General features: G+C 41.9%; 3 protein-coding genes, 28 non-coding genes and 2 pseudogenes across 32 annotated transcripts; 31 read left to right on the top strand and 2 right to left on the bottom strand.

Annotated features, from left to right (window-relative positions):
• The first annotated feature begins 44,071 nt into the window (after nt 1-44,071).
• Nucleotides 44,072-44,287, top strand: LOC122768877. Its single transcript, XR_006360375.1, has one exon. It is a non-coding gene; the product is annotated as a small nucleolar RNA U3 (small nucleolar RNA).
• Nucleotides 44,288-45,882: 1,595 nt separating this feature from the next.
• On the top strand, nt 45,883-46,098 carry LOC122768883. The gene has a single exon (XR_006360381.1). It is a non-coding gene; the product is annotated as a small nucleolar RNA U3 (small nucleolar RNA).
• Nucleotides 46,099-48,021: 1,923 nt separating this feature from the next.
• Nucleotides 48,022-48,237, top strand: LOC122768900. Its single transcript, XR_006360395.1, has one exon. It is a non-coding gene; the product is annotated as a small nucleolar RNA U3 (small nucleolar RNA).
• A 1,436-nt stretch (nt 48,238-49,673) lies between these two features.
• LOC122768861 lies at nt 49,674-49,889 on the top strand. Its single transcript, XR_006360360.1, has one exon. It is a non-coding gene; the product is annotated as a small nucleolar RNA U3 (small nucleolar RNA).
• A 627-nt stretch (nt 49,890-50,516) lies between these two features.
• LOC122768880 lies at nt 50,517-50,732 on the top strand. Its single transcript, XR_006360378.1, has one exon. It is a non-coding gene; the product is annotated as a small nucleolar RNA U3 (small nucleolar RNA).
• Nucleotides 50,733-51,948: 1,216 nt separating this feature from the next.
• LOC122768889 lies at nt 51,949-52,138 on the top strand (annotated as a pseudogene).
• Nucleotides 52,139-52,560: 422 nt separating this feature from the next.
• On the top strand, nt 52,561-52,776 carry LOC122768871. Its single transcript, XR_006360369.1, has one exon. It is a non-coding gene; the product is annotated as a small nucleolar RNA U3 (small nucleolar RNA).
• A 3,582-nt stretch (nt 52,777-56,358) lies between these two features.
• Nucleotides 56,359-56,574, top strand: LOC122768884. Its single transcript, XR_006360382.1, has one exon. It is a non-coding gene; the product is annotated as a small nucleolar RNA U3 (small nucleolar RNA).
• A 1,494-nt stretch (nt 56,575-58,068) lies between these two features.
• LOC122767928 (basic salivary proline-rich protein 2-like) lies at nt 58,069-62,087 on the bottom strand. Its single transcript, XM_044023501.1, has 3 exons — nt 61,794-62,087; nt 60,802-61,000; nt 58,069-58,964 (listed from the first exon to the last, which is right to left on the bottom strand). The coding sequence occupies exons 1-3, from the start codon at nt 62,085-62,087 to the stop codon at nt 58,069-58,071; spliced, it is 1,389 nt and encodes a 462-aa protein (XP_043879436.1).
• Nucleotides 59,941-60,156, top strand: LOC122768868. Its single transcript, XR_006360367.1, has one exon. It is a non-coding gene; the product is annotated as a small nucleolar RNA U3 (small nucleolar RNA).
• A 54-nt stretch (nt 62,088-62,141) lies between the features above and the next one.
• On the top strand, nt 62,142-62,357 carry LOC122768876. Its single transcript, XR_006360374.1, has one exon. It is a non-coding gene; the product is annotated as a small nucleolar RNA U3 (small nucleolar RNA).
• Nucleotides 62,358-62,875: 518 nt separating this feature from the next.
• LOC122768864 lies at nt 62,876-63,091 on the top strand. Its single transcript, XR_006360363.1, has one exon. It is a non-coding gene; the product is annotated as a small nucleolar RNA U3 (small nucleolar RNA).
• A 1,246-nt stretch (nt 63,092-64,337) lies between these two features.
• Nucleotides 64,338-64,553, top strand: LOC122768863. The gene has a single exon (XR_006360362.1). It is a non-coding gene; the product is annotated as a small nucleolar RNA U3 (small nucleolar RNA).
• A 557-nt stretch (nt 64,554-65,110) lies between these two features.
• Nucleotides 65,111-65,326, top strand: LOC122768882. Its single transcript, XR_006360380.1, has one exon. It is a non-coding gene; the product is annotated as a small nucleolar RNA U3 (small nucleolar RNA).
• A 551-nt stretch (nt 65,327-65,877) lies between these two features.
• LOC122767927 lies at nt 65,878-71,236 on the top strand (annotated as a pseudogene).
• Nucleotides 71,237-71,271: 35 nt separating this feature from the next.
• Nucleotides 71,272-71,486, top strand: LOC122768881. Its single transcript, XR_006360379.1, has one exon. It is a non-coding gene; the product is annotated as a small nucleolar RNA U3 (small nucleolar RNA).
• A 518-nt stretch (nt 71,487-72,004) lies between these two features.
• LOC122768873 lies at nt 72,005-72,220 on the top strand. The gene has a single exon (XR_006360371.1). It is a non-coding gene; the product is annotated as a small nucleolar RNA U3 (small nucleolar RNA).
• A 1,609-nt stretch (nt 72,221-73,829) lies between these two features.
• Nucleotides 73,830-74,037, top strand: LOC122768887. Its single transcript, XR_006360383.1, has one exon. It is a non-coding gene; the product is annotated as a small nucleolar RNA U3 (small nucleolar RNA).
• A 1,483-nt stretch (nt 74,038-75,520) lies between these two features.
• On the bottom strand, nt 75,521-79,543 carry LOC122767926 (basic salivary proline-rich protein 2-like). The gene is made up of 3 exons (XM_044023499.1): nt 79,250-79,543; nt 78,257-78,455; nt 75,521-76,416 (listed from the first exon to the last, which is right to left on the bottom strand). Exons 1-3 carry the CDS (start codon nt 79,541-79,543, stop codon nt 75,521-75,523), a joined length of 1,389 nt encoding a protein of 462 aa, XP_043879434.1.
• LOC122768895 lies at nt 77,392-77,607 on the top strand. The gene has a single exon (XR_006360390.1). It is a non-coding gene; the product is annotated as a small nucleolar RNA U3 (small nucleolar RNA).
• A 54-nt stretch (nt 79,544-79,597) lies between the features above and the next one.
• On the top strand, nt 79,598-79,813 carry LOC122768872. The gene has a single exon (XR_006360370.1). It is a non-coding gene; the product is annotated as a small nucleolar RNA U3 (small nucleolar RNA).
• A 516-nt stretch (nt 79,814-80,329) lies between these two features.
• On the top strand, nt 80,330-80,545 carry LOC122768862. Its single transcript, XR_006360361.1, has one exon. It is a non-coding gene; the product is annotated as a small nucleolar RNA U3 (small nucleolar RNA).
• Nucleotides 80,546-81,791: 1,246 nt separating this feature from the next.
• LOC122768860 lies at nt 81,792-82,007 on the top strand. Its single transcript, XR_006360359.1, has one exon. It is a non-coding gene; the product is annotated as a small nucleolar RNA U3 (small nucleolar RNA).
• Nucleotides 82,008-82,525: 518 nt separating this feature from the next.
• LOC122768870 lies at nt 82,526-82,741 on the top strand. Its single transcript, XR_006360368.1, has one exon. It is a non-coding gene; the product is annotated as a small nucleolar RNA U3 (small nucleolar RNA).
• A 1,609-nt stretch (nt 82,742-84,350) lies between these two features.
• On the top strand, nt 84,351-84,558 carry LOC122768888. The gene has a single exon (XR_006360384.1). It is a non-coding gene; the product is annotated as a small nucleolar RNA U3 (small nucleolar RNA).
• Nucleotides 84,559-85,823: 1,265 nt separating this feature from the next.
• LOC122768874 lies at nt 85,824-86,039 on the top strand. The gene has a single exon (XR_006360372.1). It is a non-coding gene; the product is annotated as a small nucleolar RNA U3 (small nucleolar RNA).
• Nucleotides 86,040-86,555: 516 nt separating this feature from the next.
• Nucleotides 86,556-86,771, top strand: LOC122768865. The gene has a single exon (XR_006360364.1). It is a non-coding gene; the product is annotated as a small nucleolar RNA U3 (small nucleolar RNA).
• A 1,257-nt stretch (nt 86,772-88,028) lies between these two features.
• Nucleotides 88,029-88,244, top strand: LOC122768879. Its single transcript, XR_006360377.1, has one exon. It is a non-coding gene; the product is annotated as a small nucleolar RNA U3 (small nucleolar RNA).
• A 4,531-nt stretch (nt 88,245-92,775) lies between these two features.
• On the top strand, nt 92,776-92,991 carry LOC122768866. The gene has a single exon (XR_006360365.1). It is a non-coding gene; the product is annotated as a small nucleolar RNA U3 (small nucleolar RNA).
• A 4,332-nt stretch (nt 92,992-97,323) lies between these two features.
• Nucleotides 97,324-97,539, top strand: LOC122768875. Its single transcript, XR_006360373.1, has one exon. It is a non-coding gene; the product is annotated as a small nucleolar RNA U3 (small nucleolar RNA).
• A 583-nt stretch (nt 97,540-98,122) lies between these two features.
• On the top strand, nt 98,123-98,338 carry LOC122768867. The gene has a single exon (XR_006360366.1). It is a non-coding gene; the product is annotated as a small nucleolar RNA U3 (small nucleolar RNA).
• Nucleotides 98,339-100,529: 2,191 nt separating this feature from the next.
• On the top strand, nt 100,530-100,745 carry LOC122768878. The gene has a single exon (XR_006360376.1). It is a non-coding gene; the product is annotated as a small nucleolar RNA U3 (small nucleolar RNA).
• Nucleotides 100,746-101,721: 976 nt separating this feature from the next.
• Nucleotides 101,722-122,095, top strand: klhdc8a (kelch domain containing 8A). Of its 2 annotated transcripts, none has more exons than XM_044024994.1 (7): nt 101,722-101,934; nt 104,647-104,811; nt 104,903-105,121; nt 114,303-114,404; nt 115,073-115,221; nt 119,122-119,292; nt 121,244-122,095. In XM_044024994.1, exons 1-6 carry the CDS (start codon nt 101,751-101,753, stop codon nt 119,173-119,175), a joined length of 873 nt encoding a protein of 290 aa, XP_043880929.1. In that variant the 5' UTR covers nt 101,722-101,750; the 3' UTR covers nt 119,176-119,292; nt 121,244-122,095. The 2 variants fall into 2 exon arrangements, with proteins under 2 accessions (XP_043880929.1, XP_043880930.1); XM_044024995.1 differs by having other exon boundaries at nt 101,877-101,934; nt 104,133-104,811.
• Nucleotides 122,096-128,884: the final 6,789 nt, after the last annotated feature.

Here is a 128,884-nt window from a genome sequence, read left to right as displayed (position 1 = left end):
AAAGATAAAGAGATCCTGATGCAAGAGAGAACACTCAAAGATAAAGAGATCCTGATAAAAGAGAACATGACTTTGACTGAAGAAAAAGAGTCATTCACTAAAGATAAAGGGATTCTGATGCAAGAGAACACGTCTTTGACCAAAGAAAAAGAGTCACTCACTAAAGATAAAGAGATGCTGATGCAAGAGAACACGTCTTTGACCAAAGAAAAAGAGTCACTCACTAAAGATAAAGAGATCCTGATGAAAGAGAACACGTCTTTGACCAAAGAAAAAGTCACTCCAAAGATAAAAGAGATCCTGATCACTTAAAAGACTAAAGATAAAGAGATGTTGATGCAAGAGAACCGTCTTTGACCAAAGAAAAGTCACTCACTAAAGATAAAGAGATGCTGATGCAAGAGAACACGTCTTTAAAGAAAAGAGTCATTCACTAAAGATAAAGAGATCCTGATGAAAAGAACACAACTTTGAAAAAGTCATTCACTAAAGATAAAGAGATCCTGGTGAAAGAGAACACGACTTTGACCAAAGAAAAGAGTCATTCACTAAAAGATAAAGAGATGCTGATGCAAGAGAACACGGCTTTGACCAAAGAAAAAGAGTCATTCACTAAAGATAAAGAGATCCTGATGAAAGAGAACACGACTTTGACCAAAGAAAAAGAGTCACTCACTAAAGATAAAGAGATCCTGGTGAAAGAGAACACGACTTTGACCAAAGAAAAAGAGTCATTCACTAAAGATAAAGAGATTCTAATGAAAGAGAACACGACTTTGACCAAAGAAAAAGAGTCACTCACTAAAGATAAAGAGATCCTGATGAAAGAGACCACATTTTTGACTAAAGAAAAAGAGTCACTGACCAAGGTTAGAGAGTCAGTGAGCAAGGAGAACAAGGATCTTACAAAAGAGAAAGAATCACTTACTAAAGAAAAAGAGTTCCTGATCAAGAAAAGTGAGTCTCTGACCAAAGAAAAAGAATCTCTTTCAAAAGAGAACAAGTCACTGATTAAAGTGAAAGTGTTCCTGATAAAAAAGAATGAGTCTCTGACTAAAGAAAATGAGTCTCTGACCATAGAAAAAGAGTCAGTGACCAAAGAAAAAGAGTCAGTGACCAAAGAAAAAATGTCTTTGACCAAAGAAAAAGAGTCACTGATAAGAGAGAACGAGTCACTGACTAAAGAAAATGAGTCTCTGACCATAGAAAAAGAGTCAGTGACCAGAGAAAAAATATCTTTGGCTAAAGAAAAAGAGTCAGTGACCAAAGAGAAAATATCTTTGACCAAAGAAAAAGAGTCACTGATAAGAGAGAACGAGTCTCTGACTAAAGAGAAAGAGTGTCTGACAAAAAGGAACAAGTCTTTAGCTGCCACGCTGGAGGAAGGGCAGACCTCGAGACTGGAGCTCAGTCAGACATTGGAGAGAATCAAAAAGGAGAATTTGAAGCTCCAAGCTCAGAACTATGTCTATCTACAATTCCTGGGCAAAAAAAAGTGGTCGTTCTGGAGAAAAGTGCAGCACTTCTTCCGTTTGTGTAAAAAGTGAGACTCTGCTGTGTCACTTGCACACCTTACAAGCAAATAAAAAACAAGAATGAGTCTCCATTTTCTAGCACAGTGTCCTGAGAAATTTGCCTTTGGGTGTGTCAAGTGTTTATCATTAATAAAACCATTTGAGACTGTCATGGTCTGCCACAGCATGTGGAGTCCCTCCTTCTCTGTTCTCCGGAGTGTGTCTTTATCTGTGTGAGTCTGTTGTCATGTTTCCAACTGCCCAGTTTCCTTTGCTGACTGGCTAGCTGCTGCCCACCTGTGTTAAGCCCTGGATTTTCTTCTACTAATCATCCAATCTTTAGTCAGTGTTGTGTCCCCATAAAGTCCACTTCATCCAGACAGAGTCTCTCCAGCGAGTCCTAGGTCTTCCCCGGGGCCTCCTTCCAGTGGGACATGACCAGAATTCCTCACCAGGGAGGCGTCCAGGAGGTATCCTAACTCTCGATGCGGAAGAGTAGCGGCTCTACTCTGAGCTGCTCACCCGATCTCTAAGAGAGAGCCCCGACTTACTGCCGGCAATGCGGACCAAGCTCAGACACCGGTCATACAGGGACCGAATGGCCCTTATCAAGGGTTCCGGTACCCCATACTCCCGGAGCATATGAAATATTCCCGCCACTGTATACAGTGTTGATGGTGTTGATGCACTGATTACCCCTCCTGAGTGACCAGATTGTCGACTAGAACCTTCTCAAAGCCATCCGGAAATCGCTTACCATGGTCTCACCAAACTCTTCCCACATCCGAGTTTTTGCCTGTGACATTCCACTTGGCCTGCTTGTACCCATCACCATAAAAAGGCCCGATAGGACTCCTTCAACTTGACGGTATCCCTTACAGTGGAGTCCACCAACGGGTTCGGGGTTACCGCCACGACAGGCACCAACCAGTCTTACGGCCACAGCTCCGGTAGGCCGTCTCAACAATGGAGGCGCAAAACACGGCCCAATCAGGCTCAATTTCTCCTTCCTCCTTCAGGACGTGGTCAAAGTTTTGCCAGAGGTCGATGTTCTGACAAGAGACTCCACCAGACGTTCCCAACAGACCCTCACAATACGTTTAGGTCTGCCAGGCCTGACCGGCATCCTCCCCTGCCATCGAAGCTCTGCCCCTCTCTTCACCCGAGTGACATAGACAATCCGTGATTGAATCCGGCATTTCTCCCAATCCCACCCCTACAGGTCTCACTGTCATTGACCACATGAGCATTGAAATCTCCCATTAGAATGAGGGAATCCCCAGCAAAAGCACCTTCTAGCATCCCCTCCGGGGAATCCAAAAAGGGAACCCCAATGTGCAGGCCCCGAGCCATGGGGCAATGAGTATGCCCACACCCACAAGGAGACTGGTTCCAGAGCCCAAGCTGTGTGTCAAGGCGAGCCCAACTATATCTAGTCGGAACCTCTCAACCTCATGCACCAGCTCAGGCTATTTACCCACCAGAGAGGTGACGTTCCACATCCCTAGAGCCAGCTTCTGCAGCCGAGGGTCAGACCTCCATGGTCCTCGCCTTCGACTACCACCCAATTCACACTGCACCCAACCTCCATGGCCCCTCCCACAGGTGGTGAGCCCATGGGAAGGGGTTCCACATTGCCTCCTCAGGCTGTGCCTCTATGTTTCTCTCAAACAAATTACATACAAATTACTAATGCAGCAGATGTGTGGGAAACTACATCTGCGGATTCATTCATTCATTGTCTAGCGCTTTATCCTTATAGAGCAGTGTGGTCAATTCCAGCTGACACAGGGTGAAAGGTGGGATACAACCTGGACAGGTCGCCAGTCAATCACATGGCAAACAAACAGAGACAAACAACCATTTACCAGAGAATGCGAAGAAAACCAATATACACACAAGGAGAACATGCAAACTCTATACAGAAACGCCTTCAGTCGAAGCTGCCAACTTTTTGCTGGGTTTTGTTGTAAGGCAACAGTGATAGCCTCTCCTCTACAGTGTGGCCTTACTATATGTGACCAGCCACGAGAAAACCAGCAACAAGTCGAGTAAACAAAGAAAAATGTATTGTTTTTTTACAGAATATGCAAGTTGAAATTTCGAAGAAGCCACTGCATGCATCAAATCACAGTATTGGGAGTCTTAAAACCATAAATGTGCATAACCTCCTCCTATTGTCCTTCTAACAGTGGTAATCAATATTCATCAAGATTAAATCAGAAGTATGCAACTAAACAAGTAAAAAAAAAGGAACTGTGTCAGCATTTAGATAAAAACTATGCCACTGGGGCACCCATAGAGACTGTAAACAAACACAACAATGAAGCGTGCCGCGATGTCGGGAGTGCGATAAATAACCACACTGGAGCAAAAACTTAGCGAGAGCTCGTCTGGTTGATAGAGGCAGTCATGGAGGAGGATTTGGAAAAGTTCCTGTGGTCCCTCAAGCGGACATCATGCGCATGAAAAGAGATAAGGTGGGCATAGAATTCATTCAATAACACGGAGCTTGTGATAACTCGAAACTAACTTGGGGAAAGGTGGAGATAGCATTAATAGTACGCTAGCTGTAAGGTTAGTGCTCTAATGTGAAGTTATGCCAGTCCAACAATATGCCGTTAGGGTTACATATGTAACTGTAACTATGGACACCATGGCAAGAAACACATACTGTAGAGGCTGGTCTAGTTGAATACTTCTACCACAAAAACTGTGCCTTTGAAAGTTTCATTTATAAGTATTTCAAGTATGGTTTTTGTTTGCAGGTTGACAAGGCAGTCATCTCCGTTATGACTGATGAGCAAATGGCCAAATATATCACTTCATATGGTGAGTAGCAGCCCTTTCCATCTTCTCTCTTGTTTTTCACTCATAGACAGCGTTATGGTTTTCATGTTGGTTCCGCTTCTAAATGCAGTTTAGTTGCATCTTTTGATGTCAAACCCAAATGTTTTCAGTCTATGGCAAAAAATAAAGGAATTGGCCTCACTGTTCCTATACTTTTACAGATAAACCACATTATTAAATTCTAAATGAATCCTTTCTTGCCTCAAATTATCTTACAACTGCGTTCCATGACACAAAAACGTTTATTTCGAGTTTGTTGTGTATGTGGGTTTTCTTGGGGTTCTCTGGTTTCCTCCCACAGTCCAAAAACATGCAGAGGTTAATTGGACAATTTAAAATTGACTGAAACTGACTGACTGACTGGCTGATTATTGTCTCTGTTAAATGTCCCTGTGATGGACTGGTGACCTGTCCATGGAGTACCCCATCTTTCACCCTATGTTAGCTGGGTTCTGGCCCCAGCAGCCCCTGCTTCCCTCATGTGGAGGATAAAGTGATAAATAAATTTTCTTTTTTTCGGCAGATGGAACAGTATCAATCTCTTGGCACCGAGGTTTTTGAAATGAATTTGGTGGATCCTGCACAGATGGATAGTTTCACTCCACCTGTCACTGTCTCTCTCTCTCACACACACACACACACAGCAGTGGAGGTGGTATACTGCTGTAATTAACTAGAATTGATCATATGCAAAGCTGTTTTTACAGTACCTGAGTTTGTATGCGTGGTGTCTAACTCGTCACAACTGTTTGTGTCTGTGAAACAAAGGCGATATGCACATGAGCGTCTAAAAATAGATCCATTAAAGTGCTTTAACTACATCTCAGGGTCAGCAAAGGGGCAGTGATGGAGGGAGGTGGACAAACAGAGAGGGTCTGTTCGTTCTTTGTGCTTGTGATAGTGAAAAGTAGAGCCACTCAGGTGTTAGGGTGGTGCTGTGGAGATGTAGTATAGCAGCCGATTTTTCAGAGCAGCTCTTTGTGTAAATCCTTGTGCAGGCCTCCGGAAAGACACAACTTCTTAATGAGCATATCGATCAGTGTTTCTCACACATTTCCCCTCCATAGGGGGAGCAGGCGGGAGGGAAAGGACGGGAAGGGAGGAGAAAGAAAAGATTGGGTGAAAAAAAACAAAAACCCGCTGACGAGACAAAAGCTTTAGACTCGCAAAGTGGGGCTTTTTTGTGGAGACTGTAGGGGAGTCGGCTTTGTGCCTGTAAAATTCAATTTACCTTTTCACAGATGGGCTATACTGTGGCACACAACACACAAGCCACTCTGAATATGTGTGTGTGTGTGCGCAGTGTAAAGCAGCAGTGTAAGCCACCCTGGTGTGAACCACAGCTTTCTCTCAGAGCTCCGTCTCGCTCCAGTTGTCCCTCCGCATCACATTACTTCTCCACCTCCACCCACCCAGCAACCTGACACAGAAAGTGGAAAAAACATCCAAGATAACCATTGGGTGGTGAGTTGCAGCAACTTCAGTTTTTATGAGGTTCGCGAGGTAAATGTATTTATATAGCACTGTCCTCGTCTCGATGACCACTCAAAGCTGCTTTACACTAAAGTTTTTCCATTCACCCTCATTCATTCACACTTTCATAGTGGCTAACAGAGGGTCATTGGTTTGAATTCTGGATTGCTGACTAATAGGGGCAACTAACGCTTTTTAAGCTGCTTGACACTCACTCCACATTCATGCAGCAATGTTGGGTTAAATGTCTTGCCTAAGGACACATCGGCATGTAGACTAGTGGAGCCGGGAATCTAACCCAAAACCTTTAAGTTGAAAGACAACTCGCTCTACCACTCCGTTTCATAGCAGTAATTCATCTCCACTGTCTCCCTGGATCTGTAGGGATCTGGTCAAATGTGTTCCTGTTAGCCTGTTAGCCTGTTAGCATGTCTCTGACCGTTTTGAACTATCCTAAACTATCCACCATCTTCACTTTTATCATGAAAATAGCCAGTGACGAGACGAGTTGTCTGACATTGATGAACATATGTGTTATGTATGGAAGCCCATTTCTGCCACTTGATGAAAAGTCGAAATTATGATATAAAAAGTCATAATTATGAGATAAAAAGTTATAATTGTGAGATAAAAGTCAAAATTATGAAATAAAAAGTCACAATTATGAGATAAGTCAAAATGATGAGATACTAGGTCAAAATTATGATATAAAAAGTCATAATTATGAGATAAAAAGTCAAAATGATGAGATAAAAAGTCAAAATTATGAGATAAAAAGTTGAAATTATAAGGCTAGCTTCGTTAACATTTTCGCCACTAGATGGTATCCCTGAAGGGTTTATCCCCCCCACGTTTGAAGTAGTCCTCAATATACTTGCTATCTTATAATTATGACTTTTTAATCTCATAATTTTGACTTTTTTAATCTCATAATTATGACTTTTTATCTCATCATTTCAATTTACTTCAATCAAGAGGATATTTTTATTATCAAGGCTAAGTTTTATCTCTCTAAATGGGCTTCCATAGTTATGTCTATAGACGTGAACAGTGTCATGTCCTTCCAGAGGGGGTGTTACCTTGATTGTGTGATGTCAGTGACTGGAGCGCTAGAGAAATAAGGTCGACTTTTAGACTGGATTTTGAGTGGAAGAAAACCACATTTGGATCCAACCAATATGCAATAAAAACCTTCCAAATTAAAAATGCTCTGTAAATCTGCTTCATGACGTCTATGTTTGCATGGCATTGCATTTTCAGCACACACGGGGGTCTGACTGGTGAGCACTCCTGCACTGAAGTCAATTAGAACAAGATAGCAGATGCTCGGATACATCAGACATGCAAATTCAGTTGATGTTGGGGAAAAACAAACAGCTGAAAGCCTTTTTATTTAAAGACAAACACTTGGGTGAAACAGGGATGTTGCCTCTCTTGTTCTGCTTTTTTGATCAGATGTTTAAAAAACAAAACAAACAAATGACTCTGCTAAAATTGGACGAACCACCTGGTTCACATGGGATTGATGCATCTCGCTTCTTAGTCGCACGTGACCAAAATACTTACAAATAATTAGAACTGCAATTATAAGTATGTAAGTATTACTAATTAGTACTGTAAGTATTACTAATGTTGTTGGGACCTAAACCTGTGCCACACAGTGACATTATGGGGACTTGTCTTCCTTGTGGGGACAAAAAGCTCTGTGTCTCTTAGATGGAAAATAAGTACATGTTTTAAAGTTTTGCTCTGCTTTGAGAGATTTTTTAGGTTTTTTTTGTGCCTTTAACAGTGAAGCGAGTGTTGCCCTGTGAAGCTTGCTTTACTCACGCTGTGTGCTTCTTCCACCTCACTTTTATGATGAAAATGAAAATGCACCACAGACAACATGGAAACAGAAACACAGAGAGTCATAATAATAATAATAACAACAATACATTTTATTTTCAAGCGTTTTTCTATATACTCAAAGTCGCGGATCTGTTTGGGGAGTGAGTTCCAGAGGGAAGGCTCTGTCGCCCCAGGTTCGGTGCTTGGTCCTGGGAGGTGGAGTCAGGAGGTTAGCATCGGATGAGCGGAGGCTATGGGATGGGTTGTGACGGTGGAGCAGGTCAGCGAGATAGGAAGGGGCCTGGTTATGGAGCGCTTTGTGAGTGATGAGGAGGTGCGGGTGAGCAGAGTTCTGGATGTACTGGAGTTTATTTAAGGTTTTGGATGGTAAGCCATACAGGATGCTGTTTTGGAGGTGATGAAGGCGTGGCTGAGGGTTTCTGCAGCGGAGAAAGAGAGTGATGGGCGGAGTCGGGCGATGTTTTTGAGGTGAAAAAAGGCAGTTTTGGTGATTTGTTTTATGTGGTGTTCAAAGGAGAGGTTAGATGACTAAATGTCATGTGGAGCTGACAGGCTTAATCACCATTGTAGGAAAGTCTAGATTTGCTTTTTCTTAATTTCACCATTAGAAAGTTTTAGATTTATAACGGAAACGGATGTTTGTAAACTGCTAACCGTTCTGAACCGTAGTCTGTAACAGAAATAAGTAATTTTAGGTCATGGGGACACTTGAGCTGCTGGTCTACTGCTGCTCCATTTGGTAGGTTTGTGTCTCGAGGGCAAATCTGAACAAAGTATTCCAAACTCCAAAGTCAAACAATGACACGTTAGAACTTACTGATTGAAGCAGCATTGGATCAAACTCTCCTGTGTGTTGCGATGTAAAATCGTTGAGTTTTTCTACAGACTTTGGTGTGGGGAGTCCCTCTCACATTAATATTAGTTAGTAACAGTAACAAGAAGATGAAAATGATCATTTTAACAAGGTCTCTACAGTTATTCTTCTCCATGCAGTTCATTCTGTGAAGATATTTCTGAGTGATAACATCAGTGGCTGTATTAATAGCTTATAAATTGGGATGCTGGAACATACTAGGGGCACATTATAGCAGCAGGAGTGTGAGTAAATCACTCTGTGGTTTGTAACTGAGGAGCACATAGAGGATAATGAAGTCAATATTGAACTTATGGACCCACAGTGCAATCGTTCTGACACGCTCCAAGGTGTTTACGCAAATTGTATTTTTATTACACGATCTAATAGTACTCAAACAATGGATTTGTTTTATAAAAATCTAAAAATATTGAAACTTTTACTGTATTGGATTTGTGTTTCTTTTATTGAACGTGTATGCTGATGATCTCGTCTGTCTGTTCCCACTGACTTGCCATCATGTGATATTTCCATTTCTCTTGTGTTTCATTGCTTTAAATACAATGAATTATTTCATTATAATGTTGTGGCTTTTGTCTTTGTGTCTCTTCTGTCCGATCCGTCGGTTTTTAAACCTCGTCATTTTGTTGTACAATGACAATAAAGATCCTTTCCTCATCTTTTTAAAGGTGATACTTCTTATTATAAAATACAGCATGAGCAACGACTGTCCTCTTCCGTCAGGACCAGTGGACACAATCATTTCTAAGCACATAAAACTTGAAATATCGCGTAAAAGCTTATACGCAAACAAGTAAATGTAAATAAGTACTAGTGGAAACACGTTTCCGAAATCACATGACTGAAGTGAGCAAAACGGCAAAAGTTAAAAACATTTCTCCACTGAGAAGCAAATGTTACTCCAATAATAGATGCAGGCAGCAATAAAATATAATGTTCCTTCATGGAATGGTTGATATTACTGTTGTATTAGTCAGCGATTCATGATGTCGACATCCAGCTGACGGGGCATTTCAGAGAACCTTTGAGGGTTGCAGGTAAAAGAGAGTCGCACAAAGTATAATTAAGCCTCTCATTAACTTGCAATTGATAATTATAAATAAATAAATATATCCATAATTAAAATAATTCATCAAACAACACAAAACTTGGTAAGCACATGGTTTTTAAAAATATACAAATGACTTCATAAATGAACCTGAACCTGAAGAAAAACATGCAAACTCCATGCAGAAAGTCCCTTGTTCCAACCGGGGCTCAAACCTAGGTCTTCTTATAAAACATACTACTTAAACCTAGACTATGTTAAGAACACACCATGCTTTACCTCATGAGTTTGCAGGAAACTGAAGATTGTGTCACGTTGAAAAGCACTCACTCTCCCACACCAAACTCCATAGAGAACATCACTGATTTTACATGACAGCACATACAGTAGGAGTAGATACAGAAAGTTCATGTGTGTTATTTTGTGACATTCCTTCATTTGAAATCAACATAGTCGCTTACCTGCAGCGGTGTTATCGGTGAAGCTGGTTCTCACCACCTCAGAAAAAGAAAAATCAATTTACCGCTATCACATCTTGCCCTAACCGGTGATCTGAAGTGCAAACACACATGATACAAACAATATTAGGTCCAATGGGAGCAGGGTGGAGGAAACCTCAACACAACACACAGACATTCTCCTGATGTTACTGGTGGAGCAGGGACACCTAATGTCAGGTAGCAGTACTGCAACTGTCCCTCACATATAATCAGGTTTATTTCAATGTGTCATCGCCTCAGGTTGAGTTAGTAAATACAACTGCTTCTATCAAAGTTCTGCTTGTGTGTGTGTGTGTGTGTGTGAGTCCCTCTGACTGTTATCAGAAGTGTGATTGACTGCCTCGGTTCTTCTGCTCTGCTGTCAGTCCCTCGGGATGTTAGACGCAGACAGACAGCGGCGCTGTAGATGTCCAGACATCAGGGCTGAGGGTGTTTCCCGTGGGAGACGCGAGAGCTTGATGGGTGACTGCAGTTTGTTTCTCACCTGTTTGGTTGAAGGTCAAATACAAAAGTTGTACAAAAGTGGAACAATATGGAAGAAATGTACCATATTATATGAAGTCTTTGTATTTGAATTAGGGCTGTTTGATCGCTGTGAATCGATTCCTAGTTAGGGTGTGGTGGAGGAAACACTATTTTGACAATTTGGGGGCTGGGCATCCAATAGAAATGAAATAAAATGTACATTTTTTTTTAATGAGAAGTCTGTTGGTTTGAAGCTTGCTTTTGAGATTTTGAAATAAAAACAAAAGTTATGCAAGGACTTGCTAAAATAAGAACAGCATGTTCATCTATAAATATTAAATGAGAGAGGCTGCTTTTGTCCTCACTTTTGAATATAAACAAAGTAAAATCAACCGTGTTCCTTGCTGCGTATATTACACTATACACTATTCAGTGGCAGTATTCACAATGTTAACATCGTTCATCAACATCAAGTCATCCTGGCTGTTATTAGAGAGAGAGAACATAATCAACAGGGCTCCAATCTAATTCAGACTTACTACATGATTGTGGGTTGATGGGCTGAGACCAGATTATTGTGGGTGAGACAATGGATGCAACAATGCACACTTTGAGAGCATGCTCCAATGCCAGGTAATGAACATTGCAGTCCCCCCCCCTCTCTCTCTCCCTCCCAATAAAAACAGGGCAGACTAAAACTAAGTCAGAGCCGTGGCTGAATGAATGAATGACATGGCTGTCAGACGCCAGTGCTGTAGAGCTGAAGGCAGGTGTTGAAATGTTAAAAGACTGCTGTGAAAGATATTTCTCAGATAACTGTTAGGATCTGTTAAGAAACCTTGTCTGTCCACTCTTGTTCTATGGCTTTCTGTCTTGCTGGGTGGAAAGTTTGCTTTGTTCTGTTTCCCGCCATTTTTGCCCCTTGTGTTTTTCCCAGGATCACCAGCCCTCCTCGCCCCTTCTTCTCCGTTCAGCCTGCTTCCCTGTCGCTTTTAGTTGAACCCTTTTTGTGGCCTGTTCTCCCTGAATTTTGATTTTCAAAACAACCTTCGGTTCTGAACTTCGACAGTGTCTGTTTGCCTGCAATGTGGGGTACTACCAATCCTGCCTGGCGATAGCAAAACACAAACCTTGCATCTCATTTAAGACAATTGCCGTGGTTCTTAATGCCCCGCAGACAGTCTGTATCGAACACTCCCCTGCTGTTTGTGAACACCACTCCACTTTTTTTAATTGATAAGGTCACTTCCATTAGGTAAATTGGTCACTGTTCAGGGTGTGACAGCCTATCGCCCAGTGTCAGCTGAGATTGGCGCAGCACCCCCTGACCCTCCAGTGGAGGATAAAGAGGTAGATGATGGATGGATGGAAATGAAGGATCTCAAATGAAGCTGTCCCTCCTCGCTTGTTTAAGGAAGTTTCCCCTCTGTAGACCCATCTGTACTGGCCATTATTATTAGCAGACTGTGCTCAGGTGTGGTCCCTGAAAATTTTAAACATGCAGTGGTGCAACCTCTCATTAAGAAAACAGCTCCATATCCCACAGTTCTTGCTAATGAAAGGCCTAATTATCTCCAGACTTCCTTTAATTTGTAAAATCCTTGAGAAGATAGTAGAATTATTAGCCTGAAGTATTAAAACTGAACACCACAGAAATAGTACAATATCTTTTTAGCTTCTGACTCAGGTGACTCTGTATTTTTTGTGCTTTTAGTTGTAACTACAGCATTTGACACAGTGGACCATGACATTTTGATTTCTAGTCTAGAGCAGTGGGTGGGCATTAGGGATACTTGAGAGATTGTACCCTCTGTGTCAGCCTTGGTGACTCCGTATCCACCTCCGCTCCTCTCTCGTGTGGGGTTCCTCAGGGCTCAGTTTTGGGCCCTGTTTCATTCCACTGTTATGCAGATGACTGATGGCATAAAGGCCTAGATGGTTTTTGATCACAGTCAGATCAACTGTGTCATTAAGTCAAGCTTATTTCAGTTGAGGTCTGGATCGACTGGATTACTGTAATGCAATGGGTCAGTGGGTCATCTCTCGTCGTTTGCTGAAAAAGTGGAATGATCTGACTTTGACAGGCCTTTTCCCTGTCCAATGTGCTCTCCAATGGGCGTTGACACTGTTTAAGTTGTTGATGTTATTTGTATTTCATTCTATTTTTGTTTTATTTATTTCATCAGATCTGTTTTTATTGTGGTTTATTGTTCAGCGGTTACTTTTATCCAGGTTTTTACATCTTTTATTTGAGTTGTTTTAGGCTGTTTATTACATTACATTACATTACATGTCATTTAGCAGACGCTTTTATCCAAAGCGACTTACAATGGAATCAAGTAATAGCCAGGGGTGGAATCGAACTTGCGACCATGATGTCTTTGGTACACAAGGTAGGGTCTTAACCACTGAGCCACTCCACCACTTATCTTATCGCCTCACGAGAGCTTATATGCCTTTTATATATTGTGTGTTGTAAATTCCCTATTATTGCTGTGTTTTCTGCAAGAACTGTTCAGTGCTGAATGTAGTGTTTTTACATCAGGCACCTCATTGGGCATCTTCGGTCTTCTGGTTCCATTCTGAAAGCAGACAAGACCTCATTATAGAAATACAACAAACATTATACAGAATTCAGATAATGGGACTCACAGTAATATGTTTATGGCTAACAGCACACATTGGGATTAAAGGGAACAAAATAGCAGACAACCATAGCCATAATAATATAGATTTAGCAATAAAATTAAGCAAAACAGAAATAAACAGCATCATTCAACAAAAACTAAAGGAGAGATGGCAAAAACAATGGGAGGAGGAGAGGAGAGGAAAATGGTTTTACAGTATCCAAAGAAAAGTGGGAGCGGCTAGGCGCACAGAAAGAAGCAGTAAAGAGGAAAATATAATATCGAGGATCAGATTTGGATTGAACAACACATTATTTCTCATCAATAAACACAATACAGACAGATGTGATCACTGTGGGCACGAGGAATCCATTCATCATGTTATTACACAATGTCAGGAATACCAAAGGGAGAAAGAAGTAATGATTAGAAAGCTGAGAGACATTGATGAGGAATTGGAATTAGTAGAAATATTGGTGAATATTACTGCAGTTTCTTAAAACCACAAGGTTGACAGGGAGGATACAGGATGTGTGAGTGTGTATGAATAGGTGTATGTATATAGGTTGTTGTTTTTGTGTGTTTTGTAGTATGTATATCTGTATATATAGATATAGATAAAATTATTATTTATTATTTATTTATTATTTTCACTTTTAAGTACTAGTTCAGTTGGATTAACACTCCATACCAGAGGGTGGCGGTAATGCACCAAAACGTTGTTTGCCAACCGCCATAAAGCCTCAGAAAAGAAGAAGAAGAAGTCTTCTGGTTCTGGTTTGACCCATTCTAACCACTAAAGGCCATCTGTTGTGGAAATAGATTTACTCCTAATTAGGTAATCATAACTGGAAAACATTGCTCTTTATTATTGCCATGAACGTCATTATCATACAGTTCCCTTGAATATGGCAATATCATTTTAATATAGCGTAACCATCTCTAACACAATTTCCTGCGGACAAAAACTGCAATGAACACAGATGCTCTTTAAGGAACATCCGTCCATCCATTTTTGTTATCGCTTCATCCTCCGCATGAGGGTCACGGCGGGAGCTGGAGCCAATCCTCGCTGATACAGAGCAATCTTTGAGGAACACGTGTTGGAATATTTCATAGGAACATCATTCTCTTCATCCCTGGCCTCAGGACCGTCAGATGGTTCATCGCTGTTGATTCTGTCTGAAATGCCTCTGCAGCTATAACGGATGAATCCCTGTGAAATGGAGCTGCAGATGTTTGTAGTCTCCAGAGAAAGAATTCCATTTACTCTGCTAATCCCCTAATGTTTTATGTTGCCTTTCTGTGATGTTTAAACATCTTAAACCTTTAACATCTAAGCTTCAAGATGACTTTTCTTTTTCATTTATTTTAACCATAAAAAGGGCCTAAAAATGTCCTGTCAGCAAGTGCTTTTCCCCATTTTTTCCAGAATAACTTTCACTATTTGAGTTATTTACAATTTTGTTAAAATAGTGTACTAACGATTTAAAATGATGAAAAACAAAAGGTTTTATTTATAAAAAACATTGTAGTTGTACACAAGCACCAGAGTTTGTGTGTTAAGTTTGAAATCTGAACAGTCCAACTGTTGTTTCAAAGTCCAAAAACAGGCCAAAAAATGTATTTATATTATATAATCTACAGAACAACATAATTCAAAGGTTCACTTACAGTTAGCGTCTTTAACATAGCAATTTACAGCTCTGAAGGACAACTTTAAGAATGGTAACACTGTTACAAAACTGAATTTGTTTAAGTTGAAGTTCATTGAGGAAGATGATACTCTGTTGCGTGGTTTGAAAATAAAGTGCATGTATGCAAAGTCTTACTGTATTTTAGGACACACTGACATTGATAAAACATTTATTCAATGTGATAAATGTAGGTGCACGATCGCTGTAAGTTAAATTTCCCATCAACGTCGGCGTTGTTACAGACTCCAACGCTAATTAACATCTTGTTTATCTTACATGCTTTTATTGTGAAGGGTAACTCTTCTCTAGAGTAGAATGAGAGAATGTTTATCAGAAATGCAATGTTGCAGGTCTGGAATAATGTCCAACTGGGGTAGTATTTTAAATATATATTACATTTTTTAAATGTGTTTGTACCATAGTCATGTGCACCCTCAATGTTTTCAGTATTCTTCTCCACCACCAACACTGCGTGACCCTTTTTAGTATTTCCAAGTTTTGGCTCAGAGGTTTTTCCCAGTTGTGTCCAAGTGCCTTCAGTACCTCACTTGCTTACAATAGATTAGAAACATCCAACAACATTGTTTTTGCCAACAATGTCCCTCTGAAACTGTGTTTTATTGAATTGCTGTGAGTTATAAATTCACCACTCGATAATGTGACCGTGCAGCTGCCTCAGTGTCACTCACACTCACGCTGGGTCCTGTATCTGCTGCAGACGTGTGCTCCAAGCTCACACGATGACTTCAGAGAACCATCTTTTCATCAGAATTCCCTAAACAGTAAAGTGAAGGAGGAGCGCTAACTTACTTTACCATTAACTGCACCAGTAGTGGAGGCACTACTGTCTTTGGTTTGCAAGCTATCTGAGATGTCTTTGTCCTGAAAATGTGTTTTTAACACTTAACTTAACTTAATTTAACTTAACTAAATTAAGTAAAGAAGAAGAGCAGACTGCTGTGGGGCTGCAGTACCTCTGATAGAGAAAGAGGGAGACAGAGAGCAGGATTGAAGCTCTGTGTTTGTGTTCACGGTGTTCATTAATATGTAATAAAAATGATCAAAATGTTGCCCTACACACATAATGTTTATATTCTCTACGAACACTGAAGAACACTGGTGTTCACCTGCTTTGGTCCACACTAAAGCGTGTGTGTGTGTTTTGCACATTTATTATATAAGTATTTATGTTAATATTCTGTCTAAACACTGACACAATGCTACATTCAGCTGCAGCATGTGTGAGAGAGCTGAGAATTTTACATGATCTTTGAACCGATTTTTGTTAAACTTATTTATTTATTTATTCACTTTTTCATCACAAATGTCATCACTATTTTTTGGCCCTTAAGGGACAAGTTGATACAGATTTCTTTACTGTAGCTCTCGTCGCTGTGTATGCTGTGGTGCGGCACGCCTTTATTGTCTTAAAATGGCAAAGCTCCTTATGGAAATACAGTATCGTGTTGATAGACACAAATCCCCCGTGTTTCCCTCATGCCCACTGTTTGATATTCTGTCTTTTTTTAACTCTTTCATCCTCCCTTCTCTCATGCGTGCACGCCCATTCTTCCACTCATCTCTGTTTGTTCTGATAACGAGCACAGAGGCACACACTGGTGCCCACAGAGAGAGAGAGATAACGCGCGGTTTTCATAGGAGACTCCTTGTGTTTCACTTTTGCTATAATGGGCTATTTGTGTACGACAATCTCACTCCAACACCTCGCCTCTCATGCCTGGTTTATTTAAAACAATGCAGCGTGTACTTTCCCAGACGTAATTATGCGTATGTGTGTGTGAGTGCTTTTGTTTTAAAGAGTGTTGAAATGCCAGTTTGTGTGAATGTGTGTGTTTTTCCAAATATGTGGGAGGCCATCTCCCGTGCCTCTCATCTGTCAGCTCAGCAGGGTTGCCATGGGAACGACAGAGGGCCCACAGAAGTAATGAAGATGCTCTGAATTGTAGCAGGATGACCTTGGAAAAAAAAAGAACACACACACACACACAGCAGCGAGCTGACGGCAAGAAAAGTGAACAAGATGTTACGTTGTTGCTTACGAGTTTACACACTTGCAGCGCTCTTAAATCGCCCGGCAACAACATGAGCTGTTCAGTCAACACCAGCAGGTGCGTTGTGCTCATGTTCACAATCCAACCATGAGCTGAGGCCGTGTTTCGGAGTGTGAGTATTAACACACGGCTTTTCATCAGCTGGAGCTGATGGAGCGGCATGGAGGCCAGGTGGAGGCTCTTTCAGGGAAATTAGTGCCATTAACTGAGCAAGTGAAGTAGGTGAGATGCACGACAGCAGCAGCAGCTGTACTCCTAATAATGCCGTGTGTGTGCTGTCAGAGGAAAAGAGGTCAGAGGAAGATCCGTGTTCGATTGTTAATGTTCAGTAACAACCACTTAACGCTAACACCAGTCCCCCCTCCTTGACACTGTGTGTGTGTGTGTGTGTGTGTGTGCACGTACAGTATTTGCTTGTTTTACATCAACAGCAAACGAGAGTTGTTGATCCACTGCTGCCTCCATCACTGAGTTCAAATGTGTTATTTTGTGACTTGTGTGTTTTGGAATCCTTCACCTCAGGCCTGGTTTGCACGCGGTGTGTGGCGCGTGCTTTCATTTCATCACCCACGTTAACAAATAAGAGTGTTCGCGCTGCACCCGTGAGACACGCATCTATTTTTGGGTCTCGTCGTCTTGAATACTTTTCCTGTGTGACGTGCTCGGTACCCAGCAAAAATAGGTCGCGGGTAAATCTGTTGAGAGCGATGATGTTGATGTTGTACCAGTTGTAACTGACATAAAAGAAACCGAATCTGAATACAAGAAAAACAGGAATATTATATTTAGGAACACAGCATGGCAGTGGGTAAGGCTGAGTTTTAAATGTCATCATAAATTAAGTAATAATTATGTGTTTTTAACCAAAGTATTTGTTTTTAATAATCACTGAAAATCAACAGGGAAGAGCTGAGGGCTCTCTCTCTCTCTCTCACACACACACACACACACACAGCAGAGAAACAGTGAGTGTGAACCAGGCCTCAGTGACACAAACTTTCCTCACTAGCAGCTTAAAATGCAAATGTTGGTCTATGGACTCTAAGCAGAGTCAGTTTGCCTGTTGGGCTGTCAGTTTGCCTCTCTCTGTTTTTGAAAGAAGGTGATGAGGAAATGAGGAGGTGAGGGAAGGAAGTGTGAAATCCCATAATGTTTTTTGCTCAGCATCATGAGCAACAACAACAACAACAACAACAATCCCATCCACTGGTGCAGAGAGGAGAGGAGTATCCCTGATGTTCACACCTAATGCTTTTTAAAATAAAATCTCCAGCACTGGTGAGTAAACAGATGCTTATGTTAATGAGATAATTCCATGTAAACCACTGTTACATGTGGTTGGTTTTAAAGGGCAGAACATGGGGTGTGTGGGGGGTAGAGGGTAATTATAAGGTAAATGTTGAAAGAGTCAGACACAGACTGAAGAGAGAACATTTTACTGGAGGTTGATCACTGAAACACATTCAAAGTGAGTGTAGAGGACAACTCTCTCTCTCTCTCTCTTTCTCTCTCACACACACACAACTTATTTCAACTGTTCTACCTTGTTGTGATTTTTGGCCGCTCTAACACTCCCCATTTGGGATGAATAAAGGATTATTTTATCTAACTATGGCATCATCTGCAGGTGTGGCATGGGACGCGTTTATTCGAGGTCATGTCTCCTTCAAGAAGAAATCTAACATAACTAAACAACTTGTTTGGAGAAGAGGATTTCTTAAATAAAATATGAAGCCCTCAAATCGGACTAATCTGACCAGAATAAAATACAAACTTAATTCCATTCTGACTCAAAAGGCTGAGTTTTCCCTCTTCAGAGCCAGGCAGAAAGACTGTGAAGAAGGCGATAAAGCAGAACGATTGCTGGAACCACAGAATGTGGTGCTCACATGATCACACAGAGATAAATAAGACATTTAGAAACACAAGCTGACCATCTCTGACCTCCCTTACTCTTCCAACTTTGTCAGGGGACCAGGTAGATTTGTTGGACGCACCGATCCCCAGGGAGGAGACTGTGGATGTTATTAGAGGCCTTCTGTCTGGCAAGGACCCAGGGCCAGACGGCTGTATAGTGAACTCTGGATAAGGCCAGCCTGCCCCCGCACACTGTACGAGGCACTCATTTCTCTTGTTTCAAAGAAGGATATGGATTTGTTCGACTGCAGACGCTATATGCCAATTAGATCAGCTGTGACAGTAAAATTCTAGATGTAAGGTTGGATAACATGATAACCAGCCTGATTCATGAGGTTGGCTTTATTCACACTCAAAATGAAGCTTCCCCTGCTGCAGCCCTCTTTTTGGATGCTGGAAAGGCATTTGACAGCGTGGAGTGGCATTACTTGTTTTCCACCCTCGAGGCTTTTGGTTTTGGCAAGATATTTGCTGGGTCAAACACTAATACACCAATGCTAGAGCTTTAGTGGCTAGAGGCTCTGACCTGGACCCTCTACCCTGACTTTCCAGGTATCCAATGGTAGGCAGTAGGAAACTGATGTTTTATGCAGATGACGCTTTGGTTCCTGATCACTCTCAGAACACTCTCTCCCTGCCCTGTTTGAAACCATTACATTGTTTTCCAAAGTATCTGGATACAAAGTAAACTGGGCCAAGCCAGAGGCACTTCCTCTGACACCCTACTGTCCTAAGACCTGATTCTAACCTGCTGTCTTCACTTGGATATTGAGACATCCTGTTTTTCCCATCATGAAATGATTTGGTCCTGGTTCATTTTGAGCCTAAATAAATTTAAAGCTTGACATAGAATGGTGGTCTCTGCTAAGACCACTTTAATAAAAATGGATTGCCCCCCCAAATTGAATTAGCTGTTACAGACACTGCCAATGAAGATCCCCTCAAAATATTTAAGCAGTTTAATAGGCTACAAAATTCAAGCAATAAGCACCATGGCCAAGTGGAAAGGGAACTTGGCCACCAGGTCAAAAGGGCTGGGGTACCCCTGAGCAAGGTACCCAACCCCCATTGCTCCCTGTGCGCTACTCAGTGTGGCAGCCCACTGCTCATAATTCTAGGATGGGTCAAATGCAGAGAAATAATTTCCCTAAGGGGATTAATAAAGTATATATAAAAAAAACCAGATTAAACTTGAAGAAATTGCAGAGACCAGTAGATCAAGGTGGACTGGGGGTCCAAGTCAGATTGTGTTTGACTCAGACTTGAAGGTCATAACAACAGTTTATTCTTTGTTTCATCTCTGCCAAGGACAAAACTTGCACTCATTCTCATCTAGCTTTGCTTCTGTGGGCAAACTTCAAAGGGTTCCTTTGGAAAACGACTCTCGTCATCCCCCAACCACCGTAACAAATTACATACAAAAGTCTCTCAGCACACAGCGCTGTACGCTACACTGAGTCTGTTCAAAGGCAGAAGAGACCCACTGGGTGATTGAAGTCAAGCTCTCCTGAATTTCCTCAGCTTGGCTGCATGATCAAAGTGGATGAATGTAGCTGGTTAGCAAGAAAAGCCCAGAAGTGGTTCTATGGGCCCACTGTTCACTGTGCATGAAGGGGAGGGACTGCTCTGCCTCGTTAGCCTTCAGGTTCACACCTTGATTGCCAAGCCTCTCTCCATCTTACTTAATGTGTTTGCTTTTATTATTCAGTACATTTTCATGCACAGTTAAGTCGAGCTGTGGTTGTCCTTTGATTGGACTACTGTCCTTGTCCCACTATACAACTAAACGCCTAAACCACATTTTTTCAGGTGTAAACCAGTATATATGTCTATCTTGTCAAGTTATTTTGCTGATCCAAGTGTAAATCTTCACAGTTTCACAGAAATTATACATGTATTGATAAAAATCTCTGGTCAAACACCAGCTACTGCATTCAAATTGTACCACTGGGTTTCCAAGTTCACTCATTCATCTTCTCTTATCTAATCAGCATGGGTCTCATTGTCCCAGACTCCTCCCCCTTTTATAAACACAGGAGGTGACGCCTCATTGTATTTCTCTCTCCACCATTTCAAACACTGTGAATGATTGAGGGCCCGTCCACACTGACACGGGTTTGGGTGAATACTAGGGATGTCTAATAATATCGGCCTGATATTCGCCTAATAATGCAATGTTCGTATCGGTATGAGGTTTTTTGCAGATAAAGAAAACCTGATAAAGAAACGCTTGGATTTTTTTTGAAGACGTTTACACGAGTAAATGCTTGATATATATTGTGGCAAGCATAAATAGCACTAGTGGATAGAGGTAATTCAATAGAACAGGAAGTCCTTTTTATTTTGACACTCACAGCTACACATCTAGTGATTAACTGCATGAACACTAATCTAGTTAAACGTGTATGAAAACGGTACAACAATGATTACTGCACAAACATTTAGTTAACATAGAACACATTTATGCTTAAATAACATTGCACTTTAATCAATAAAGTGTGTGTGTAAAATTGTAAATGTACATGTTGTAACAGTATGACATGTTCAGGAAATACAACATAATGTGAGATATTATAGTGCTGAATACAAATATCATATATAGAGTCCTATGGTAAAGCAGAGTGCAAGTATATCTTTGCTTTGCAGAAAGATAAGGCGACACATGATGCTGGTGAATGGGAATGGGTTGTAGTATTTGCTCTAAAAGTCAGATATACACTATATATTCCGGCCCCAATTATTGCTCCAGTTGACCTGGTGTGAAATAAATCTTGCAGCAACAATTCCTGGCAAACCTCGTACCCGTGCCCAGTAATATAAGCTGTGAGTGCGGCCGAGTCAAATGTGCTGGCAGTCGACAGTTTGAGTCTCAGCTGAATTATTGATGTTGCAGAGAATTCCTTTTCCCCCGGACCAATGTTCTGCTCCACTGCAAACATCAGTGGTAAAGTGTGACATGCCAGACGAGCCAATTATGGCTGACCAGCTGACATCATCAACAACAACAACATCGCCACACTCATCACTGTCTCAGACACTTCACAGAGCCTGAAAACACAGTGACAGGAGGAAAAAAAAACTCGAGGCACTTAGAGAATAATAATAATGCTGTTGAAATGGCATATTCAATGGGCTGCAAAGTTGTTCAGCGTTCATTGAGTCTTTTTCTTGTGTGTGACCACAGCTATAAAGCAAGAGAGAGAGAGTGTGATGGTGCTGTAATCAGGCTAGGTCTCCAGAGGGCAGAAAGCAGTGCTGACAGCAGGTGGTATGTATCTTCAGAGCTGGATTTCTGGGCCGCATTCCCTCATTCTGGTTTTAAAAAAAACTAGCAAGGGGGTTAGGGAGTGGGCAGAGGATGTGGAAGCCAAGACACGAGGCAAAACAGAAAAAGACCCAGGCAGAGAAAATAAGAGGAGCTTGATTTCCTCGAGGCACTGACAGGAACACAAAAGCTGGACTTGTCCGCCTCACCATCAGCACACAGCTTCATTGACACGGTGCAGATTCTGGGCTTGGAATACTACACTGTACACTGAGAGAGATTAAAGATCAGAAAGGGACTAATTGGCGCTTTTCCACAAGCTTGCTATGGTTTTCCGTTACTACAGCACCTCTTCAAAGTGGGCGGAGTCATCATTGCACGGCTGCATGAAACTGACATGACTTGGTTTTATATGCAACATACATACATAACAAGCTGGTGACTGGTAGTTGTTTTCGGTGTACTCAATCATTAGAATCAGTTATTTGTTCAGTACTTCCTGCATGACTGTCGCTAAATGTACCAGACTCCTCTGTTTTAGTTAATGTTGTTGATTTGCTCTTCAGGGCCATTTCTGTAACATTAATATTACTTTGAAGTTAAAGCAGCCATTTCTAATATGTTTGATAAATAAGTCAACTTCATTAACATATTAATACACGTTAAGTACTTAAAACCAAATACGTGCTCTCAGGTGGTGTTGACAGGACTGTGTGATTGTTTATTATGATAGGTGTGTCCGCTTGCTTTAAGTATTGCATCCCAGGCTTTTGTGTTACATCAGAAATTACAATTATATTTAGGAAACTGTCTGAAAAAGAGAACATATCCAGAGAGCAGAAGTTCCCTGGACTAAAATGGCCAGTTGATACAGAGGTCAGAGGTGAATCATGAGCAGACTGGTTTATTCCCTGAACCCCCGATGGACACGATTCAAGCTTCTGGGTTCACAATGTGATGTTCTTTAAATTAAAAATTAAAGTGAAGACAAATAATTATGACTGAATGTTTTTCCTTGTATTATTTAGAAGGCTTGTGCAGACGTTTTGCTCATCTTTTAGGGATAAAATTAAACAATCACTGTCTCTAACAGATGCTTTTTCCTCAGGGAAAATTAAAAACATGTCACACGTGTGATAGAGGACTAATGCAACATCAGGTCAGCACCTAAAGTTTGTTTAACTGTGTTCTGTTTGTGTGGTATTGCTATTAACCATATTTGTTATGTTGTTAAGTGTTCTGTTGATGTTTGTAAAGCTATGGAACATTTCAAGAGAAGATGTGAAGTTTGTGATGGAGGGACATTGGGGCCCTCTTTTGCCTAGGGCCGCCCCTGCAGGGATAGCGTGGCGGCCAGTGCAGCCACACGGCGTGATAGACACGATCAGCGCCGTGCAACAATCACACCATCGCTCAAGTTGAAATCTTTCTATTGTGTAAAAGTCTGCAGAGAAGAAATTGCCGTCATGTGTGTGGTTTCACAACCTTTTTCACCGTTTACCTCGGGAGCTCCGTATGAATGAGAACCACTTCCAGTGATACTTTAGCATGGCGAGCAGCAATTTGATTACTTGCCAGCTTGTTTCGCGGCCAGGCCAGGATTTCCAAAAGTAACACCAACTACAGGCATTTGGTAAAAGTATCAACTTTGATGGGTTTTGCACTATTTGTCACTGTGGTAATACATTAGCTGCTAAACTTAACATTAGCTGCTAAAATTTAGCAGGTGACATTAGCTGCTAAACTTTAGCAGGTAGCATTAGCTGCTAAACTTAAACAGGTAATACATTAGCTGTTAAACTTAACATTAGCTGCTAAAATCTAGCTGTTAAAATTTACTAGGTGACATTAGCTGCTAAACTTTAGCAGGTGACATTAGCTGCTAAACTTTAGCAGGTGACATTAGCTGCAAAACTTTGGCAGGTAACACATTAGCTACTAAACTTAAACAGGTAATACATTAGCTGTTAAACTTAACATTAGCTGCTAAAATCTAGCTGCTAAAATTTAGTAGGTGACATTAGCTGCTAAACTTTAGCAGGTGACATTAGCTGCTAAAATTTAGCAGGTGACATTAGCTGCTAAACTTTGGCAGGTAACACATTAGCTACTAAACTTAAACAGGTAATACATTAGCTGTTAAACTTAACATTAGCTGCTAAAATCCAGCTGCTAATATTTAGTAGGTGACATTAGCTGCTAAACTTTAGCAGGTGATATTAGCTGCTAAAATTTAGCAGGTGACATTAGCTGCTAAACTTTGGCAGGTAACACATTAGCTACTAAACTTAGACAGGTAATACATTAGCTGCCAAACTCCTCCCTCATTTGCAGTGGCGATTTTGGTCTAGAAATTCTGGTGGGGCTATGCAGGAAAATCTTATAATGCAATCCAGAAATAAATGAAAAATGAAAGTGAATTGTTGCCTTTGTGTTTCTTAATGTGTTTCCACACTTACAGAGATGAGTGTTTAAAGTTCATCAGAGAGGCATTAGAGTAGGGGAGGGGAATGTCCGGCTTCTGGGCCATATACGGCCCGCGAGACCATTTCAAATGGCCCGCAATGCAATACAATCTTTATATTTTATATCTTCATTTATGCATATATGAATAAATAAAAAATCAGGGGGAAAATTGCCAGCCATTAGTTTTCTGAGAAAAAACACATGACAAGTGATGCATCATGGCGACTGTCAAGAAAAGGGAAGTGGATGCAGAATGCCGCGTATTCCAGGAAAACTGGACAAATGACTTTTTCTTTGTTGAAGTGAAAGTCAAGCCAGTGTGCCTCGGTTGTGGCGGTGATGAAAAAGGCAAACGTCGAGCTATTATGTGTTCATAATAGTACGGCCCTCGGAGGAATTTATAAAAACTGAAATGGCCCTTGCATGTGTGAGGGTTGAACAAAGGTAACAGATAAACTGTAATTACTGTATTTGCACTTTGTGTACTTTAGTTTTGATATGTTTTTTGCAGATGATACAGTATGAACACTGTAAAGCTGTACATGGAGGGAAATATGTTCACCGACCTGGTGAACAATGTGTAAGTTGAACTTTTCAAGTGCTACAGTTCTCTGAAGACTGTGTGTCCTTTTGTTTTATGTCCTGTTTACAGATGAAGGTTTCCCTCACTTTCAAACCCAGACTGCACTCGACGACAATGTCCACAGGAACAGACCAATGCTGAAAACCAAAGAAGGTAAAAAATGTGTGTGTGTGTGTGTGTTTACATTTGAAATATTTCCCTTCACTTCGATAGACACGTCCATTATATGACTGTTCTGTTGTTGACATGTTCACTCAGTGTTGTATGTCATGACGGGTAACAGATATTGAATGTTTGTAATTACAGTTTCAGAATGCTGTAGAAGAAAAAACAGCAGCAGCAACCAATCATGTGACTTTCAGACATGTTTTTCTGGTACTGTATATAATACTGTATTTATGTGATAGTATTGAAATGAATACAGCACATATACCTGTTGATCTTTTATTATTTATTTCCTCTTCGGTTTGAACCAAAATAAGTAAATTAGTGTAAAATTATATTCCAATGCAGAAGAAAATTGAACATAAAACTACAGTAATTGTGATGTTTGAATAAATGTCAGAGACTTGGAAACGCAGTATGATACCAGTGTGAAAACAAGTGTACTGTCAGGAAACTTCTCCCTGATGTTCTAAACACAACAGCTGTCAGTTTGTCAATTGTCTTGATAATGTATGTTATGAATTGGTTCTTTATAAATTGAATTGAAATGAACATATGAAATATCTACAGGCAGGATAAGGTAAGATCCTCCAAAATAAAGTTACCGACTAATTTGTTGTAAGAACATGGGACCTGAACGTTGAGTAGAACATTTCCATATCCCATTTTAATGTTGATTGTCATCGTTGTCAAAATGAATGCTGAATAAAAAGTACAGGTAAAAGTAGAAATGGACACTTCTTATGACGCCACTGCAGCAATGGCGGCTTGTTTACTTCCAGTACATCACCGTATTTGTGGGTGGAACAGGGGGCGGGGTGTATAACTCATTCACCTCCGCTCAGTTTTTATGTTTGATGGGACGTATAAAGAGAAGGTGCACAGGACTCGGTGTACGCACAGTTTTATAAAACTGAGAATTTCTTTGCATACGTAAATTACCGTAAATTCCGGACTATAAGCATGACTTTGTGTCAGCAGCTCCCTCCCGACTACGAGGAGAAACTTGCTAACTTCCACACATTCACTCAAACAAAGATAGCGGAGAAACGTTTGACCTGCCTCTCACTCGGACTGTAAATAAAAAAAGGTGACTCGTCCATCACACTGAAAACAAGCGACCATGAGAGAACGCATTTTACCTGTGTTCTGAGCTGCACAGCATCTGGACTAAAGCTTCCACCGTGATTTTTTAGCGGCTGACAATGCCGAAGTTAAAATTCCCAAAAGAAATCGTGGTGAAAGTCAATAAGAAAGGTTGGATGATGGAGAGCCTAGCGAAGGATTGGCTCAGAGAGTGCTACTCAAAGCGACCAGGGGGCTTTTTTCGCAGAAATAAAGCATTGCTCGTTATGGACCGCGTGAGGGCCCATATAACAGATTCAGTGAAAGCTGCCATCAAGAGCACAAACTCAATTCCAGCTGTGATTCCTGGGGGGCACCACTAAGTATCTGCAGCCACTGGACATCAGCGTGAACCGGGCATTTAAAGTGGCACTGCGCGGCGAAGAGTGGGAGCCTTGGATGACGAGCGGCGAGAAATCCTTTACCAAAACAGGCCGCATGGGAAGAGCATCTTTAACTCAAGTCTGCCAGTGGATCCGTGTCAAAACATCAACCGTCACCAACGGGTTGCGAAAGGCTGGACTGCTGCGTGATGAAGGCGTGCGCTCAAGTGACAGCGAAAACAAGGAGGCTGAGTGACGAGATCCTGAGGCTGTTTAATTCGGACACTGAATTCAAGGACTTTGATGGTTTTAGTGCGCAGGAGGAAGACGAAGAAGGCGATCGGTGACTTTTTGTGGTAGGATGCAGCGTATGGTATATGTTTTTACCAGTTATTAGGAGATACTGGAATGCTGTTGTAATTCGTGTGTTACCGATACAAACGTATATTTCAAGGTAGCCGCGTTACAGGCGCCGTTAGAAAAAAAGCGTTTGCAATATGTATTTGTTTGTTACCAAGCGGATTAAATAAAAAAGTTCAAAAATCCTCACGTGTAATATCTTACTGTGTAAATATCTCACATAATGAATTGGTTTTTGGTTCTCTGTATAGACGTACAAGTGAAAAGAGTAAATGTTGCTTGCCCGCTGTCAGTACAAGTACAAAATGGATTTTCTTTCTAAAATTAGAGCATGCGGCTTTTAATCAGGTGCGCTCTGTAGTCCGGAATTTACGCTACACAGTCTTTCAGTATGAAAGCTGTGCACTCTTTTATACATGAGGCCCCTGGTCCGTAGTCATGTCCCGCACTGATCAAAAACTAGACCTGGTTTCTAGTCTCCAGAAGTCTATGAACATAAAACACAGAAGAGAGAACAATAAAGTGTTTGTTTGATAGATAAAATGACAATGGGCGGCATGTTATGGTTACTAGGTTATTCAATAACAAAATAGCATAAATACTAGTCAGAATTATCCCTCCTGGTTTTCATATAATCAGTCAACTGTTGTAATGAAATAACACATCAAAGTGATGTTGTAGATTACACTGTTATTTACAGTACGATGTGATAGAGACGCTAACGTTATAGAAATAGAAACAGATGCTAACAGGATAGGAAAAAAATGTATCTATACAATAACAATATACTATAAGTAAAACGTATAAGCGTGTCTTCATATGGGAACCTCGTCTGTTGATGCGCTCGCAGAGGACGAGGACCGCGTTTGATCAGTGGAGGCCACCGTACCGCGAAGGGAGTATTTGTTGTGAATTTCAGTCTCTCCTCTAGATGTCACTAGAAACTACAAACTAACCATTTCAAGTCCAGTTTAAACTGCTTTCTGAGTGCAGCGAGTTAAGACTGAGGGCCTTTGCCAGGTGTTGTCCTCAGACCTCAGTCTTTGTGAATAAACACAAATACTGTTTTCATGATATAATCATACATGAAATAGTCTAGTGTGTAACCACCAGAATCCCTGTCGTCATATTCCATTGTTGTCTTGTAGTGCAGTCGGATGTTTGTTTTGTGACTTCATAACAAACGGACAGCCCAACATTGTTCCTCCTCAAGTGATAAGTGTCTCTTTGAAACCACAGCACAGAGTCAGTGTGAGCTTGACTTCATCAAATGTAGGTTATCGGCACAGCGCAGTGTCTGCGCTCGCAGCTCTCCGTGGATCGTACATCACACACACATCAAGACAAGATAAATACTTCATCTGTGACCCACATCATGGCGATATATGAGGCTCAGTGAGCGGAGCTCCGCAGTGTTTGCACCTCCGCTCCTCCGCTGTGTTCTCTCCCTCCGCGGCGGCAGCGGCAGCGGCAGCAGCGCGTCCTCCTCCTCCTCCGCCTGGATTCGAGTCACCTCCGCTCTCCATCTTCCAGAGAAAAGAGGAAGGAGGAGAAACGACAGACACAGTGAGAGGGTGCGACAGGCGCGGGAAAGTAAGTGTGAATGAGTGAATGAGTGTGCGGCTCTTTTATATTCACGACTCCGTGACTCAGGCGGGAAAGTAACGCGTCAATCTCGCAGTATTTCGTTACTCGTTACATTAGACCGTATATACTTTAGAAAAGTACGCGTGTGCTGCTCTCGCGACAGCAGGTTCATGAGACGACAGCGCACAGTTAAGGTTACATAACCGAAGAATGCATTTTAGATGAGGGGAAGACAGAGATGAGCAGTGCGGATATTATATTGAAGATAATAATAATAATAATAACAAAGTGATGACTTTTCCTGTTTTTAAAAGCATTAATAATCATCATCTTTATTACATTGAATACATTTGTGAAGTATGATATGAAGTATCTATTTATATTGGTTGATAAATACCTGGAATAGAAAACATTATATTTTAAGACTATTACTTAATGACAACCTAATTGTTAGTGTCGAAAGAACACTTAATTCCAAGGCCACAGAGTAGTGGTTAGCTGTTTGCTTGACTAGTAGGTTCTGTTTTAATTCATCAATCACGAAGGCGAGGGAAAGTTGTGTGAAGGGTTTGCACATTTATTTCCAATTGCCGTGCATCTACGTAACATCACATAGACATATTCCCTTGATGTTCCAGGTTGTGATGACGATCTATAGATTCCAACAATAAGACAACGCAACCTAGAAAGAAACCCATGAGGTTGGTGTCTTCTTCAGGCACCCTGACCTGATAGTGCATGACCTCCATATCTGCCATCATAGCAACTTCCTTGGATTTGTTTGAATCCATGCATCAGTAAACAGTGTGTGTCTGTACTGCTGCTGTTTGAATCCTCATTACTAAACAACAGCCATAGCATCTATGAGCTCACCTCTAAACCTCTGGTGAAATGACATGTTTTTAGTGATTCCACGACAGTGGCCGACACAGGCACATGCACTGCAGCGACCCTAAACACAAGCTGCATATTCACAAACGCTGCAGATTCAAAAACACAAACGGAAACAAAAACAAATGCAAACTGAGTAATGCACTGCAAAAGGAAAATGATCCTCAGAAAGAAACAAAACACATGCAGCGACAGAAACACGCTGCAAAAACAAAACACACACAGGACAGAAAACACACACACAAACCCCAAAACACACACGCAGGAGGAGAAATGAGCTGCATATTCACAAACCTGCGTGTGTTTTGGGGTTTGTGTGTGTTTTTGCAGCGTGTTTCTGTTGATGCATGTGTTTTGTTTCTTTCTGAGGATCATTTTCCTCTTGTTTTGAATCTGCAGCGTTTGTGACTCTGCAGCTTGTTTCCCCTCCTGCATTTGTTTTGGGTTGTTGCAGTGACCCTGTCAGTTTGGCCCTGTCGGCCACCGTAATTATCTGAAATAAAAGGGCTTAGTGTATTTTAAGATCATAAACAGTAGAGTGTATTTACAGTGTGTTGTCACTCTTCTTTGAGAAGCACAAACATTTCAGAGAAACAGATATCCACAGATGTCTATTATATCAGGATATAGACTCAAAATATCCAGATATCACCCAGCCTTACAGAAATATTCATTTGATTTATATTGTGACATATATATATGGATACTGACTGATATTAAAACGTATATCGGGATAATATCATAATATTATACTATCACATTATAGCCCTATAGGTGAAGCTGATGCTCATTAAAGTATAATAATACAAACCCTCTTGCTGCTATAAACTGAGCCCATGAACCAGCCACTATACAGAAGAGGTTATTATATATTTAAATGTTTAATTATTGAACGGCCATAGCACATAACGAGACAGGCAGGAGAAGCACAGGGGGAAATAATTAAATGAATAATGGCTGATATTAATATTAATACCAGTTGGTGTTATTGTAACAATCTGCCTCACTTCTATGAGCTTCTATAGTCCAGTCTTTGTGAATGGGATGTTTTCACCATTCAGGTGCACTGGGCTCATCCAGAAACACATCCCCACAGCTTTCAGACTAAAAGACCTTTGTTTTTCCTCACCAGTCTGAATCCTGGTTCAACTGAGGGTCTTCCTGTGTGGAGTTTGCATGTTCTTCTGTGTGTGTGTGTGTGTGTGTGTGTGTGAGTGAATACCTGTGTGACCCCCACCTTTTGCCCTGTGTCAGCCGTGATTAGCTCCACCACCCCCACAAACCCTCATGTGGAGGTTAAGTGCTAGTTCAGAGAGTAAGGTCATCTTTGTGGGTGATTTGATCTCCAGCACTGGAGACTGAACTCCAACATAAACCCCTGCCTTCATGCAAGTTGTAATAAGTAGTTTTCAGCTGAAGGTTGTGATTTATTGAGATGTGTTATCATTATTTAGTGTATCCCCCTAAAAACCAACCTCCTTGTACCTTCCTTGTCCCTGTTTGAATATTATTGGATGGTCTCTACCATTTGTCATCGCTGAATAGGTATTTAAAGTCCTTCCCCAGCACATGGCATGGTGATTGATGATGATGGATCTATTGTTACAGTGGTCGTGACAACGATGACAGAGAGTATAGAGACCATCGGGCCTTTTCTGAAAGGTCACTCGCTTTGTATTCAACACACTTGAGAGCACATGAAGGAAGACTGACATTTCTTTCTCTTCCCTTTTCCCCAGAGGGAGACTGTCGCTTCCGTCTTCATTCACACTTTTACAAAACTTTGAAAACTTTGGCCTCAACTTACAAGTTCTGCAGTGATCTCAGGCAAGAAGCAGTGACAGAAACATGGACCATGACCTTTAACTCAATAAAGTGTCAGTGGTGTTTGGGAAAGTCAGGAACAAAAAGATTGTTGAGTTTCATCCATAGTTTTGGGATCGCAGCTCATTGTATTATCTGCAGATGAGATGATTATCTGAGGGGCTCTCTCTATCCCATAATCTATCTCTTTATTTGCATTGTTGGAAGTTGTTGTCCATGCTGAAGTAATTATGAGGGACATTCTTAATCCACACTCAGTCTTTTGTATTATTAAATATTATAGATTATGAACAAAGAGCTGTCACTTGTTGAAAGTCCAGTTTTGAGGAGAATACTGAGCTATAGTTTCAGGATTGGCTCCAAGAGATAGTTAGTGTGGTCATTCCATAGTACGGTGGAGCAGATTATTCCAGAGAGTGTTCATGTCTTCCTGGTTGTAATGAAATTATATTAAAGGGCATGCGACAGATGGTTCTATGTTATCTTCAGAATCGGTGGTAGCGTCAGAACGTTTACATGCCATGCCTCGATGCTGTTTCTGTTCTCCTCGTGATGAAACTCTCTCTGAGCTGCTCTGTGATTGGTCAAAACCTCCCGTGATGCTACAGATTGTGTTGTGAGGTCGAGACCAGAGGACACTCGTAGAATATGATTTTCTTTTTTTTTCTTTTTTTTTGCACATACACCAACCGGTGATAGTGGGCACCAATGGAGGATTGGGTCCCTTGCTCGGGGGCACCCCAGCACTTGGCCTGTCCCAGAATTGAACCAATGATCTTAAAGTGGCAACGTTGTTATTCAAATAAATACCAATAAATAATGAGGTTGCATTTGATGGCAGTATTACCTCACATGTCATGATACTCGGTGTTTAACCCTTCGCACACAGAGCATTTACATACTCGGTGTGCTTTTACATAGTGTACTATGTTAGTACAGTATGTACAGAGGCTATGAGGATGTGTAATATAGTGTCTTCACTCGGCTCATTTTTATTAACAAAAAGAAAAGAAAAACGGTCTATTTTGTGACTTCTAAGGGTTGAGACACGTCTTGTACTGTAAAATAAGACGTGTACTCAGTCTTAAGACCAGTTCAAACAGGACGCCAAGTGTCTATCCCGTGCTGCATCTAATGCACAATGCGGTTCATTTAGTCGGTTTTTGTGCACCGTGTCACCAATGATGCCAATTCCACAAGTCGGCATATTTTGGCCTATAGACTGGAGTAATGGGCACAATTCTTGTTTGACAAACTTGACAACCTGGCTGACTTGGAAATCGCATTCAGTCGTGTCTGTGCATTGACACTGTAAACTCATCGGGGAACAAATTAGCATCGCAGCATAAGTTGAGAGAAGTAAGAGAAAATTGACAATACAATCCAATAATATCCATAGTAACAGCATTTTAGCCGAGTCTTCTTTATGGTAGAAGAATATTTGTCACACAGTCTAACTAAAAGAAAAGAAAATGTCAAGTTTAGCTAAGTCTTCTAATGTGGTTTTATGTCGATTCCCTGTATTTTTAAATTCATATTCAAAGTCAATATTGGACATATCATAATATTTGATTATATGCTTTAATATTAGCACTGCAACAACCTTTAAAACCAGGAGAAGACAGGTTCACAGATGTCTGAGACAATATCTTGTTACGATATTAATGCACAAAAAAGAACTGTAATACAGCCACGGAGTTTGTTGATAATGCTTTCTGTTTGACTTCCCAGGTAACTCTCACAGCACGGATGAACAACGCGGCGTTTCCGGCATATTAAAGGTACAGTGGTGTCATTTTCTTCCAGATTCTCCGCACTTTTTCTCCCACACACAAGCTTTTCTACTCGCCCTTTCTCATCTTTACTTCCTGCTTGTTTCAGCAAAGCATTGATTATTTCCTTCCACTTGTAGATACCGTTCAAGTCAAAGGCTAATCATGGTGGTGCAGTGGTTTAGTTAAATCGAGCATGAGCGTAAAAATCCTCCCTCTCGTTTGCACGAAACACGAGCAGAGGACGGATCTCCTTCCTGTCAAAGTGAGGGGAGGGGGTTTGAAAGTGACGGAGCGTGTGTCTGTCTGTCTGTCAGTCTGTCTGTGCTGCTGTGGTGATGGCCTGTCTCTCTCTCTCTGACAAGGTGAGTGACATGTGAAGGTTTCAAAATGACAGCAGCTCTCCAAAGTAAAACTTGCATTAATGACCGGTGGCAGAAGCTTTCGTCTGTGAAACAGTGGCTCAGTATTTGATTTTAGGAAAATGACGTCTTGCGGCTCTGCATTGCTGCATTGCATCTGCAATATACCAGAGAGGAAGTGAAATCGGAGCACATTTTCATCTCCATTGCCTCGGCCTGATTCCCCCATAATCATGGCGTGTCTTACAAAACACAAACAACAGAAATTGTCTGCAACGAAAACAACGCTAGTGCTTTCGGATGTTAATCTAACGAGGTTATTGTTATTGTTCATTATTAAATCATGTTTATACAACACAAATGATACAGGATATTACTTTACTTTCATTTCGTTCTCGAGTGAACATAGAATGAAAAGAAAAACAAACTGTTTCATTGCAACCAGCTCCTGACGTCTGCTTCATAATGTGATAGGTGATTGTACGTGGTTTTCAACTCTAAATTCTTTAACCCATTATGTATATATATATATATATATATATATATATATATATATATATATAGTAATGCGACAAGTGATGGTAGAGTACAGACAGAAGGCTCCATCCATTTCCATTTTTTCATCTAAAAGCTTCATTTTAGTTATTTATTTTACAGCAAGTGCAATGATGACGTTTCCCATGTTTACACTGATGCATCCTCCTGACGTTAAACTCACCTACAGACACACAGCGCCGGCGGAAAATGGCCTCGCGGTGCAGAGACGCTCTTACTCTGAAAGTCAGCCACTCAAATGTTAAAAGGTTCGGAGATCAGGCAGCGCATGGACGGACACACACACACACACACACACACACACAAGCAGGTGCAGCAAGCGAAACCGTTAGGGAGTCAATTCCAATTGTGCTGACAGTAGATAGGTCTAACCATTCTCTCTCTCTATCACATAGTAATTACTTATAAGGCCACAGGGATTATGATGTCCCCAACTCCCCTCTGTCATAGAGCCTGTGCTCCATATAACCCTTTAGCTTTGCGACATAGTCTCTATCCCCCCATTACGCTGTCCCCCCTCTCATTATCCCCTCCATGTAATATCCTCCATCCATTAACTTTAGCCCACTTCTCCCACTCCTCACACACCCCTCCCTGTCCTCCATCTTCCTTTACTTCCTCTCCTCCTCTGCTCTATTCTCCACTCAAGCTCTCACAGCACTGCTACACTGGATCAGCTCACTCTGATTTGACTCTTTCACAGCAGGCAGTGAAAGGAAGCAGAACCACGGTGCTGTGTATATAAGAGTGTTTGAGCAGGGGGTTGGTGGTGGAGGCGTGTGTGTGTGTGTGTGTGTGTGCGTGCGCTTCAGGGGCACACTACTGGGAATTGAATATACATTGTTCTCATATGCAAGCAGGCATGTTCCACGGTGCAGGCACGTCATGTCTGCGCTTGGTTTTCTCAGCTCTGTTAATGTTTGCATTTTCCCGCCCGTGTGCCAGGATCTATTTCCGTCTCATCTCCATGGCTCCTGGCGTAGCAACATGCAAAATGTAACCACAGAGTCTGATGAGCTCTTCTGTCTTCAGCTGCTGCTTCTGCTGCTTCAGCTGTCACCGGGCTCCTGTGCAGAGAAGATGGTGGCTTGTGTGTTAGTATAAATATGTGTGTGTACATTAACTCAAATGACCTCTCGTCTGGTCAGTCGTGGGCCAGTCAAGTAAAAAAAAAAAGCACAACTTTTTTGGGAAAAGCAACAGATGCGGTGGACGTTATGAGCTCAAAATGACATATGCCGTATTAATTCCTTTTTTTAATATGTACTCTATTGCCTCGTGTGAGCTTTTCCGTCTTTTACTACTTTTGTTTTTTATCCATTATTCTGTACAGCACTTTGGTCCACTGTGTTTGTTTTAAAGTGCTTTACAAATAAAGTTGGATTGGATTGGATCATTTCAAAATATAAGTGCTTGTTTTAATATGGAACAATCAAAAAAAACATATTTATGATGCAAAAATAGTCTATTCATTTAATAATAAAGAACTTTGGGACCACTGCCTTACAGGGATTGTTTGGGTTTTCCAAAATGTGGTTACAAATACTGTGTTTCCATCACAGCTGGGAACAGTGCAGCCCTGGGTCAGGCTTGTGTTTTGAGTGAACAGTGCCTTTACGTGGTAGCCGGGGTGTTTTTTCTGCATAGTTTCTGTCAAAGTTTGTCTTTTTATGAGGAAGTGATATTTTTCACCCTATCAGCTTGAGTTGTGACGAACGAACCAAATCTAATGAACGGCTCTTTACCATGAGACGTTCTTTTTTTCTTTTACTTACTACCTCATATATATGTATATACTGTATATATGTATATATATATATATATATATATGTATATATATATATACATATATATATATATATACATGATAGAATATTTGATAGAATATATATATTCTATCAAAGCCATGAAATCGAGAACATCTCAAAATGAATATCATGGCAGTTTCACATTTACCTCAGTGACAGGTAATCTCAGAGTGTTCTGTAACATTCTGTAAAGAAAACAAAGGGTTTGTTACATTTCTCCTTGTTGACATAATGGCACATTTGAGTTGCTACGGTGACAGTGTCCTCATTTTTACAGCACACACGTGTCAAATAATAGACACACAAGGACAGTTATGTCAAGAAGCCAAAGAGGAGGGAAAACAGAACGAGCGGTTTGCCTTTTTTAAAGGTAGACGAGACAAAAGCGCCAACTGCTCGACAAGAGCCAACAATCAGCCGCGACTGATTCAGTCTCAGCTCAGTCATTACAGGACCTGGACCCTGTGCTGCCAGATTTAGCCTCATAATTTACCCCATCAGTATCAACACAGGCACACCAACAGCTGGGCTGCAGCACTTTGCCATTTCCATCTTGTGGAAAATATGTAAATGACAACATTCACAGTGAGGTGAGCAGCAGTGACATCATCAGCAGCAGTTACAGCAACAGTAACAGCAGCAGCAGTAATAGCAGCAACAGTTACATCAGCAGTTAAAGCAGCAGCAGCAGTTACAGCACAGCAGCGCAGCAGTGACAGCAACAGCAGCAGCAGCAGCGGCGGTGCTGGTGCCGGTTAAGCAGCAGTGATTGCGCAACAACAGCCGCTGGCAGCAGCAGCAAAGCAGCAGCAGCAGTTACAGCAGCAGCAGCAACAGCAGTGACATCAGCAGCAGTTTCAGCGGCGTTAAAGCAGCAGCAGTTACAGCAGCAGTTAAAGCAGCAGCAGCAGTTACAGCAGCAGTGACAGCAGCAGTACAGCAGCAGTGACAGCAGCAGCAGTAGTTACAGCAGCAGCCAGCAGCAGTAACAGCAGCAGCAGCAGCAGCACAGCAGCAGCAGCAGTACAGCAGCAGCACAGCAGCAGTTAGCAGCAGCAGCAGCAGCACAGCAGCAGCAGCAGCAGCAGCAGCAGCAGTGGCAGCAGCAGCAGCAGCAGCAGCAGTTACAGCAGTAAACAGTAACAACAGCAGTTACAGCAGTTAAAGCAGCATAGCAGCAGCAGTAACAGCAGTTACAGCGGCAGCAGCAGTAATAGCAGCAGCAGTTGCAGCAGCAGTTAAAGCAGCAGCAGCAGTTACAGCAGCAGTGACAGCAGCAGCAGTTACAGCAGCAGTGACAGCAGCAGCAGTAGTTACAGCAGCAGCAGTTCACGGCAGCAACAGTAACAGCAGCAGTAACAGCAGCAGCAGCAGCAGCAGCAGTTACAGCAGCAGCAGCAGTAGCACAGCAGCAGCACGCAGCAGCAGTAACAGCAGCAGCAGCAGTAGCAGTTACAGCAGCAGCAGCAGCAGCAGTACAGGCAGCAGCAGTACGGCAGCAGCAGTGACAGCAGCAGCAGGTTACAGCAGCAGCAGTGACAGCAACAGTAACCGCAGCAGCAGTTACAGCAGCAGCAGCAGTTGCGGCAGCAGCAGTTACAGCAGCAGCAGCAGCCACGGCAGCAGCAGTTACAGCAGCAGTAGGTTACAGCGCAGCAGCAGTTGCACGGCAGCAACAGTAACAGCAGCAGCAGTAGCAGCAGCAGTTATGTCAGCAGCAGTTCACGGCAGCAGCAGCAGCAGTAACAGCAGCAGCAGCAGTGACATCAGCAGCAGCAGTTACGGCAGCAGCAGTTATGTCAGCAGCAGCCAGCAGCAGCAGCAGTTACGTCAGCAGCAGTTACATACGGCAGCGCAGCAGCAGCAGTTACGCAGCAGCAGCAGCAGCAGCAGCAGTTATGTCAGCAGCAGTTACGGCAGAAGCAGTAACAGCAGCAGCATTTACACTGGACGCATACGTTGAGCACCTGTTCTTTCAAAATTCAGCTGATCATTTGTTTGTTAATGTGTTGCTTTAATTTTCTGATTATGGCCGTTTTTCATCATCACCTCCCAGAAGGTCACAGGCTTGACCTTAAATTGCCGTGTTAATAATGGATGGCACATTAACACACAAAAGGCAGTGATGTGTTAAGGCTGTGAGATTTGTGACATGGTAAATTGTCCAGCAGGCGTAAACATTGGGATGATTCATGTTCATGTTTTGTAACATCACCATCATCTGGCACAAATATGAAAGCTTCCCCGACCTTTTGTCAAAGACGAGACAGGACTGAAATCTCTTTAGTGAATTATTTATAAAACATTAGCGCCTCCTACTTCCATGATGGGCAATGACGTCATTTTAAACAACTTCTTCTTCTTCTTAATACATTTTAACACAGCTGTCCCATAACGTATTACTTTACATCATTAACTTATGATAAGTCAACACTAACAATGTCGGCATCAGTTTTTTCACTGAATCAAGTATAATTTTATTATTATAATAATAATAATAATAATAAAAGGTACAGTTTCAAACTGGAGATGGTGATAGGTTGAAGATCATTGACTCTTGAGTTTAGTTTTGTCAGTTTTTGGGGGGAACTGGACGCAGAGAAGACACTTAAAGCTTCTCTTTACACATTTACACCACCTATTAGCCACGTTAGCTCATGAAGAGTCGGATGAGGTTTGTTGCTCTGGTTGAACATGCTCTCAGTTTGTGTTTCACCATTTCACAAAGTGACTCAGTGCCTGCTCCTGTCTGCTCACAGTGACAGCAGGCGACAGCTCTTCTGCACGGCCACATTTGAATAAGCACAGTGTAATATCATTTTAGCTGACGACAGGTGAACAATGTCGTCAGTTTTATTTTACTGTGCAGAAGAGTAATGAGTATGTGAATGGGCCATATTCTTCATTGATGAGCCTGCAGAATCTGTATCAATAGCTGGTGCTGCCATGACAAAGCTGCTCCACGTTGAACTTGTGCAGATAAAGGATTGTTTGAGCCCAAAACAGCAGTGATTGTATCTCAGACTCAGGGAGGTGGAACTGCTGTAGAAGCTCAGGGGGGATGCATTCAGCATTGTTAAAACCAGGTAGTGTGAAACACTGTTAATATGAAACAGCTCAGGCTTGTTCTTCTGCGTTTTTATACACACACACACACACACTCACAGACGTCAGCTACAGACTGCGGCACAGATGCACCATTTGAAAACTGCAGAGGGATTAAATACAAGTCAGTAAATGATGCCGCGGTGAACGTCCTGCACCCGCGGAGCAGAGAGGACGAGTGCGGCCTCATGCCTCATTTCGGCACACAAGGACGTGCACGCCATTTACTTACTCTCAAAATGCGTGCACGCAAAAAACCACACGGGATTGGGGAGATGACTGAAGTTGCTTCAGTGCTGCAACTTCAGTGTTGGCTCACTTTCACATGAGCATGTCTGTGGTTCTGTTACCAACGACCTCCCTACATCCTCCTGACTGCTCCACAGGCAAATACAAGTTTGAGACTTTTGGAACATTACATAATATTTCCCACTCCATAGACAAAACTTAGGACCACTGTATTTTTTTTGGTTGCTGGAATCAAAGAATGCAAAAGACAAATGGGTCATTTAGCGACAGTAAGTTACAAACCAAACACATTTTGGGATTGTTAACCCCAAACAATCCCGTTATTCCCAAACACTCTGACATTGTAACGTATTATCCAACAGTATTATATTTTATCTTTATTTCTGTATATTTATATTGCTTTAATCATTAAGTTCTTGGTGGTTCATTAAAAATGTGGGTTGTTTTGAAGTGTGCACATTTTGAGACTAAAGTAATTCCAAAGAGGTATATATGTATATGTATATATATATATATATATATATGTATATATATACACACATATATATATATATATATATATATATATATATATATATATATATATATATATATATATATATATATATACATATATATATGATGGACAAAACACTTCTCTGCAGAGGATACTGTTTCCCTTCACACACAAGCAGAACATAATGTGTAAATTGTGTGTATTACTATCTTGATAATGCAACTATACATTAAGAGTGACATATTTCAGCACAGGTTTGGTTAAAAACATTTTCCACTGCTTCAAAATAACACTACTCCTGTCCACACCTCATTTTCAGACTATTTCCTGTTAAAATCCAGTGGGCACTAGACTGAAAAGACCATGTTTGTCAGAAAATAGCAGAGCCACTTTGTGCCTGGTGTAAAATATGGACCCAGGATGTCCCTAAATGCTGTTACTGGCTATGTTGTGTATTTCCCAATGTTCTCTTGCAGATAATCCTGCAGCAGCTCAGCAGTGCTGCAGTTTTGCCACTGGTGTCCACCTCATTGTAAACAAATGTGCCAACGGCTGTGCTGTGACAGACGTTGATTATGCAAAAAGTCCACTTTTTTTTACAAGATTTGTGGAAGTGAAGTTGACAGCAGAGCCTCCATCTGTGATCAGCCACAGTTATGGAGTGTGAAGGAGCTTTGTGTTTGTTCAGACCGAGCACTCGGGTTGTGTTTGCATTGCTCCCTCATCAGACTGTCACCTGACGTAGTAACACACGATCATATTTACACAGGTGGACTGTGCTGCCATTAAAGTGCAGCCCTTCTGCTGATAAAGCTACGCAATCATGACTATGACATGAATACATTCTTAAAGGGATACTTCAGGTTATTTATAGGTGTGGTTGTATTAGGTTCTGATATTAATTCAGTTTCAGATTAGTCATCTCAAACTTCAGGTTAGCTTTTGAAAATCTGCACATACATTCAATTCGAATCAATTCAATTCTAGTCAATTCTAGACTATTCTTATTGGCAGAGAAAACGGATCAGTTATTATCTGACATCCCTCGTTGTCAGGATCAGGTTTTCTTAGTAAAGTTTGGACTTTCTTGTTTTTGCCAATGAAGGACTTCCAAACAAACTTTATTTGAAATTTGTTGTTTCAGGTTTACATGGAATTCTTTATTCTGCTAGCAAAGACATCAAGTGCTTTCTACAATGACTACTCTTATTACATCTACACAATTATCCTCGGCAAAAAGTTGCCTTTATTTTTTTTACTAAAGAGGGTTCAGTATTTTTATCAGTGTGAGCGGAAGACGCTGTTGCTCCTCTTCCACAATCTGTTCATCGTAAGTCACAGATTTGGATGGAAGGTTGAGAACACTGATCAGTTATATAACATGACATGATATTAGCATGTATTTCATTATGCTTCACTTAATGAATGAAGCTCTCTGTGGCTGTACATCTAAAAAAAAAAGGACCCAGTGTGGAGTAACTATGCAACCTAATTAAAAGTTTCAGGTTGGAGGCATGCTGATTGTAAATGACTTGCTAGTGGGCTGTGTGTTGATCTCAAGCTGTTCATGCAGTTAATTAAAAAAAACAAAACAATGTGGTGAACCAAATCGGTTACAGATTGCAATTAATGCCACATGTGAGTCAAGCGGGGAGAGAACTATCCCACCTTGTTAGCAACTGCATGCCCGCCAGGGTCAGCCGAGCAGCAAGCTACCACTTGTGTTTGTTTTTCGTCCTTTATCATAAACCGTTATCAACAGCAAACCAAGCAATGTGCAATTGTGCAAAAGAGATTAGAAAAACCAAAAGCTTGGGCTCATGGGAGAAGCTTAACTGTTGCTTGGCAACGCGCATGAAAATGAGGTGAGGTCTGATTTTTTGAAGGACACTCTACTGATGATCTTCACCCTCCTCCATCTGTGAATTGGTAGGTAGATAAAGCGGGGAGAGGGCGGGGGCTTGTTAAAAAGAGAAACTGCAGAGAGGAATCACAGCTGGGTCATTTCACAACAGTCGCGCTCTCACTTAAATCGACACAGTGAGCGTTGTTCGTCCCTGTGTGACACTGAAGGATGATGTAGGCAGGAGAAGTGGGTTACGAGAACCAGGGAGAAACCAATCCAAACAAACAGCAGCAGCACCTCACGTCACAACAGCTACGATAGGAAACATTAGCATGAGATGCTGCTTTAGTTTAGTTCAACTAGACTATGTTCACAATAATAGTCCATTTGTTGGTCCTGATGTAAAGTTCTTGGTCCCAGGCTGTATGAGAGAGACAGAAAGTGAACTTTGTGCTGATCCAAACACTCACCTACAGATATTACAAAGTTACCCCCATAAAGTTGCTTTCATGGCAAGAGGCAGGCTCAGCAGTGTTCAGGTTATTGTTTTTCTGTGCTACTACAAATGTCCACTCTTGTGCCTCTGGAGAAAATGTACACACAGCTCTTGACTGAAACTCTGCAAAATTAACTTTGACCCTCTGTCTTCTCCAGGACTCAGCTTGAGGCAGTGAACAATCCCCAGGGAAGGAAAGTTCAGCTTGGTCTTTAACTGATTTGGATCCTGACTGCTCATCATGCTCCTCCTGGGGTCCTGACTCCACAGTCTTCCAGATTCCCTGATCAGTCCCCTTCCAAAACATCCTCTGGTCCCTCCACTCTCCTGCGAGTCTCTCTCGAGGTGCTGAGGTGATGGCAGTGCCCTCAGCCCATGAGTTTTACTGGCAGAATCTGGCACGACTGCCCAGCGGCCGCGTCTACCACACTCTGGTGGAGGTGGGGGGGCAGATGTACATGCTAGGAGGCTGCGACGCTGCGGGAAGGCCTTGCCCTGGCCTGGAGCTCTATTCTCCTGAGGTACCAAGTAAATCCATTTGACTTTTTTTCATTTTTTTTCACAAGTGCTAAAATAAGTGAGCAATATCAAACACGACAGTGAAATCAGAGCAGAACATTGTTTATTAGAGGCTTAAATATGTTAACTTTGTAAAACAATGTGGACAGCAGTCCCAATGGAAAAAATTGCAAGGGCATCTAAATCTAGAAAAGGAAATTATTATTTCTCTGCATTTAACCCATCCTAGAATTAGGAGCCGTGGGCAGCCACACTGAGTTGTGCCCGGGGAGCAATGGGGGTTGGGTACCTTGCTCAGGGGTACCCCAGCCCTTTTGACCTGGTGGGGACTTGAACCGGCAACCCTCTGGTTACAAGCCCAGTTCCCTTTCCACTTGGTCACCTAAACACTTGGCCATGGTTGCCAGATTTACCAAAAATATTGAAATAGAACACTCCACATATACCCAGTGTACACCTACTGTACATAACTGTCTCACTGAATTTGTACTCTTTGATTATTTTTAGGCATGTCAGCAACAGGCAACAATTGAAAGTTAACATGTGTCTGATTGAGGATGATGATTTAATTCTCCACTTGATCCTGATCAATAGAGGTCTCTAATGGCGCATTTTCACCGGCTCTACTCGCCTCGCCTCACAACGCCACGGCGCGGTTTAAGTAGCGTTTCCACTATCATAGTCCCTGGTACCAGGTACTGTCTTTAGTATCTGCTCCGGTGAGGTTCCAAAAACGTGCTGAGTAGGTAACTATGCAGCTAATGATTGGTCAGCCTTTTTCTGACCAATCATCGGCCTTTAGGCTTTACCTTTGACCCCTGTAAAGAAACATGTAACAGTTCATGTCTTGTTGAAAATGCGCCAGAATTAACGTTTCTTTTTTTAACGTGAGCTGACATTTTTAGGGGACCAGGGGTAACTGGCTTGCATCACCTGTCGCTGTGCAGGGTTTGGTGTATTTAGCGACAGCACTGACGAGAACCAGAAGCACTGAACTGAATCACAACAAGCAGTTCAGTGACTGAGTCAGACGGAGTCTGCGCTCTGCTCATGTGGAAAAGAACTAAACGATAGCTGTGACATTTACAAACGAGTCAGATCATTTGAACGGCTCTTTTAAATGAACAATGAGAACCGAGTCGCAGTTGCGAACCGTTAGTTTGCAAGGCGTTCCTTTTATATGCAAATTGTCCGTGATATTGGTGAGATTGTTTTTTTTCTGTATTCCTGTATTTTTATCTTAAACTGGTTTGTGCGGCTCTGTCGAGATGGTGCTTTATTTTCACATGGTGTGTGTCGTGACGTTTATGTGAGACAGTTGGAGAAAACCATGAGTGACCAGGATAGTTAGAAGAATTGGATCCTGTCTTCACCTTCTCCTGAACTAAGACTATTCTTTCAGGGATCATTTCTATAGTTTCTGTCTTGAGAAATGTGTTTCTAAAGTGTTTAGTCTCGCTTACCACGATGATGAGTTGTGATGTTCTCTTCTGAGCATGAAGTTGGCATTGATTAATGATTTACTTCATATGCTCACTGTCATTGATGACTGTTCTTTGCTTCTTCATGAAGCTTAGAGGAAGAGAATATGATCAGAGTGGTTGTTCTTCAGTGTGAATATAAAGTATCCTATGGTAAACTGTGTTATTACTAGTGTCAATAGCTACAAAGTCTTAGTTCTGTTTTGGACTTTTTGCAGGAGAAAATGTTTGGTTGATATTATCCATGTTTAGTGTTGGCATTTTCACATTAAGTGCATGATTTGTGTATCCAATGTATGAACTTTATTTATGATATGCATATTTATATGTTGTGCTTTGCTGTGTTGAGTCACAAACTCGCAGCGGTGGACTAAGGTCATTTTCACACCTAAATGTAGTTGAGATTGTAGAAATAATTGTTTTATTGAAGTCTTAGGCTACGTTTACATGATGGCGGTCTGAACAGAAGACGCAAAAGTGGCGTCACGTCTTCACGTTTTGTTCCACTTTTAGACAAGCGTTTTTGGGAGGAAATCTGCGTGCATATGGTGATGCAAAAGTGTGTGGAATTCAATTGGGTATGCATGCCAGGCGGCTAGGTGGCGCTGTGATACACTATCACACAACACCGCCATGTATGAGCGCATGCGCAGAATCTTCCTTCCTCCTTCTCTGTTCAGAAATATTATCTGTATATATCCTGTACATTTCGTGGAAAGACTCCTGTACATTTATTAGAGCTGTCAGAGCAGCTTGAAGGTCTGTCACATGGAAATAATCTGACTTTTTTGTTTATTTCCCTGTACTGGCGCATGTAAACGCGTACGCAACGTGAGCAGATCTGAGCAGAGCCCCAAAAACGCCGCCACTGTCCAAACGAAAGGCACTTCCGATAAAATATTTTGTCGTTTTCACCCGCAAGCGTCCTCTTGTGAACAGGGCCTTAACTTGTGAGTTGTATTTCTCCAGATAGTTCAGAAAGTCTGCAGCATCGTTGAACTAGACTAGTGCGACAGGACTAAAAATGGATGATGAAAACCCAGTTACCAGTGATGAGAATCAACCAACCACGTCTCAAACCGATCTCGTTCCGAAAAAAGGCTCGCATTCGGTGGTGTGGAAGTATTTCCGGTTCAAGCAAGACGACGAGGGTCAGTCTAATGTGATTTGCAAGGCATGCTTTGCCGTCGTTGCAGCACCGCAAGGTAATACCACAAATCTTTACCAGCACCTCAAACGTCACCACAAAATGCAATATGATGAAGCCGTACAAGGCAAGAGATCCGAAAGTGGTACTGTCAATTTGTTTTGTGTTGTCATGGTTCATGTGTGCAATAAACTTTACACTTCGTGAGGGAAAAAAAATCATGCCAGAGAATCCTCAGATCAATTCTAAGCTAAAAAATCGTGATTCATATGTTTCCCCGAATCGTGCAAGCCTAATGGTGTGATTAAAATGTTTGATTTCTTGGTTTTAAAGGTTATGATGTCAGATTTTTAGTATTTGTGACATATGTGCCAACGGCTTCAGGGGGATTTACTGCAGGTGAGGCAGTGGGGAAAAAACAGTGTTGCAGTTGTAGCCATTATAGCAAGACAACACATGCTGTATTTACTTGATGTGTGTTGTGACGTTTATGTGAGACAGTTGGAGAAAACCATGAGTGACCAGGATAGTTAGAAGAATTGGTTCCTGTCTTCATCTTCTCCTAAGCTAAGACTATACTTTCAGGGATCATTTCTATAGGTTCTTACTTGAGGAATGTGTTTCTAAAGAGTTTGGTCTCGCTTACCACGATGATGAGTTGTGATGTTCTCTTCTGAGCATGAAGTTGGCATTGAGTAATGATTTACTTCATATGCTCATTGTCATTGATGACTTTTCTTTGCTTCTTCATGAAGCTCAGAGGAAGAGAATATGATCAGAGTGGTTGTTCTTTAATGTAAAAACAGTTGTACATTAAGTAATAAACTATACCATGGAGTTCTTCCCTATGCCTTCCTGCATAAAGAACATGATGGCATCCTATTTCAACGACCTGCATATGTGCTTTGCCCTCCAAGATTTCACCACTGGGTGGCAACAGTTTGAAATAGGAATTGCCATGAGTTGTTGCATCTCTCCCTTCCTGTTTGTGGCAGCCTTTTGAGGTAATCCTCGTTGGAGCAAGACAGATGGTTGGAGGGACCAAGCTACCATAAGGGCAGAGACTACCCCCACTGAGGACGCACATGGATGATGTCACCAGCCTCCTTCAGACAGCAGCATGCACATCAAGACTGCTGAATAGGATGGACGAGTTGATGTCGTGGGCACAAATGAAAATGAAACCAGTTGAGAGAGTCCGCTGACCAGGCTGTAAGGAATGCAAACCCCAAGGTTCGGACAGGCTGGAAGTGGAACGCCCAAACTGAGGTCGACCAAGCCATCAGTCGTCTGCAACACTAAGAGATTGTCGGTAGAGTCCAGGCAGGAAGAGCAGGACTAGGATGGGGAGAAGCGCCACAGTTCTGGTCCAAGGCTAACCGCAAAGAGAGGAAGGAGATGATGATGGCGGAAGTGACAGGAATAGAGGAAGAGTGTTACAAGATCGAGGACGTGTCGCAGGGCCGACAGGGAAGCTGGACAACCTGTGAGGGAGTTGTCAACCGAAACATCACCTGGTCAGACCTGTGGAAGATTCCACAGGCAAGGCTCAGCTTCCTCATCCACTCAACCTACGACACACTTCCCTGCCCTCGGAACCTTCACCAGTGGTTTGGGAGTGAGGAGTGCTGCACTCTCTGCAATACCCCTAGTGCAAGCCTCCAGCACATCTTAAGCTGTAAGATCGCGCTGTCCCAGAGACGCTACAGATGGCGGCACGACCAAGTCCTGAGAAAACTGGCCGAGGTGCAAGAGGAACCACGACAGAGCATTAAAAGGGCACCATCAGCAGAGAACCACAACCACACCAGCTTCGTCACAGAAGGTGGGGGAAGGAGAATCAGGCCAAGAGAAACACCTAGGCCATTTTCCCCTTACCAGGAGTGGAACATGAGAGTCGGCCTTGACAGGCAGCTCCTGTTCCCGCTGGAGATCGCTGCATCATCTCTCCGCCCCGACATAGTGGTGTGGTCCACCAAGGCAAAATCTATGTTCCTCATTAAGCTCACAATACCAGCTGAGGGGGGGATGGAAGCTGCCTATGAACGCAAGAAGGCGACATACTCAGAGCTGGCTGATGAGTGTCAGGAGGCTGGCTGGAGGACCACCATCTACCCAGTGGAGGTCGGATGCCAAGGCTACATGGGGCTGTCAACCATACACCTTCTGAGGGACACAGGAGTGACCGGAGGGAACCTGAAGAAGGCCACAAAAGAGCTACCGGAGGAGACCAAGAAGGAGAGCTTTTAGCTCTGGCTGAGGAGGAAAGACAAGAGCTGGGGAAAAAACTGCTCTACTACTCTGCCACCAGTAGACGTTCCAGGATTAAAGGAGCGAAATGTTGGTGTTGTAAATGTAGGAATGACAGGGATCCTACTTATTCTCACTTACCTTAAATTATTCGTTCACTTCTAGAGCTGGTATCATGGGTCTTTGAAGGAAACCCTAACGTGAGGAGCTGTTTATCCTTATATTTGATTATTCTTTTAGACGCTAGACAGGGTTAACTGATTTTTATCAAGAAAATAATCACAATCACATTCAAACTTACCATTCCACCAACATATACTTTATTGGTGGAAGTTTTTAAAAGTAAGCATGCTACAATTAACTTTAATGGTTCACAAACTGTGTGAGACGGTAGGATAAAACCATGAGTGCCCAGGGTAGTTAGAAGAATTGGATCCTGTCTTCACCTTCTCCTAGTTAAGACTATACTTTCAGGGATCATTTCTATAGTTTTTAACTTGAGAAATGTGTTTCTAAAGAGTTTGGTCTCGCTTACCACGATGATGAGTTGTGATGTTCTCTTCTGAGCATGAAGTTGGCATTGAGTAATGATTTGCTTCATATGCTCACTGTCATTGATGACTGTTCTTTGCTTCTTCATGAAGCTCAGAGGAAGAGAATATGATCAGAGTGGTTGTTTTTCAGTGTGAATATAAAGTATCTTATCGTAAACTGTGTTTTTACTTGTGTGAATAGCTAAATAGTCTTAGTTCTGTTTTGGACATTTTGCAGAAAAAAATGATTTGGTTGATATTATCCATGTTTAGTGTTGGCATTATCACAGTAAGTGCATGGTTTGTGTATCCAATGTATGAACTTTATTTATGATATGCATATTTATAGGTTGTGCTTTGCTGTGTTGAGTCACAAACTCGCAGCGGTGGACTAATGTCATTTTCACACCTAAATATAGTTGAGATTGTAGAAATAATTGTTTTATTGAAGTCTTAGGCTACGTTTACATGATGGCGGTCTGAACAGAAGACGCAAAAGTGGCGTTGCGCCTTCACTTTTTGTTCCGTGTTTAGACAAATGTTTTTGGGAGGAAATCTGCGTGCATATGGTGATGCAAAAGTGTGCTGAATTCCATCGGGTATGCATGCCAGGCGGCTAGGTGGCACTGTGATACACTATCACACAACACCGCCATGTATGAGCGCATGCGCAGAATCTTCCTTCCACCTTCTCTGTTCAGTAATATTATCTGTACATATCCTGGAAAAACTTCTGTACGTTTATTAGAGCTGCCAGAGCAGCTTGAAGGTCTGTCACATGGAAATAATCTGACTTTTTGTTTATTTCCCTGTACTGGCGCATGTAAAAGCGTATGCGACGTGAGCAGATCTGAACGGAGCCCCAAAAACGCTGCCACCGTCCAAACGAAAGGCACTTCCGATAAAATATTTTGTCGTTTTTACCCGCAAGCGTCCTCTTGTGAACGGGGCCTTTACTTGTGAGGTGTATTTCTCCAGATAGTTCAGAAAGTCTGCAGCATCGTTGAGCTAGACTAGTGCGACAGGACTAAAAATGGATGATGAAAACCCAGTTACCAGTGATGAGAATCAGCCAACCATGTCTCAAACTGAACTCTTCCCGAAAAAAGGCTCGCATTCGGGGTGTGGAAGTATTTCCTGTTCAAGCAAATTGGTAATGTCAATTTGTTTTGTGTTTTCATGGTTCATATGTGCAATAAACTTTACACTTCGTGAGGGGAAAAAAATCATGCCAGAGAATCCTGAGATCAATTCTAAGCTAAAAAATCGTGATTCATATTTTTCCCCGAATCGTGCAGGCCTAATGGTGTGATTAAAATGTTTGATTTCTTGGTTTTAAAGGTTATGTTGTCACATTTTTAGTATTTGTGACATATGTGCCAACGGCTTCAGTGGGATTTCCTGCAGGTGAGGTAGTGGGGAAAAAACAGTGTTGAAGCTGTAGCCATTATAGCAAGACAACACATGCTTTATTTACTTAATGTGTGTTGTGACGTTTATGTGAGACAGTTGGAGAAAACCATGAGTGACCAGGGTAGTTAGAAGAATTGGATCCTGTTTTCACCTTTACCTAAATTAAGACTATACTTTCAGGGATCATTTCTATAGTTTCTGACTTGAGAAATGTGTTTCTAAAGAGTTTTGTCTCGCTTACCACGATGATGAGTTGTGATGTTCTCTTCTGAGCAGGAAGTTGGCATTGAGTAATGATTTACTTCATATGCTCATTGTCATTGATGACTGTTCTTTGCTTCATCATGAAGCTCAGAGGAAGAGAGTATGATCAGAGTGGTTGATCTTTAGTGTGAGTATAAATTATATCATGTTAAATCTTATTGTTTCTTGTATTAATAGCTACCAATTGTTAGTTATTTATTGGACTTAATGTTACTTTTAAGTGGGAGATCTAATTGTGATTGCAGGAAAAAATTATTTGGTTGAGAATAACCATGTGTGATTTCGGCATTTTCACTTTTAGTGCATGATTTGTGGATACAATTTATCATTTGGATATTTATAAGTTGTGCTTTTCAGTGTTGGGTCACAAACTCGCAGCAGTGGACTAAGGTCATTTTCACACCGAAATGTAGTTGAGATTGTTTCATTGAAGTCTTAACTTGTGAGGTGGATTTCTCCAGATAAAGTGTGTGGTGTGATTAAATTGTTTGATTTCTTGGTTTTAGGCATTATGATGTCAGATTTTTAGTATTTGTGACATATGTGCCAACGGCTTCAGTGGGATTTCCTGCAGGTGAGGCAGTGGGGAAATAACAGTGTTGCGGTTGTAGCCATTATAGCAAGACAACACATGCTTTATTTTCTTGATGTACATTGTGTCTTTATGTGAGACAGTTGGAGACAACCATGAGTGACCAGGGTAGTTCGAAGAATTGGATCCTGTCTTCACCTTCTCCTAAAGTAAGACTATACTTTCAGGGATCATTTCTATAGGTTCTGACTTGAGAAATGTGTTTCTAAAGAGTTTGGTCTCGCTTACCACGATGATGAGTTATGATGTTCTCTTCTGAGTAAGAAGTTGGCGTTGAGTAATGATTTACTTCATATGCTCACTGTCATTGATGACTGTTCTTTGCTTCTTCATGAAGCTTAGAGGAAGAGAATATGATCAGAGTGGTTATCTGTTATTGTTAAAGGAGATTATGTGTTATGTTGGTGGCAGACTATAGTTCATTAATTTCAGTCTAAAAAAACACTTTTCTAAAACATTTTCTGTGAAAGAAAACAAAAAAGGCAAAAATATATAATGTGATGACCCTGATTGGGCGGGGTTGTGTAGGTTTGCCTCTCTCTGTTTTACACAGGCATGCAATCAAGCCTATGCATTGCAGGTGTGTGCAGTTTCCAAGGAGGTGGGGCTGTGCCTTTAAAGCCCAGCAGTCCAGCTGTGCTCTCGCTCTCTCGCACCATTTCCGGCCTGGCATCCTGCACCTCACATTGTTTGTTCTTAGTATCACATCCAATACTCACACACATCCATGCACCTGCATTTACAACTGATTCACCTGTTTACTGATGTAGGTATATTTGGTTTAGATTATTATTTTGATTATAAATAAATCTTAAATTGACGGCATCTCTCTTGTACCTCGTTGTTTTTGTCAAGTCATTTGAGCCAGTCTTGACAAACGGTATAAGAATAATTAATAATAAAAAAAAACTACAATATTGCACAAATCAGTCACTCACGCACTCAGTCAGTGAAGGAATTTCCATGGGTCCACCGTGTTAACATGCTAACAGCTTATGTGGTCGGTGCAAGATGTTTACCTTTCACAAAAGAAAACATAAAAACACACAACACTTCACCGTTGTTTGAACCAATTTTCCCAGTAAGCAAAAACTTAAACGTTAGCCTGGCCCATGATGAGAGGACAGTGTAGAGACTCTATTTTAATAGAGAAGGGTTTGGTGTATTTAGCATATTTAGCGACAGCACTGACGAGACCAAGAAGCACTGAACTGAATCACAACCAGTTCAGTGACTGAGTCAGACGGAGTCTGTGCTCTGCTCATGTGTAAACAACTAAACTAGAGCTGTGACATTCACAAACGAGTCAGATCTTTTGAACGGCTCTTTTGAATGAACGACGAGAACCGAGTCGCAGTTGCGAACCGTGAGTTTGCGAGTCGTTCCTTTTATATGCAAATTGTCAAATTGTTGTCAAGTTGGCAAATTGTTTTTATCTTTAACTGGTTTGTGCGGCTCTGTCAAGATGGTGCTTTATTTTCACCTGGTGTGTGTCGTGTCGTTTATGTGAGACAGTAGGAGAAAACCATGAGTGACCAGGATAGTTAGAAGAATTGGATCCTGTCTTCACCTACTTCTAAACTAAGACTATACTTTCAGGGATCGTTTCTATAGATTTTGACTTGCTAAATGTGTTTCTAAAAAGTTTGGTCTTGTTCACCATGATGATGATGATGAATCATGATGTTCATTTCTGATCATGAGGAATGATTTACTTCACTCAGTGTCGTTGATGACTGTTCTTTGCTTCTTCATGAAGCAGTAACTCATGGTAATGTCAATTTGTTTTGTGTTTTCATGGTTCATATGTGCAATAAACTTTACGCTTCGTGAGGGGAAAAAAATCATGCCAGAGAATCCTGATATCAATTCTAAGCTATAAAATCGTGATTCATATTTTTCCCCGAATCGTGCAGGCCTAATGGTGTGATTAAAATGTTTGATTTCTTGGTTTTAAAGGTTATGATGTCAGATTTTTTGTATTTGTGACATATGTGCCAACGGCTTCAGTGGGATTTCCTGCAGGTGAGGCAGTGGGGAAAAAACAGTGTTGCGGTTGTAGCCATTATAGCAAGACAACACATGCTTTATTTACTTAATGTACATTGTGTCGTTTATGTGAGACAGTTGGAGAAAACCATGAGTGACCAGGGTAGTTAGAAGAATTGGATCCTGTCTTCACCTTCTTCTAAATTAAGACTATACTTTCAGGGATCATTTCTATAGTTTCTGACTTGAGAAATGTGTTTCAAAAGAGTTTGGTCTCGCTTACCACGATGATGAGTTGTGATGTTCTCTTCTGAGCATGAAGTTGGCATTGAGTAATGATTTACTTCATATGCTCACTGTCATTGATGACTGTTCTTTGCTTCTTCATGAAGCTCAGAGGAAGAGAATATGATCAGAGTGGTTGTTTTACAGTGTGAATATAAAGTATCTTATGGTAAACTGTGTTTTTACTTGTGTGAATAGCTAAAAAGTCTTACTTCTGTTTTGGACTTTTTGCAGAAAAAAATGATTTGGTTGATATTATCCATGTTTAGTGTTGGCATTTTCACATTAAGTCTATGGTTTGTGTATCCAATGTATGAACTTTATTTATGATATGCATATTTATAGGTTGTGCTTTGCTGTGTTGAGTCACAAACTCGCAGCGGTGGACTAAGGTCATTTTCACACCTAAATGTAGTTGAGATTGTAGAAATAATTGTTTTATTGAAGTCTTAGGCTACGTTTACATGATGGCGGTCTGAACAGAAGACGCAAAAGTGGCGTTGCGCCTTCACTTTTTGTTCCGTGTTTAGACAAACGTTTTTGGGAGGAAATCTGCGTGCATATGGTGATGCAAAAGTGTGCTGAATTCCATCGGGTATGCATGCCAGGCGGCTAGGTGGCGCTGTGATACACTATCACACAACACCGCCATGTATGAGCGCATGCGCAGAATCTTCCTTCCACCTTCTCTGTTCAGTAATATTATCTGTACATATCCTGGAAAAACTTCTGTACGTTTATTAGAGCTGCCAGAGCAGCTTGAAGGTCTGTCACATGGAAATAATCTGACTTTTTGTTTATTTCCCTGTACTGGCGCATGTAAAAGCGTATGCGACGTAAGCAGATCTGAACGGAGCCCCAAAAACGCTGCCACCGTCCAAACGAAAGGCACTTCCGATAAAATATTTTGTCGTTTTTACCCGCAAGCGTCCTCTTGTGAACGGGGCCTTTACTTGTGAGGTGTATTTCTCCAGATAGTTCAGAAAGTCTGCAGCATCGTTGAGCTAGACTAGTGCGACAGGACTAAAAATGGATGATGAAAACCCAGTTACCAGTGATGAGAATCAGCCAACCACGTCTCAAACTGAACTCTTCCCGAAAAAAGGCTCGCATTCGGGGGTGTGGAAGTATTTCCTGTTAGTATTTCAGGAAATATTTCCCTCCACGGTGGCATCTGCAGTGACATTTGGAGACCTCCTTGCCTCCATGACGCTGGTGTCCAAACGACGCCACAGTTTGCTACCTAAGAGGAAACCACAGATCATGTTAGTAAGTGTTTTCATAGGAATAACTGATGTCAAAATGTAAAATAATAGATTACCTCCAGTGACGTCATGAGAGGTCGAAGCCTGGGGGGTTTCCTCTCTGCTTTGTTGTGCCTCTATAATGGTAGCACACTCTGAGGTCAGTCGCTGTATAGCTTCGGTAGCTTTTGTTTGACTGAAAAATCCAATAACTTTTAAATCTGGGGTCCAGGAGTGTAGCAAGGGACATGATGCTCATCCACTGCAAAATATAAAGCTTCTCCCGTAGTTGCCTGATGACCTGGTCCCCCATTTCCAAAGCTACTGCAGGTGCCGGCTTTGCTATTTCCTCCTGAAGCTTTTGCTCCAGCATTTTCATTAGGGGGACAACTTTGGAGGCAGACACATTTTCCTCGGCCGACAGCTCTACAGTGGCATCATAAAAGGGAGAAAGCAAAGAAAGGCACCCTCCAATAGTGTTGAACTGATCTGAAGTGATCATGGCCATGTCATGTTGTAGCTCAGCTAACGCTGCTCCGACTGGCTCCCTTAGCTCCACCAAACGTTGCAGCATCAAATATGTGCTGTTCCATCTGGTCTCCACTTCTTGCATGAGCTTCATTTTTGCCATCCCCAGATGAAGCTGCACTTATGTAAGCTTCTCCTATAAAAACACAAATGAGTATGCCATTAAATCTCTGACAATTATTAGTGTTATTATAAATTGGAATAAAGGGAATGGACATAACTTAGTACATCAGTGACTATACATGTCACCTTATTAGTGACTCCCCATTCCTGCATCAGGGAGGCTTTCACATTGTGTGATTGGGGGAATGCCTGTACTCCCAACAGCGCTGATTCTGTTTTTCTCACCCACAAAATGGCATGTTACAGCCAGGTAGGCATCCATGTTGATCAATATCCACATGTCAGTAGTAAGGCTAGTAGCAACCATCTTTTCAACTTTAGCCTTCTCCTTTGCTGACTCATACTTGGCCTCCACCATGACCTTCAGAGCCTATAGAAAAAAATATATAATGCTGAATTTGTTAGAATTGTGAGACATACAACTGTACTCATACTCATTTGTTTCATGCAGGCACCCATACATACCTGCCTTGTAGTGTCCTTCACTATCATGGAGACAAGGGCTTCATCCAGCTCATGTTTTCTGGTGGCTGGTTAAAAGAGAATAAATACAGTGTTACTTGTCTTTATTTGCACAATAAACAAAAGTAAATATGGAAAAATTGTGATAGTGTGTTTGTAATATTGTTATGACTTGGCTAGATAAAGCTCTAGTTTCCTCCTTATTCTCATGCAAGGCACGGTAATGCCTTAGCATGGATGAGGTGTTGGTATTGTACCCCAACTCCTTGGAACACAATAAACACCTCACCTTTGAATAAAATAAGAAACCATGAAAAATAGTTCTTGACAAGCAAACCTAATTTGTCTAATGATGTTAGATTTAGCTTACCTTGTTAGGAGTTATCAGATCGAAGTGTTCCCACACAGGGGAAATCCTCCTCTTCCTCGCTGGCTCCATCCTATATCACCTATCCTACTCTCCTCACTCTCCTAAATCTCTCTTTCTCCCTAAACTCTCCAAACTATCTCCAAACTATCCAAACTCTCAACTGACCGCAACTCTCCTTCAAAAACCCACATTTTGAATGGAGCCTGAGGGGTCGTGAAGCTCAGAGGAAGAGAAGTATCATGGTAAAGCTTGTTATTACTTGGTAAAGCTTGTTATTACTTTTGTTAATAGCTAGAAAGTATTAGTTCTGTATTGAACTTAATGTTTCTCTTAAGTGGGAGATCTAATTGTGTTTGCAGGAAAAAATGGTTTGGTTGAGAATAACCATGTGTGATTTTGGCATTTTCACATCATGAAGCTCAGGAGAAGGGAATAGGGAGTATGATTGGAGTGGTTGTTCCTTAATATAAATCATTAGTGTTAGACATTATTAGTGTTGTACATGTAGGAATGATAGGGAAACGAGTTATTCTCAATTGCTTTAAAAAATGAATTCACCTCTAGAGCTGGTATTGTGGGTCTTTGAAGGAAACTTGAACGTGAGAAGCTGTTTATCCTTATGTTTGACTATTCTTTCAGAAGCTAGACAGGGCTAACTGATTTTTATCAAGAAAATAATCACAATCACATTCAAACTTACCCATTCTACCAATATATACTTTATTGGTGGAAGTTTAAAAAAAAAAGCAGTACAATTAACTTCAATGCAAAAAAAACTCTTTACTAAAACATTTTCCGCAAGAATAATTAATAAGAAAAAAAAAATTAAGATGTTAAAAAAAAACAGGAATACATAGAAACAATGTAAACAATAGCATGGACAATTTGCATAAAAAATAACTGTTGGCAATGTGTGTGAGACAGTTGGAGAAAACCATGAGTGCCCAGGGTAGTTAGAAGAATTTGATCCTGTCTTCACCTTTTCCTAAATTAAGACTATACTTTCAGGGATCATTTCTATAGTTTCTGACTTGAGAAATGTGTTTCTAAAGAGTTTTGTCTCGCTTACCACAATGATGAATTGTGATGTTCTCTTCTGAGCATAAAGTTGGCATTGAGTAATGGTTTACTTCATATACTCACTGTCATTGATGACTGTTCTTTGCTTCTTCATGAAGCTCAGAGGAAGATAATGTGATCAGAGTGGTTGTTCTTCAGTGTCAATATAAAGTATTTCAACACTAGTGTTGTAGTCTACACCATCTTAACTGAGATCTAAACCACAATGTATCGAGACCAAGACTTTGACGGGTCGAGACCGAGACAGGACCAAGACCGAGACAGTAAAATTTGGACGTGGTCCCAGCCATCTCCGTTAGCGTCGCTTTGCAGAATTTACACGTTGGGTTTGTTTTCTTTTGGAGGTATTTATGCACAAAAAGTCAGTTTGTGGTTCAGGTAACTAAATTTTATTATAGATGAGTTGGCGGACATCTTCTCACGGCCTCTTCTCCTGTCACTCACATGCACTTTTGTGGGGGGCGTGTGAAAGGGGGCGGGAGGGGTGACAGCCGTTAACAGTGACATGAATTTCAAATGATAAATGAGTCAAGTTATTGGTTGTATCCGAATACGATGTACGCAAAATCACAGTAATGATATTAACAAGTTAATCCAAAAATGCACAGACAATTTATTGATATCCCCACAGTTGTGGTCTTGACCGGTCTTGAAATAGAATCCAGAGCCCGCTTTGTCCGAAACCGAGACAAGCCAGAGTAAAAATGCAGCCGATTCCGAGACGAGACCGAGAACTTCAAAAAGTGGTCATGAGACCAAGGCCGATCTCAAGTACTACAACACTACGGTAAAGCTTGTTATTACTTGTGTTAATAGCTAGAAAGTGTTAGTTCTGTATTATACTTAATGTTTTTGGTAAGTGGGAGATCTATTTGTGCTTGTTGGAAAAAAATATGGTTCATTTTTTTCATGTGTGATTTTGGCATTTTTAGATTTAGTGCATGATTTGTGGATACAATGTATGAACTTTATTTATGATCTGCATATTTATAAGTTGTGCTTTGCTGTGTTGAATCACGAACTCGCAGCAGTGGACTAAGGTCATTTTCACACCTAAATGTAGTTGAGATTGTTTCATTGGCCTCGTCGGGGCTGGTGTGCTCACCGGGGTCCTACCTTCTGGTCGGGTGTGGGGGTATCTGGTCCTCCCCCCCGGCGGCGCTCATGGGATGCCATGGCGTGTCCCTGGCCTGGACGGGTTGCTCCCTTCTTGGCCGGGGGTGAGTGGGAATGGGGCATATGGCCCTGCCAGTCAGGAAGCTGGCAACCTACTTGGGGGGGCACTCTTGCCCACCCCCTACGCTCCCCCCCACCGCAGATGATACATCTAAACACACACATCTAGGGCACCGGGGGGGTGTGGCTGAGATGATGGGGGGTCGGGGGGTGGGACCATCACATGATGGGGCCGCTCTCCGTTCCCCCGATGATCTGCCACTCTTACCCTAATTTTATCGCATGTTAGACATTAGGGCCTGGTGGGCGAGAGACACGTCGACGGCTCCACTGTCTGCCAACAGTGGGACGCCCGTGCCACATTTCCCTCCGCCATTTTAACTACACCCCAGATACTAACATACATCGTATCACACACCACACACACGCACACACCTCCAAATCAATCACCGGTGGGCTGGGGTGGGGGGGGTGGTCATGGGTGCACTCCTGAGCGCTCGATTCCTGCCCACCCCCTGGCCGTGTTGGGACTGGCGGTCTGGGTGGGGGCAGCAGTGGTGGCCATGAGGCGTCGCTGGACGTGGGGGATCGGGTCCCCTGCGCTCGGTCTGGGGGGTGTCCGGGAGGCATGGTTGTGGCTCATCATGACGCACCTCCCTGAAGGTACTGTGGTGGGCGGCAGTCTGCCTACCCGGCGGGGGTCGTCGGCGGGCGCAGATGCTCCTGGATGTTGGGGGACCCCTCTCCGGGGCACCGCGGGGTTGGGCGCGGCGGGTCCTTGGACCACTGGCCCTGCCTCTACCTGGGGGGTCTGGACCAGCTCGGGAGTCTGCCTCTCTTCTGTCTCTGGGGGCCCCCTTGGCTGGTGGCCCTACGTGGGCCTCCGCCTGTCCCTCCCTGGGCTGGGGGGCGTGCGGTCGGCTTCTGGGGGGCGGTGGGGGTGGCAGTGGTGGGTATCTGGCCGTGCCTCCCTGGTGGGCGGTCTGGGGGGGCTCTGCTCCCCCCGGTGGTGGGCTGACCCTGCCCTTGGGCGCTGGCGGGCTCTGGGTGCGGAGACCCTGGGCCTCTGCGGCCTGCCTGGGTGTGGGGTGGTTCGGCCTCTGTCCGTGGTCTTGTCGCCGTCGGCCCCCTTGGGTCGACCTTGGGTGGGGGGGGCTTTCCCCCCGCATTCCTCCGACGGGCCCCCTGCGGGACGGATGCGTTGCTATCCTGGGGGTGGTGGCTGTGGGCCTCTCCTGCCCAGTACGGCTACTGGGCACCTTAGGCGCCTGGATGATTTTCGGCCCGTCGCTGGGGACGGGCCGGACATTGGCACGGTCCCCCACCCCAATTCCAATCGTACCTAATGACAACCCCTGCACATATACACTGATATGCACGATCACACACACACACACACTAACACGCTAAGATAAATTAAATTTAACTGATATAACTGTTGTAAGCCCGGACATACTCTCTTGATGTGGTCGTTAACAATTACTATATAAACTGTATCTGAAAGTATGTTCTGTATACGCTAAATAATTTCAACTGTTTAATGTTATTAACCTGTTACTAACACACTAATGTCACCCTTAAGTTGCCTAGGTTCTGTCTTATCAGGTATGTTCTGTCTACTTTATATAATTTCAATTTAATGGTACTAACCCATGTATTATACTGTTGTCCACCTTGCTCTCCCTCTCTCTCACTCTCGATCTCCTTCTCTCTTCTTTTTTCTCCCTCTCTCTCTCGCTCTCTCTCTCTCTCACTCCCCCTCCCTTCCTCCTCCCCGCTCACTCCCCATCCCCTTGTCAGTTCACTCCCTGTCCCCCTGTCCGGTCCGGCTGCCCGCAACACATAATCATAAAACGAATAAATAAAAATACTGCAGTTATGAGTATCCCAGACTCGTCCTGCACATATCAAATCTGTCCGACACCAAAAGGCATGCAGTCAATCATATTACATGTCCTGGGTACTAGACAGGACAGGTTAAAAAAAAAAAAAAAGAGATTGTTTCATTGAAGTCTTAACTTGTGAGGTGGATTTCTCCAGATAAAGTGTCTGGTGTGATTAAATTGTTTGATTTCTTGGTTTTAGGGATTATGATGTCAGATTTTTAGTATTTGTGACATATGTGCCAACGGCTTCAGTGGGATTTCCTGCAGGTGAGGCAGTGGGGAAAAACAGTGTTGCAGTTGTAGCCATATAGCAAGACATGTGCTGTATTTACTTGATGTGTGTTGTGTTGTTTATGTGAGACAGTTGGAGAAAACCATGAGTGCCCAGGGTAGTTAGAAGAATTGGATCCTGTCTTCACCTTCTCCTAAACTAAGACTATACTTTCAGGGATCATTTCTCTAGTTTCTGACTTGAGAAATGTGTTTCTACAGAGTTTGGTCTCGCTTACCACGATGATGAGTTGCGATGTTCTCTTCTGAGCATGAAGTTGGCATTGAGTAATGATTTACTTCATATGCTCACTGTCATTAATGACTGTTCTTTGCTTCTTCATGAAGCTTAGAGGAAGAGAATATGTTCCGAGTGGTCATCTGTTATTGTTGATATAAATCATGCTCTAGAAAGAAAGAAAACAATGATATATATATGTATAAGAATAAATAATGAGTAAAAGTTTGTGTGTGTGTTGGTTCTATATGTGACAGAGAGACACATTGAAACTCAGTCTGGTTAAAGCCAGTTGCCACTTTACTGCACTTAGTTCAGAGGTAACGTTCTTCTTGGCTTGGCTTCGCTAACGAAGATTTCAGGGGTTGAGTCCACTTCTGGTACATGCCCTCTGGTGGCTGACGAGTCCAATGCATGATCTGCAGACTCGGCCACAGCGGCTGCAGGGGAAGGATGAGTCTGGCGATGGTGCCGTGACGGTGCGGTTCTTCCTCCTACTGTGCTCAAAGGTAACGTACAACAAAAACATATACCTCGGAGAACCTCAATACTCTAGCGACACCAAGTGGTTGCTCCAAAACACTACAATTCCTCCCTCCAAGATACAAACTATTCAGAATGACATTTAGTGTAAACGTAATAATTGCTTCTCAATTAATCAATCAATGAAACTAACTGTATAACTCAATATTAAACATTTGAAATTAACTATATAGAACATTTGAAATTAGCTATATAGCTAATAAGTTATTCTTCTATCAGTCTTTGAGGGTGCTTGCGGATACGAGTGGGATAGCGTTCCCCTTTCCCGGGCATGACCGCCTGATTTTCCACAGGAACACTGGTGTCGGTGGAGGATGTGGGGATAGTGGCGGGCTGAGAGTCCATTGCAGAGGGTTCAGGCGGTGCTGTCTGCCCTCCATTTTCAGCAGTGGCAGACACCATGGACAAGTCTTCCTCCACAGTCAGTCTGGAGTTCCTCAGCTGATCAATATGGTGCCGCCAAACAATGCCTGATCTAACTTCAACAGTGTAAGACAGTGGGCCGTGTTGTTCTTTTACTGTGGCCGGGACCCATTTGTGGTCTCCTCGGTAACTCCTAACTAATACACTCTGTCCAATGCCAAAGTGTTGCAGTTTCCCATCGCTGGCTCTCTGGGCCTGTCTTTGGATTTGCCTGCCTTGGACAGTGTGTCTTTTGTTTGGCTGGAGAAGGTCCAATCGGGAGCGATTGCTCTGGAACTCCAGTTCTGGCAAAGAGATCTCTGAGCACTGTGATTGTTTGGCTTGCTGTGGTGGAGTTCATGGTGAAGACCTCTGGCCATTTGGAACATGCATCCACTACTACTAAGAAGTTTGTGCCCATGAAAGGCCCTGCAAAGTCCACATGAATGCGTTGCCATGGAGATGCAGGCCATTCCCTGAGGTAAAGTGGGGAACGTGCTGGTTCGTTTTGCACCTGCTGGCAGCCTGAACATTGCATCGCTACATCCTCAACATCTTGGTCAATTCCGGGCCACCACACAAAGCTCCTCGCCAGCGCCTTCACTTTAACCACTCCCAGGTGGCCACAATGTAGTTCCTCCAAAACCTTAGTTCTGAGGTTCTGAGGTATGATAACCCTTATTCCCCACATGACACAGCCAGCATTCAAGGTAAGTCCATTCCTACGCAGATAGAATGGAGCTAAGGTGGTTTTGTGGACTGTGGTCCAGCCTGTTTGTGTGGCCAAGTAAACCTGGGACAATGTCTTGTCACGTCTAGTCTCAGCCTGTACCATTTCAGCGGTGACAGGCGTGCTTTCAATCTGGTTGAGAGTGAACAAGTCTAAAAGACAGCCATCTTCCTGTTTGTTGTTCCTATCATACAGAGGCAAGCGTGTCAGTCTGTCCGCATTTGCATGGTCCCCAGTCCCCTGGAACTCTATCTTGTACTGGTATCCCCTGAGAGACAATGCCCAGCGCTGCATACGAGCAGCAGTGGTCGCTGGAACCTCTTTTTGAGGGCTGAAAATTGACATGAGGGGCTGATGGTCAGTAATGAGGGTGAATTCTCTTCTGGAGAAAACCATGAGTGACCAGGATAGTTAGAAGAATTGGATCCTGTTTTCACCTTCTCCTAAACTAAGACTATACTTTCAGGGATCATTTCTATAGTATATAACTAGAGAAATGTGTTTCTAAAGAGTTTGGTCTCGCTTACCATGATGATGAGTTGTGATGTTCTCTTCTGAGCATGAAGTTGACGTTGATTGATGGTTTAATTCATCTACTCATTGTCATTGATGACTGTTCTCTGCCTCTTCATGAGGCTCAGAGGAAGATAATGTCATCAGAGTGGTTGTTATTTAATGTAAATGAAATTTGTCTGTTACTATATATAGATAACCAAGTCAAAAAGCATTCATCATTAAGATTTTAATTAATAATATTTGTTCACGTATAGAGCTGATATCATCAGTCTTTGAAGGAAACCTGAACATGAGGAGCTGTTTATCCTTATATTTGATTATTCCTTTACAAGCTATACAGGGCTAACTGATTTTTATCAAGAAAATAATCACAATCACATTCAAGCTTACCCATTCCACCAATATATACTTTATTGGTGGAGGTTTTTAAAAATAAGCAGGCTACAATTAACTTCAATGCAAAAAAAAAAAAAGAAAAACCTTTACTAAAACATTTTCCACAAGAATAATTAATAATAATAAAAATATTTAAGATAAAAAAAAACGATAGCATGGACGATTTGTATATAAAAAGAACAGTTCACAAACTGTGTGAGACAGTAGGAGAAAACCATGAGTGACCAGGATAGTTAGAAGAATTGGATTCTGTCTTCACCTTCTCCTAAACTAAGACTATACTTTCAGGGATCATTTCTATAGTTTCTGACTTGAGAAATGTGTTTCTACAGAGTTTGGTCTCGTTTACCACGATGATGAGTTGTGATGTTCTCTTCTGAGCATGAAGTTGGCATTGAGTAATGATAAGCTTCATATGCTCACTGTCATTGATGACTGTTCTTTGCTTCTTCATGAAGCTCAGAGGAAGAGAATATGATCCGAGTGGTTCTTCTTCAGTGTCAATATAAAGTATTTCATCACTAGTGGTGTAGTCAACACCATCTTAACTGAGACCTAAACCACAGTGTATCGAGACCAAGACTTTGAAGGGTCGAGACCGAGACAGTAAAAGTTGGACGTGGTCCCAGCCATCTCCGTTAGCGTCGCTTTGCAGAATTTACACGTTGGGTTTGTTTTCTTTTGGAGGTATTTATGCACAAAAAGTCAGTTTGTGGTTCAGGTAACTAAATTTGATTAACGATGAGTTGGCGGACATCGTCTCACGGCCTCTTCTCCTGTCACTCACATGCACTTTTGTGGGGGGCGTGTGAAAGGGGGCGGGAGGGGTGACAGCCGTTAACGGTGACAAAAATTTCAAATGATAAATGAGTCAAGTTATTGGTTGTACCCGAATACGATGTACGCAAAATCACAGTAATGATATTAACAAGTTAATCCAAAAATGCACAGACAATTTATTGATATCCCCACAATTGTGGTCTTGACCGGTCTTTAAATAGAATCCAGAGCCCGCTTTGTCCGAAACCGAGACAATCCAGAGTAGAAATGCAGCCGATTCCGAGACGAGACCGAGAACTTCAAAAAGTGGTCATGAGACCAAGGCCGATCTCAAGTACTACAACACTACGGTAAAGCTTGTTATTACTTGTGTTAATAGCTAGAAAGTGTTAGTTCTGTATTATACTTAATGTTCCTGGTAAGTGGGAGATCTATTTGTGCTTGTTGGAAAAAAATATGGTTCATTTTTTTCATGTGTGATTTTGGCATTTTTAGATTTAGTGCATGATTTGTGGATCCAATGTATGAACTTTATTTATGATCTGCATATTTATAGGTTGTGCTTTGCTGTGTTGAGTCACAAACTCGCAGCAGTGGACTAAGGTCATTTTCACACCTAAATGTAGTTGAGATTGTTTCATTGAAGTCTTAACTTGTGAGGTGGATTTCTCTAGATAAAGTGTGTGGTGTAATTAAATTGTTTGATTTCTTGGTTTTAGGGATTATGATGTCAGATTTTTAGTATTTGTGACATATGTGCCAACGGCTTCAGTGGGATTTCCTGCAGGTGAGGCAGGGGGGGAAAAACAGTGATGAAGTTGTAGCCATTATAGCAAGACATGTGCTGTATTTACTTGATGTGTGTTGTGTTGTTTATGTGAGACAGTTGGAGAAAACCATGAGTGCCCAGGGTAGTTAGAAGAATTGGATCCTGTCTTCACCTTCTCCTAAACTAAGACTATACTTTCAGGGATCATTTCTATAGTTTCTGACTTGAGAAATGTGTTTCTACAGAGTTTGGTCTCGCTTACCACGATGATGAGTTGTGATGTTCTCTTCTGAGCATGAAGTTGGCATTGAGTAATGATTTACTTCATGTACTCACTGTCACTGATGACTGTTCTTTGCTTCTTCATGAAGCTCAGAGGAAGAGAATGTGATCAGAGTGGTTGTTATTTAATGTAAATGAAGTTTGTCTGTTACTATACATAGATAATCAAGTCAAAAACCATGCAACATTAATGGTGTTGTAAATGTCGGAATGACAGGGAAGCTAGTTATTCTCACTTAATCAATAATATTTGTTCACGTATAGAGCTGGTATAATCAGTCTTTGAAGGAAACCTGAACGTGAGGAGCTGTTTATCCTTATATTTGATTATTCTTTTACAAGCTATACAGGGCTAACTGATTTTTATCAAGAAAATAATCACAATCACATTCAAGCTTACCCATTCCACCAATATACTTTATTGGTGGAGGTTTTTAAAATTAAGCAGGCTACAATTAACTTCAATGCAAAAAAAAAGAAGAATAACCTTTACTAAAACATTTTCCACAAGAATAATTAATAATAATAAAAATATTTAAGATTAAAAAAAAACGATAGCATGGACGATTTGTATATAAAAAGAACAGTTCACAAACTGTGTGAGACAGTAGGAGAAAACCATGAGTGACCAGGGTAGTTAGAAGAATTGGATTCTGTCTTCACCTTCTCCTAAATTAAGACTATACTTTCAGGGATCATTTCTATAGTTTCTGACTTGAGAAATGTCTTTCTACAGAGTTTGGTCTCGCTTACCACGATGATGAGTTGTGATGTTCTCTTCTGAGCATGAAGTTGGCATTGAGTAATGATAAGCTTCATATGCTCACTGTCATTGATGACTGTTCTTTGCTTCTTCATGAAGCTCAGAGGAAGAGAATATGATCAGAGTGGTTCTTCTTCAGTGTCAATATAAAGTATTTCATCAATAGTGGTGTAGTCAAGACCGTTTTAACTGAGACCTAAAACACAGTGTATCGAGACCAAGACAAGACCAAGACTTTGAAGGGTCGAGACCGAGACAGTAAAAGTTGGACGTGGTCCCAGCCATCTCCGTTAGCGTCGCTTTGCAGAATTTACACGTTGGGTTTGTGTAATAACTGTGGGAACTGAGAGCAGTATATACATGTCCACTAGGGGGGGCAATGAGTCGAGTAGTTGCCTGTTGGGCATGTTACAGAAGTGAAGAAGACAATAAGCTCTGGGTACTATGTAGATGCTGTGATCGTGACTACACTGTGTTTGTCCTTAAGAAAATAAACCTTCCCTCATGTTCAGCAAGAAGTCTCCCGTGAGTTACTACATAAATGGCGACGAGGATAAAGTACGGCGGATGCCTCGTGTGAATGCAGACGAATGAGTAAGACTCTGCTAAGTTGCTAAGTTAGCAAAATAAACCGGACTTTGTCATATGAACAAAAAAAAAAAAACATGGCGGCGGCTATGATGGGGAGTACCGCTCCTTTTGACAGCCAAAACCAGACGTGGGAGGAATATTGTGAAGTGCTCCAACATTTTTTTGAAGCTAATGTGATCGACGAAGCAGGTCGACAGAAAGCTGTTTTGCTCAGTTCAGTGGGCAGTCAGACTTACAGCCTCATGAGGAACTTAGTCAGCCCCGCCAAGCCAGGAGACAAGACGTTTAATGAACTTGTCAAGTTATTAAAGAATCATTTCAACCCCAAACCCAGCGAGATTGTGCAGCGTTTCAAGTTTAACTCCAGAAACAGAAAGTATGGAGAAACAGAAATTAGCACAAGACTGCAATTATGGAGACAAGTTATCAGAAATGATACGTGACAGACTGGTCTGTGACATCGGAGATGACCGCATACAGCGCCGACTGCTGTCAGAGCCGGATTTGAGCTTCGACAAGGCACTGAAGTTGGCCCAGGCCATTGAGACAGCCAGCAAAGATGTAAAAGACTTACAATCTTTGGAGTTTGCGCCATCACACATGAGGACACCTCAAGCAGTGCACAAAATGTCAACACAGCAGACCCCTGGCAGGCATCAGCATCAGCATAAGGCTTGTTACAGGTGTGGAGGTGAGCAGCACAGGGCTGGGGACTGTAGGTTTATTAAAGAAACCTGTCACAAATGTGGTAAAGTTGGCCACATTCAGAAAGTGTGTAGGTCCAAAGGCCCAGCTAGTATTTCAAAGACTAGAGGGGGTGGTGTACAGACAGGAAAGCAGGGGAGAACTCAGGGAGCAAATTATGTCAGCCAGGGGGAGGATGACAAAGAGGGCATTGATACAGAGGAAGTCATGTTCACACTGTACAAAATAGATGAACTTGATGTACCAGCAGAAGAGCCATTCATAGAGACACTGACCGTTAATGAGATGGACACGCAGTTTGAGATGGACTCAGGTTGTGGGGTAACAGTCATGAACCACTCAGTGTTCAAAACCTTGGGGGGAAAAGAGGCACCAAAGCTACGTCCATGTCGGGTGAGACTCAGAACATATACAGGGCATAGAGTACAAGTCTTGGGAGCAGCTGTGGTTAAGCTGCAGCACAAAGGGCGAGTGCAAGACTTACCTGTGGTAGTTGTAGCAGGTTCAGGCCCCAGTCTGGTAGGTAGGTACTGGATTAGGAGGCTAGGTTTACAGTGGAGAGCAGCACCCCAGGTCCATCACGTCCAGGAAGAAACCTCAGAAGAGGTACAGGGGAGACCAGAAACCCAAATCCATCATGTAAAAAAAGAGACCTTGGAGGAGGTACTGGTGGAGTATGGGGAGGTTTTCAACGAGGAACTCGGGAGATTTAAAGGCCCCCCAGCAAAAATATATGTGGACAAGGAAGCAGTCCCCAGGTTTTTTAAAGCCAGGCCCGTCCCATATGCCATGAGAGGTAGAGTTGAGGCTGAACTAAACCGTCTCCTTTCTCAGGAGGTTATTGAACCAGTAAAACATGCTGAGTGGGCCGCGCCTGTGGTTCCTGTGTTAAAACCTGATGACACAGTAAGACTGTGCGGAGATTACAAGCTAACTGTAAATCAGATCTCAAAACTGGAACAGTACCCAATCCCCAGAATTGAGGATCTGTTTGCTACGCTTTCGGGGGGACAGAAGTTCACAAGGTTAGATCTGAGTCATGCTATCACCAGATTCCCCTGGATGAGGAAGCAAAGAAGTATGTGACCATAAATACGCATAAAGGATTGTTCACATACAGAGTGCTACCTTTTGGTGTTTCATCAAGCCCAGCGAGGGCATTCCTCGTATCACCATCTTCCTGGATGACATTCTTCTCACAGGGAAAGACGACCAAGAGCACCTGCAGACTCTGTCCATGGTGCTGAATCGGCTAGAAGAAGCTGGTCTGCGACTTAAAAGAGCCAAATGCTTATTCATGAATGAGGAAGTGATTTTTCTGGGTCATAAGGTGGATGCAACAGGACTGCACCCAGTCCATGAGAAGGTGCAAGCAATCCAAGAGGCACCCACACCTTCAAATGTGACAGAGTTGAAGGCATACCTTGGACTGTTAAACTATTACAACAAGTTCCTACCCAATCTGTCAACTGTTCTCGTTCCAGTGCATAAACTGCTAAAAAAAGACACAAGGTGGCAGTGGGGAGAGGCACAACAAGTTGTTTTTGAAAAATCAAAAGAAATGATGCAGTCTGCTAAAGTGCCGGTGCATTACGACCCAGAGAAGGACATTGTGCTCTCATGTGACGAATCACCGTATGGAGTAGGTGCCGTGATGTCACATCACATGCCAGATGGAACGGAGAGGCCCATAGGATTCACCTCACGAACTTTAAATGCAGCGGAAAAGAACTATTCACAACTGGATAAAGAAGGATTAGCAGTGATGTTTGGAATAAAACGTTTCCATAAGTACATTTATGGACGGAACTTCACTATAGTGACAGATCACAAGCCTTTGTTGTCACTTTTCAGTGAGATGCGAGCCGTACCACAGATGGCCTCACCCAGAATCCAAAGGTGGGCGGTAACCTTGAGAGCCTACGAATATTCAATAGTGTATAAGGAAGGGAAGTATCACTGCAATGCGGATGCTCTGAGCCGCCTTCCTTTACCAGGAAAAGTGGAAGTGGAGAGACTGGAAGAGAGAGTTCTCATGCTAGAGAGCTCTGACATCACGCTGGTGACATCTGATCAAGTGAAAGCATGGACAGACAAAGATCCAGTACTCTCGAGGGTGCGGGAGATGGTACAAATTGGCTGGTCATCAAAACTGAAAGGGGAGGAGTTTGCCCCTTATGAGGTGAGGAAACATAAGCTCAGTATCCAGAATGGGTGTGTGTTATGGGGCTCGAGAGTGATTGTGCCACATCCAGGTCGAGGAAATGTTATGAAGCAGCTTCATCAGTGCCACCCAGGAGTGTCCAGAATGAAGGCATTGGCTAGGAGTTATGTATGGTGGCCAAATGTGGACAAAGAGGTGGAGGATACTGTAAAGGGCTGTACAACATGTCAAGAGCATCGCAACATTCCTGCACCAGCTCCATTACACCCCTGGGATTGGCCTGACAAACCGTGGAGCCGTATCCACGTGGATTATGCCGGACCGTTTATGGAAAAGATGTTTTTTGTGCTTGTTGATGCACATTCAAAGTGGATGGACGTGTATCCAGTGAACTCTGCCACTTCAGCCACCACAATTGAGTGCCTGCGTACAAGTTTTAGCAACCATGGACTGCCTGAGTTGTTGGTGTCTGATAATGGCACTTGTTTCACCAGCACCGAGTTCAAAGACTTCCTGAACAAAAATGGTATCCGTCATGTGACCTCTGCACCCTACCACGCCGCCAGTAATGGGTTAGCAGAAAGAGGGGTACAAACATTCAAGAGAATGATGAAAAAATGTCCAGAAGGCACACTGACAGCTAAGGTAGCCAGAGTATTATTTAGCTACAGAGTGACTCCTCACACTACAACAGGTCTATCCCCAGCAGAGCTGCTTCTCGGGAGGAAGCTACGTTGCACCCTGGATTCAATCCACCCAGACCTAAGCAGGAGAGTGAAGGAATACCAAGAAAGACAGATAAAAGATCACAATAAAAAGGCAAAAGGACGTTGGTTCAAAACAGGAGACTCAGTGATGACCCAGAACTTCAGTCTAGGACCCAAGTGGATTCCGGGAATTATTGAGTCGGTGACTGGACCAGTGTCCTACAAGGTGATGCTGGGTGATGGGAGAGTAGTGAGGAGACATGTGGACCAGATTCACACTCACCACCAGAGACCAGGGAAATGCAACAGCAACCAACCTGCGGATGCTAGTCAGCCAAGTCAGGCTGATGAAGCATGGCTGGAAGCTGAGGAGGTGCTATTCAGTGGTGACCAGTTGGAGGAGCCAGCAGTTGTTGAAGCTGTAGGAAGCTCAGAGACTGAAAACGGAATGGTAACAAATGCAACTCCAGTAAGAAGACAGTCAAAAAGGGAAACTAAGTTGCCCAGCTATCTTAAGGATTTTCAGTTGAATTAAGGGAAACTTAATAGTGTTGTTTGGCACTTAACAGGAGTTAAAGACAGTTATAAGGTTCCAGTGAAGTTGTATAGCAATTGCTTAAGGGGAGAGGGATGTAATAACTGTGGGAACTGAGAGCAGTATATACAGGTCCACTAGGGGGGGCAATGAGTCGAGTAGTTGCCTGTTGGGCATGTTACAGAAGTGAAGAAGACAATAAGCTATGGGTACTATGTAGATGCTGTGATCGTGACTACACTGTGTTCGTCCTTAAGAAAATAAACCTTCCCTCATGTTCAGCAAGAAGTCTCCCGTGAGTTACTACAGTTTGTTTTCTTTTGGAGGTATTTATACACAAACAGTCAGTTTGTGGTTCATGTAACTAAATTTGATTATAGATGAGTTGGCGGACATCTTCTCACGGCCTCTTCTCCTGTCACTCACATGCACTTTTGTGGGGGGCGTGTGAAAGGGGGCGGGAGGGGTGACAGCCGTTAACGGTGACAAAAATTTCAAATGATAAATGAGTCAAGTTATTGGTTGTACCCGAATACGATGTACGCAAAATCACAGTAATGATATTAACAAGTTAATCCAAAAATGCACAGACAATTTATTGATATCCCCACAGTTGTGGTCTTGACCGGTCTTGAAATAGAATCCAGAGCCCGCTTTGTCCGAAACCGAGACAAGCCAGAGTAAAAATGCAGCCGATTCCGACACGAGACCGAGAACTTCAAAAAGTGGTCATGAGACCAAGGCCGATCTCAAGTACTACAACACTACGGTAAAGCTTGTTATTACTTGTGTTAATAGCTAGAAAGTGTTAGTTCTGCATTATACTTAATGTTCCTGGTAAGTGGGAGATCTATTTGTGCTTGTTGGAAAAAAATATGGTTCATTTTTTTCATGTGTGATTTTGGCATTTTTAGATTTAGTGCATGATTTGTGGATCCAATGTTTGAACTTTATTTATGATCTGCATATTTATAGCTTGTGCTTTGCTGTGTTGAGTCACAAACTCGCAGCAGTGGACTAAGGTCATTTTCACACCTAAATGTAGTTGAGATTGTTTCATTGAAGTCTTAACTTGTGAGGTGGATTTCTCTAGATAAAGTGTGTGGTGTGATTAAATTGTTTGATTTCTTGGTTTTAGGGATTATGATGTCAGATTTTTAGTATTTGTGACATATGTGCCAACGGCTTCAGTGGGATTTCCTGCAGGTGAGGCAGGGGGGGAAAAACAGTGTCACAGTTGTAGCCATATAGCAAGACATGTGCTGTATTTACTTGATGTGTGTTGTGTTGTTTATGTGAGACAGTTGGAGAAAACCATGAGTGCCCAGGGTAGTTAGAAGAATTGGATTCTGTCTTCACCTTCTCCTAAACTAAGACTATACTTTCAGGGATCATTTCTATAGTTTCTGACTGAGAAATGTGTTTCTAAAGAGTTTGGTCTCGCTTACCACGATGATGAGTTGTGATGTCTTCTTCTGAGCATGAAGTTGGCATTGAGTCATGATTTACTTCATATACTCACTGTCATTGATGACTGTTCTTTGCTTCTTCATGAAGCTCCGAGGAAGAGAATGTGATCAGAGTGGTTGTTATTTAATGTAGATAAAATTAGTCTCTTACTATACATAGATAATCAAGTCAAAAAGCATGCATCATTAAGATTTTAATTAATAATGTTCGTTCAGGTATAGAGCTGGTATCATCGGTCTTTGAAGGAGACCTGAATGTGAGGAGCTGTTTATCCTTATATTTGATTATTCTTTTACAAGCTATACAGGGCTAACTGATTTTTATCAAGAAAATAATCACAATCACATTCAAGCGTACCCATTCCACCAATATATACTTTATTGGTGGAGGTTTTTAAAAATAAGCAGGCTACAATTAACTTCAATGCAAAAAAAAAAGAAAAACCTTTACTAAAACATTTTCCACAAGAATAATTAATAATAATAAAAATATTTAAGATTAAAAAAAAAAACGATAGCATGGACGATTTGTATATAAAAAGAACAGTTCACAAACTGTGTGAGACAGTAGGAGAAAACCATGAGTGACCAGGGTAGTTAGAAGAATTGGATCCTGTCTTCACCTTCTCCGAAACTAAGACTATACTTTCAGGGATCATTTCTATAGTTTCTGACTTGAGAAATTTGTTTCTACAGAGTTTGGTCTCGCTTACCACGATGATGAGTTGTGATGTTCTCTTCGGAGCAAGAAGTTGGCATTGAGTAATGAAATGCTTCATATGCTCACTGTCATTGATGATTGTTTTTTGCTTCTTCATGAAGCTTAGAGGAAGAGAATATTATCCGAGTGGTCATCTGTTATTGTTGATATAAATTATGCTGTATGTAGGTAGAAGACTATAATTACTTTCAGTGCAAAAAACTTTTTACACAAACATTTTCAATGTGTGTGTGGTGAAAGAGAGACACATTGAAACTCAGTCTGGTTAAAGCCATTAGCCACGTTTACTGAACTTAGTTCAGAGGTAACGTTCTTCTTGGCTTGGCTTGGCTAACGAAGATTTCAGGGGTTGAGTCCACTTCTGGTACATGCCCTCTGGTGGCTGACGAGTCCAATGCATGATCTGCAGACTCGGCCACAGCGGCTGCAGGGGAAGGATGAGTCTGGGGTTGGTGCTGTGACGGTGCGGTTCTTCCTCCTACTGTGCTCAAAGGTAACGTACAACAAAAACATATACCTCGGAGAACCTCAATACTCTAGCGACACCAAGTGGTTGCTCCAAAACACTACAATTCCTCCCTCCTAGATACAAACTATTCAGAATGACATTTAGTGTAAACGTAATAATTGCTTCTCAATTAATCAATCAATGAAACTAACTGTATAACTCAATATTAAACATTTGAAATTAACTATATAGAACATTTGAAATTAGCTATATAGCTAATAAGTTATTCTTCTATCAGTCTTTGAGGGTGCTTGCGGATACGAGTGGGATAGCGTTCCCCTTTCCCGGGCATGACCGCCTGATTTCCCACAGGAACACTGGTGTCGGTGGAGGATGTGGGGATAGTGGCGGGCTGAGAGTCCATAGCAGAGGGTTCAGGCGGTGCTGTCTGCCCTCCATTTTCAGCAGTGGCAGACACCATGGACAAGTCTTCCTCCACAGTCAGTCTGGAGTTCCTCAGCTGATCAATATGGTGCCGCCAAACAATGCCTGATCTAACTTCAACAGTGTAAGACAGTGGGCCGTGTCGTTCTTTTACTGTGGCCGGGACCCATTTGTGGTCTCCTCGGTAACTTCTTTCTAATACACTCTGTCCAATGGCAAAGTGTCGCAGTTTCCCATCGCTGGCTCTCTGGGCCTGTCTTTGGATTTGCCTGCCTTGGACAGTGTGTCTTTTGTTTGGCTGGAGAAGGTCCAATCGGGAGCGATTGCTCTGGACCTCCAGTTCTGGCAAAGAGATCTCTGAGCACTGTGATTGTTTGGCTTGCTGTGGTGGAGTTCATGGTGAAGACCTCTGGCCATTTGGAACATGCATCCACTACTACTAAGAAGTTTGTGCCCATGAAAGGCCCTGCAAAGTCCACATGAATGCGTTGCCATGGAGATGCAGGCCATTCCCAGTGGTGAAGTGGGGAAGATGCTGGTTCGTTTAGCACCTGCTGGCAGCCCGAACATTGCATCGCTACATCTTCAACATCTTGGTCAATTCCGGGCCACCACACAAAGCTCCTCGCCAGCGCCTTCATTTTAACCACTCCCAGGTGGCCACAATGTAGTTCCTCCAAAACCTTAGTTCTAAGGTTCTGAGGTATGATAACCCTTATTCCACACATGACACAGCCAGCATTCAAGGTAAGTTCATTCCTACGCAGATAGAATGGAGCTAAGGTGGTTTTGTGGACTGTGGTCCAGCCCTTTTGTGTGGCCAAGTAAACCCGGGACAATGTCTTGTCACGTCTAGTCTCAGCCTGTACCATTTCAGCGGTGTGAAATGTGTTTCTTCAGAGTTTGGTCTCGCTTACCACGATGATGAGTTGTGATGTTCTCTTCTGAGCATGAAGTTGGCATTGAGTAATGATAAGCTTCATATGCTCACTGTCATTGATGACTGTTCTTTGCTTCTTCATGAAGCTCAGAGGAAGAGAATATGATCAGAGTGGTTCTTCTTCAGTGTCAATATAAAGTATTTCATCACTAGTGGTGTAGTCAAGACCATCTTAACTGAGACCTAAACCACAGTTTATCGAGACCAAGACATGACCAAGACTTTGAAGGGTCGAGACCGAGACAGTAAAAGTTGGACGTGGTCCCAGCCATCTCCGTTAGCGTCGCTTTGCAGAATTTACACGTTGGGTTTGTTTTCTTTTGGAGGTATTTATGCACAAAAAGTCAGTTTGTGGTTCAGGTAACTAAATTTGATTATGGCCTGTTCTCCTGTCACTCACATGCACTTTTGTGGGGGGCGTGTGAAAGGGGGCGGAAGTGGGCGGCAGGGGTGACAGCCGTTAACGGTGACAAAAATTTCAAATGATAAATGAGTCAAGTTATTGGTTGTACCCGAATACGATGTACGCAAAATCACAGTAATGATATTAACAAGTTAATCCAAAAATGGACAGACAATTTATTGATATCCCCACAATTGTGGTCTTGACCGGTCTTGAAATAGAATCCAGAGCCCGCTTTGTCCGAAACCGAGACAAGCTAGAGTAAAAATGCAGCCAATTCCGAGACGAGACCGAGAACTTCAAAAAGTGGTCATGAGACCAAGGCCGATCTCAAGTACTACAACACTACGGTAAAGCTTGTTATTACTTGTGATAATAGCTAGAAAGTGTTAGTTCTGTATTATACTTAATGTTCCTGGTAAGTGGGAGATCTATTTGTGCTTGTTGGAAAAAAATATGGTTCATTTTTTTCATGTGTGATTTTGGCATTTTTAGATTTAGTGCATGATTTGTGGATACAATGTATGTACAATGTATGAACTTTATTTATGATCTGCATATTTATAAGTTGTGCTTTGCTGTGTTGAATCACGAACTCGCAGCAGTGGACTAAGGTCATTTTCACACCTAAATGTAGTTGAGATTGTTTCATTGGCCTCGTCGGGGCTGGTGTGCTCACCGGGGTCCTACCTTCTGGTCGGGTGTGGGGGTATCTGGTCCTCCCCCCCGGCGGCGCTCATGGGATGCCATGGCGTGTCCCTGGCCTGGACGGGTTGCTCCCTTCTTGGCCGGGGGTGAGTGGGAATGGGGCATATGGCCCTGCCAGTCAGGAAGCTGGCAACCTACTTGGGGGGGCACTCTTGCCCACCCCCTACGCTCCCCCCCACCACAGATGATACATCTAAACACACACATCTAGGGCACCGGGGGGGTGTGGCTGAGATGATGGGGGGTCGGGGGGTGGGACCATCACATGATGGGGCCGCTCTCCGTTCCCCCGATGATCTGCCACTCTTACCCTAATTTTATCGCATGTTAGACATTAGGGCCTGGTGGGCGAGAGACACGTCGACGGCTCCACTGTCTGCCAACAGTGGGACGCCCGTGCCACATTTCCCTCCGCCATTTTAACTACACCCCAGATACTAACATACATCGTATCACACACCATACACACGCACACACCTCCAAATCAATCACCGGTGGGCTGGGGTGGGGGGGGTGGTCATGGGTGCACTCCTGAGCGCTCGATTCCTGCCCACCCCCTGGCCGTGTTGGGACTGGCGGTCTGGGTGGGGGCAGCAGTGGTGGCCATGAGGCGTCGCTGGACGTGGGGGATCGGGTCCCCTGCGCTCGGTCTGGGGGGTGTCCGGGAGGCATGGTTGTGGCTCATCATGACGCACCTCCCTGAAGGTACTGTGGTGGGCGGCAGTCTGCCTACCCGGCGGGGGTCGTCGACGGGCGCAGATGCTCCTGGATGTTGGGGGACCCCTCTCCGGGGCACCGCGGGGTTGGGCGCGGCGGGTCCTTGGACCACTGGCCCTGCCTCTACCTGGGGGGTCTGGACCAGCTCGGGAGTCTGCCTCTCTTCTGTCTCTGGGGGCCCCCTTGGCTGGTGGCCCTACGTGGGCCTCCGCCTGTCCCTCCCTGGGCTGGGGGGCGTGCGGTCGGCTTCTGGGGGGCGGTGGGGGTGGCAGTGGTGGGTATCTGGCCGTGCCTCCCTGGTGGGCGGTCTGGGGGGGCTCTGCTCCCCCCGGTGGTGGGCTGACCCTGCCCTTGGGCGCTGGCGGGCTCTGGGTGCGGAGACCCTGGGCCTCTGCGGCCTGCCTGGGTGTGGGGTGGTTCGGCCTCTGTCCGTGGTCTTGTCGCCGTCGGCCCCCTTGGGTCGACCTTGGGTGGGGGGGGCTTTCCCCCCGCATTCCTCCGACGGGCCCCCTGCGGGACGGATGCGTTGCTATCCTGGGGGTGGTGGCTGTGGGCCTCTCCTGCCCAGTACGGCTACTGGGCACCTTAGGCGCCTGGATGATTTTCGGCCCGTCGCTGGGGACGGGCCGGACATTGGCACGGTCCCCCACCCCAATTCCAATCGTACCTAATGACAACCCCTGCACATATACACTGATATGCACGATCACACACACACACACACTAACACGCTAAGATAAATTAAATTTAACTGATATAACTGTTGTAAGCCCGGACATACTCTCTTGATGTGGTCGTTAACAATTACTATATAAACTGTATCTGAAAGTATGTTCTGTATACGCTAAATAATTTCAACTGTTTAATGTTATTAACCTGTTACTAACACACTAATGTCACCCTTAAGTTGCCTAGGTTCTGTCTTATCAGGTATGTTCTGTCTACTTTATATAATTTCAATTTAATGGTACTAACCCATGTATTATACTGTTGTCCACCTTGCTCTCCCTCTCTCTCACTCTCGATCTCCTTCTCTCTTCTTTTTTCTCCCTCTCTCTCTCGCTCTCTCTCTCTCTCTCCCTTCCCTTCCTCCTCCCCGCTCACTCCCCATCCCCTTGTCAGTCCACTCCCTGTCCCCCTGTCCGGTCCGGCTGCCCGCAACACATAATCATAAAACGAATAAATAAAAATACTGCAGTTATGAGTATCCCAGACTCGTCCTGCACATATCAAATCTGTCCGACACCAAAAGGCATGCAGTCAATCATATTACATGTCCTGGGTACTAGACAGGACAGGTTAAAAAAAAAAAAAAAAAGAGATTGTTTCATTGAAGTCTTAACTTGTGAGGTGGATTTCTCCAGATAAAGTGTCTGGTGTGATTAAATTGTTTGATTTCTTGGTTTTAGGGATTATGATGTCAGATTTTTAGTATTTGTGACATATGTGCCAACGGCTTCAGTGGGATTTCCTGCAGGTGAGGCAGTGGGGAAAAACAGTGTTGCAGTTGTAGCCATATAGCAAGACATGTGCCGTATTTACTTGATGTGTGTTGTGTTGTTTATGTGAGACAGTTGGAGAAAACCATGAGTGCCCAGGGTAGTTAGAAGAATTGGATCCTGTCTTCACCTTCTCCTAAACTAAGACTATACTTTCAGGGATCATTTCTATAGTTTCTGACTTGAGAAATGTGTTTCTACAGAGTTTGGTCTCGCTTACCACGATGATGAGTTGCGATGTTCTCTTCTGAGCATGAAGTTGGCATTGAGTAATGATTTACTTCATATGCTCACTGTCATTGATGACTGTTCTTTGCTTCTTCATGAGGCTTAGAGGAAGAGAATATGTTCCGAGTGGTCATCTGTTATTGTTGATATAAATCATGCTCTAGAAAGAAAGAAAACAATGATATATATATGTATAAGAATAAATAATGAGTAAAAAGTTGTTTGTGTGTGTGTTGGTTCTATATGTGACAGAGAGACACATTGAAACTCAGTCTGGTTAAAGCCAGTTGCCACTTTACTGCACTTAGTTCAGAGGTAACGTTCTTCTTGGCTTGGCTTCGCTAACGAAGATTTCAGGGGTTGAGTCCACTTCTGGTACATGCCCTCTGGTGGCTGACGAGTCCAATGCATGATCTGCAGACTCGGCCACAGCGGCTGCAGGGGAAGGATGAGTCTGGCGATGGTGCCGTGACGGTGCGGTTCTTCCTCCTACTGTGCTCAAAGGTAACGTACAACAAAAACATATACCTCGGAGAACCTCAATACTCTAGCGACACCAAGTGGTTGCTCCAAAACACTACAATTCCTCCCTCCAAGATACAAACTATTCAGAATGACATTTAGTGTAAACGTAATAATTGCTTCTCAATTAATCAATCAATGAAACTAACTGTATAACTCAATATTAAACATTTGAAATTAACTATATAGAACATTTGAAATTAGCTATATAGCTAATAAGTTATTCTTCTATCAGTCTTTGAGGGTGCTTGCGGATACGAGTGGGATAGCGTTCCCCTTTCCCGGGCATGACCGCCTGATTTTCCACAGGAACACTGGTGTCGGTGGAGGATGTGGGGATAGTGGCGGGCTGAGAGTCCATTGCAGAGGGTTCAGGCGGTGCTGTCTGCCCTCCATTTTCAGCAGTGGCAGACACCATGGACAAGTCTTCCTCCACAGTCAGTCTGGAGTTCCTCAGCTGATCAATATGGTGCCGCCAAACAATGCCTGATCTAACTTCAACAGTGTAAGACAGTGGGCCGTGTTGTTCTTTTACTGTGGCCGGGACCCATTTGTGGTCTCCTCGGTAACTCCTAACTAATACACTCTGTCCAATGCCAAAGTGTTGCAGTTTCCCATCGCTGGCTCTCTGGGCCTGTCTTTGGATTTGCCTGCCTTGGACAGTGTGTCTTTTGTTTGGCTGGAGAAGGTCCAATCGGGAGCGATTGCTCTGGACCTCCAGTTCTGGCAAAGAGATCTCTGAGCACTGTGATTGTTTGGCTTGCTGTGGTGGAGTTCATGGTGAAGACCTCTGGCCATTTGGAACATGCATCCACTACTACTAAGAAGTTTGTGCCCATGAAAGGCCCTGCAAAGTCCACATGAATGCGTTGCCATGGAGATGCAGGCCATTCCCTGTGGTAAAGTGGGGAACGTGCTGGTTTCTTTTTGCACCTGCTGGCAGCCTGAACATTGCATCGCTACATCCTCAACATCTTGGTCAATTCCGGGCCACCACACAAAGCTCCTCGTCAGCGCCTTAATTTTAACCACTCCCAGGTGGCCAGAATGTAGTTCCTCCAAAACCTTAGTTCTGAGGTTCTGAGGTATGATAACCCTTATTCCCCACATGACACAGCCAGCATTCAAGGTAAGTCCATTCCTACGCAGATAGAATGGAGCTAAGGTGGTTTTGTGGACTGTGGTCCAGCCTGTTTGTGTGGCCAAGTAAACCTGGGACAATGTCTTGTCACGTCTAGTCTCAGCCTGTACCATTTCAGTGGTGACAGGCGGGCTTTCAATCTGGTTGAGAGTGAACAAGTCTAAAAGACAGCCATCTTCCTGTTTGTTGTTCCTATCATACAGAGGCAAGCGTGTCAGTCTGTCCGCATTTGCATGGTCCCCAGTCCCCTGGAACTCTATCTTGTACTGGTATCCCCTGAGGGACAATGCCCAGCGCGGCATACGAGCAGCAGTGGTCGCTGGAACCTCTTTTTGAGGGCTGAAAATTGACATGAGGGGCTGATGGTCAGTAATGAGGGTGAATTCTCTTCTGGAGAAAACCATGAGTGACCAGGATAGTTAGAAGAATTGGATCCTGTTTTCACCTTCTCCTAAACTAAGACTATACTTTCAGGGATCATTTCTATAGTATATAACTAGAGAAATGTGTTTCTAAGGAGTTTGGTCTCGCTTACCACGATGATGAGTTGTGATGTTCTCTTCTGAGCATGAAGATGATGTTGATTGATGGTTTACTTCATCTACTCAGTGTCATTGATGACTGTTCTCTGCCTCTTCATGAGGCTCAGAGGAAGAGAATGTCATCAGAGTGGTTGTTATTTACTGTAAATGAAATTTGTCTGTTACTATATATAGATAATCAAGTCAAAAAGCATGCATCATTAAGATTTTAATTAATAATATTTGTTCACGTATAGAGCTGGTATCATCAGTCATTGAAGGAAATCTGAATGTGAGGAGCTGTTTATCCTTATATTTGATTATTCCTTTACAAGCTATACAGGGCTAACTGATTTTTATCAAGAAAATAATCACAATCACATTCAAGCTTACCCATTCCACCAATATATACTTTATTGGTGGAGGTTTTTAAAAATAAGCAGGCTACAATTAACTTCAATGCAAAAAAAAAAAAGAAAAACCTTTACTAAAACATTTTCCACAAGAATAATTAATAATAATAAAAATATTTAAGATAAAAAAAACGATAGCATGGACGATTTGTATATAAAAAGAACAGTTCACAAACTGTGTGAGACAGTAGGAGAAAACCATGAGTGACCAGGATAGTTAGAAGAATTGGATTCTGTCTTCACCTTCTCCTAAACTAAGACTATACTTTCAGGGATCATTTCTATAGTTTCTGACTTGAGAAATGTGTTTCTACAGAGTTTGGTCTCGTTTACCACGATGATGAGTTGTGATGTTCTCTTCTGAGCATGAAGTTGGCATTGAGTAATGATAAGCTTCATATGCTCACTGTCATTGATGATTGTTCTTTGCTTCTTCGTGAAGCTCAGAAGAAGAGAATATGATCAGAGTGGTTCTTCTTCAGTGTCAATATAAAGTATTTCATCACTAGTGGTGTAGTCAACACCATCTTAACTGAGACCTAAACCACAGTGTATCGAGACCAAGACTTTGAAGGGTCGAGACCGAGACAGTAAAAGTTGGACGTGGTCCCAGCCATCTCCGTTAGCGTCGCTTTGCAGAATTTACACGTTGGGTTTGTTTTCTTTTGGAGGTATTTATGCACAAAAAGTCAGTTTGTGGTTCAGGTAACTAAATTTGATTATAGATGAGTTGGCGGACATCGTCTCACGGCCTCTTCTCCTGTCACTCACATGCACTTTTGTGGGGGGCGTGTGAAAGGGGGCGGGAGGGGTGACAGCCGTTAACGGTGACAAAAATTTCAAATGATAAATGAGTCAAGTTATTGGTTGTACCCGAATACGATGTACGCAAAATCACAGTAATGATATTAACAAGTTAATCCAAAAATGGACAGACAATTTATTGATATCCCCACAATTCTGGTCTTGACCGGTCTTGAAATAGAATCCAGAGCCCGCTTTGTCCGAAACCGAGACAAACTAGAGTAAAAATGCAGCCAATTCCGAGACGAGACCGAGAACTTCAAAAAGTGGTCATGAGACCAAGGCCGATCTCAAGTACTACAACACTACGGTAAAGCTTGTTATTAATTGTGTTAATAGCTAGAAAGTGTTAGTTCTGTATTATACTAAATGTTCCTGGTAAGTGGGAGATCTATTTGTGCTTGTTGGAAAAAAATATGGTTCATTTTTTTCATGTGTGATTTTGGCATTTTTAGATTTAGTGCATGATTTGTGGATCCAATGTATGAACTTTATTTATGATCTGCATATTTATAGGTTGTGCTTTGCTGTGTTGATTCACAAACTCGCAGCAGTGGACTAAGGTCATTTTCACACCTAAATGTAGTTGAGATTGTTTCATTGAAGTCTTAACTTGTGAGGTGGATTTCTCTAGATAAAGTGTGTGGTGTGATTAAATTGTTTGATTTCTTGGTTTTAGGGATTATGATGTCAGATTTTTAGTATTTGTGACATATGTGCCAACGGCTTCAGTGGGATTTCCTGCAGGTGAGGCAGGGGGGGAAAAACAGTGATGAAGTTGTAGCCATTATAGCAAGACATGTGCTGTATTTACTTGATGTGTGTTGTGTTGTTTATGTGAGACAGTTGGAGAAAACCATGAGTGCCCAGGGTAGTTAGAAGAATTGGATCCTGTCTTCACCTTCTCCTAAACTAAGACTATACTTTCAGGGATCATTTCTATAGTTTCTGACTTGAGAAATGTGTTTCTACAGAGTTTGGTCTCGCTTACCACGATGATGAGTTGTGATGTTCTCTTCTGAGCATGAAGTTGGCATTGAGTAATGATTTACATCATATACTCACTGTCATTGATGATTGTTCTTTGCTTCTTCATGAAGCTCAGAGGAAGAGAATGTGACCAGAGTGGTTGTTCTTTAATGTAGATAAAATTAGTCTCTTACTATACATAGATAATCAAGTCAAAAAGAATGCATCATTAAGATTTTAATTAATAATGTTCGTTCAGGTATAGAGCTGGTATCATCGGTCTTTGAAGGAGACCTGAATGTGAGGAGCTGTTTATCCTTATATTTGATTATTCTTTTACAAGCTATACAGGGCTAACTGATTTTTATCAAGAAAATAATCACAATCACATTCAAGCGTACCCATTCCACCAATATATACTTTATTGGTGGAGGTTTTAAAAAATAAGCAGGCTACAATTAACTTCAATGCAAAAAAAAAGAAAAACCTTTACTAACATATTTTCCAAAAGAATAATTAATAATAATAAAAATATTTAAGATTTAAAAAAAAAAACGATAGCATGGGCGATTTGTATATAAAAAGAACAGTTCACAAACTGTGTGAGACAGTAGGAGAAAACCATGAGTGACCAGGATAGTTAGAAGAATTGGATTCTGTCTTCACCTTCTCCTAAACTAAGACTATACTTTCAGGGATCATTTCTATAGTTTCTGACTTGAGAAATGTGTTTCTACAGAGTTTGGTCTCGCTTACCACGATGATGAGTTGTGATGTTCTCTTCTGAACAAGAAGTTGGCGTTGAGTAATGATAAGCTTCATATGCTCACTGTCATTGATGATTGTTCTTTGCTTCTTCATGAAGCTTAGAGGAAGAGAATATGTTCCGAGTGGTATCTGTTATTGTTGATATAAATTATGCTGTATGTAGGTAGAAGACTATAATTACTTTCAGTGCAAAAAACTTTTTACACAAACATTTTCAATGTGTGTGCGGTGGTTCTATATAAGAGAGAGAGACACATTGAAACTCAGTCTGGTTAAAGCCAGTAGCCACGTTTACTGCACTTAGTTCAGAGGTAACGTTCTTCTTGGCTTGGCTTGGCTAACGAAGATTTCAGTGGTTGAGTCCACTTCTGGTACATGCCCTCTGGTGGCTGACGAGTCCAATGCATGATCTGCAGACTCGGCCACAGCGGCTGCAGGGGAAGGATGAGTCTGGGGTTGGTGCCGTGACGGTGCGGTTCTTCCTCCTACTGTGCTCAGAGGTAACGTACAACAAAAACATATACCTCGGAGAACCTCAATACTCTAGCGACACCAAGTGGTTGCTCCAAAACACTACAATTCCTCCCTCCTCGATACAAACTATTCAGAATGACATTTAGTGTAAACGTAATAATTGCTTCTCAATTAATCAATCAATGAAACTAACTGTATAACTCAATATTAAACATTTGAAATTAACTATATAGAACATTTGAAATTAGCTATATAGCTAATAAGTTATTCTTCTATCAGTCTTTGAGGGTGCTTGCGGATACGAGTGGGATAGCGTTCCCCTTTCCCGGGCATGACCGCCTGATTTCCCACAGGAACACTGGTGTCGGTGGAGGATGTGGGGATAGTGGCGGGCTGAGAGTCCATTGCAGAGGGTTCAGGCGGTGCTGTCTGCCCTCCATTTTCAGCAGTGGCAGACACCATGGACAAGTCTTCCTCCACAGTCAGTCTGGAGTTCCTCAGCTGATCAATATGGTGCCGCCAAACAATGCCTGATCTAACTTCAACAGTGTAAGACAGTGGGCCGTGTCGTTCTTTTACTGTGGCCAGGACCCATTTGTGGTCTCCTCGGTAACGTCTTTCTAATACACTCTGTCCAATGGCAAAGTGTCGCAGTTTCCCATCGCTGGCTCTCTGGGCCTGTCTTTGGATTTGCCTGCCTTGGACAGTGTGTCTTTTGTTTAGCTGGAGAAGGTCCAATCGGGAGCGATTGCTCTGGACCTCCAGTTCTGGCAAAGAGATCTCTGAGCACTGTGATTGTTTGGCTTGCTGTGGTGGAGTTCATGGTGAAGACCTCTGGCCATTTGGAACATGCATCCACTACTACTAAGAAGTTTGTGCCCATGAAAGGCCCTGCAAAGTCCACATGAATGCATTGCCATGGAGATGCAGGCCATTCCCAGTGGTGAAGTGGGGAAGATGCTGGTTCGTTTAGCACCTGCTGGCAGCCCGAACATTGCATCGCTACATCTTCAACATCTTGGTCAATTCCGGGCCACCACACAAAGCTCCTCGCCAGCGCCTTCATTTTAACCACTCCCAGGTGGCCACAATGTAGTTCCTCCAAAACCTTAGTTCTGAGGTTCTGAGGTATGATAACCCTTATTCCACACATGACACAGCCAGCATTCAAGGTAAGTTCATTCCTACGCAGATAGAATGGAGCTGTGGACTGTGGTCCAGCCCTTTTGTGTGGCCAAGTAAACCCGGGACAATGTCTTGTCACGTCTAGTCTCAGCCTGTACCATTTCAGCGGTGTGAAATGTGTTTCTACAGAGTTTGGTCTCGCTTACCACGATGATGAGTTGTGATGTTCTCTTCTGAGCATGAAATTGACATTGAGTGATGATTTACTTCATGTCCTCACTGTCATTGATGACTGTTCTTTGCTTCTCCTTGAAGCTCAGAGGAAGAGAATATGGTCAGAGAGGTTCTTCTTCAGTGTCAATATAAAGTATTTCATCACTAGTGGTGTAGTCAAGACCATCTTAACTGAGACCTAAACCACAGTTTATCGAGACCAAGACATGACCAAGACTTTGAAGGGTCGAGACCGAGACAGTAAAAGTTGGACGTGGTCCCAGCCATCTCCGTTAGCGTCGCTTTGCAGAATTTACACGTTGGGTTTGTTTTCTTTTGGAGGTATTTATGCACAAAAAGTCAGTTTGTGGTTCATGTAACTAAATTTTATTATAGATGAGTTGGCTGACATCTTCTCATGGCCTCTTCTCCTGTCACTCACATGCACTTTTGTGGGGGGCGTGTGAAAGGGGGCGGAAGTGGGCGGCAGGGGTGACAGCTGTTAACGGTGACAAAAATTTCAAATGATAAATGAGTCAAGTTATTGGTTGTACCCGAATACGATGTACGCAAAATCACAGTAATGATATTAACAAGTGAATCCAAAAATGCACAGACAATTTATTGATATCCCGACAATTGTGGTCTTGACCGGTCTTGAAATAGAATCCAGAGCCTGCTTTGTCCGAAACCGAGACAAGCTAGAGTAAAAATGCAGCCAATTCCGAGACGAGACCGAGAACTTCAAAAAGTGGTCATGAGACCAAGGCCGATCTCAAGTACTACAACACTACGGTAAAGCTTGTTATTACTTGTGTTAATAGCTAGAAAGTGTTAGTTCTGTATTATACTTAATGTTCCTGGTAAGTGGGAGATCTATTTGTGCTTGTTGGAAAAAAATATGGTTCATTTTTTTCATGTGTGATTTTGGCATTTTTAGATTTAGTGCATGATTTGTGGATCCAATGTATGAACTTTATTTATGATCTGCATATTTATAGGTTGTGCTTTGCAGTGTTGAGTCACAAACTCGCAGCAGTGGACTAAGGTCATTTTCACACCTAAATGTAGTTGAGATTGTTTCATTGAAGTCTTAACTTGTGAGGTGGATTTCTCTAGATAAAGTGTGTGGTGTGATTCAATTGTTTGATTTCTTGGTTTTAGGGATTATGATGTCAGATTTTTAGTATTTGTGACATATGTGCCAACGTCTTCAGTGGGATTTCCTGCAGGTGAGGCAGTGGGGAAAAACAGTGTTGTAGTTGTAGCCATATAGCAAGACATGTGCTGTATTTACTTGATGTGTGTTGTGTTGTTTATGTGAGACAGTTGGAGAAAACCATGAGTGCCCAGGGTAGTTAGAAGAATTGGATCCTGTCTTCACCTTCTCTTAAACTAAGACTATACTTTCAGGGATCATTTCTATAGTTTCTGACTTGAGAAATGTGTTTCTACAGAGTTTGGTCTCGCTTACCACGATGATGAGTTGTGATGTTCTCTTCTGAACATGAAGTTGGCATTGAGTCATGATTTACTTCATATACTCACTGTCATTGATGACTGTACTTTGCTATTTCATGAAGCTCAGAGGAGGAGAATGTGATCAGAGTGGTTGTTCTTTAATGTAAATGAAATTTGTCTGTTACTATACGTAGAAAATCAAGTCAAAAAGCATGCAACACTAAAATTTTAATTAATAATATTCGTTCACGTATAGAGCTGGTATCATCGGTCTTTGAAGGAGACCTGAATGTGAGGAGCTGTTTATCCTTATATTTGATTATTCTTTTACAAGCTATACAGGGCTAACTGATTTTTATCAAGAAAATAATCACAATCACATTCAAGCGTACCCATTCCACCAATATATACTTTATTGGTGGAGGTTTTTAAAAATAAGCAGGCTACAATTAACTTCAATGCAAAAAAAAAAGAAAAACCTTTACTAAAAAATTTTCCACAAGAATAATTAATAATAATAAAAATATTTAAGATAAAAAAAAAACGATAGCATGGACGATTTGTATATAAAAAGAACAGTTCACAAACTGTGTGAGACAGTAGGAGAAAACCATGAGTGACCAGGATAGTTAGAAGAATTGGATTCTGTCTTCACCTTCTCCTAAATTAAGACTATACTTTCAGGGATCATTTCTATAGTTTCTGACTTGAGAAATGTGTTTCTACAGAGTTTGGTCTCGCTTACCGCGATGATGAGTTGTGATGTTCTCTTCTGAGCATGAAGTTGGCAATGAGTGATGATAAGCTTCATATGCTCACTGTCATTGATGACTGTTCTTTGCTTCTTCATGAAGCTCAGAGGAAGAGAATATGATCAGAGTGGTTGTTCTTCAGTGTCAATATAAAGTATTTCATCACTAGTGGTGTAGTCAAGACCATCTTAACTGAGACCTAAACCACAGTGTATCGAGACCAAGACAAGACCAAGACTTTGAAGGGTCGAGACCGAGACAGTAAAAGTTGGACGTGGTCCCAGCCATCTCCGTTAGCGTCGCTTTGCAGAATTTACACGTTGGGTTTGTTTTCTTTTGGAGGTATTTATGCACAAAAAGTCAGTTTGTGGTTCAGGTAACTAAATTTGATTATAGATGAGTTGGCGGACATCGTCTCACGGCCTCTTCTCTTGTCACTCACATGCACTTTTGTGGGGGGCGTGTGAAAGGGGGCGGGAGGGGTGACAGCCGTTAACGGTGACAAAAATTTCAAATGATAAATGAGTCAAGTTATTGGTTGTACCCGAATACGATGTACGCAAAATCACAGTAATGATATTAACAAGTTAATCCAAAAATGCACAGACAATTTATTGATATCCCCACAATTGTGGTCTTGACCGGTCTTGAAATAGAATCCAGAGCCCGCTTTGTCCGAAACCGAGACAATCCAGAGTAAAAATGCAGCCAATTCCGAGAAGAGACCGAGAACTTCAAAAAGTGGTCCTGAGACCAAGGCCGATCTCAAATACTACAACACTACGGTAAAGCTTGTTATTACTTGTGTTAATAGCTAGAAAGTGTTAGTTCTGTATTATACTTAATGTTCCTGGTAAGTGGGAGATCTATTTGTGCTTGTTGGAAAAAAATATGGTTCATTTTTTTCATGTGTGATTTTGGCATTTTTAGATTTAGTGCATGATTTGTGGATACAATGTATGAACTTTATTTATGATCTGCATATTTATAAGTTGTGCTTTGCTGTGTTGAGTCACAAACTCGCAGCAGTGGACTAAGGTCATTTTCACACCTAAATGTAGTTGAGATTGTTTCATTGAAGTCTTAACTTGTGAGGTGGATTTCTCTAGATAAAGTGTGTGGTGTGATTCAATTGTTTGATTTCTTGGTTTTAGGGATTATGATGTCAGATTTTTAGTATTTGTGACATATGTGCCAACGGCTTCAGTGGGATTTCCTGCAGGTGAGGCAGGGGGGGAAAAACAGTGATGAAGTTGTAGCCATTATAGCAAGACATGTGCTGTATTTACTTGATGTGTGTTGTGTTGTTTATGTGAGACAGTTGGAGAAAACCATGAGTGCCCAGGGTAGTTAGAAGAATTGGATTCTGTCTTCACCTTCTCCTAAACTAAGACTATACTTTCAGGGATCATTTCTATAGTTTTTAACTTGAGAAATGTGTTTCTAAAGAGTTTGGTCTCGCTTACCACGATGATGAGTTGTGATGTTCTCTTCTGAGCATGAAGTTGTCATTGAGTAATGATTTACTTCATATGCTCACTGTCATTGATGACTTTTCTTTGCTTCTTCATGAAGCTCAGAGGAAGAGAATATGATCAGAGTGGTCATCTGTTATTGTTGATATAAATCATGCTCTAGAAAGAAAGAAAACAATGATATATATATGTCTAAGAATAATTAATGAGTAAAAGTTGTTTGTGTGTGTGTTGGTTCTATATATGACAGAGAGACACATTGAAACTCAGTGTGGTTAAAGCCAGTTGCCACTTTACTGCACTTAGTTCAGAGGTAACGTTCTTCTTGGCTTGGCTTCGCTAACGAAGATTTCAGTGGTTGAGTCCACTTCTGGTACATGCCCTCTGGTGGCTGACGAGTCCAATGCATGATCTGCAGACTCGGCCACAGTGGCTGCAGGGGAAGGATGAGTCTGGCGATGGTGCCGTGACGGTGCGGTTCTTCCTCCTACTGTGCTCAGAGGTAACGTACAACAAAAACATATACCTCGGAGAACCTCAATACTCTAGCGACACCAAGTGGTTGCTCCAAAACACTACAATTCCTCCCTCCAAGATACAAACTATTCAGAATGACATTTAGTGTAAACGTAATAATTGCTTCTCAATTAATCAATCAATGAAACTAACTGTATAACTCAATATTAAACATTTGAAATTAACTATATAGAACATTTGAAATTAGCTATATAGCTAATAAGTTATTCTTCTATCAGTCTTTGAGGGTGCTTGCAGATTCGAGTGGGATAGCGTTCCCCTTTCCCGGGCATGACCGCCTGATTTCCCACAGGAACACTGGTGTCGGTGGAGGATGTGGGGATAGTGGCGGGCTGAGAGTCCACTGCAGAGGGTTCAGGTGGTGCTGTCTGCCCTCCATTTTCAGCAGTGGCAGACACCATGGACAAGTCTCCCTCCACAGTCAGTCTGGAGTTCCTCAGCTGATCGATATGGTGCCGCCAAACAATGCCTGATCTAACTTCAACAGTGTAAGACAGTGGGCCGTGTTGTTCTTTTACTGTGGCCGGGACCCATTTGTGGTCTCCTCGGTAACTCCTTACTAATACACTCTGTCCAATGCCAAAGTGTTGCAGTTTCCCATCTCTGCCTGTCTTTGCCTGTCTTTGGATTTGCCTGCCTTGGACAGTGTGTCTTTTGTTTGGCTGGAGAAGGTCCAATCAGGAGCGATTGCTCTGGAACTCCAGTTCTGGCAAAGAGATCTCTGAGCACTGTGATTGTTTGGCTTGCTGTGGTGGAGTTCATGGTGAAGACCTCTGGCCATTTGGAACATGCATCCACTACTACTAAGAAGTTTGTGCCCATGAAAGGCCCTGCAAAGTCCACAAGAATGCGTTGCCATGGAGATGCAGGCCATTCCCAGTGGTGAAGTGGGGAAGATGCTGGTTTGTTTAGCACCTGCTGGCAGCCTGAACATTGCATCGCTACATCCTCAACATCTTGGTCAATTCCAGGCCACCACACAAAGCTTCTCGCCAGCGCCTTCATTTTAACCACTCCCAGGTGGCCACAACGTAGTTCCTCCAAAACCTTAATTCTGGGGTATGATAACCCTTATTCCCCACATGACACAGCCAGCATTCAAGGTAAGTGCATTCCTACGCAGATAGAATGGAGCTAAGGTGGTTTTGTGGACTGTGGTCCAGCCCTTTTGTGTGGCCAAGTAAACCTGGGACTAGGGCGGTTTCTCAATATCCATACTTATGCGTACTTGTGCGTACTCCCGTACTTGTGAAAACGTCATCAGTTTCCGTCCAAGTGCTGTTCCAATTCTCAAGTAAGCGAACAGCGAGGACGGTTCTCAAACCCGGAAGTGTCCTCGCTCCACCCATTTTTACCAAGTATGCATCGGAGGTGACTTAAGCGTACTTGGGATGGCCATGTATCCCAGAATACATTTCGGCGGAACATAGCAGCAGATAATAGAAATATAAATCTGAAATAACTATTTTTCTGTGTCCCGGAACAAAGTTTTGACATCATTTGAGGCGAGAAATTAGTCATTTAGAATTCAAACATGTGGTTTGTGTATGAAAGTATGACATATTTATAGTTTGGCAGCGACGTTTGTCGGAGGTGATCATCTCGCCTCTGCGGGCGCTCAGCGCTCAGTGTCCGGCACAGAGCAGCGTTACCTCGGTCTGTCCTGATGAAATGATCCACTGGCTCAGACGTCGCTGTCATTAGATGCTTGGTGTGATCCATAGATTTGTTGTTGACGTGTTATTTTGTTTATAATGGAAACGTTTTGACCTGACCGTTTGAAAGTTTGGATATTATTAAAGGGGACATACAGTATTATGCAAAATCAACTTTTTAACCATTTCAATACTTATATTTGGGACTCTGGAGGCCCTACCAGTCGCCAAAGTGTGGAAAAAGAATACTCAGTCATGTTTTCGTGGTCCCCCTTAGTGTAAGTATAGGCGATAAAACACGCAATGTTGAATTCCCTCCGCTTATGACGGCAGCATGCGCATTTCACCGCGAATTTTACCGCCCCACCAGTAAGTTTACTTCGAGAGCTCCACCTTAGCTCCACCTTGTCCCGGCGAGAGTGCAGGCGAGTGAGGAAGAGCGGTATTATGTCAACGCGGAGGGACAAGTGTGCTGTTGGTGGCTGCACAGTGGAGCACAGTGTTTTACAGAGGATTTTATATATGAAGCTAATGTGCCGGATAAGTCAGCAAACATGTGTTCGTGTGTTCGCACCACTTCGCATCAGACTGCGGCCAGCGGTCGCCGTATTTAGTTAGCGAACGTATTTCACCGACATACAAACACACACATTGTTAAGAAAAGGTCACATAGAGCTCATAACTGACCATTCTGACACATCCTAATTAAAAATATTTGTTCAGTACGTCCTCCATGACCGGAGCACAGACTCAGTCTGATACAGTCACATACAGCAGCTGTTTATGCAGCTCGCCGCTGGCGATCAGCGGTGCTGCACTCTCTGTGCAGCGGTGCTACACTCTGAAAATCAGTTAAAAAGACATGGGGACAGCACCACTGATCGGCGAGCAGCCTAAACTGGCACTGTATGTTTGAGTGCCATCACAGGAAGAGACCTCCGACACATGGATACTTAGGGACAGCACCGCTGATCGCCAGCGGCGAGCTGCCTAAACTGCTGCTGTATGTGACTGATCGCCAGCTCCGGAGCATACAGTCACCGGTCTGATACAGTCACATACAGCGGCAGTTCATGCAGCTCGCCACTGGCGATCAGCGGTGGCCATCAGCGGTGCTGTCCCTAAGTGTTTTTAACTGATTTACAGTTCGGCACTGTTCGGCTCGATCCTTATGTAGGACGTCTCTTCCTGTGACGGCACTCTCGCTGTTTTCTGCGCACACTGCCATGTTGATATTGTCAGAGAACTAGTGGAGGGAGGGGGAGAGGAATGGAGCAGAGGGAACAGGATCTGAGCGAGTGAGCGCTGTAAAGAGGACAAATCAGAAACCCCCTGGAAGAAGTGGGTGTGTGTTTGCCGGTGTCTCATTTGCACATAAAGGGACCATGCACGAAAACCAAGTGTTCTGAAAGGGGTGGGTTTACCAGGGTTATTGAACTGCTATGGTGCTTCATCCTTATGGTATTTTGATCAAAGCATGTCACTGACATGTTCATTAGGACACCAGGGAACTATTTTAATGGGGGAAATAGGGAATAATATGTCCCCTTTATTGTTTTATTTATTTTAACTTTGAATTTTAGATTTATATTAAAGTCACACGGTCATTGTATCTGTATTTAAATATAATATGTAAATATTAGATATGTAGAGTAGTATATATTTGTACACATTTATAGAGTAGTATATGTATACATATATATACATACTACTCAACAATGCTGTAATATATCTATTTTCCACATTGCATTGTTTGTATTGTATATTTTAATAGAAATAAATTAATAAATGAAGTTAAATATTTAAAATGTAAATATAATAACAACATATATGTGCATTTATTAAAAGTATTTTATATGTTCATTTATCAACACTGTAGGTGGCGGTAATGAGGCTGCAGCCCTTGGTGCCAGCCACCATTCAAACAGCAGAACAATACATACATACTTGCATACTTGAGTATTGAGAAACAACCACATACTTGTGTACTCCCGTACTTGGCAAGTATATACTCCCAGCGTACTTCCCAAGTATTTACTTCCCAAGTAAGCAAGTACATATTTGCTTACTTGAGTATTGAGAAATGGCCAATGTCTTGTCACATCTAGTCTCAGCCTGTACCATTTCAGTGGTGACAGGCGGGCTTTCAATCTGGTTGAGAGTGAACAAGTCTAAAAGACAGCCATCTTCCTGTTTGTTATTCCTATCATACAGAGGCAAGTGTGACAGTCTGTCCGCATTTGCATGGTCCCCAGTCCCCTGGAACTCTATCTTGTACTGGTATCCCCTGAGAGACAATGCCCAGCGCTGCACACGAGCAGCAGTGTTCGCTGGAACCTCTTTTTGAGGGCTGAAAATTGACATGAGGGGCTGATGGTCAGTAATGAGGGTGAATTCTCTTCTGGAGAAAACCATGAGTGACCAGGATAGTTAGAAGAATTGGATCCTGTCTTCACCTTCTCCTACACTAAGACTATACTTTCAGGGATCATTTCTATAGTTTGTAACTAGAGAAATGTGTTTCTAAAGAGTTTGGTCTCGCTTACCATGATGATGAGTTGCGATGTTCTCTTCTGAGCATGAAATTGACGTTGAGTGATGATGTACTTCATCTACTCAGTGTCATTGATGACTGTTCTTTGCTTCTTCATGAGGCTCAGAGGAAGAGAATATGATCAGAGTGGTTGTTCTTCAGTGTGTGTATATAAAGTATCTCATGGTGAAGCTTGTTATTACTTGTCTTAATAGCTACAAAGTCCTAGTTCTCTATTGAACTTAATGTTTCTGTTAAGTGGGACATGTTCTCCAGATTAGTCTGCACTGTACTGCACTTGCAAACATATGAATGCTTGAATGCTTGTGCAATTCAATGTGAGGACCAATAAATGACCGTATCATCAGCATAAAAATGGTGTGAGGCATTAGACAAGTTTGCACACAGATCACTAATGAAAATTGTAAACAGAATGGGTCCTAGGACTGAGCCTTGAGGTACGCCTTTTGTGACCTCAAGAAAAGTGGAACTAACTCCAGCCATCCGAACACATTGTGTCTAGTGATGGTGAGATGAAGCCTCATGAGGCATTGAACCACTTCAGCCAATTGGTTCAAGAAAGGGTTCATTTCTCGAAACTTCATGTGCACACGAAACCACCTACTGGCCAAGTGTATAATCACAGGCAGCTGTATCTTAACCACATAATGTGTGAAGCATTGAATTTTTGTGTCTGGTTGAAATGACTATGAATTACAAAAAAAGTATGACCAAATAACTTCTGTACATATGTGTTTAATACATTTTTTGAATGTATTCTGTGTGTAAATCTTCCCAAAATGGTAATATCATAATATGGCAGGTTGTGCAATGTTTTTCTGGAAATGGCATGGGCGTAATCAGGCAGAGGACAGTGAAAGTGCTTGTGGAACTAGGAAAAGGGCACAGATTATGCTTGTGTAACTTGGACAATGATGAGCCTTGCTGGCTCCATCCTATATCACCTATCCTACTCTCCTCACTCCTAAATCTCTCTCTCCCCCTAAACTCTCCAAACTATCTCCAAACTATATAAACGCTATTCAAACTCTAGTATCCAAACTATCCAAACTCTCCAAACTCTATCCAAACTCTCAACTGACCGCAACTCTCCTTCAAAAACCCACATTTTGAATGGAGCCTGAGGGGCCTATATAGATGTAAAACCTTGCGGCAAAATCTGCACCACTTCACGAAGCAATCACGTGGTACAGCCGGGCAGCGAGGCTTCGGACGGCATCATTTTTGGCTCCTCCCCTAAATGAAGCAAGCCTCGATACGCGCATCGCGGAAACGCCCCCTCCCCTACTCTGCACACGCTTCGAAGGCTTGATACGGAACATCACATCACTAATTGTGTCCTATTTGCCAAATAGTCTTTGAACCAAGTAGTAGCTTGTGTGGAGATGCCTTTTTTGATGAGAATATCTACCAAGATATTGTGATCCACAGTGTCAAATGCCTTGGACAGGTCAATGAACAGGGCAACACAAAACCTTTTTGAGTCCAATGCCTCAAACATATCATTTAAAACTTTTAGGGCAGCAGTGGCAGTGCTGTGTTGCTTCCTAAAACCTGATTGAAGAGAGTTTAGAATGTTGTTGGATTCCAAATAGTCCCTCAATTGATCGCAAACCAATTTTTCAAACACTTTCACCAAAATACATAATTTTGAAATAGGCCTATAATTGTTCGCGTTGAGGGTTCACCTCCTTTAAGCAGTGGAAAGGCGAACTTCCAAATTTTAGGAAGTTTGTTTCTGCTAAGGCTTAACTTAAAAATACAAGTTAGACGCTCAGCAATTAAAACAACAGCCAGCTTTAGAAAAAATGGAATATATAGAAACTATGTAAACAATAGCATGGATAATTTGTATATAAAAAGGACAGTTCGCAAACTGTATGAGACAGTAGGAGAAAACCACAAGTGACCAGGATAGTTAGAAGAATTGGATCCTGTCTTCACCTTCTCAATTAAGACTATACTTTCAGGAATCATTACATATGATCAATCATACAGAGTTTGGTCTTGCTTACCACGATGATGGGTTGTGATGTTCTCTTCTGAGCAAGAAGTTGGGAGTGAGTAATGATTTAATTCATATGCTCTAGTGATGGGAAGTTTGACTCTTCTTACTGACTCGGATCTTTTACTCTCAGACAGTAAATTGAACTTATCTTTTTTTGAGTCATTTCGTTCATTTTTACAGCGGGTGGCGCTGTAGCCAGGAACACTGGTGTCGGTGGAGGATGTGGGGATAGTGGCGGACTGAGAGTCCATTGCAGAGGGTTCAGGCGGTGCTGTCTGCCCTCCATTTTGTCTGTGTGCGAAAGACATCATGGTCGCAATGGTCGCAAGTTCGACTCCACCCCTGGCTGATTGTACTTAATTCGATTGTAAGTCACTTTGGATAAAAGCTTCAGCTAAATGACATGTAATACCACAGACAAGTCTTCCTCCAGTCAGTCTGGAGTTCCTCAGCTGATCGATATGGTGCCGCCAAACAACGTCTGATCTAACTTCAACAGTGTAAGTGGCCGGGACCCATTTGTGGTCTCCTCGGTAACTTCTTTCTAATACACTCTGTCCAATGGCAAAGTGTCGCAGTTTCCCATCTCTGCCTGTCTTTGCCTGTCTTTGGATTTGCCTGCCTTGGACAGTGTGTCTTTTGTTTGGCTGGAGAAGGTCCAATCGGGAGCAATTGCTCTGGAACTCCAGTTCTGGCAAAGAGATCTCTGAGCACTGTGATTGTTTGGCTTGCTGTAGTGGAGTTCATGGTGAAGACCTCTGGCCATTTGGAACATGCATCGACTACTACCAAGAAGTTTGTGCCCATGAAAGGCCCTGCAAAGTCCATATGAATGCGATGCCATGGAGATGCAGTCCATTCCCAGTGGTGAAGTGGGGAAGATGCTGGTTCGTTTAGCACCTGCTGGCAGCTTGAACATTGCATCGCTACATCTTCAACATCTTGGTCAATTCCGGGCCACCACACAAAGCTCCTCGCCAGCGCCTTCATTTTAACCACTCCCAGGTGGCCAGAATGTAGTTCCTCCAAAACCTTAGTTCTGAGGTTCTGAAGTATGATAACCCTTATTCCCCACATGACACAGCCAGTATTCAAGGTAAGTCCATTCCTACGCAGATAGAATGGAGCTAAGGTGGTTTTGTGGACTGTGGTCCAGCCTGTTTGTGTGGCCAAGTAAACCTGGGACAATGTCTTGTCACGTCTAGTCTCAGCCTGTACCATTTCAGCGGTGACAGGCGTGCTTTCAATCTGGTTGAGGGTGAACATGTCTAAAAGACAGCCATCTTCCTGTTTGTTGTTCCTATCATACAGAGGCAAGCGTGACAGTCTGTCCGCATTTGCATGGTCCCCAGTCCCCTGGAACTCTATCTTGTACTGGTATCCCCTGAGAGACAATGCCCAGCGCTGCATACGAGCAGCAGTGGTAGCTGGAACCTCTTTTTGAGGGCTGAAAATTGACATGAGGGTCAGATGGTCAGTCATGAGGTTGAATTCTCTTCCAAGCAAGTATTGATTAAACCTCTTCACCCCCCACACTAAGCTCAGTGCCTCTTTGTCGATCTGGGCATAGTTTTTCTCTGCTGTAGTTCGGGATCGAGATGCGAAAGCTATTGGCCGTTCACTGCTGTCATCCATAATGTGAGACATCACTGCCCCAATGCCATACAGTAAAGCATCACATGCTAGCTTGACGGGCAGAGAAGGGTTGCAGTACGTTAGGACCGTGGGTGATGTCAAAAGCTTCTTTGCTTCTTGGAACGCACGTTCACAGTCTCTGGTCCACATCCATTTCCGTCCTATTTGGAGGAGCTGATTCAAGGGATGGAGCACTGTTGCCACATTGGGCAAGAACCTGTGATAATAGTTCACAAACCCCAGAAAGGATCTCAGCTGTGAAACATTTTGAGGCTGAGGGGCCTTCAACACTGTCTGGATTTTCTCTTGACATTTGTGTAGTCTGTTTGCATCAATGGTGTGTCCACATGGTGGGCTGTCAAACTTCGAAGGAGGCTATATGCCTTTCCACCCATGGCAGAATCCTCCGTGGAGCTATCGAATGCATCCAGTCTTCTTCCTATATATGACGCCATGTTAGCTACTCGCGCCAGGGACGAATTCTGTTGTCTTCCAAATTGACCATGTGTAAATTCCTTCCCAACGTCACAGAATGTCCGATTGTATTAAGTATTTCAACGCTTTATCATATTCCTTTGTATCCTTGTCGCCACTGTTGTGTTTGTTCTATTTATCAAAGAGATGCATTGAGACTCAGTCTGATCAAAGCTAGTAGCCACGTTTACTGCACTCAGTTCCGAGGTAACGTACAACAAAAACAAGATGGTGCTTTATTTTCGCATGTTGTGTGTCGTGACGTTTGTGTGAGACAGTTGGAGAAAACCATGAGTGACCAGGATAGTTAGAAGAATTGGATCCTGTCTTCACCTTCTCCTAAACTAAGACTATACTTTCAGGGATCATTTCTATAGTTTCTGACTTGAGAGATGTGTTTCTAAGAAGTTTTGTCTCGCTTACCACGATGATGAGTTGTGATGTTCTCTTCTGAGCATGAAATTGATTTTGAGTAATGATTTACTTCATCTACTTACTGTCATTGATGACTGTTCTTTGCTTCTTCATGAAGCTCAGAGGAAGAGAATATGTTCCGAGTGGTTCTTCTTTAATGTAAATGAAACTTGTCTGTTACTATACATAGGTATGTAAGTCAGAAAGTAATGGGATATTACTAGTGTTGTATCTGTAGCAATGACAGGGAAACTAGTTATTCTTAGTTACCTTAGAGTATTTGTTCACTTCTACAGCTGGTGTCATGGGTCTTTGAAGGAAACCTGAACATGAGGAGCTGTTTATCCTTGTATTTGATTATTCTTTTACAAGCTATACAGGGCTAACTCATTTTTATCAAGAAAATAATCACAATCACATTCAAACTTTCCCATTCCACCAATATATATTTTACTGGTGGAGGTTTTTAAAAATAAGCAGGCTACAATTAACTTCAATGCAAAAAAAAAGAAAAACCTTTACTAAAACATTTTCCAAAAGAATAATAAATAATAATAAAAATATTTAAGTTAAAAAAAGAAACAGGAATATATAGAAACTATGTAGACAATAGCATGGACGGTTTGTATATAAAAAGAACAGTTCGCAAACTGTGTGAGACAGTAGGAGAAAACCATGAGTGACCAGGGCAGTTAGAAGAATTGGATCCTGTCTTCACCTTCTCCTAAGTCAAGACTATACTTTCAGGGATCATTTCTATAGTTTGTGACTTGAGAAATGTGTTTCCACAGAGTTTGATCTCGCTTACCGCGATGATGAGTTGTGATGTTCTCTTCTGAGCATGAAGTTGGCATTGAGTAATGATTTATTTCATATGCTCACTGTCGTTGATGACTGTTCTTTGCTTCTTCATGAAGCTCAGAGGAAGAGAATATGATTAGAGTGGTTGTTCTTCAGTGTCAATATATACTATCTCATGGTAATGCTTGTTATTTCTTTTCTTAATAGCTAGAATATCTTAGTTCTCTATTGGACTAAATGTGGGACATGTAATTGTGTTTGCTGGAAAAGAAATTGGCTGAAGTGTTTCATGTGTCGTTTTGGCATTTTCAGATTAAGTGCATGATTTGATGATTTGTGGATAAAATTATGAACATTATTTATGATCTGCATATTTATAGGTTGTGCTTTGCTGTGTTGAGTCACAAACTCGCAGCACTGGACTAAGGTCATTGTCACACCTAAAATGGTGGTATGTGTTGTGTCGTTTATTTGTTTATTTAAATTTTTTTTAACCTTTATTTAACCAGATAAAAGACCCATTGAGATCAAGATCTCTTGCACACGGGTGACCTGGCCAAGAAAGGCAGCAGCACACATCGTAGTTAAATAAAAAACAGGAAGGCAGCAACTACAATACAAACATGGAAATACAAGAGTACAACTTGACAAACATAAAGTACAGGAATTGTGGTCACAGTAACAATTTTCGAACATAGGCACTGTTCAATGGATTTCTGTTGTCTATCTTTTAAGATCAAGCGGAAAGCTCCCAGTGAAATAAAAGCTTGCAATTTAAGTTCAGTTTGGAGGGTATTCCAAGCAGAGGGGGCAGAGAAACTGAAAGCTTTTTTCCCCATTTCGGTCTGAACGCGTGGAGCAGACGAGTGCAAAATGTCATTGGAACGTAAGGCATAATGGCTTCTGGTTCGCTGAAGAAAAGTGCTTAAATAGGTAGGAACCAAGCCGAGAAGAGCCTTATAGACCAGAGTCATCCAGGCTACAGCCAGTGATGAACCTCAGAGCACAATGATAGACTGGAGTCAAAGACTGTAGGCAACTGTTAGAGGCACACATGTACACAACATCGCCATAGTCAAGTATTGGTAACAACGTCGCTGATATCAGGACCTTCCTAGCTCTGAGGGAGAAACAAGACTTGTTTCTATAAAAGAAACCAAGCGTCACTCTTAATTTAGAAACCAAATTTCTAATATGCACTTTGTAAGATAGCTCCCCATCAATAACAAATCCCAGGTACTTATAACTGGTAACCAGCTCAAGAGCTCTGCCATGGGAAGTTCTAACTAAGGGGATTTTTCCATGGGAACAGATGAGTTTGAAAAAAGCATTATTTTGGATGTTTCAGCATTTAATACCAGTTTCAATTTCTCCAGATTAGTCTGCACTGTATCAAAGGCGGATTGCAAAATATGAATGTGCAATTGAATGTGAAGAGTGAATGGTGTGAGGCATTAGACAAGTTTGCACACAGATCATTCATGAAAATTGTAAACAAAATGGGTCCTAGGACTGAGCCTTGAGGTACACCTTTTGTGACCTCAAGAAAAGTGGAACTAACTACAGCCATCTGAACACATTGTGTCCTATTTGCCAAATAGTCTTTGAACCAAGTAGTAGCTTGTGTGGAAGATGCCTTTTTTGATGAGAATATCTAGCAAAATATTGTGATCCAGGGCAACACAAAACCTTTTTGAGTCCAATGCCTTAAACACATTATTTAAAACTTTTAGGGCAGCAGTGGCAGTGCTGTGTTGCTTCCTAAAACCTGATTGAAGAATGTTGTTTCCAAAACAATTGATCGCATGTTGATTCCAAAACAATTGATCGCATGTTGATTCCAAAACAATTGATCGCAAACCAATTTTTCAAATACTTTCGCCAAATAGGCCGATAATTGTTCGCATTGAGGGTTCACCTCCTTTAAGCAGTGGGAGGGCGAACGCAGATTTCCAAATTTTAGGAAGTTTGTTTCTGCTAAGGCTTAACTTAAAAATACAAGTTAGAGGCTCAGCAATTAAATCAACAGCCAGCTTTGGAAAAAATGGATCCAAACCATCAGGACCAGCTACAGACCTCAAAAATAGACACATGTTCAAAATTAAAAGCGCAATCCACAGGGGGATGGCTTACAACTGTATAGTCGTTATTTAAACAATGTTTACAAAATCATGATTTAAAGAATCAAACAAGTGCCCTGCTGTGATAAAATCTTCATTAAAATAATGTAGCATGGCACATTTATCAGTCAGGTTAGGTTGTGAGACAGTTGGAGAAAACCATGAGTGACCAGGATAGTTAGAAGAATTGGATCCTGTCTTCACCTGCTCCTAAACTAAGACTATACTTTCAGGGATCATTTCTATAGTTTCTGACTTGAGAAATGTGTTTCTAAAGAGTTTGGTCTCGTTTACCACGATGATGAGTTGAGATGTTCTTTTCTGAGCATGAAGTTGACATTGACTAATGTTTTACTTCATCTGCTCAATGTCATTGATGACTGTTCTTTGCTTCTTCTTGAGGCTCAGAGGAAGAGAATATGATCAGAGTGGCTGTTCTTTGATATGAATGAAATTTGTCAGTTAATATTATGTTATGTTATTTTCTCTCATGAAAATAAAACATACACATCACCATCCACCTCAAAGATGGCAGAAAGCTACAGAACAGCAGACCAACATGAAGTGCAAGAACTCATTTTGTGCATCTTTACACTGCACTTTAAAGATTTTAACATTTTCCCTGTGTACCCACTCTACCTCACAAGTATCAGTAGTCGGCCTACTGGTTGTCTTTTAATGAGAAACTTGTGGCTTTGCCTGCAGTCTCGATATCGTCCTTGTATTTGTTTAGTCATTTTTCGCACTGAGGGACATTTTTTGGGGCATTGTATTGTTGTTTTTAAAGCTCGTAATGGTTTGACACCATCCAAACCTGGGGCGATTGGGCCTTTTCTCCCCCGAAACTTTGGAACGGGTTACCCATGGAAATTCTGCCCCTACCATTGAACATTTTAAATGACTTTTAAAGACCCACCTCTTCTCCTTGACCTTCATCTCAGGATAAAAATAGTCAACCCGGACACCTCTTTGTAGTTTTGTGTCCATTTTATTTATATAGCCCAACATCACAAACACAATTTGCCCCAAAGGCCTGCTGTCCAGTGCACAAGTTACCTTGGTTATGTGATGTTGAAGCTACTGGAGGAATATTGAAGTGAATACACTAAAAAAAAGAGACTACAATATGTTTTTTGATATCATCTTGGTAAATCTACAACAAAGTACTATTTCAGCTGTGTTTCAGTTGCCTCACTATTGCACAGTGTCATGATTTATTTACGACACTGGGACCAACGTCAGCAATAACAATTCAAGCTGAAAGCTAACCTGCTTGCTTCATAAAAAAACAAACAAACTATAACCTATAATCTAAGACAGAAATCCTCTGACATGTGAAGTCACCGTAGTGTCATTGAGTGCATCATCATCTGTAAGAGAGGATACAACCTTTACTCTCTGTTTCCTGCAGGAGGACCGCTGGATAAGTTTGGCCCCGATGCCCACCCCTCGTGCTGGGGCTGCTGTGGCAGTTCTTGGAAAGCAGATCCTTGTCGTGGGAGGAGTGGGTGAGGACCAGAGCCCTGTGAAGGTGGTGGAGCTATACAACATAGATGAAGGGAGGTGGAGGAGGAGGAGTGCACTGCGGGAGGCCCTCATGGGTGTGTCCATCATTGTCAAAGGTAAGAATCGTATCATTATATTTGTAACATGGAAATCAGAGATTATAAGTTGTGTCCCAGATGCGTATACTAATATTATATTCTATGCTAATACTGTACCATACTGTAGAATACAGACCTCCAGTGTCACAACAGTGTGGTGTAATGTGCTAAGCTGGCCATAATGAGACCAAAAGGCACAGTTTATTATAATGAAATAGCTGTTATTTGTTATTTGTCTCATATTTGTTTTAAAGTACTTGGTCAAATTAGTGAAAAGGTACAAACACAAGAAAAAGCCACTTAAACACAGGGTTGACCAATACTGTTATACAGTTTCTCCTGCTTTTTCTCTATAGAGAAATTGAATCCGCTCATGAAACTACATATAAAAGCCCCTTTTACTTTTTTTTCATTTATAAGTCAATAGAAATTAGTTATTTCTTTAAACTTAAAACTGTTTCATTAATTAATAAATGCATTGACATATGTATATCAAAGCATTTCACTGCTTTCTCTTCTCCATCTCCTGCCGCTCCTGTCGGGGCTCGCACACCGCGACGTGTCGGGCTTTTGCTCATGTGGACAGAACGCAGTTTTTATAAAGAACTGAGGCATTTACTGCAGCCAGGTCGAGGATATTACAGAACACTGCCACTGGTCATCTGCATTTGTTTTGCCCTGGTAGACACTGAGTGATGTGTTGTTACTTTTCAGCACCTGTGTGGTGAACAGCGTCATTTGCGTCCTTACGTATGGGGGGAATCTCTTCTGAAACCAGGCTGGTTTTCTTGGCTTGTTTTGTTTTTGCCAACTCAAGTGAAGTAAAAAATTATCTGTAGTGATGTCCCCGCCCTTAGCTTTTCAGTACGTCAACAGATCTAAATCTCAAATGACGTTAAATGTTAATAAACAACTTTTTAAAATATATTATTATTTTTTTCTATATGAGAGGTACCAGGTAGGTCCGACACAAATTAACCCCTGCCTACAACATCAGAACATCTCACATATTTGTAATGTTTTAATGACAAAGAATGCAACATTCGTATTTGTCAAGTCATTTATTTAGCTACTATGATTTTTTGGGGGCGGGCCCGGCCCCCTATGGCCCGCCCATAGTGACGGGTGTGCAGCTCTGTTTGTCAACTGCATTTGAAAAGTAGTGGTCCACTAGGAGCAGCAGTCTTCCACCCAAGTTGCGGCTGTAGTGGTTGCCCTGGTGCAGGTGCAGGTGCAGCTTAGAGCCGGATTTGTTCCTGACTGTTCTTGAGTTTCCTCTTCTAGCTAACTATGCTAATACATTGGTTTTTGTGGGTCCTCTGCTGGTGTAAGTCTTATTGACACCTCATTTGAGGACCGTGGAAAGGACACACACAAAATGAAACGGGCATTTGTAGTTAGTTTATAAACAGTTGTGACACTCTTAGTTAACCTCTAACTTCTCTTGTGACAGGTACAGTTGTCAGTGGCATGTAAACTGTAAATTGACTGGCAGATGTGCACAGTTGCAACGTAGTAGTTTAAAGCCGTTTCTTGTAGGTTGTCATTTACAATATTAAAGCTCAGTACTACAAAAATAAAACTGCAAAACGGCAAAAAAATTCATAAAATGAAATTGTGTCTGACCGTCCACAAAGAACAAATAAACTCTGGGAGTTCTGGGAGCATCTCGTCAGCCATGGATGAGTTTGCTTTCAGTGCAGCGGTGCATTTGTCAGCGTCTGCTGGAAACACAGACAGATGCTGTAAACACAGACGTATTGGCTACATAAAGGTTTTATCGCGCTGCGCGTTCCGTCTCCCTGACCAATCTTCGATCCTTCCAGCCGTTGTTTGCCGTCCTATTCCCAAACTCATCCCCAGCAGCTAAAACAGAGACAAATTGTCTGTCACAGTGATCGATAGGGACAAATTAAAACGATATTGTATTTTTTCAATGGATAATCAGTCACAGAATTGACACCGTTATGTTGCCGATATTAAATGATGAACTTTAGGTAATGAGCTTTTGCTTTCCTCAAAATTATTTAAAACTTTTCCCACTTTTATTTGTGTAATTTAGATGCATCAAGGTTGACTTTAAAATAAAGGCTGTGTAATGGGAAAAAGATGAAAAATTGATATCGTTAATCCTTAATAAAAATGCAGATTGTTTCTGTGCAACTCTTTTCTCCTCTGCTCTGTGAGGACTAAAGCTTTACTTTCTTTTGTTTTAGCACTCTCGCCCACCTCCATTCTTATTCTGGAGGTGTCATCCTGAAGTGCCAGACATGGACTCTGCATTTTTATTCTGCTGCTGCATCTGTCACGCTCTCTTGCCTCAGCCTGAGCTCACTTCTCGTCCAGCTCTGTGGCCGAGCACATTTTTAGCGCCTGATAAAAAAAACAGAAGAAGTGTTTTCACCTGCGGGGTCTGGTCTCACACACACACACACAAGGAGTTGTTGGGTTCTTACTTTTGTTTTTGTGGGAAAGTTTCGATGCACAAATGTTTCAGACTAAACTAAAATGTGTGACATTAATTTGAATGAAAACTGTGCTTTCGTTTTTGCATTTATAATCGACAAAGGGCTGACCTCTGACCCCTGACTCCCCACAGACCCAGCTTCCTCATTGGAAGGCGTGTTAGTGGGATTGAGGAGGTCCTTGACGTACTCCTGTCACTGACCCACATCTCCTCTGCGCACAGTACTGACAGTGCACTGTGTGTGTGTGTGTGTGTGTGTGTAGATGCTCGAGCTCTGGCTGTGGGTGGAATGGGTGACGACCTGCTCCCTCGTAGCATCCTTCAGCAGTATGACCTTCGAAAGGACGTGTGGGCTCTGCTTCCTCCAATGCCGACGCCACGCTACGATGCTAACACACACCTGCTGGGCAACAAACTCTATGTGGCAGGTACTGACAGACCAGTTTGTAGCTCAATAGTTGAACGTTGTGGATAAAATAAACGCTTTTTTTCTGATGAGATGTCATGTCCATCTTTCAGGTGGCCGTCAGTGTAAAAGACCAGTGAAGGCCTTTGAAATGTACGACGCAGAGACACGTTCTTGGACTACACTGCCCATGATGCCTTGCAAGCGTTCATACGGTGGCGTGATATGGGATGCAGCTGGGAGGCTGTGGCTGCTCGGAGGACTGCGTCAAGGGGGAGGACACCATAGCTCCAAGTTCACCAAGAACGTCAACATGTTTGACTCCAACCAAGGTACAGAAACAGGCTCCACACGCTCACATGACTTACATAACCTTAACCATAACTACTACTGGTCTAGCCCTAACCTCATCTTAGACATACAACATGACTTTACCTTAAAATGTAGGACAAAACCTTATGGGGACTTGGTTTATGTCCTCATAATGTGACCGTGAACATTTTAGAGTATATTATTTCACTGAAACTGTACTAAAATGCTGCTTGCTGAGCCTTTAACTGCAGTATTTTTTAGTTTGAAATCTTAATACAAAAAGGATATAAAGCAGGACATTCAGTGAACAGTGAGGACAAAATGTCAAGACAGAATTAGACAACACAGATTATCGGTGTATAATCTGTGTTGTCCCCAGTGTTCCCACTGACAGCATCCATCTTCATTAAGTCTCCACCTTTATATACAAAGGAGACATTAACATCAACCTCGCTATGACGAGGAACAGGCTCATTCTTCTCTTAATTCTCTGCACACTTTGTGTCCCACTACGCAGCAGAATGACTTTTCCCTTCATCTGGCAAAGACACCCCAGAGGTAGAGAGTTTGTATCCATAATGCTGTTTATATACAGCTCTGTCTAAAACTGTACATTTGTAATTTGTTATAAAGGTGTTGTTTTGTTACGTTAGAAAGTGTTTTAATTGAAGAGCTCAGTATTTGGGGGATTTGTGCCATGAAAGAAAACTAGTAGGATGAAGAGTGGAGGCCAGTCTGAAATATTCCAGCTCATGATTCACAATAGAGCTGCAACTAATGATGATTTTAATAATCGATTAACTTTCAATTATTTTCTCAATTAATCATTTGGTGTTCAGAATATCAGGAAACCTTAAAAAATGTTGATGGGTGTTCATCAAACCTGGAACTGATGATGTCCCCAAACCAAAATCATTAACTTTTAATGATTTCTTTGTTATCCAGAGCAAAGAAATTAAGAAAATATTCACATTTAAGAAGCTTAAACAATCGGAAAATAGTTGTCGAATAATTTAGTCATCGATTAATAAACGATTCTTTGATTAATCGTTTCAGCTCTAATTCACAACCGGCATCACACATACATGAGCACATGAAGGTTGAAGGGATAGATCGGATTCTGTGGCTGTCACGGCCCATGTTGCACTGAGAACTAACGTAATATATACACCAGGAGTGTCAAATTCAAACGACCTGGGGGCCAATGAGCATCTAGTCTGGTCAAGTGGGGGCCGACATAGAGGAAAGAAAAGTGAGCAATATGGGCAATATAAGATATTCATTATGATATTAGACAGAATTGCAAAGTAAAATTGCTTGTTTTGATATAAAATGATTCACAATAACAACATATTTATGATGCACAAAAACGGAGAATTAAATTGAAAATTTAGCAAATATTGACGAGGATAATTGTGATTAAAACAGCTTAAATATATGTAAATTCACGTTGAGTGTAATACATTTAATAAAGCAATGATTATGGGCCGCATGTAATCGATTGGAGGGCCACATGTGGGCCCCGGGCCACCAGTTTGACACATGTGATATACACATGTCATCAGTAGGTGGCAGTAGAAGCACAAAAGATAGTGAGAGTCACGGTGTGCATGTGCAAAATAAAGAGCACATGCAAAGCATTATTTAAAATGCTAAAGGAACATTCTGGTTAACGTCATCGGGAGAAAGAAATGAAACAGAAGACGATAGATGCTGAAACTGACTGGACACGTGGATGCAAACTGGAAGGCTTTCAAACAGCCATTTCTGCTGTATCGGCTATTGGCGCAGACAGACGGGAAGAGGAGAGAAAAATAGCCATTCTGCTCACTGTTGCCGAGACAGAACCCTTCACAGAAGTCTTGGAACTATACGAGAGCTGTCTGTGGAAGAAAAATGAAACCTTTCGCTCATGTATGCAGCACCAGGGAAAGGCGTGTGATCCTTTTCTCACAGACCTCAAGCTCAAGGCACAGTCCTGTCATTTTAGGGATCTTAGAAACTCTATGATAAGGGATCAGATTGTGTTTGGCGGAAAAGATAAGAAGCTCTGGGCGAAATCACTGAGAGAAACAGCAGTTAGCCTGTGGGGACACACGCTCCTGCTCTACTGCTGCATCATCTGGTACATTTGTTTTGTACTTTCACCACATAATTTCATTAATAGATGGAGCAGCAGGGGTTATATTCCTGAGATTTTAGATAGGTGAGCCTTTTAAGTCCCTAAAATCAATTTGTTAACGGTATTATTTGTTGAATATTTGAATATTCTATTTGACTGCCAGTGAAAGCAATGCAGGGCTCACAGTTGAGCTTACAGAAGTGGCTAATGAGATGCGTTCAAGGACCCCGGTAAATGTCATTCTATGTCCTGCTTTTATATCGAGGAGTCTATCACCCAGCCCTATGATTATCAGCTCATTCCTAGTTGGCCGCTCTTGTTAGGATGTTTGGAAAAGCTTTGACACACTGAAATTTGTAGCTAACTAGCATTTCAGATTCTCCATTCTTTATGCTGAGATACACTCTGAAAAATGTCCTTCAAACTAAAGTAAATTGTCTTAATACAACTTGGTAATTTCAGTTGGTGAAGCATACGCACATGCACTGTCATCTGCCTGACGACTAATGATAATCCACACTGCATTTCCCTGGAGTTACAACATTACAGTTGGCTAATGAAGAGATCACAGATTATGGGCACGAGCAAATCTTGTCTCCCGTGTTTCCGCTGACAGCATCCGTCTTCATTAAGTCTTCACCTTTACATAAAAGGAGACATTAACGTCAACCTCACTGTGAAGAGGAATGTTTTTCCTCCCAAACAGGCTTGTTCCTCTCTTAATTCTCTGCACAGCAGGATGACTTATCCCTTCATCTGGCAAAGACACCCCAGAGTAACAGGTGAACAAACTGAGGAGGGACCGCAGCAAGAAATCGATAAGTCATTCTAGACGGCAGGATACATGATCACTTTCAGGAATTAGAAGGATGAAAGCCAAATAAAGCAGAACATGGGAGTGATAATGTGAATGTATGATAATGGTGGGAAAGTGTGTCCTCAAGCATTCACACTGATTTACTAATGCATGGCCACACATATGGAGACGGCTGCCGCACCCACTTTCTCCAATCTAATTCTGGTGGAGATGAGCTGCAGAGGGAGGGCTGGAGATGAGGAGCGCTTTCGATTACAAGATCCACAAACAGATTGCTTTATTATCCACTGCACCCAATATATCTCTGCACACACACACACACACACGTTCATGCAATCTGCCGCCACACAGTGATATTCTATTACAATTCCATTCCATATCGGCAAGTACTGAGACGTAGAGCGGTAGATTAGTGGTACTGGGATTGTTGGCAAGCTGCAACAAGTACAACACAGAACACAAAGAATGGAGATGTGCCTAAGAGGGCAAGTTATTCAAGAAATCTATTTTCTCTGTCTCTGGGATTCAGACATACACCTCCTCAATACTAAAATCACAACAACAAATACTATTTACCTCACTATTGTGTTGTGGAGGAAACACAACGATGAGACAGACACTTGAGTCCAACACACATCTGTGCAATAATCGCTCGCTGCAAAACTGTCCAGAAATTGACCACCAAAAACGTAAAGAAATTGTTTATTTATAATAATCATTCATGCAAATTTTAATTATTATACAAGATGAGTATATACAGTCTATAATATGTGACCAGCTACGAGAAAACCAGCACAAGTCGAGTAAGCAATGAAAACAGAATTTATACTCAACAGACGGATGGATTCTTTATTTTCAAGAGCATTCATGTACACTGGATGTTTTGTTCATCAGTTACGCATGATTTCACCTTCTTGCAACTCTGAAATATTCATTTGTATGATCCATCCCCCACAGACAGAACTGTGTCTTGTCTTTTCATTCATTTTCAACAACAATATTTTAATATTTGTGTCAAGAAACAAATCTCTGAATTTATTTTACAGGAATTTAAATCAGCACCTTTGAAGTTGTCTATTATTATTGTCATAATAATAATTATTATTATTGCTGTGGCAGATTATTAATGTTATTACAGTCATCGTTGAAAGTAATGTTATTGGGATTTAATTGTTTCATTATCCCAAGCAAAGACTTTACAACCAGTAGTCCTCATCGAGACCAAAACCTGGTTAAAGTTTGGTTTACGGTTAAGGTTGGACACTTTTGGACTGTCCAAATGAATGGAAGTCAATGCAGTGTCCTGTAAGAATAGCTGTGTGTGTGTGTGTGTGTGTGTGTGTGCCAAAGACAGAGAACCAATCAAATCACTGTCTTTTTCTAGTTTTAATCATAAGGGACAATTACAGAGGAGAGCTGAGGAGCAAATTACCAGCGCACAGAGGACAAAACCATGTCTTCAGAGGATTGTCTCATATCATCCCCCTCTGTCTGTCTCTCTGGGTTTCCTCCCTTTTCTCTCCAGCTCGTTATTCTTCCCTCAGTAGAACCATGCTGGGGTTTTCCCTGCATTCTGCAAAAAGAGAAGGAAAATCTCTCCAAAGCAAATACTGCATGAATCAAACCTGCAGTCGCAGCGCAGTCTCAAAACACTGAGCCATAAATCTGTACAGGGATGACTTGACACACTTGTAAAGAATAAAGAACAATAACGCTGTGAAGAGAGAGATTTATACTCCAACACTTTGGAGTTGAGCCACAGTGTTGCACACCTGCAGATATTATTACAGTCACTGTGAAGACTTCATGAAAACAAAGAAAAAGTAGCACAGGCGTGACGACGACAAACGTGACACCACACACGGCGATGGAGGACGTCCAGCAAGTCAAGCTTTTGTGTGAGAATAGACTGCGGACGCTTGTCTCAACTTCCATATTCACGCCGATCAATATTCTGTTGCCAAATCAGCTGACTGTTGTGGGTGGAGCCGGTCTAGCTCCGCCCTTACAGGTGCCAAAGAATGGAACATTTTGGGGCAGGTTCTTTTGGTACTATTCCTAATAGAAACCAAACTGTTCACAGCTCAAGTGGTTCTCACAGTCTCTTTATTGAAATCACTTTATATTCCAGAAGTTGCATGCAAACTCCTTCATATGAAAAACTGCATCCACGTTTATATTGATCCCTGATAAGTCTCACATTCAGCAGTTTTCCCTGTGAAATTGCCACTTTATTTATAGCACAATGGAACTGTGGTAATCCATATGTGAAACAATGGAGAGAAGAGGGAGTTATCACACACAGGAACAGCACCAGTGGCTTTAATACATTTCACATTTATCCAGACCGAAATAATTGCAGTTCACAATATTAGAGAGATAACTGTAAGAATCAGGAGGACAGGGGGAGGATGAAGAAGATGAAGAGGATGAGACTGAGGAGAGGAGAGGAGCTTTGAGAGAGAAGAAGAATCCGGAGGGATTAAGGTATTAGGATGACAATGAAGGAGAAATGTGAGGAGAACTTTTACAGTAATTATTAGAAGAAGAACGCCCCTCCCATCTGGGACTGGGCAGATGGGAGGGGCTTTGGGCTGGGGTCGCGTTAACCCAGAATTCTACGTCACTGAGAGATTTTTCTTACCAGACAGGTCTCTGACACACAGCTGCGAGGAGGCGTGCTTTCAAACGTTGCACAGATACGGTGATCTGAGTGTTTTATTTTGAAAACCGGATGTCAATGGCTTTTTACCTAAATCCCTTTGTAATTCAGGCGCTAAAATTCAGCGTCAGGTAGTTTGACTACAGAGAAACGAGTGTCGGATAGCTTGACCACAGTCGGATAATGTCTTAATAAAGGTCTTTTAATAAAGTAACACTTAAGTAGTCCCCGAGAATTGTAACGGCTGGACTCACAGACCTGCTTCTGTTTTTGAATATGCTGGTGATTTCTGTCTTGCGTGTGTTTTGTTTCTATCTGCAGATCATTCTTCTTTTGCAGCGCGTTTCTCACGTTGCATTAGTTTTTGTTTTCGTTTGTGCAGCTGTACGGCGTATAAGAAATTGAGTATAATAAATATTTAATTGGAAATGTGAGCTAAAACAATACTTAAACACTTAAGTTAAAACAGTGAAATCATTACCAAGGTAAATAAAGCTAGAAGTAATTGCTTAATAAGGACATAATATAAGATGAAGAGTCATTATAATTTGCAGATAGAGATCATCAGTGATCTATTACTTCAGCCTGCCAGGAAGAACAGGTTAATATAATTATCAAATAGAGAAACTGTGGTTAAAATGTATTCTATAGATAAACTGTGGTTAAAATGTGTGTTCTATAATGTTTAGGAGAATGCACTGTGCGATTTTTATGTGCTTTCTTTTGTTTCTCTAAGTATTGGAAACTAGTAGGGTTAAAATACAGATCTGTTTTCGACTATTGATGTCTGGTTCAGCCTGAGCGGTAGCGCGTGGCTTCACATCGTGTGCGTGTCTTTCTTTTCTATCACCGGCTTTTACAGGTAAGAACAGAGGTTTTTTTTGGAGGTTTGCATTTTAAATGTTATACAAACATGCAGAGTAGAAAATATTAGTCGTTTCGATAAGTTTGACATTGGAATTAAGTTGCGGTGGAAGTGAACTTCTACTTAGCATAGCCTGTTGCTAGCAGCCCTACCACAGTTGTAGACGAGTGTCACTCTTCATGTGCATTACATGTTATGTTAAGGATTGTAATTGTTAACAGATAATATTTATTGTGCTATGTTAAAAATGCTCTATACATTTATTATTTTAATAATGTCCAGTGTGTAATTTCTAGTCGGATTATTTGCTTGAAGACATTCTGTTTTTTTGATGACATCATTTAAAGGTCAAGTTGATTTATTTTTCTGTTTTCATTATAAAAGTGAATTTGGGCATTTCTTCAGGAGTAAAATGTTTTATTCAGCATCTGATATCTTTTTCAAATGTTGTCGCTGACCAAAGTGATGCTTTTGTGAAGCATTTTGTAAAACTGTGACCATGTTTATGGAGAAATACATTGTGATAGTGGATTTGATCACATAGTGTGCGTGTCTTTCTTTTCTATCACCGCAACACAGCGTTTGTGAATCTGTGTTTTTGGGTCATTGCAGCGAGTTTGACCCCGTCGGCCACTGTAGTGTCTATAGAGTTGAAAGGCGTTACCTTGTTTGTGTGACATAGCTAAAAGAATTCTGTATCTGAAGATGAACAGGCTAAAACGTGAATCGGTGCCGTCTGATTAAAAAGGAAAATGAAGCCACAATTCCTTGCTTTTATTCTCACTGCTCCAGGTCTGATGAGGTTTGATTGACTGTTCCTGACTTTAATAAAGTGAACCTCACAGACTGACGAGAGATGACAGGACACAAAGTACACAGAGGATTTTCCTCTGAGGAGAGAACGGAGCAGAGCAGTGAAGCAGCTGTGTTCTGTAATTTAACTACGACAGCACTGAGACTCACCATCTGGCTACTTCTCTTTCTTTCACTCTACGTCCCTGTTTGTTTTCTATCGCTCTTGACCTTGTTGTCTTTTTCCCCTTGTTTAAGGAAAAGATTGAAAATAAATGAGAGAGTGGAGAGACTGAAGCGAGAATAGTAAAACAACGAGAGAGAGAGAGCAAAGCAGGGCAAGAGAATGGAAAAACAAGGAAAAAGAGAAAAAGCATGTTAACTCTTTTGTCTGTTTTCTTTCTAATCATCTCTCCCTCCCTTCCTCGCGCCCCTATAATGAAGTTATCTTTACTGCTCTTTGGTGGTTGTCAACGGTCTGCGTATCAGACAGATAAACAAGAGTTGGCAGCAATAAAGAGTAAAAAAAGAAAACTTTGGGATTTTAACTAGTTTGTGTTCATTTCTTCCACCTTCAAATAAACTTTGTATCACCTGGAGTCCTATGTGCTCTGCCGAGGTCTGTAGTGGGCAGTTTTTATTGTTGGTGTCGAATAATTAGGGAGATTAAATTAAAACGGTAATGTATTCCACGCACGTTTGTTTTGTTTTGGAATTGAAGCTGACAATTGCTGTTTCCACAGGTAGAAAAGAAAAGAAAAATCCCAGCGCTGCAGTTTTCATGTTGGCATTGTCAGTGCATTAAAGGGAAAGTGAGCGTGTCACTGTAGTAGCAGCGACCACTGGCTGGTTATGATATTTAAGTTATCAACCAAAAACTAAGATAAGCTGACCCAACTGTGACCTCTGTGCTGGACAAATATTATGCCCAACCCTCCTACGCTGCCTGACTTGGGTTACCTTATCCCTAACCCTGGCCAAGTTTACTTGAACCCCATTAACTCCTGCAATACAAGGTAATATTACGTTACACTAGGTCACTGCTGTCATTCATCGGGCAAAGGTCATCGGGATGATAATTTTATGCAACATTACAGTAAATCTGTCCACAGATATGTCTCTGCTGGGGCTGCTAGTGTTGTAGCCAGTTTGTTGTCATTGTTTCCTGTGACTAGTTATGATATTTTACTAGCTACAGAATTACATAAGTTGGTCTGGTGCAACCATAATTATTCCTAAGGCGAGTAGTTAAGTAATTACTAAATCATGACATTCATGCAGGCTTGTGCTAAATTGGTGCAGCCTCACCCAGGTATATTATGGTTTGTAAACTCAAAAAGACAAAGGTATGTTGTGCCATCATAAGCACGTCTGTTTGCAGGTCCGTGTACAATCTGTTTTACCCTCGTAATGCCTGGACGTGTGTGCATGTACACTGCCGACCTACTGCGACTCGCACACCACTGTTGTTCACGTTCTCTGATGAACTGTGGCTCGTAGGCTGAATGCCAGCTGAATTTCATCTCTGCTGTGCGAACTTCAGAGTAAACTCATGACCTTCAACTCTTGCTGCTATAAAAGAACATTTATTTTCTGTAAAGTTCAGTCAAGCAAATGTTACAAAACTAAAAGAACGCCCTCTCATTCTCTCTGTAGGAGGGTTTTGACCTTCAGTCCTACTTTCCTGTCCCCTCTTTCTGTCTGTGTAGTCTCTGGTTCTTATAACCTTTGTGTGTCCTTGCTGTGCTGCAGCTGCCTGGTGGATGACCTGTCTATGCCGGGTCACTCTCTGTAAACACACTCAGCAGCATCCTGTCCAGCTGAAGGTGGACTGTGGTGCCACTGAACTTCACCTGAGCTGTTTTATAAGTTCTTGCACATACTTGCAGACTGACTCACTCTTTGTCTTTGTTCTTTTTCCTTTTCTTCTTCTCCGTCTACAGGTATGTGGTTGAAGACGGAGGAGACGGTGGCGCTGAAAACAAAGAGAGCCGACTTTGCCGCCGCGTTCCTCCGCGGCCGAATGGTTGTCGCGGGAGGACTTGGTAAGAGCGAGATTAACATGACACTAAAACTACTGCTGCTGTCGCCATATTAATGATTCATGTCAGAATCACTGAACTGATTAAAGGAACAGTTCAGCATTTGAGGGGTGGTTGTATGAAGCACTGGCACATAGTCATTGCTGACCAAACGTTTCACACATTTTCTCTATGGGCTTTTGTACAGGAGAAGGAGCAATTCACAAGGCAACACTAACTCAAGTTTCAAGTTGGAAAAGGTTATCAAATCATGATAAAAGTTTTGTAGAAAAAAGTGGCTGGGGATTTTATTAGGTCAGGGTAGACGAGTAAGAGAATATGGTTACATGCATCCCTGATATATTCATACTTTTCATATATATATACGTATATATACACATATATATATACATATATATATATAGTGTGTGTGTGTGTATATATATATATATACATATATTAAGTGGAAACCACTTCACCTCACTGGAAATGTTTGTTTGACTGTACTTGATAACACGTTTTATTGTCATTACTACTTTGGTGTTAATATATGAATAAATACATTTATAAGATGGCTGCAGTTTTTATTATATGAATAATCTGATGGATGAATCACATGACATTGACAGAAAAAGTGTGAGTGAGGATCACAATGTGATATTGGATGTGTTCACTGTGTGTGCGTCCTTCAGGTCACGAGCCCTCGGCTCTGGACACAGTGGACGCTTTTCATCCTCAGAGGAAGAAGTGGGAGAGATTGGCTCCCATGAACTTCCCTCGCTGCTCTGCCTCCTCCATTGTCATTCGAGACCGCCTCTTGGTGGTGGGCGGAGTCAACCAGGTACAGAACGACTGAGTTGATAAGTAAAGGCTCCAAAAAGTGTGAACATAATGATATTAGAGTGGATTTGAAGCACTGAACACTGTGACCCTTTTATCTGGAGACGTCATAACAATGGTCCATCTTTGTTGTCGTCTTTTCCCTCACCAGCAGATGTTGCTGAAGTGAGGAGAGGAGAGAAAAGGCCTTGGCGTGGTTTAGGTTGGTTTTCTATGACAAAATAGTACCTACTCAGCGTGGGCTATCAGTATCAGTAGTAGTAGTATCATCTCAGCTCACTTGGAACCTTGGTACTATCGCTGGTGGAAACACATAATAACCATACAGTGGTGAGGCGAGCCGCACTAGTGGAAAGAAGGGTAGAGACAAACAACACACACCTACGGTCAATGAAGGGACCGTCCACACAGAAACAGGTTTAGGTGAATATGCATCCTGTTTGTTGTTAGCAATTGCTGTCAAACCATTGACAGTAGCTGATGCTGATGCCGCAGCATCTGGCTACAGAAGCTGCTAAGTGTGGTAAAACTCAAAGGGAAATACTAAAAGGCCCTCCTCAGGTTCGTCTTTTATCGTCTCACACAAAAACCCTTAAAACTATTTATTGTATCATTAACCCTTTGAAGAAAGCAAAGATAATATTTAGACTTAAGTGAAACAAAGGTTCCTCAAAATAAGTGCAGGGAAAAAAACTTCTTCTCAGTGTGACAGTGAGGATCTAAGGTGGTTTAATTGTGCAGCCTCATTGCTGTGATATTGATCACATACAGTAGAACTGTCACTGAACCCTAAGCCCCTGAAACAGCGACACTTTGGATTCAAAACTTTTTTTAAAATCTAAATGCAGTTTCTCTCTTTGCCCCCCTGTAGATCCGCCCCTGGAAACTGCAGAAATGACCACTAACAACTTCAAAATGTGATCTGATCGTTCATTCTTTTGAGGTTTTTTTTGTTTTGTTTGTTTTTTACACATAATAGTTTTTATTATGTATCATAATTTTATTATTTTATTTAAGTGAAATGTGCATTTTATATCACTTGTCCTTCTCCAACTTTACTTTTTTGAGTAAAAAAAGAATAATCTTCTACTGCTAATCCTTAATTTAAGTGAGACTGGGTATTAGAAAACAATTTTAGCTGGAATCAAAGCAAATCTACAGAGTTTATTACTATGGATTACCAGCAATCGTTGTGTTAGGGGAAGTATGAGCCAGAAATGTGTCGGGTAGACTTTCAACCCATTCATTCTCATCTTAGATGAAGGAAATTAGATTGTTCAATAATAATCTGCACTCTGAAAGTCGCGAGCGGCTGATAAAGAGAAAGCTGCATGTCAGGTGTGCATTACACGAGGAGCCTGGTGGCCTCATGTAAGATTAATAAAGACTCATGTAGTCTCATTAAAGGGAAGTGTTGTTGTGTTAGACACTGACACGATGTGTGCATGCTCATAGACCCCTGCTGGTCCCTGGACCTCACAGAGTCCAGGAGGAGAAGGACGAGCTCTGAGTTAATACAGAGTCCTTTCACAGCTCATAGCGCTCTACATTGTGGATTTGCTAATGCTAATGCTATGCTAATGCGACACTTCAACAAAAGTCTTCAGCCGTCAAAAACTTAGGTTTGAATGTTTGTCACAAAGCCAGATTGCGTCCATTTGTTTCCCTCCAGGATCTTAGTAAAAGTTCAGTGACTCTCTGGAGTAAAATGAAGCAAAGCTAATAATAATGTTTAAAAACGAGCACAGTCGGGTTTTGTGATACATCGGTCGATCTCTGTGGATTATGTGACGGTGAACTCTGACATGTTGAATCCCGCACCGGTCACGTGACTATATGGTCTATATGACTGGTGAGTCATAAACACACGGTCTGGAGTTTCCTATGGTGCTTAAATGCACCTGCTGGACCAGTGGCCCGGTAACAACAAATCTTTACATAGGATATTTAGTAATATTTGTATGAATGTTGCATATCGTAAGAAGCAATTCACAAGAGCATTGACTTTTAAATTATATTCACTCTGTTGTTATCCCATGTGTGCACCACTGACCACAACAAATTCCTACTATTGTGTAAGCGTTATCTGGCATTAAACCTGATTCTGAACGAAAAGCTGTTTGGAAAACGTGAGCCACATACATTTGTAACCTTGTCATATCCTGTAACATAGATGGGAATGAGATATTTACACATATTCTATGCAGCAGCTTTAATAGTTGATACATGACAACCGCAGTCCCATTGTGAGTGTGTTGATTCTGTATGCGAGGGCTGTCGGGTCCAGTTCAAACCGGTCACAACAGCAACATCAGAATGTAGCTTCAGTATTTACAGGTAGTGTGACACAGGAAGCAACAGCTCACCACACAGCACCCAGCTCCTTACTGCCAGTCAATAGCTCAACAGCTCCCCCTTGTGGAAAATCTTCAGCCCACTGACAGAGACTGAATTTGAATGTGTTAGGAGTTCTGTGTGGTTGCTCATTAGTTAATATAGTGATATGCATTATTATTCAGTCAGTTGAATTTGTTTCAACAGTGAGATAAAGGTGCCTTCTCTTTGTTTTGTTACCTCTGTTTTGGAAGCCTGTCCAACGGTCACTACTTTTTACATATATATATACGTGTATATATATGTATATTGTTTGTTTAATCATTTTTCAAAGTCACAATGAACAATTACTGCAGTATAATATTAATAACATAAGATAAAAAAAGAAAAAAATGAATGTATGAAAAAAGACAGAGGAGCCTCTTTATTGTTTTTATAACAACAAAAAAAGTAATAATATGGAACAGCTCTTCTGAACAACCCTCCTCAAACCGTATTTGCTTACGTCAAGTACGCCTGATATTTGTTCTAGTTGTGAGTCATTTGTTGAACTGTTGCTGTCAGAAACTCTCGACTCTGCTCTGTATGCTGCATTCAGAATGTCCTGTATCCACCTTATTCCTGGAGGAGCTACAGGAGAAATGATTGTGTTTGAAACTTTCAGAGCAGATATTCAATTACATTTGTATTCAGTTTGTATAGTGACAGAGAAGTAGAAAACTACTTCTAGCAGTAAACTACTTCTTTCCAGTGGCAGTGGTGCATAAGCATCCTGGTGTTCAAACTACAACCCAGGTGTGGTGATGTGGGACTTGGCTCTTTGTCTTTCTTTAAATCAATAAGATTGTGTCTCACCTCCTTTTAAGAGAACATGACTGTGTATATATGGACGCACACACCTCAGAGCTTTTCACATTGTTCACAGCTTCACTGTCGGGAGCCATGGAGTCAATTTACAGACCCTGCTGCTGCACATTGTTCTATTGTGATCATCCATCACAATGAATCGGTGTTTTATTTACCGTAAAATAGTCCATTTAACTCTTTGAGTAATGTTAAAACTAACTTCTCACAATCGCCCTCGATGGTTAGTGTCATGGCACACACTGTGTTTAGAGGAAGAGGAAGTCGTGGGCCATGTTTTCACTCTAACATGATATGCGATTGATTGGCCAGCCACATGTGGCCCATGGGCCCCCAGTTTGACACCTCTGATAGAGGCGACGTTTAAGTGTAACTTTTTCAGGTCAAATCCAGTGAGTGTTATTTGTTGATCCAGTTTCCAGTTTACATCAGTCCAGAGACTCCTCCCCCTTTTTATCAAGGTTTTTGAGAGGCTCGAGAACCTCACACAGCTACAGCACAGTGTCAGATTTCACTACCTGACCACACCCCCTGCACTGCCCACTCACCCTCCCTCCTCCTGTCCCTTACTCAGTTCTCAGCCCACTTCTTGGCATTGGGTGGAGTTAGCCCGAGAAGAGGGGGTTTAGTTTCCCTTTAATTGCTCTACATTTATCCAAAGTAACGTTCTCCACTTATATAAGTCTTGTTTTGTCTACTTCAGGTTCCCAGTTCAGCACATGAGATCCTCTACGTCAAAGAAGAAGAGTGTCTGTAAATCATGTTCACTGATCCTCTGCACGATCCTCCTGAATCAGACTGTGCAAAGTCGAATGTGTACACAGCACTGACCACACTGAGGGAGATGGAGTCTAAGTGAAAGACGGTGTAACAGGTAATACTGCCCCCTGCTGGGCTTGACCGACACTGACGCCCACATGGAAGCACACTGTGGAGGAGCTGGCTCTCTCTTTACACCAAACCCATGTGTCCTGACACTTTGTGACGTTGTACGTTGTAGTGCAGACCTGGAGATGAGCACATTGTGTAGCTGTCGTGTTCAGCATGTGGACAGAGACTGAATAGAAGACTTTTACAGCATATATATGCATTTCCTGTATGGTTTAGTGTCTTCATTCGTGTGCAGCTTGCTAAGAACTTAGCATACAGTACGTAGATAGTGTGATTTCTAATGTAGCCTCATTTCCTCATGGCTTTGTGTCTTTATGCAGGTCCATAAAAAGTGCAGTATGCCCTTGACCTGTGAATGCCAATGTGTTGTGAAATCTTTCTTTCTGGAATCTGAAATATGCTAAAAAAGTGAATATTGCAGTGAATTTCAGACAGAATATAAAAAAAATCAAACCACTAAAAGTTTATTTAATTTCATTGATTCCATCAGTTTAAATAATCTTACATTTCCCAGCATGTTTGATGTTCTACAAAAATGAATGAATTTCCTCCTCTAGTATAGGAACAGTGAGGCCAATTCCTTTATTTTTGTCACAGACTGAAAACATTTGGGTTTGACATCAAAAGATGAACATTTCAGCTTTTACTTGCAGGTATTTACATCTGGATGTGATACACAACATAGAAGATGGCACTTTTTGTTTGAACCAACCCATTTTTAATGTCAGCAAAAGTATTGGAACCGATAGACTTCAAAAGGATTAAAGTGAATAAGACTTAACATGTAATTGCAAATCCTTTGACTTCAATAACTGCATCAAGCCTATGACTCACTGACATCACCAAACCTGTGCATTCTTCTGCTGTGATGCTCTTCCAGACGTTCAGTTGTTGTTTGTTTTGGGGGTTTCCTCCCTTCAGTCCCCTCTTCAGCAGGTCAAATGCAGCTCTATAGGGTTGAAGTGGAGTGTGGAGATTGACTTGGACAGTCTGATGAACTCCTGTGTGTGTTTGGGCTCGTTATCTTGCTGCATGATGAAGGATCTCCCCATCATCTTTACATTGGCAGACAAAATGTTTCTGTAGACCTCTGAGTTCATGTGTTACATCATCAGTGAAGATTAATGAGCCCATCCCAGAAGAAGCCGTCATGACATGACCTCCAATCATGAGCAGATCAATTCTTTCCCCAAACTTTAGTCTTTCCATCACTTTGGTAAAAGTTAATCTTTGTCTCATCAGTCCATAAAACTTCCTGTTCTTCTTGCTAATGAGTGGTTTGCATCTTCTGGTGCAGCCTATGTACGTTTGTCCATGAATTCTTCTTTGAACAATACATTGTGATAGCTTCGCTCCTGCCCTCTGGAGGTTGTTGCTGGTGTCACTAACAGTTGTTTTAGGCTCTTTCTTTACAGCTCTCACAGTGTTTCTGATGTTGTCCTTGGTCTACCTGCTGGACACTAGTGGTTTCTTTCTTCTTCAGGATGTTCCAAATGCTTGTACTGGCTGTGGCCAATGTTTGAGCAATGGCTCTGATTGATTTCCCATCTTCTCTCTTGTTTTTCACCCATAGACAGCTCTGTGGTTTTCATGTTGGTTCCACTTCTAAATGCAGTCTGCACATGCAAAACCCCTCCTGCCCAATCTGAATGTGAGCGTAGACATTCAGTGCTATTTAGTGTTTGAACAATCTTTTGTCTCATATTCATCTTTTGATGTTTTCAGTCTATGGCCAAAGTAGAGGAATTGGCTTCACTGTTCCATATACTATAAGAGGGCACTGTGTATGTCCATCCATATACATCCATGCTGCAGTCGCGTCTCCATCAGTTGCAATAAAGTAATCAGCACGGAGTGAAAGTTTGAATATGAATAATTTCTAGTGTAATGCTGTCACTGTCACTCTGCTGTGCCGTGTCATTTTTACCACACAGGTGAAATGACCACATGACGTTTGCTACTGGGCTGTTTCACAAAAGCAGGGTAAAGAAATCCACGATTACAGGTTGAAGTCATTCACACACTTTAACGTATCACAACACAAGATGCACCCGTCGACGCTGAAAACAAGAAAGTGCTGCTGTGTATTTCACACCCAGAGAACAACAATAGGAGGCGGATGAGGAAGTGAAGACAGGAAACGTGGCTGCCACGATTAAAGTGAGTGAAACAACTGTGGAGTAGAAATACCTATTATCATTAAGATGGTCATCCACCGTAGTTTTCAAAGCATATGACCGTCTCTTTAAATAAATGATTGTACGTAAAGCAGAATCTGACGCAGACAAAAACAGTTCAGTAATCACAGGTCATTCAAGGGACATTGAAAACAGGTCAAACTCACTCACAGGGCCTAGTGATGTTTGTGACCCAAATGATTTGATAAAATAATTGGTATGTTTCTTTTTCCATATTTTAGAAACTTGTTTTTACTTAAGCAGACTAATGAAATACAGTAAAACACATCAGAACATGCATAAGAGGACTCACATTTATTCCATGTTATTTCTGAAGCAATACAAATCTCTGCTTTTAGAGTTTCATTTGTGCGACATGTGCTGTGTAATTTAGTTGTCTGGTTGTTTTGTGACTCACAGGTTTAAACGCTATTATCATATTATAATATGTTTATCTGTTATAGGCAACAAACTCTTCAATAAGATCAATAAGATGTGGAATGTTTTCATTGTGTCAATATCTCTTTGTTCCTCTGTTACATCCTATTATAACATGTGATACTTGCAATGTGAGTCATATTCAACAGAATAAATGAGAGCTGGATTTTGCATTGCACTTTTTATTTTTTTACACTAGATGGCAGTGTTCACTCATGTACATTCACATGGTCGTGTTGTGTGTGTCTGAGTGTGTAGTGACCATTAAATATTACATATAAGGAATATGACGGAGAAGTCAACAAATAAGGCTTATGTTATGATCTTAATAAATATTAAAGCAGATTAAATTAACTATAAGTATTTTATTTTTGTTTAAAATAAATTGAATTGAATACTGGGTTATTCTAACTGAGGGCTACATAGCTTCAGCTAAAGATAAGGGATGTTCAGCTCGGACATGCAAATGTTACACACTGTACATTCAATGATTCTCAGACTCTAACTGCCAGAATCAGGTCAGTTAAAAATGCTATGAACACATTAAACATCTGCTTTCATTGAGTAAAATTAAGTGGTTTAATGGAGACTCACTGAATGAAACCTTTGGCTGCTGAGGTCTACAATATGGTCCATATGTCCACTGTCCTCCATTACTGTGAGGCAGACTTTTGTAAAAAAAAATTAAAATAATTCAGCTTTGGATGAATATGTCTCTGGCATGATGGAGAATCAGCTCTAAACTCACTCAAATCAAAGTACAACCTGTGAACATAATCTCTGCAAAGTTTGACTTTGATCAAGTGAAGCAGAACAAGATTAGAGAGATTTTAGTGCAAAAATGACAGGCTTTCTTCACTTTTATATAACTATTAATATTCAATAAAACAATTTATGGCATTGTTTCAAAGTTCCTGCAGACTTTAATATGTTTTCCATTCCAGAAACAAACACCAGATGGCTCCATTGAGACTTGTGTCTCTTTGCTGGCCTGTATCTCAGCGAGGGAATGGTCTACATGAATGGACGACACCTCATTGGCTTCCTTACAGCCAATAGAAGGATGCTGTTTTGATTGACAGCTTAGTTAGCCAATAAGAAGCAACAGAGCACGCTATGTGACGCGCCTGGCTGCTGCCTTAGGTTAGGGTAATGCTTCTCAAAACACAGGACGTGAGTCTAACCGGAGAACGCTTTGTTGGCGGTGAAAGATTCATTTTTCACGGACAAACATCAAAGGTAAGAGCAAGTTTACAGTTTCTGTTGTCTGTATTCTTTGGCTTTCATCTCTGTAATGCTTTGTCGTATACTGCTTTGGTGTACACAGCAGAGTCTCAGCTTTCTGTGTGTGTTTTGGACAAAATGGCGGAGCGTTAATTTACCTCCAGTAATGCAGAAAAATGTTTTGTTTGTTTTTTTTTTTTATTGACAAACAAGCTCACATACAACATCTTCCTCACCAAGAAATGCGGCGAAATGCGCAATAAATTTTGACGCAGCTGTACTTATGAAGTTTGATACGTAGTTATTCATTTAGGTGTTATTTGAGCTGTGTTTGTCATATTTAAAATAGCCCAGATTTCGCTGTTTAGTTTGATGCCCAGCTTCAAAATATTCTCTCAAAATTCACTTTTTTCAGATTCTGTCTACCCAATTGGGGGACCCTCGGGTTTAAGGCTGCCACTACAAGGAAGAACACTGGGACACTTAACAAAACCGCACCTCATCAAATCTACAATATGGTAAGTCAGCAGCTTTATCTTGTTTTTTCAACTGGAATCTGGAGTTAATGTTGCTTTGTGTCCCCACACCAAACTCAGTGATTTCACATCACACAGGGGGTTTTGATCCACTGTTGCTCAACTTTGTTATTTTGTGACTTCAGGGTTTGAATTCCTCTCCATTCAGATTTACCAGCAGCTCACAGAGACCAGCACTTCCTGTGTCTCTGTGAGGGAAAAACAACTTTTTTTTCTCTGGACTTTTGTGGAGAAAAATCAGCTGTCTTGTCATATTATATACTTTAAACAGGTGTTGATTTTGTTATGTGAGCCATTCATTAAGTGGCTAAAATAATTATTTTCTTGCGTCCCCATTAGCAGCCATGTTATTTCTCAAGCTAGCTCATTGGAGGGCGTGAACTAAAGGCATGCTCGACGCAGTCAGCACTGACTGTGTTCTTTTTACAATTCAATCCACCTCATGAGAACTACCTGTGGTTGGTTTGGATAATATAGTCCATATTCATTTTCTGACGAAAAAGAAAACTCCAGAACATCATTGCAGATTACTGTATATAGTAACTGATTCATGTGTTTAAACTAACAAAAACACAGGGTGGGCACTTCCACACTGCTCTCTGACCTCGAAATAGTTTTGTCTCCATTCACAAATTTCCATCTCTCCATGATTTAATGTGTGAGCCATGTTGTGCCTGCAGGAGGTTACTCGTTATACACACACACACACACAACAAGCTCATTGTTACTCTCTAACATCTTTCTGTCATTTACAACAATATTTTGATTGACTAGAGTGTCTGTCTAAATAAGTCACCTTGTTACACACACACACACACACACACACAGGCAATGTGTTGCTCTTGTCCATACAGCCATTTGAAAAGGTCACAACTCATTCATTACAAGAGCCTCGGGTCAAAGGTCAGGACACCCTCGTACCTTAAGGACTGTATGATCTCTATCCCAGATTCAAGTTTCAAAGTTGTGATTCAGGTTTATATGATGCAGCATCATATAAACAACATTTATAAGTACGGTTTAATTCAGAACTTGACACTTGTTCTCAATGACAACATGTGTGCTTCATTTGAACCACTTTAGCTCAGCAATACACTGACTTTTCCACATGGACATTTACATTTGTCCACAGAGACAATCAGCATTTTAAGCACATATTTAGGTGAATACGCGTCCTTTCTTTGTCGGAGAGGCGATCCGTCCACACAGAGACGCCGCCCAGAGTGAGAAAATCTCAAAACGCTGACCTTGCGTTTCCGTGGAGAAGGAGAATACGATACTTTAGGAAAGGGATGACGTCATATTCCCAGCTCTCTCTTGCGCTGTCATTCATTGTCTAATGTGTTTGGAGATTGTTTGACAGTTTTGCCTTTAACTACTGTCAATGAAAAGTCAGCCTGAAAAGACATTGGATATTGTAGAATTTTTTTGTAATTCATTTTGTGTGTGTTTGTGTGTGTGTGTGCGTCTGACTCTCCGCCCACATTAAATCCAGTTAGATGGGTCTCACTCATGCGGCAGAATTGTTCATTTCCTTGTCGTAAAGTATTTAGGTTTATGATAGAAAGTCACTGGATTCATGGCTGGACTTTATTTGTTTTTTTTAATGTCTGTATATATTCACACTGGCTCGGTTGATTCTGTCTCTGTTTCTGTTATTAATCTAATGAATAGTTTGTTTTGGTGTAACGTTACAGCGCAGCTACAGTGTTGTCATATGCGCTATAGCGTTTGGAGTTGTGGCCTTAGTTTCTGTGTTGTTTGTTTATGGTGTGTTTATTTATTAGTTTATGTCACATTTCAGTTTCTTTCTCATGTTCTGGTTTCTTGTGTTCCCGATAAGCTCATCGTGTTTCTGCTCCACGTTCTTTCAGTTTATTATTTACTGTTTACATTTGGACTCTTTTTGTTCATTTTTAAATCTGGACGAGGAAGTAGATTTGTTTGGTTGCTTACAAACTACAGTGCGTTTGAGCTTACTGTGTGTCAGGTGGTCTTATTGAAGTCGTCCCCTGTTTATGTTCAAAATTCACAGATATTCATGTCGTGGAGTGGCTTTTTTTTATTGCTAACATGCTAGCTAGTTTACGATAGCTCAGGAGCGGAAGACAACCACTTTACACTGAAGCAGTGAATTACAACTGTCACAGTCGCCACTTTCCTGCATGAAACACAGATTTACACGCCAGTACATTAGTACCAGTAATAATCAAGCACCAGGCTACTCTGAGGTAATCCATTTTAGGGCCCCCATAAAGGCTAGGGCCGGCCCTGATCTTACAGAATGAAGTCACTTGATGTGATATTAGAGAAAACGCTCTGAGCTGTGTATGTGATGAGTCACAGGAGCAGGAGAAGAAGTGAACACTCAAACTTGGGCCTGTTGGAGTTTTCTGTCGCTGCTCAATGTGAGAAGAGGAAAGAGAGAGCGAGAGAGAGCAGGAGAGTGTGTTGGGTGAACAGCCATTCATCCTGAGCTGAGGGAAAGTGTCCAAATCTCCCGTCTGACATTCTTCTGGGCTCAAAGAAGCCCCCCGGTACAGAAGTGGCCCAAAACTGGCACAGAGCGCCTCGGCGTTGCCAGGGACAGCCACTCTCCCGAGGTGTTGCTGGGGCCCAGTGCTTTTTTGTCCTCAGCTCTCACCTCACTTCCTGGTTTGGAAAAAGAAAGCTTGGAGGATCATTAACTAGCAGAAAGACTGTACTGTATGTCCATGTGTTACCGTGTCTCCATTCAGTTAGCTATTTCTACCACTATCAGTCCAGCGCTGCCACCAATTCTTCACCTCACATACCCTCACGTCGATGCATGGACCAGATGCCAAATGAGTTGGGTCTCGAGGTGCAACTAGCGATTATTTTCATAATCGATTAATCTGTCGATTACTTTCTCGATGAATCGTTTGGTCCATAAAATAGCAGAAAACCTTTAAAAAAGGTTGATCAGTGTTCGTTAGACATGGAAATGATGATGTTCTCAAATGTCTTGTTTTGTCCACAAACCAAAATGATTCACTTTGTTGTTAATAAGAAAATATTCACATTTAAGATGCTTAAACAATCAGAAATCTTGTTTTAATCATGAAAAAAAAATGCTTCAAACTGATTCATCGCTTATCAAAATAGTTGTCGATTCATTTAGTAATCGATTAATGGCGTGAAAATGCTGAACTTTAGGGACAGGAATGAAAAAGCAGTAGAAAATGAGTTTCAGTTTCTTAGAAATTCAAAAATGCTAACAAAGATTGAAACAAAGATTGCTAGCATTTTCTGATTCTACAAACAAGTGTCGGCCCCAATTAAAATATAAAACATAAATGCTTGCTACTGCTGCATCTGTATGTTGTACGTTGTCTGTTGCCTCCTTTGTTCGTGCCAAAGATCATCTGTTTTTATCCATTACCTCTGCTGTGTTCTCTGAACTTTAACAAATGTGTAATAAGTTGCCGAGTCAATCAGGGTTCAGCAAGGAAACATTAAACTCACCCGTATCCAGTTGTGCTTCATTTATTCATTCACAAAGGATATTGTGTTAGAAAGTGATGACTCTAATAAGACTGTATCATGTTGTACTGAACCCAAGAATGAATCCTCGTAGCTCCTAAATCCTCTTAAGGACGACCTGTGCGTTTCCACTCTCCACGGCCACAAAAGCACCTGGAAATAAATACTAGAAATCATCCCTTGTGTACATACAGATCAGAGCAGACCATAACTACCTGGGCCTCTCTATGAGGATAAGACAACATGTGATAATTAAATAGAGTCACATTACTACAAAGAGAGTAATTCACTAAAATAAGACTAAAATGGTTGACTAGACAACAAGAGTATGAATGTGACTAAAACTGATAAAAACTAAAATGACAGTTTGATGAAAATTAAAATCAAAACAGGCCGCCAAAAACAACCGTACCTGGAAGGAAGAACGTTTTTTCCCATGAGAATCTGCTGGGTTTTTGATCAGTAAAGATTTCCACATTAGTCAGAACAAATGTCATGTTCCCATATCGGTAAAATACCAATACCACAACAGAGTCATTTTAGGACGTCTTAACCACATTCAAACAACAGTTATATACAAATGTCAATTGTAATTGTGTAAATTGCCTTTTATTCCCTTTGAGTTGAATCAAAGTTTGAGAGTTTGCGAGATCACTGATTTAAATACATAGCTTTTGTATACTAGCATTTGGAAACGTGGATTCGTCTTTTAAGACGTCCTAACATGACTCTGTTCTGGCTCTGATGTTTCCCTGTTATGTGAACAAGACATTTGTTCCGTCTCAGCTGGAAATCTTTCATCTTCCTCCAGATAACTGAGTAAACCCGCCTCATGGCACCGATCGATCGTCCTTTACAGATAATAAGGCTTTGTAAATTCACAGTCAGGCATTTCTGTCTTGTATATGCAAATGCACAGTAAATATTTACTGGTGTAAGACGGAAAAAGGCAAGACATCAAAATTGATAATTAACACGCTTAAGTTCAGTGACAGGATGATGATTTATAACAGTGGCTAATCTCACACACCTTTTTATACCTCAGAGCTGCATTTTAATGACATACTTATCAGAAAAAATGATAATCTGATAATCTTTTTGGAATCCAACAACATTCTAAACTCCCTTCAGTCAGGTTTTAGGAAACAACGCAGGTCTAAGGTTTTAAATGATGTGTTTGAGGCACTGGACTGTTCATTGACCTGTCCAAGTTATTTGACACTGTGGATCAGTCTCTCGTAAGATATTCTCATCAAAAACAGCATCTCCACACAAGCTGCCACTTGGTTTAAAGATTATTTGGCAATTAGGACGAAATGTGTTCAGATGGCTGGAGTTAGTTCCACCTTTCTCGAGGTCATAAAAGGTGTTCCCCAAGGCTCAGTCCTAGGATCCATTTTTGTTCACCACATAGTACCTGTGATTCATTAAAGATGGGGAGTTTTAATTCAAAGTGCATGTTAGACATTTGTTTTTTAAATTAAGGGTAAAGCTTGGTTTCTTTTACAGAAACAAATTAATTTAGAATTAACTAAGACGTGTGCTGCTGCCTTTCTTGGCCAGGTCACCTTTGTGAAAGAGGTCTTGATCTCAGTGCGTCTTTTATCTGGTTAAATAAAGGTTAAATAATAACGCCTGCAACTTACGATTATTTATAAAATGCCAGAAAATATTGATCAGTGTTTTTCAAACCTGG

This window comes from Solea senegalensis, linkage group LG4, assembly GCF_019176455.1.
Source record: "Solea senegalensis isolate Sse05_10M linkage group LG4, IFAPA_SoseM_1, whole genome shotgun sequence".
In the NCBI taxonomy this organism is placed as follows: Eukaryota; Metazoa; Chordata; class Actinopteri; order Pleuronectiformes; family Soleidae; genus Solea; species Solea senegalensis.
The sequence above is the reverse complement of the archived record's forward strand: the minus strand, read 5'-3'. Positions and strand labels throughout refer to the sequence as shown.

Excerpts from the sequence above, each read along its gene's own strand:
- klhdc8a (XM_044024994.1), top strand. The coding sequence starts at position 101,751 with ATGCCCACCCCTCGTGCTGGGGCTGCTGTGGCAGTTCTTGGAAAGCAG. Across the intron at positions 105,122-114,302 it reads CATGTTTGACTCCAACCAAG|GTATGTGGTTGAAGACGGAG; the intron begins GTACAGAAACAG and ends CTCCGTCTACAG. Across the intron at positions 114,405-115,072 it reads GGTTGTCGCGGGAGGACTTG|GTCACGAGCCCTCGGCTCTG; the intron begins GTAAGAGCGAGA and ends TGCGTCCTTCAG.
- LOC122767928 (XM_044023501.1), bottom strand. The coding sequence starts at position 62,087 with ATGGTTTTCTCCAGAAGAGAATTCACCCTCATTACTGACCATCAGCCC. Across the intron at positions 61,001-61,793 it reads CGCCTGTCACCGCTGAAATG|CTGAGGAACTCCAGACTGAC; the intron begins GTACAGGCTGAG and ends CATATTGATCAG. Across the intron at positions 58,965-60,801 it reads AGGGGAACGCTATCCCACTC|GTACGATTGGAATTGGGGTG; the intron begins GTATCCGCAAGC and ends GGTTGTCATTAG.
- LOC122767926 (XM_044023499.1), bottom strand. The coding sequence starts at position 79,543 with ATGGTTTTCTCCAGAAGAGAATTCACCCTCATTACTGACCATCAGCCC. Across the intron at positions 78,456-79,249 it reads CGCCTGTCACCACTGAAATG|CTGAGGAACTCCAGACTGAC; the intron begins GTACAGGCTGAG and ends CATATTGATCAG. Across the intron at positions 76,417-78,256 it reads AGGGGAACGCTATCCCACTC|GTACGATTGGAATTGGGGTG; the intron begins GTATCCGCAAGC and ends GGTTGTCATTAG.